This window comes from Carassius carassius, chromosome 31 (assembly GCF_963082965.1).
Source record: "Carassius carassius chromosome 31, fCarCar2.1, whole genome shotgun sequence".
Lineage (NCBI taxonomy): Eukaryota > Metazoa > Chordata > Actinopteri > Cypriniformes > Cyprinidae > Carassius > Carassius carassius.
In genome coordinates, this window is record NC_081785.1 from 20,227,068 (window position 1) to 20,371,246 (window position 144,179).

The following is a 144,179-nucleotide window of genomic DNA, read 5'->3' on the forward strand; positions in this document are numbered from 1 at the left end:
ATTATAATAGTAAATATTTTTGTCATTTCTTTTTCTCTGTGCTCGACAATTTAGTTTTAATAACATGTCTATCCTACTCCTGTCCTACTGTACTAACACAGGAATGAGACATGATTGAGACATATAGACATGTACATAAAAATTTGTATTTTTAAGATAATTTTATTGATGTGGCAATTTAAAACTGTTCCATAAAGAATTTGATTAAAACTTTTGCTGGTGATCCATATACATCATTTATATGGATATTTTATGAATACATATTTACTGAAGAAAAAAAAAAAAAAAACTTTCACTGGATTAATATTACTTTTGATTTACAAACACACTTTTTGTTAATTAAATTTTCAAGGACATTCATGTTCCTCTTTTTGATAAAATATGTTGCTATATTGTAAATGTATATGTAATCATTACACCATCCCAGAAAGATTTTCAGATTGTTTTGAAAGCAGCAGTTACAGTATCCTGTGCTGGAAAATTCTCTTAAAGTTTACAGATACAGAATTGATTATGATTTTTTTTACTATGAGCATAACAATGGTTAAAATCTAAAAGCTTGCTGTTAACTTGCTTTTTTTTCCAATTTCTTCTTTTTATTATTAGTATTATTGTTATTGTTATTAAAAGTTACTATTACAAGCAATAAGAAAGTGGAAAGATGATAATGGCAGGAAGTGACAGCGAGCCTCCTCAGGGTCTTGTTGGACAAGAAGTATTCTTGATAAACTCCCCATTCTAGAGAACAGACAGAACAGACAACAAAGTAAGCAGACTCCTGCATTCTCTGCATTCAATGTGACTGCAGTTCAGAGGTTATTTGATCAACAAATCTAAGCTTTAATAAATAATAATAAGCATAATATATATATATATATATATATATATATATATATATATATATATATATATATATATATATATATATATTTACTTATTTATTATATAATACATATAATACATACACAAACTCAATCCAAATATACACATACACACACTATATATATATATATAATATGAGTAAAAAAAATGATAGTAATAATGATAATAATTGTGCAGTTTAGTATTTTGGATTTTTAGAGGATATTATTTATATTTATTTATATTATTTATATGTATTATATTTATGGAACTTATTGCTTGTTAACCTCTTGTAGCCATGAAAATGAATTTTCCCGTTTAAACTGTCATAAATCTTGAATGCTTTGGAGCACAGACTTAAGTTAAGTCTTATTTTAAAGAAGACGCATGACAATGCGTGAAATCAAAAAATGCAAAAAATACTATTGTTAACTTATATATGAAATATATATTTTCCAAAACATATTTTACTCAAAAACTGAGAGAAAATCAAAGCCTTAAATCTAGACAAGCTGTGTTTCAAATTCCAAACATTTCCACTAAATGAAATTCTCATTGGTTTCCAGTGCAATCAATTTTGACCACAATCAGTACAACTTTTTTTCTTCTTTTCTCCAGGTTTCTGGCCTTAGACCAATTTAAATGCTGTTTCAAGGCAACCCAAAAGTATTGATAAACTAGAACCGATTTGTGGGGAGAGACGGTCCAAATTTGGTAATAAGCAGATCTCGAAAATATTTGGTGGAGGTTTGCACATATGTTTTTCCACCCTGCACTGTGAATGATCACTCAGTGTATTCAATCAAATGTTAAAAGTACAGTTTTTGTATTATTAATTGATTTAGATTGTAATGGTGAGTAAATTTAAGAACAAGCCACATTTTATGAATAATCAATGTAGAAATCCACATATTTTCAGAAGAGTCTCAAACTTATTCTTGCCACTGTAAAGTCTCAGGGAAAAAAAAGTAAAAATGTTGTCTCATGGGGCAGTACCTTTTCGAAAAGTACAAATACATTTCATTTAGATACACTGTAAACCTGAATAAGTTAGCAAATCTAAAAAAATAAAATTATAATAATAATAATAATCATGTAATCTCAACATTAGTAGTGGAAACTTATTTGATAAGCTAAGTTTAATTTGATACATAAACACATTAAAAGTCTGATATGTACTCATTTAGAAACATTTTCTAAATACATGTGTGTGGGTGTTTCTTTGATTGTAAATGTTCCATACCTGAATTTGGCCCTAAGCAGTCTCTAGGAAGTCCACAACCTCCTTAAGTCCCAAGGCTCTTGCCTGAAGGTGAGAGAGGCCAATTCATGAATTATTACAGGAAGCATGACATTTTCAAAATTTCTTAACATACGCATTTGATATTTGCTTTTCTGACATAGAAGACAAATTCATATTGACAATTAGTCATTTTGCAAACATTTCTTCCAAAAGCGATTTACAAATAATCCAATCAAACAGCCTTATGAATGACAGGACTGCAGCGCTAGTTGATGGGTTGTGGGAATTTATTCCACATGAATCTTCATTAACTCACCACTTCAACAGGTGTCTTCCCATTATAGCCGGACATGGCCATGTTAACCCCAGCTGACTTCCAAATCTTCAATCCCTCCAAGTCGCCACTTGCAGAAAGACTGAAACATGCACCAAAATTGTGAATGAAACAGATTATTGGAGAGTGTTCTACAAAAAAAGAAAAAAAAAAAAGAAAAAAAAAAAAATATATATATATATATATATATATATATATATATATATATATATGCTACAGAATAAGGGGGTGAGAAGAAGTGTGTGTGTGTGTGTGTGTGTGTGAGTAAGTGACAGAGAGAGAGAGAAAGAGAAAGAGACCGGCACAGCTCCGTTCCAGTATCCTGCAATTCATCTTGGGAGAGGTGAGCTCCACGGTTCCTCAGCAGCTCCACAACTTCCTTATGTCTTCAGACAGAGAAAGTGACATACAGAAAAACAGATGAATCGTAGGAAATTGTTAAAAACATTTTTTTAAACCCTTTTTGCATCATGACATCATGCAGGCATTTTGAAGAAATGATAAAGGCAATAAAGAAAGGGAAAAAACTTTTTTGTCAAGTTTTAAAAAGTAATCTTTGCATTCATTTTGTTTTCATATGGTTTTTAAAAGAATATTTGTAAATATATTTTTTCAACAAAAGTATTTATGAATGATATAACATTTTTGAATGTTATCAAATGTTAAAATTTGTTATATTATTATGAATGATACATTTTTACAGTAATTGCTTTGGAGGAAGAAGGTTATAAAAAATGTATACCATTTTAAAAATTATAATTATACATGTATAATATTTTAATAAAATGTATGTTTTCTTTTTAGGAATTTCATCTTAATGGGCCTTTTTTTCTTCATTATAATATTAGGACAGTTTTTGACTTCATGCCCCAGATCCAGAAAAACTGAAATAATAATAATAATAATAATAATAATAATAATAATAATAATAATAATTCTAAAAGTTCTGAAATTAAAAAGATTTCTACCATAGAAGAGGTGTATTTAAGTTATTGTATGTATGAATTATCTTTTGAATGTGTGATTGAATGAATTAATAGTAAAAAAAAATTCTTAAAATATATTGTTAAGGGTGGTGGATTTGGTCCTTTAATGGCTGTAACAGCGTTGTATTAAAGGGGCTGTTCTGAAGACAAACATCTTTACGTCAAAGTGACTTAGCCCCACAGAAAAATCATCAATTTACATGGGGCATAAAAATCTTTGTTTCTGGAGAACAGGGAAATTGACAGAATGATTTTTCCCACATGCTGTTTATACATGTTTTCTTGATGTGCCGGGACTTTGATTTCTCATTTTTCTACAACTGCACAAATGTCTCCACAAATTGGAAGAAAAGGAAAAGTACAAGACATAAACAAGGAGAAGAGAAGGACCATGGAAAATGAATCATTCCATGCTGTAACGGACCTATAAGAAATCTTTAAAACATGCTCTGCAAGAAAATAACATCATGGCTATCAAATGGATCTATAAAGGAGGTGGACAACTAAAATAGTAACTGCATTAAACTGAAAATTTGAGAATACTTTAAGCACCTTAGTGGTGTCAGTCTGTGTAAAGGGAAGAAATGTGTTACATGACAAATGACCTGTTATACAACATGCCTAAACACACATCTCCACACCTGTTTTTTGTAGCTGTTGCGAAAACAGCGACAGAACTTTCTGTTACAATAAAACATTAGGAATTTTCTAATGCATTAATGAGCTAAACCATCCATCCTTCCTGGCCTGTCTTACCTGAGGTGAATGGCATTGCGAAGAGGTGTATCGCCAAAACGGTCTTTGGCAAAGACGGTGGCCCCTTTACCCAGCAGATAATCCACTACATTCAGATGGTCCTCACATGCGGCGATGTGAAGGGGAGTGCGGTCATCATAATCTGCCTTATTCAAGTTTGTTCCCTATTAAAAAAATTAAATAAATGATGACATCTATCATTTCCTGTCTATTTTTTGCCCAATTCTATTTGGTACAATGTAATGCAAAGTCCTCAAGGTCGAAAAACAGCAGTTTTTGGTTACAATCTAATGTTTTCAGTATAAATGAAAATAAATGCAGTCGTAAGAAATGCAGAAATAAAGAATTTAAAAAATGAAAACATATCTATTAAATAAGAGATGCCAATATGGTTTTAAAAAGAGTCACACAGTACAGTGACTGTATACGTGCAATGCTGTTACTGCAAACACCAAATGCTTACCATTTCCCTTATGGCCTCTAAAGTCTCAATGTTTCCGTTCTTAGCAGCAGCACAGGCCAGAGATGGCATTAGTGCATCTCGTATGGCTTCAAGCTCCTAAAGACGTAAGTAATATTATAGTGAATTACAGGTGTTTATCAGATCCTCTTCATATTTTTGTACATCATGGAGATATACAAACTAGACCAGAATAACAATAATAGAGGCAGAAAGTTTGGATATATGGTCTGCTCACCTCTTTACAGCCAATGCTGAGGGTCTTGGCTATAATCTGTATAAAGCGACTGTCGCTGAGAGAAAGCTTTGCCCCCTCCAGGTCAGCCACCATCTCACCACGCAGATTTTGACTCATCATCTAATGAACAATTAACATATTTTGAAACCATAAAGTAACATTACTGTACTGTGCAAGCTGTCCAGGGAGACTCAAAATTGTCACTCACTAGGTGCGTTTACATGGACACTATTTGCTTCCATCGGTATGAATTCATTCTGATTGACGAATCCTAACGTAGTGTTTACATGAACGGTAAATAAAGTGATCGGGTTGATGTGTGCGTTTACATGTCACATGCTTCAGATCAGATTTACTCTTTTGACAAGCGCATACTGCATGAATATACAGAGCTTCTACTTCGGGTCCTAATAAGGCGACGACCAGCACATGAACTGTTGTGCTGCTTAACTTTACTTTAGCAAAAAAAAAAAAAAAAAAGTAGTTAAAGTGCCTCTTCCCGCACTCAAACACGTCTGTTGATAAGAGTCTTAAACGGGAACTGGTGGGACGTGGTCGTCTTCCACTTCACATACGCTGAGTGAAAGGGGAGATTTATAAAGACAGGACACTTATTTATGACACTTTATTCACCAGGAAGAACACCTCATTCCGCATGTCATACGTCATTACCTACGTCACTGCGCATGCGCAGTACTTTCCAGTTTCGGTTCTCAATCCGATCAAGTGTTTATATGTCCTCTCGTTCGGATTACAAAAGGGATACACCACCCCTTACAATCAAATCGAAATTTTAGTCAGATCGAGCCAATTCAATCCGATTGACGTGTTTACATGTGACGTTTTTATTCTGATTGTGCTTCTAGTCCTATTACGATCGGATTAGAAAGGTCCATGTAAACGCAGCTACTGTTTTAAATTTGTATTTTTCACAAACATTTTTGTTTGCATACCTTTTTCTTCTCTTCTGTACTACAGTTTTGTTTTGCCAGCACATAGGAGAGTTTTGAAAGAGCAGCTTCCGGGGTCATATCAAATCCAGCAACCACTCCAGCCTTACTCAGAGCCTGAGAGGGAACATTAAAAGCTTACACACTCCTAGAAACACCCACATGAGACCTTTCCCAAACAAACACACATACCTGGCCAGTGGCGTATGATATTGTGACCGTGCCCCTGAGGCACTGAGTGCAATTGATCATGATGAGTCCTCTCTCAGTCGCTTTACGGATCTCTTCCAGCAGGTCAGCGCGGTTGTCAGGGGCATTACCGCTGCCGTACGTCTCCAAAATGACACCCTCCATGGGAGCCTTCAAGAAGGCCTTGATCTGATGAAAGAATAGATCTCATTTAAACATCTGAAAATTTCTGTCGATATTTAGTGAATATTATATAAAACGCTTAAAATCAACATTAAATATTCGCAAGCTATTTTATTTAAAAAAATGTAACTTAAAAATAAAACAGAACACAGAACCTGTCTTGATTTCACGAGTTCACGCTTACATATAATTAGCAGAAATATGATAATGAATATTTGGCATGCTGTCCGGGGAAGGGATCTGAGCTCTTGAATGGCCCGAACCTAGAGTATCCCCATCTAGGTGGGGTGGAGGAGGGATGCTGATAAACCGTCAATAGATAGAGATAAGTCAGCGGTATTTATACAATGGTGTTGAATAACTTGTGTGCACTCCCCCAGGGTTAAATTAGGCTAAGTATCTGACACACTCTTCCCGAACCTTGTTATTAAAACATCATATCATGATGAAGGAAAAAAAAGCCACATTAAAAATGACTGAAAATAAAACTTCAAGTAATTTGACATAATAATTATAGTAATTATTTAAATCAACTCAACTTGTATATGGTTTTATAACTGAAAAAAAGCCATGTGATGCAACCAACATGCAGAAGGCTAAATAAATAAAAAATAACATCACAGAGAGGATCACTGCAGTTAAGTCTCTTAAAATAACAGATAATTTGACCTTTTTATAAAGGTAAATAATTCATACATTCATATATATATATATATATATACCTGTTCACACTTTTAACCATGAACATTTTATTTAGAGATGTTCCGATACCCTTTTTCTCTTCCCGATACCGATTTCGATACCTGGGCTCAGGGTATCGGCCGATACCAAGTACTGATCCGATACCTGGGTGTGTATCTGTATATACAGCTGTATATACTACTAGCCCTGTGTAAATTGCTAGAATTATTTTATGGTGTGCTTCAGACTTATCCCTTAATAAAACATGAACAAATACATGGTGAACTACTGTATTTATTACAGGATTTTTATTATTTGACATGAATTTTACAGTAATATTATTATTTTCTTAAGTGAAAAAGAACTTCAAATGCAGCCAAAAATCTAACACTGCAAACTAAAAAAGGTATTTTAGTTTTACAATATAACTGTATAAAAAACTCCAACAAATAAGTCTAGGAATATAAAAAATGATATATTAATCAGATAATCTCTTTACAACAAAACAAGTAAAAAACAAGCAACCGTCTAGGCATTATTATTATTATTAATAGACACGTATTATTATTACTACACAGAGACATAGCTAAATCTACTGTAGGCTACAACAGTAGCTTAATATATTGTCAATTTACTCGCCATGAAGATCTTTGAGTGTCTGTGTTTATGATATGACCGTTTTCTCAAATGAAACGGTAAATTCTCATGAAGTGACGGTTTATGCGTTCGTGTCCTCATATAGTGACACATGGCAGAGACTACAAAACAGCGAGCTTCTGCGCCCGTCACCCACAGAGATGTAGAATTTGCAGAAGTAATATTTAAATATTATTTTGCAGTTTAATATTCACAGACACTAGTATATATTCGGCTAAAGTCTGGAGTCCTGCGCTTAGACTAACACGGAAGCGACTGAACGCAGCTGCCGTAACTTACTACCGGTACTACAGAGACGCTGGTATCATCACATTTTTTAATTTTCAGCACCGACTTGGTAGTGAAGTGCCAGTACTTCGCATCCCTAGTCACCGTTTTAGTGTCTGGTTGGTCCAGTCTGAAATACTGCTAAAGAGCGGACATACTGCTAACCACTGATCTATAATATAGAAGCGGCTTCACTGTCTGTTAGCAGTTTAGAACGCGATGAGCGATCCAGTCATATATAGATCAGTGCTGCTAACGCGTTTTCATTTCTTCTTTGCTGCTCTAAACAGGGGTGGCTTGTGGCAACACAGCACAACTTCCTGTGTTTGCAATGCATTCTGAGCAGCGAAGAAGAACCGTGCAGCGGTTAGGCAAAGCTAGCGGTCATAACTAGGTCTTGAAAATGGTATCGGATCGGTATATGGGTTCATGTACTCGCCGATGCCGATGCCAGAATTTGTTGTGGTATCGGTGATATTTCCGATACTAGTATCGGAATCGGAACAACTCTAATTTTTTTTTTTTTTTAGTTTTTTTTTTTTTTTAGTTTTTTTTTTATATGATTAAGTTGTGTACACTTACTGTAGTAATAAGAAAAATATGTTTATTACGATTAGTACATTTCCAAGGACTTTGATATTTAAAATAATTTACCTTTATTGACCAACAGAATTTTGATTTCATGCTAAGTTTAAGGTCTTAGGTCTGGGGAAACACAACTCAGCTATAGGATCCATCTATTAACAGACACTGCAAGCTTTTTATTGTTTTAATTTGACACTTTCTTGTAAAGTGTCCTATTGAGATGACTAGCTCATCACATCACCACATTGTTATACCAGACCGTTCTCATCCCAAGGCGTCATGTACTGACCCTTTTGACATTTCGTCAACATCCTACGCACATGGCACCCTCTAGCGTCAATATTAGAAGCAGATAAAAATGGGCCAGAAGGCGCCTCCTAGCGGTCTAACCCTAACCCTAACCCTAACCTTAACCCATAATCTGTGTCTCATATTGACGCTAGAGGGTGCCATATGCGTAGGATGTTGACAAAATGTCAAGAGGGGTCAGTATATGACGCCTTGGGATGAGAATGCGTTAGTTATACTTGAGAGTGTGTGTGGACGAATAGTCCCATAGAGAAAATAATTAAAGACACTGAAGATTAAATTAAAGCCCTGGCGGACCACATGTTCACAACAGCACATCTGGAGCTGCAGTCAGACACCTGCACACTCAAGGACACTTCAGAGTCATCATAGGCACAGGCCTTGAGATTTAATATGAAATCAAGAATATTTCTGATGCCACTTGATGGCTAGACTTCATCACAAGTTACTAAGGCCATTAATACTTCACTAAACTCTAAAAATAGCATATTTAAACTCTCTTGAAAATATAGGTTCCAAGCAATGGAACAAAGGTTTTCACAGTGATGCCACAGAAGAACCGTTTTTGGTTTCCCTTTAAGTGAACAGTTCTTAAAAGAACCAATTTAACAAATGTTTTTTTCCAATTCAAAAATGCTTGAAAGGTTCCATGGATGTTAATGTGTTCTTCATGGAACCATCAATGCCAATAAAGAACCATTGTTTTTAAGAGTATATAATGCATTTAGTAGCTGTGAATGACTACTGAAAGATTGATCAGTCCCTACACATCTATTATGAGGTCAATTACAATATGTTTTCACAATTCCTGAAATCCACTATTTTAGACATTGTAACAACTAAAACAAATATATACAGTAACCCAACAAAATGTACACTGATTTTTCCATATTTCCAATGCAGTTCAATCTAAATCCAAATAAATGAGAATATTAAGGTTAGGACTATAAATTAACAAGAACAGGCATCATAAAAAAAATAAAAAAAAAAATAATAATAAAAAAAAATAAAAAACAGAAGCGTATGTGAAGGATCTACCATAAAAACCAAGATCATAAAAAATGCTAGTGCCTGCTCCTGGCTTTTTTGTAAGTAATTAGACATGCTCCATAACTCTGTCTCATTACATATACTGCATAACAGCATCTGATCAAATAAACCACTACAGCAAATCTGTGAATTGTTCAAAGCGCAATGTCTGCATGTGAATTAAACACTTATCACATGTAACAGATTTCAGTTTACTACAAACATGCTTTGTCACTCAAGATTAAAGATGTTAGGCAAAAATTGTGGCAGATTACCACACAACCTTACTGTATCAGTAGTGATCCCTGGGAAGAGTCGCAGGAGACCCACATTGAGGTTCATTTGAGTGTAGACCGTGAATTTGGCAGTTGTGCTGGGTCGCCACACAGTATCCCAGTTAACTAAACAATAAGAAATGCTCATTTTTACATCAGAAAAATACATTAGTATACTGACATCAGTAATAAGTTGACATCAAATTGCAAAAAGTGGCAAAAGTGTCCTATAGTGTGACATGCCAAAATTCATATTTAAATGTTTTCTTATTATAATTAATATTATACATTATTATTATATATTCAATATATTCAATTTATTTATACAAATATAGCATACAAAACCTGACAACACACCTCATGCTGAAGGCATATATATATATATATATATATATATATATATATATATATATATATATATATACATATAATTTGGTGTCAGGGGCAAAGATGACCTACTTAATGACATGAATAAGTGAGCTGGACCTTCTGTGAGCCTTCTGTGGCACAACTGTCCTGCAAGGAAACCCCTTTATACAGAGCCCACAACGCCACCATTCCCCTAGTGGAGTATGCTCTGAGGCCCTCTGGAGCCTGCACTCTCTTAAATTCATATGCCAACGAGATGGCTTGCACAAGCCAATAAGAGAGGCGTTGCTTAGAAATGAAGGGCTGATTACCCCTCCTGAAAGGGCCAGTCCTGTCCATGTAAACCCAGAGGGCGCAGACAGGACATAAAACATTTAGCCTCTAATCCTCTGCAGAAGAGAATGGAAGATGGTGAAAAGCAGGAAGCTCAAGTACCTCACAAAAGAGAGCTGGGAAGGATTGTGGGATAAAGGCCGGGTTAGGCCTGAGAAAGACCTTATCTCCACTGAGAGAGGATTTAGTGCACAAGGGATGAACAGAGAGTGCGTGCAAATCACTGATACATTTTGCTGATGCCAAGACCAGGAGCAGAGCTGTCTTGATATCTCCCAGGGGCTCAAAAAGCTGTTGAGACAAGGCCTCTGACACCATGGACAGATCCCATTCTGGAACTACTCTTCTAGTGACTGGAAGGGAACAGCAGGCACCCTTCATAAATCTACGAGCAAGGGGGTGTTGCCCCAACGTAGTGTTGTCAAACCTGACATGACATGCACAGGGTTGCCAACTCTCACACATCAGACGTGACACTCACTCTTTCAGCATCAATCTCATGCTGAAGTCCAAGTGTGAGTGTCACGCCAGATGCGTGAGAGTTAGCAACCCTGCATGCAGCGATAGCCAGTAGTATACCTTAATAGTGAAAAAAATAATAATAATCCCACCATTGATAAGGTCTTGCAAAACCCCAAAAATGTTCCCCGATCACTGATATGATATCAGCTGGTGCCCCTCGCACCACTACTCAAACACACACCACTTGCAATCATAAAGGGAGCATGTAGAAGAGACTCTAACATTCTGAATAGTAGCAATAGCATGTGTTTATGTTTGCCCTCTCACAGGCCAGGCCCAGAGGGCCACCCTGTCTGGGTGAAGATGGTATATTTCCCCATGCGATTGGGACAGGAGGTTTGTGCTTAATGGGAGGGGCCACGGCTGATCATACATAGGAGAAATTATCTCTGCCAGCCACGGAGATTTTGCCCATCTGGGTGCTGTCAAAATCAGATTGCTCTGTTCTTTCACCCTGACCAAAGTAGGAGTTATTAGGCAGAGCAGAGGACACGCAAAGAGCAGCACATTGGGCCATGGGTGGGCCATGGCGTCCATCCCGAGGGGGGCATCCTCGTCCCGTAGCAAGAAGAATAGCACAATGTCTTTGCGTGAGGTGAAGAGATCCATGGCTGCCTGACCAAACCTGCTTCCACAGCAGACCCACTAACTGGGGCAAGAGTAAAATTGCTCTTCCTCACATTCACTCTGAAGCCAGGCACTGTGATGTGAGCAAACACACGGGCAGTATTTGGCATCACTTTCTCTCTTGAATTGGCTATAATCAGCCAATTGTTTATATGTGTCAGTATCCTAAGACCCGCTATTCTCAGCAGGGCCAGGCCTGCTTCCGCACACAGATAAAATTTCCCTGGGCTTAAAGCAAGGCCAAAGGGAAAGACTGTGAATTCGTAGCACATGCCTTGCTAGGCGAAACAAAGGAATTTCCTGTGCAGCAGATAGATACTTATGTGGAAGAAAGCAACTCTCAGGCTGATCGATGAAAACCAATCATTCTGATTTACTGAGTGTAAGAGAGAACCATGTGTTACCATTCTGAAATTGTATTTGCTTAAATGTTTATTCAACACTAAGAGGTCCAGAATAGGACAAAGAGAATTGAAAGATAACTTTTTATTGTGTGAATCACCCATTTGGGAACTTCATGATTTGCAAGAGTCATCACACAAACCGGAAAACTGCTTAGAGCTGCTAATTCGGCCGGTTCGCTCATTTGTGGTACAATGGCACTGTCTCGTGGACAACGCACAGTGAAGTCTGTTGGCTTCAAAGCCTCTTGGACTAAAAGCCACCTGTGGTTGTGCATCAGGCTGGCCACCTGTGTTTCGAGTCAGAGGGAGCAGGGTTTGGGTATTTTTTGGCCATGGCTGCGCAAAGGACATTTCCTTTCAGGATTTAGCATGTGGAGGCTCACTCTGCTGCATGGTTTACTGCGGGTCTATGGGCCGTGTCTGCATTATGGGGATGGCGTCCCATAGCAGGAGGGTTAGGAGGCCAGACTTGGTGCAATTAGATTCTTTTGCAGAGGTCAGGCATGGATTCCCTTCCCCATAGGTGGATCTCGAAAGAATGATGAAAGAGAACAGACTTTCCTTGAAAGAGACTTTGCATATTGTGCCTTTAATAAACTGATTTCTGACTACAGCCAAAGAAGAACTGGAATTACTGTTGATGTCGATTTCAGCATTGGCTAATGGTGGCAGGTTTGGGGAGGCGAATGCTTGAAAGCTTCCAGAGTCCACTTTGGTAACACGATTACCTCGGTACAGCTTGTGATGAAAATAGAGGCAAACCTGTGAAGAAACACAGAGAAACACAAGAGATATGTGGGCTATTTTGGTCTCCCTTACTCAATTCAAAGAGTTTTAGTATGTTTACATGTCCTTTTCTTGTGCTTCATAGTGTTTTCCCACAATTTCTATTAATTTCAGTTGTGTGTCAGCCTTCACTGAAAACCTTTTCATAGGCCGACGGAACTTGTACCAACTTGGTGTATAGGTGTTTACATATTTATGCTGTCTGTGTATATGTCACTCTATTTGAACAATAATATTTGACGATTTAAACAGCTAAATATGTACTTCAAAATGTATGATTAATCTAATTTTTCCATCCATACTCCAAACCACTTATTCTCTGTATCCTCTGACATATTTATGTTTTCTGTCTTACACAGACTGCTTTTGTGATGACTATAAAATAATCTCTGAGAACAGAAACTACTCTCACCTCAGGGATTACAAACTGTCCTGCAATCAACAGCGCCCCCAGGAGGTTGTCCCTTCCATCAGTCCTCATCTCAAAGATGGGCACCTGCCATATACAAGATGGTTAGTTAAATAATAGTTAACTTAAAAAGAAAATTCTGTCATTATTTTACCCTCATGATTATCCAAACTAATTTTGGTTGAATGCTTTTAAAATGTGTTACCTGTGAGCCGGTGAGGATCACGGGCTTTCCCAGATTCTCACACATGAAGGATAAAGCAGAGGTGGTGTAAGCCATTGTGTCTGTGCCGTGCAGGACGACAAAACCATCATATTGCTCATAGTATTTCTGTTAAAGAGACAAAAATAATTTCTCAGCACTGACTAAGGATTTGTTGTGCCAGTCTTTTTCGTGGAACTGTTTATAATAATTGCAAAGGTTCTCTACAATTAAGTAATTGCCTAAATCAGTAATTAACTGAGTAGATGAGCTTATATATATATATATTTTTTTTTTTTTTTTGTAATTTTACAAGAATGGATTCACACATATTCCATATCATAAACGTCATAAAAACATCTGCTCTACATCACAGGGAATGTTTTTGTTCCGTATTTCAGCAAAACTCTCTTAAAAAAGGACATTGCTTAGATAAAAAGGCTTGCACTGAAAAAAACTTCTCGTCATGTACATGTACTATCGGTATTTCTGCGTTGGCAATACTAATGTGAAAAAAAATAAAAATAAAAATTTTGTGCATAGAGATGATTAAACGGCACCTCAATGTCTTTTCCAATAGTGGTCCAGTCATTCGGGGTCATATTGCTGGAGTCGAGCAGGGGACAATACTCTAAAAATGTATACACAACCCTCTTGCCCAGTTTAGATCGTCTGAGATGAGCAAAAGAAAGAAAATGAGACCCAATTCCACACATTTGATACAATGACAACAATCTTCAAAAATCAATAAACATCTTACATTAAACCAAATAAAACAGACAAAAAAATAATTATTTTCAAACTGACATAATAAAAATTACTCCGATAAATGCTTGTTCCCTGGCAAATAGGACCTTCGTGGTGAAAATATTTTTTCTCCTCTCATAAGTTGGATTGTATGTTTATTACTGAATCATGGACACAGAATTGAGATTTAAGTTTTTTAAACTGTGTTAAAACGGACTTTCCTTGCTCGCTGTGAGATGGTTTTTGCAAAGGTTTTTTCTAGCTTTGAAGTTCAGTCATTAAGATTTGAGTGGAATGGCCCCTTTTTGTTAGCAGTGTTGTATCAACCGCCACAAAGATTTTATTCATGAACTTATAAAAAAGGTTCTTAACACTTATGAGTTAATGGGGTGCATCACTTCAAATTATGATCGCTTTATACTAGTTGGTGATTATAATGTTCATGTTTGCTGCCAATCTATCTCCCTTTCGAAAGAGTTTTAAAGTCTTATTGTGTCTTTTAACTTAGTGCAGTGGATAAATGAATCTACTGATATACATGGTCATACCTTGGAACTAGTGCTTACTCATGTGTTTTCTATTTCTGAGCTTGTGATGTCTTAAACAATTATTTCTGACCATAAGCCAGTTTTATTCTCTTTCACTTGCAATTCTACCTTTTTCATCAGCCGATGCTGCTAGGCAGTGTCAGTCTCATTCCATTCAATGAACTGAGCTGAACATTGGACTCATTGTTTCTGACCTGAATGGTGACCAACACTTTGAACTGCTAAATAATGCATGGTTGGACATTTTCAATGAGACTGCTCCTTTGAAAGTTTTTAAACAGAAACTTGGAACAGATCGATGGCTAACCTCTGATATTCACTCACTAAATGAAAATGAAAATGAATATGAAAATAGGACAGACTTCAAACTTTATATCAGCTGTATAAGACATGTCTTTGCTTTACAAGACTGCTGGAAAGTCTGCCCATTTTTTCAATTTAATTTTAAACAACCAACAAAAGCCCAAGGTTCTGTTCTCAGTTATTAAAGCTGTCTTAATCACATCTGTCAATACCAAATCCTACGATGTGAAATCTTAGTCTGCTCTGCTAAGAGTGTTAAATGATATTTTAGTAGCTACCGATGCAGTTGATTCTGTGATTTTAAATATTTTATACTTGACTGCTGCCTTTGATACTGTATCTCTTGTTGGTCCTATCTAGCTTAGATTCATATGTGGGGTTAAAAGGTTCAGTCTTTAATTGGTTTAAATCCTACAGGTGCATCTCAATAAATTAGAATGTCATGGAAAAAAACAAATTTATTTATTATTAGTGATTAAACTCAAATTGTGAAACTTATGTATTCAGTGGAAACAGAATAAAGTAGTTTAAGTCTTTGGTTCTTTAAATTTGGCTCATTTGACAAAACCCCACTAATTCACTATCTAAACAAATTAAAATACTCCATAAGACAATTAAAAATAAAAAAAATGTAAAAGATAAAACATTTTTAGTGAATTGTTGGCCTTCTGGAAAGTATGTTCATTAACTGTACATGTACTCAATACTTGGTTGGGGCTCCTTTTGCTTTAATTACTGCCTAAATTCAGCGTGGCATGGAGGTGATCAGTTTGTGGCACTGCTGAGGTGGTCTGGAAGCCCAGGTTTCTTTGACAGTGGCCTTCAGCTCATCTGCATTTTCTGGTCTCTTGTTTCTCATTTTCCTCTTGACAATACCCCATAGATTCTCTCTGTGGTTCGGGTCTGGTGAGTTTGCTGGCCAGTCAAGCACACCAACACCATGGTCCCTTAACCAACTTTTGGTGCTTTTGGCAGTGTGGGCAGGTGCCAAATCCTGCTGTAAAACTAAATCAGCATCTTCAAAAAGCTGGTCAGTAGAAAGAAGCATGAAGTGCTCCAAAAAAATTTGGGTAAATGGGTGCAGTGACTTTGGTTTTCAAAAAACACAATGGATCAAATCCAGCAGATGACATTGCACCCCAACTCATCATAGACTGTGGAAACTTAACACTGGACTTCAAGCAACTTGGGCTATAAGCTTCTCTGATTGTCTTCTGGACAACTGTCAGATCAGCAGTCTTCCCCATGATTGCGTAGCCTAGTGAACCAAACTGAGAGATCATTTTGGAGGCTCAGGAAACATTTGCAGGTGTTTTGAATTGATTAGTTGATTTGACATGTCACCATATTCTAATTTGTTGAGTAAATTGGTGGGTTATAGTTCATCACAATCATCACAATTAAAAGAACCAAGGATGTTATATACGTTATATACGTTTTCACGACATTATAATTTATTTAGATGCACCTGTATTAAACTGAGAGATCATTTTCTGTCAGGATTTGCAATTTTACCTCCTCTACTGCTATCTTGAATCTGGACTCCCCAGGGCTCTATTTTGGCACCTTTGCTTTTCTCCCTTTACATGCAGATTCTAGGTTTGATTCTGAGAAGACAAGCTGTATATTTACAGTTTCATGCTGATGATACACAGATCTATATGCCTATAAAAATAAATGACCATTCTGCAATAATATCTTTATGTCTATGTCTTAAAAAGGTAGAGCTCTGGTTGGCAAGTCATTTTTTTACTTTAAATGATTCAAAGACTGACAGTTTTGAGTTTAATAACTTTACACTGTAAAGTCTGTCAGTTTTTAATTCAAAGTGTGTACAGAACCTTGGTGTTCTTCTTCACAGTAAGCTTACTTTACATGTTTCCTCTCTTGTTGCTTCTGGCTTTTTTTTTTTTTTTTCTATCTGCATACTTTCTAAAATTAAACATTTCCTGCCTGAAAAATCCCTTGAGAGAGCTATACATGCTTTTATAGCCTCTCGATTGGACTATTATAATTCTCTGTACTGTGGCATCCCCAAGTCACAGGTTGCTCATTTACAGTTGGTTCAAAATGTTGCAGCCAAATTTCTTAAGAAAGGTCATAGGTATGATCATGCCACTCCCATTATGTGAGCTCTTCATGGCTTTCAGTTCATTTTAGGAATGATTAGAAAAATTCTTCTATTTGTGTTATAAATGTTTACACAACCTTTCTCCGTGTTACCTTTCTGAACTGTTGCAACCCTACAGCCCTTCCAGAAACTTAAGGTCTGGTAATCAAAACATACTTATCGTTTCCTGCACAAGGCTAAAACGCAGAGGAAATAGAGCCTTTTCGGTGGAGGGACATATATTGTGGAACAGCAGAGTTGCTCCTTCCCTATCAGTTTTTAAATCTTTTCTTAAAACCTACCTGTTTTCTTTAGTTTTTAAATCATGTTGATGCTCTTTTTATTAGGGGTGCTCTGATTGATCAGCTACCGATCACAAGCAGCCGATAATCGCTTTGGAATGATTGATCGGCGGTCTGTAAAAAGGCTGATCTTATACAACCGATATCAAAAGCTGATGACACAACTACTGTGACATACAATTCATATTTCTTCATTACATAACTGATAAAGTTATGTATAATTTCACAAACAGCATGAATGAATCACTGTCTGCTCTCTCTCTCTCAAGATGCAAATGGATTAAAATCACATCGTGTCTGCACTATAAGCGAACTGCATGCTGCACACAGTCGACACAGAATTATCACTTGCACTATTGAGGCAGTGTCACATCGTCACTAAAGTTCATAAATTATTTTTTTTCTTTTTAATCCTTGCCAGTGTTTAAAACATTCAACAGTCACGCTCTTTCCTGAAGAATGTGCACACATACAGACTTGCAGCACACACACATAATAATGCCAGTTCCACATACTCCATTTGCAGTGTATGTGGTGCGTATTTTTTCTGTGCTTGTGTTAATGAATTAAAGCGTTCAGACTGCACACGCACTGAATTAAAGTAAAAGCGCATTGTTTGCATTAAGCATGAACATGCATTGACACAAAAATGTTGTAATTACACCATAAATGCATATAATTAATGTCTACTGTGTTTCACAGCCAACACATAGGTTATGTTTTTGGCTAGGTTTAAAGGAAAAGAGCACTTCTAGATAAACAAGCCAATCATTTTTAAGTTCTTAATAAAAGTTCTTTATGAACGCAGGATTGATTGTAATAGAGATTTAAATGCAAAAGACAAGGCAGTAGAGCTGACTGTTTCTGTCAAAGTGTTAATTTAGAATGTTTGTGATAACGTAAGAAAAGTTGTTTAAATGTTTTACTTTAGCAACTTAATATATAAATCTAAAAGTAAATGTAAAAGTAAAAAGCATTTTTATAATTGATGAAAGATTGTATAACTTAACTGTGTAAAAACAGAATCACGAAAAATCATTGAAAAAGCATTTTAAGTAACAATGTTTGGATTTTAAATCAAAATAAAGTATAAATGTTGTGTTTTTGGTAAACAGCCATGGATCAGGAGCAGACTCCAGTGTGAAAGCCCAGTATGTGCTGCTTCTGTACCACAGATGGACTACATATATATATATATATATATATATATATATATCACCTAAATGTTTGACCATGCACTCTATCGCAATGATTTTGAGAGCTGTATGTGAGGTTCACACATACGCCACCCTCTTAATGGCTTTAGAAATACCTCAAATAATTTATCACTAGCTACATTTACATGAACACCTTTTGTTTAAGTTGTAATGGAATCTTTCTGCTTGATGAATCCAAGCATAGTGTTTACAGGAATGCCAATTAAAGTAATCAGGTTCATGTGTGCGTCTATGGAGCTGTTTACACCTGGCCACTTCATGCGTTTTCTCAGATCGGATAGCTATCTGATTTATCAAAACGGTTCCATTTACACCTGGTCACATGAATGTGTTTTTGCGAAACGGATTTAAATCCGATCTTCAATTCCCGCGCTATATGCAGATTTAATGGAGTGCACGTCACCGAAAGCAACAGATATGAGCTGCATTTTATTGATCATCAGCTAAAATTTCAAAATCAAAGACCGCAATAAGAGAGAGCGGCAACAGCACTGGTAAGATCATTTCGTTTCTCTAATATTAATGATGATGATTGTGTGTTAAGCGTTCGCGACTTACTTTCACTTTGATTTGCTATAGTTTCCGCGTTGGTTTAATGAATATATGCTCAGCTTCTCATCTGGTGGTGAGTGTTCCAGTAGCGTCATCATATCTGGCTATAACATTACATATAGCCTATAACATGCCCTCACACGTTTATTTTTTTAGCATTTTAGGGAGGAGTACAATTTAAATATGTGGTTTTAACAACCAGATGCATTTACATTTGTCTGGAATGCGGCCCAGACCACCTCCTGAAGTGGTTTGAGCGATCGGATTCAAATCCGTCTCAAATGCGTTTCGGAGGGCATTTACACCTGGTCTTTTCAAGATCGGATAGCTATCCGATCTGAGAAAACACATGAAGTGGCCAGGTGTAAACGGCCCCTATATGTCACAAGCTTCAATATCAGATGTGATCTTTTGATATTCGCACAGTGAATGGATATACAGGGTTTCCTCAGTTTGCACCTGCTATTCTCCTATCATTTCTATTTTTCTTTGTTTTAAAGAGTAGACTTAATATTAATCTATTTCGGGTCCTAATTAGGAAATGGCGAGCACATGGTGCTTTATGCCGTGCTGCTATATTTATCAAGCAGTATTGCCGATTCCCAGCGCCACAACAAGTCATCTGAGGATGAGAGTTAAAAATGGGGACTGATGCGAAATTGTTCTGCTCAACATCACAGACAATGAGTGGAAGGAGAATTTTTAAATAACATGACAGTAATTTATGACACTTCATTGTACAAAAACAACAACTCGTTTCATGCATCATACATCATTATATATACACAATTGCACATGCACAGTTCTTTCCAGTTTTCAGTCTGATCAGTTTACATGTCCTCTCAATCAGATTAGAAAAGGTTTACACCACCCCTTCCAATTCAATCGTAATTTAATTGGATCAAGCTCAATCTTATTGATTAAGGTGTTTACATGAAGGCTTTTTAGACTGTTTGTCTTACGGATTAAATGTTGTTTGTTTAACAAGGTGAAGTGAGTAATGTCTGTTTCCACTAGCACCAACTAGAATTGCAAAAATAAAGACTGTTGCCAATTGTTTCCAATATAAATCTGAATCCTGAAGCAAAATCAGCTGTGATCCACCTCCTTAAATATCAAACCTGATTACATGTTTGTGTGGGAACTTACGGCAGCACTAGTGTTTTGTCCTCAGGCTTGAAACATTCATAGAGCTTCGTCTTTTCTGCGTACTGCTCATCATGCAGAATGGGGAGTTTGCGCAGAGTTTTGACAAGAGCATTAGGTTCTGGAGACAGAACTGCAAATATAAAGAGTAAGCATGTAAAAAAAGTTGCATCTGACAACAAATTCATATATACTGTATCTATATAATTATTAACACACAATAATTAGTTCTGGTCCTTGAAAAAGATTGACTGAAAGGACTTCTATGAGCACTGATATTTTACCAGTGGGTGAAAATACCTGTGACTGTTGACAGATACTATTTCATTTTATTTTATTTTATTTATAAAGCACAATAAAACAACAATGGTTGACCATTGTGCTGAACAATATAGTTTAAAAATAATAAAAATACATAAAACAGTAAAACAAGACAAATAACAAATAATAATTAGAAACAATGGGGTGGTGTTGGTGCAGTGGATAAGCCACGTGCCTTTGGTGTGAGAGACCCGGGTTCGAATCCACTGTTAGATACCAATGTGTCCCTGAGCAAGACACTTAACCCCTAGTTGCTCCAGAGGCGTGCGACCTCTGACATATACAGCATAGCAATTGTAAGTTGCTTTGGATAAAAGCGTCAGATAAATGTAATGTAATAAGCTCCTGTTGGCTTATACACTAAAAGTCTTCTTAAAGAGGTAGGCTTTAAGCATTGTTTTAAAAAGAGATTATGTTGCAATTGTTCTAATAGTGATTAGAAGGCTATTCCACAATTTAGGGCCGGCTATGGCAAAAGCTCAGTCGCCTTTTCTCTTCAGCATAGAACTTGGGACCAATAACTTTCTGATTCGATGACCTTAGACATCTAGCTGGACTGTGTAAACTCAAAAGATCAGGGACGGGTTTCCCGATAACGATTGTACTTAAGAGCATTTTAATTTTCATTTTACGATTGTTCATGATTGTTTTAAGTGCGTTTCCTAAAAATGCACTTAACACAATCGCACGTAGCCGTGCTTTAAGTCCTACTTAGGAGTCACTACCCATTTCTCAAGTGCTGAAATGTCACCTAATATAATGGTTCGTAATTGTAGTAGCCTACTACACGCATAATTTACATAATAATATACTTATATACTTATATAATTATAGTACTACAGTATATAATATAGAGACATTATTTCCGGGTCCAATACATTGCTGGTTTTCGTGCACGTCAGCAAGTCACCACCACCACCCCCCACCCATTCTTTGAAGCATATTTCCAACATTATTTCTTTTATTCGATTTTTTTATTTAATTTTTAATTTTTATGTTATTTAATTTATATGTGTATTTCTATTTTTCTATCCCTTTTAATTAGTTCATTTATATATTCATAAAAAATATCATTATATTATAATCACATTGCACTTGAATACATTTAAAGGTGTAATCTGCCGAGTGTCCTGCAGGTTACTGCATAAATCTGTCTTCTTACGATGCACTTAGGGCTTTAAGATTACTCCAGAGCACTCCTAGATCTACAATGATTTTCAAGTGAAACTTAAGTTACGATGCTTTTGGGAAACAGGCCGTAATATTAAGATCAGTCATACAATCGTTTTTACTAACTTCTTAGGCTTATGGAGCTTTTGGGAAACTGAGCTCAGAAAGGTATGAAGATGCCAGACCATTTAAAACCATAAAAATTAAAAATTAATAAATGTAACTATTTTAAAATGGCAGCCAGTGCAAAGAGTGTAGGACAGGAGTAATATGTTCGTATTTGCAAGTGCCAGTAAAAAGTCTGGCAGCTGCATTTTGTGCTGTTTGTAGGCGATTCATACATGATTGGTTAATACCAATATACACTGAATTGCTGTAGTCTAGTCGAGAAGAGATAAAAGCATGTATAAATATGCAGCCAGATCACCCAACACTTGCTTGATGTTGCCAGCAGTGTTGTGCCAGTTCAAACTTAAAAAGAACTAGCTCAAAATTCAGTTCACACAGATGATAATGAACTAGTTCATGTTCACAGTTCATTTAAAAAAAAATGAACTAAGTTCACATATCTAAAAACTAACTAGTTCACGTTCATTTGGCCTATTCATTAAATACAGGAAATTGGTAGATGAAAAGTTGATTAAAATTAAGATACAATTTATACAAAACGAAATTCACTTTAAAGAAAGGCTTTCTATAACAACTTCAACTTCAACGGTCAAAATCATGTCTGACCCGCTCCATGTCTCATATTGCGCATCCTATCTTACGGTCGTGCTGTTCACTTTTCATAAATCAACATAAATGGAAAAAAAAAATAACATTATAATAATTTAACAAATATGAAACGCGCTTTTTTTAATGGCTACAACAGTATAGTATGCCTACATAGCCTACTCTCTATTTGTACAAATTTCTGCACATTAATTTAGGGGGAAGTCGTGGCCTGGTGGTTAGAGAATCGGACTCCCAATCGAAAGGTTGTGAGTTCGAGTCCCGGGCAGGCAGGAATTGTAGGTGGGGGGAGTGCATGTACAGTTCTCTCTCCACCCTCAATACCATGACTTAGGTGCCCTTGAGCAAGGCACCGAACCCCCAACTGCTCCCCGGGCGCCGCAGCATAAATGGCTGCCCACTGCTCCGTGTGTGTGTTCACTGCTCTGTGTGTGTGCACTTCGGATGGGTTAAATGCAGAGCACAAATTCTGAGTATGGGTCACCATACTTGGCCGAATGTCACTTCACTTATTATTTAATTCTGAATTTTGCACACACAAGTTGAAAGGCATTTGTTCAAATCAAGTTCATGGATAATTGTGCGTGCATTTATTATTATCTCCTTCCCCCCACAATGCATTGCATCACGTCACGTTGGGGAGAGAATTTACCAAAGCCGCCTTGAGAGTGACTAGAGAGACGAGTAGTAGACGTGAGTATTCAGATAGCGCAGATTATAGATAAATAGATAAATACATAGATATATATAGATAGATAGACTACATATATAGATAGATAAACAGCACAAGCTTTCAGCGCAGTTTCCATGAGACAGTACCGCCCACACAAGCACCTGCCAAACACAGCGACACACACGCGGCTACATTTGGAACAACATTTTCACCGGAGGACGAGATAAACGATTAGAAACGTCCATATAGCAAACATGATGCCTTCTATTTCTAGATGACAAAGACAAAGTTTACCAGTACTACGACACTATGAAAAAGGTTACTGGTACTTATCTAAACTAACGTCATGATCACTACCACTAGATATAAAGAAAACGTAGATTTGTTTTTTACTCGGTGCTACTCAATGACAGTAAAAAATAAATAACATTTTTATTTATATATATAAAATATATTTAAAATATATATATATGTGTGTACATATATATTTGTGTGTGTGTCGTTATTGTGCACTGCTGCTCGTAGACTAGCTCCAGTGCTCATTGCTGCGATGCTAAACGATAGCAACTCACCAGGACACTTCACCAACTCTCCACTAATTCTCCTCGGACCATGCATAGGCTTTGATGGACATCAGTTCTTGGCAATTCCTCATTTGCCCTCTCACGACTGTCTCGATCGAAAATACACGGCTGCGGATCATACATGTTGGCTCTTGCCACCTCTTCGCTGCGTTCCAGGCAGGTTTTTGAGCTCGTAATCACTAACTACTAACGACTTTGTACCGTTCCAGGCAAGTTACGCCAAACTTTCTGAGCGCAAGGAATTGTAACTAGGTTATTTATTTTATTGCAACGTTGCATTGACCTAAAATCGTTTTTTCAACGTGTACCACTTGCATAAACACTGCATCCGTAGGCAGCATTATCCGTAGGGGCTGTCATCGTTGTTTCGCGTGCTGTGTGACCTCGGAACTCGGAGTACATCGATCTAGTACGAGACACGAGTTCATGGGTGGGAAGTCACGGATTTGATTGCCGTTCCAGTGCACTTTCACGGGATTAAGGTTGGAAAAACATGGGTTACGGGTTGCCGGGAATGCGGCATCATACTAGACTGAGGCTACCTTTCCTCGACTTCTCCCCAACGTGACGTCATCACCGTGTTGGGTAAAAAAAACGTTAATACCAAAAACTTAAAAAATAGGTCTTTAAGACCATTTTTGAGACATTTTAAAAATGATATACATATCTTGAGTGATTTATGTACCCATTAATCGAAAGTGGTGGTTAACCTGCAACATGGCCTTTAAACATTTTCCTCCCATAGAAAACCATTATAAGAACGCTTAATGTGGCTTAATGCAGATTAGAATGTCCCCTTATTATGTCGAAATAACGAGATATCGATACTAGGCTACTGTGTCCACCGCGATCTCCTTTTTGATCAGCGGAAACGATTTTTGCTTGTTTGGGATCTGACTGTCCAGCGTATTTGAAAAAGTTAAGCAAACCTTCCTGTCTTTTTTACATTTTTCCCCTGCGTGAAACGATCGAGGCTAACAGCAATCTCAACTAACGTTGGTACAACAAGCGCGCAAGTCATGTGTCATAAGCCTTGAACACTACACAAACAGTATTTTTTTTTTTTCATTTAGGCAATTAATTTTAGTGACACAGGAGGTGCCGGATCCAATGTCGGAGGTGACGGAACATGTTCCGGCTCAAATTAAGCCCTGGTAAAACCTGACTTTTCAAATGAGCGCGAGCGTGAACTGCGCGTGCTGTTAATTCCTGCCAGAGTGAGCGCCGCTCTCGTTCACGTTCATTGTATAAAAAGTGATTCGTTCAGTTCAGCGTTCGGCGAAAATATGAACGCGTTCAGTGAATGTCGTTCATTGAACGCGTTCATGCACAACACTGGTTGCCAGATACAGCTAAAGAACCGAACACAATTGTTTCAGTCTTACTCTCATTGAGAATCAAAAAATTAAGAGACATCCAGGCCTTAATATCAAACAAACAAGAAATTAAAGCACTCAAACTACTACAAGTTATGTAGTTATGGCTAAAAGTGATACAGCTATGGCTGGAAAATAACTATAAATTCAATTTGCTACCTGTAAGATTGTGTTTTATGAATGTCTACACCTTCCCCAACCCTAACCTTACAATAATGCATGTAGAGTGGTTAATTGTTGTTCAGCGTGACAAAAATGATGCAATAGTTATGTGCGCGTGCTCAGTTGGACAATCTGGCAATAAAGCTGTTTCCTATTTGTGTTTTTGTTGTGTCTCGCAGGTTTCACAATAATGGACATGGAATGTTGATGTACTGTATACGTAAAGCGATTGAAAGAACAGAAAAGAGGACTAAGAATCTCCAACGACATTGGCTCCAAGTGCCTGCACTTCAGTGTCCGTACATCTATTGATGTTCTCCATACTTGTGAAATTAAGTTGACACAATGTTTACAGTATGTTACACTGTGTTTTAAATTACTCTTACTCTTCCTGTTGCATAAGCATAGAATAACAACAACAACAAAAACCTGTTGTTCCAAGCCACAGAACCAAACCGTGGAAAACAAAACAAGGTATGTATTGAACCGTGGGCTAATAAGGGCCAAGCACTGCAGTGCGAGGACCCTATTGGAATTGCTCCGTTTCTTCTTCTTCTTCTTCTTCTTCTTCTTCTTCTTCTTCTTCTTCTTCTTCTTTTTCTTCTCGAAAATGAATTGCATGTTTGATGGCCTAAAAATGGTGCTTGAAACAGATCTTCCCCAAACTTCACACATGTGATAGGTGTTCTGTCATGAACAAACACCCATGACCAAATTCATTTATAGTAAGAGCGCCACCTGCTGGTAACAGGAAGTGACATGGTTAACACTGTTAAGGACTGCTAGGAACAAATTAAAAAGTGTAAACAAGTGTTAAATAGGCTGGCAACATACTAGATACATACTAATATATGCTAGCAACACTTAGCGAAGTGCTAAAGCATGCTACTAATGTAGTGAAAAAGGAAGTTGCTGTAACTCAGGCAAGCAATGTCCGATCTTCCCCAAACTTCACTTGTGGGATAGGTGTTCTGTTCCAAACAAACACCCATGACCAAATTCAGTTATAGTCATAGCACCATCTGCTGGTAACAGGAAGTGACAAGGTTAACACTCTTATGGACTCCTAGGAACATATTAAAAAGTGTCAACAAGTGTTAAATAAGCAGGCATCATGCTAGATACATACTAATACATGTTAGCAACACTTAGCTAAGTGCTAAAGCATGCTACTAATGTAGTGAAAAAGGAAGCTGCTCTAACCCAGGCAAGCAATGTCCGATCTTCCCCAAACTTCACACGTGTGATAGTTGTTCTGTTCCAAAAAAACACCCATGACCAAATTCAGTTATAGTCATATCGGCACCTGCTGGTAACAGGACGTTACAAGGTTAACACTGTTATGGACTCCTAGGGACAAATTAAAAAGTGTCAAAAAGTGTTAAATAGGCTGGCAAAATTCTATAAGCATAATAAAACATGTTAGCAAAACTAAGCTAAGTGTTAAAGCATGCAACTATTGCTTCAAATAAGGAAGTTGCTCTAACTCAGGCTAACAACATCTGATCTTGCCCAAACTTCACACGTTTGACAAAAGTACTGTACTGAACACATCAACTTGCCCGTATTCGGTTATAGTCATAGCGCCACCTGTTGGTAACAGGAAGTGTCATGTGTAACACTGTTATGGACTCCTAGTAACATATTAAAAAGTGCCAGCAAGTGATAAATACACTGGCAACATGATAGAAACATACTAAAACATGTTAGCAACACTTGGCTAAATGCTAAAGCATCATATTACTGCAGTGAATCAGGAAGTTACTGTAATTCAGGCATACAGTGTCCAATCTGCACCAAATTGAACTTTGATGAGAGTCCTGTCCTGAACACATAAACATGCCCGTATTCGATTCTAGTCATAGCGCCACCTAATGGCAACAGGAAGTCGCATGTCTAACACTGTTATGGACTCCTTGCAAAATAATAAAAAGCAACAATAAGTATTTAATAGGCTGGCAACATTCTAGAAGCATACTAAAACATGCTAGCATCACTTAGCTAAGGGCTAAAGCATGCTACTAATTCAATGAAAAAGGAAGCTGCTGTAACTCAGGCAAGCAATGTCCGATCTTCCCCAAACTTCACACGTGTGATAGGTGTTCTGTTCCAAAAAAACACCCATGACCAAATTCAGTTATAGTCATAGCGCCACCTCCTGGTAACAGGAAGTGACACTGTTAACACTGTTATGGACTCCTAGGGACAAATTAAACTGTGTCAAAAAGAGTTAAATAGGCTGGCAAAATTCTAGAAACATAATAAAACATGCTATCAACATTTAGCTAAGTGTCAAAACATGCAACTAATGCATTGAATAAGGAAGTTGCTGTAACCCAGGCTAGCAATGTCCGATCTGCCCCAAACTTCAGACATTTGACAAGAATCCTTTACTGAACACATCAACATGGCCGTACTCCGTTATAGTCATAGCGCCATCTACTGGCAACAGGAAGAGTCATGTGTAACACTGTTATGGACTCCTAGAATGTGTAACAATGTTATGGAGTCCTAGCAACATATTAAAAAGTGCCAGCAAGTGATAAATACACTGGCCGCATGCTAGAAACATACTAAAACATGTTAGCAAATCATAGCTAAATGCTAAAGCATCATATTACTGCAGTGAATTAGGAAGTTACTGTAATTCAGGCATATAGTGTATAATATGCCCCAAATTGAACAAGTTTGATAAGAGTCCTGTCCTGAACACATCATCATGCCCATATTTGATGATAGTGCCACCGGCTGGTAACAGGAAGTGGCATTTTTAAAACTGTTATGGACTCCTTGCAAAATAATAAAAGCATCAACAAGTGTTAAATAGGCAGGCAACATTCTAGAAGCATACTAAAACATGCTAGCAACACTTAGCTAAGCACTAAAGCATGCTACTAATACAGTTAAAAAGGAAGATGCTGTAACTCAGGCAAGCAATGTCTGATCTGACCCAAACTTCACACGTTTGACAAGGGTCCTGTCCTAAATAAATCAACATGCCCATATTCGGTTATAGTTATAGCGTCACCTGCTGGAAGTGTCATTTTTAACACTTTTATGCACTATTTGCAACACTTTAAAAAATGCCATTGATCATGCTAGAAATATTTTCAAACATTCTAGCTACACTTAGTATGTGCAAAATGATGCTATTAATACTATAAAACAGGAAGTTGTTGTAACTCCTGCATACAATTCCCAATCTGACCCAAACATCACATGTTTTATAAGAGTAGCCTACTGGCCTGAACACAACTAAAGGCCAATATTCATTTATAAGTATAGCGCCACTTGCTGGCAACAGGAAATTTCTTATTTTATACTAACTTAAACATGATTTGTCTGATCTGCCCGAAACTTTGCATGTTTGCTAAGAGTCCTGGCCTGAAGAGATTTACATGTCGATATTCAGTTATAATCATAGCGCCACCTGTTGGCAGCATGAAATGTGGCACAAATATTTACTATTTTATAAGCATATGGCCCAACGTTCACGGTTCCTCCTAGGGAGAAGGGTGGTGGTGAGCCCGAGTAACTTCACTCAAGCCCAAGCCATTATTGCTTGTTCTAAAGTGATGTTTTAAAATTATTAACAGTGGCTCTGGTGTACCTGTTTAACTAGCAGAACATTTGAATCCACGGTGGAAGAAAGTTGTTCCACACACAAGAGGGCTTTTAAGACACTCCATGGTTGCTTTGTATTTATATACAACCGTGTGAACTTAAAGATAGATGCAAACTTTATTTTATTGACTCTGTACTCTGCACAATGACAATAAAAGAATTTAATACATTAGGGGCCCTGTAGAATGTGTTACTCATTTTCTGTGCCTTTCCAAATTCTGATTTAGATTTCCTGTATATACCTAGTAAGAATTCCAGAGAGCTATCTAATTCAATTCTTACTAGTGAGAATTTGAATTAGAAAAGCCACTTGGACTTTACTGTCATTGTTGTATCTTACTTGGCAATTAGTATATTTGGAAAATACTATAATTTCATTTAAATATTATATTAAAGGTAGGGTAGGCAATTTCAGAAAGGCTAGCAATAGCAAGCTAACTTTGAAAAGCATAAGATCCCACACTCCCTGCAAATCACTCTCCAATCACATCACTCTCTAATCAGTGACACGATAAGAAATGGCATTGGTGGAGGGTTGAACACAACATTGTCATATTACCTAATGTCTCATTCACCAGTGAGAAAACATTACAGTACAAAGGGCATAATACAATAATAACTCCTTCGCTGCTGTTCCTTAAGTGCCACCTGCTGTCAGTGAGTGAATTTGCATTTTCATTCAGCCCATCTGCTCTTGGTATGATTTTTGTAACATTATCTCACAAAGCTAAATTCAGATCATTCTGTTACGGTTCAGTTCAGACAGTGTAAATATGCTTTCCATTGGGGGCGAAAGAAGTCTGGTTTCACGTTATGTAATGAACAGTCTTCTCCAGGATAGAGACACAATATCATGGAGCGGATCATATGCGTGAGTTGAGCAGACCACAAAATGTATCGAACCCATTTGAATTCTACACAGAATGCTATATTTTATACCAATTTGAATCAGATTAGGAGGAGAAACGGTTAGACAAACGGCACTAACAAGAAGAAGAGATTTTAGTAAAAGGGAACTTAAATTACACAATTTTCAAACTACACATCCTTTAGTAACAGTTTCAAATTGAATCTAAAGGGTTAATCTAATTAGACCATTCTGTTTTTGCTTGAGGTTTTGAAGATGGTCTAATTTACATCAAAATGTAGGCTAATAACGCAACTAAACATATTCATGCAGTCATATTTTCATTTTTTCAGTATTGTATTCTGCAATGAAAAGTTAAGATCAGGGCAAGTTAGTATTGAATTATACTAAAGTTCTCTAATTTAAATAATGTATTTTTTTTCTTTTTTGTGAAACTGTCTTTATTTTGTATGCATAATTTGTTTTATGTCATAAAGCTATGCAGTTTCTGTGTAAATGCTCGGTGGTGGAATTGGCTGCAATGCAAGGGGCACCAGCTAATAAATAGTTCTAAACAATTACTTTTACTAACTGATTGAAAGTGCACTCCTTCATTGTGTTTATCTGAGTTCTTTGGACCCTGATAAGATTTATCATAAAGATAAATATTCAAGTTTGTGAGTTGCCTAAAGCAGTGTTATTGTGTGTGGGCATAATTTAATAGCTGTATTAGGCTTATAATTGCAGTAGGCTTTTTTAAATTATGTTGTACTGTTTTCTGAGGTCTCTGAAGACGTTTACATCAAAAAGCATAATAATTTAGAAGTAATAAGCTGTTTTCTGTCCTATTTTAAAGCCCCCATGAAAAAAATATATATATATATATATTTGGCTTTTAGTATGAATATGTTAGCCGTATAGTTATCTATAAGCTAGTGTGCTCAAAGACTATGACAAAATTTTAATTTAGAAGATATAAAGGAAAACACGTAACGGCAAAGGTGGTGGTTGTATGCACATGTCCCACCCCTTGCGCTGGAAACCAATCATCTGCTTTTAGCAGTGAAGCCGGGAAACATTTAAGCCTATCGTCTGGTTCCACTCACGTATGCACACAGTTGAGGAACCCTTGCACATGCATAGTAAAAGTATAACCTGTGGGGAAAAAGGCGTTTTAAACCTTATTTTGGGGCAAAGTTATCAACATTTTTCAGCGATTTTTATCATAAATTACTGCTGTTTCTATACATGCAGTTTTTATGTCCCGGTGACCAGTGAAAGTGCAGTTCTGACTCTATGCCCATTCATTTAGATAGAAGTGTGAAATAGCTGCCCGGAGGCGTTGCCAAGATGGCGGCCGAGTGGCACGACTTGCCTAAAAGGACTTTGATTGAACTCTATTTTTCGAACTTATTTTACGAAAATCATTGTTATTATATATATATATTGTTAGCGTTTATATTTGTTATATTGGTTATATATCATTGTTAGCGTTTGTGGAAGGCTTTAAGACCAATCGGAATCCTCTGCAGCTGCTCCTGCCTCACAGCGTGGGACTCCGCTAACTTACCCAACATTTAGCTAGGCAGGAAAACATTCAGTCTGCCTGTATTTCCTTGTAAGTTAATGATGTTAAATAGAGAGAGAGAGAGAGAGAGAGAGAGAGAGAGAGAGAGAGAGAGAGAGAAACTATTCTACGACTATTCCTAAACTTGTAGCTCATTATATTGGAGTACAAATCCAAAGTGACCAGTGACGCTATCCAGGTGACGCTAAAACCAGAAGCAACCTTCACTCTATAAGTGTTCTTTAATTGAAAGTATGCATTTTATTTATTCACAGCCTATATGGTTGAAATAATTTTTTTTTAAATAATATTATTTTCACAACTTTAAGTTTTTTTTTTTTTTTTTTACATGCTTTATTGGCTAACATTTCTAAAATTTAATGCCATTTGTATTTTCACAGTATTTTCACCTCCTACATCACTAACCTTTAAAGTCACAATTCTATAATGGTCAAATTTACTCTTTTTTTTTTTTATTTACTTTTTTTATGACATTATTATTATTGTAGCCTACATAAGTAGGTGAAACAAAACACATATTTGGATTGGTGCCTTATTTTTTCCCTTATTTTCTTAAAGAATAAACACTTTTTTTCTACAAGAATAAACATGATAACATATTATTAATTCATAGTAATAATTTAAGCAATTAAAACCTTTTGATCTCAAGGAGTTTATAAGTTAAAAAGGGTAAAATATCACAGTGCAACTTGTGTTAACAATATATTTAGAACTAACAATATAATTCAATTTTTTTTTAATTAACAATTCCAAAATGGGCCAGCAAACTTTATATCAAACATTTTTAAATCGTCCACAGCTGAGCAATGCGGAGGCGGATCTGCGCCAGAGCACGCAAAGTGAATGTGATGAACAAAGTCATTTTCAGATGCAAAAAAAAAAAAACTGGATAGCCTAGATTAGGCCCAGACTCTGTTACTATGTAATAATTATAATTACTGTTAACGCACAGTAAAAAAATTTAAACGGATTAATCACCTATTTTTGTTTGCTGCATGTTTGTTTTTTTTAACACGCTAAAAAATATGTTTGTCAGAGGAAAAAAATATATAAGTCATGTATAAGTTGCATTTTAATGGATTAATCACCTATTTTCATTTGCTGAATGTTTTTTTTTTAACACGCAAAAAGATAGATTACGTTTTTGAGAGGAAAATATATATATATATATAAGTCATGTATAAGTTGCATTTTTTTTACATTTAGAAATAATAACCGCTGGCTTAAAAATGTTGTAATGTATCGACAATGGGATATTTTTAGTTCTCTTCACTTTACAACAAACCCTTTAAATTTAACAAGTTTATCAGAACAAAACAAGAATTTAAAATATATAATTCAAATGGATAAATATAATTGCAGTATATAATAATTAGGGATATGCCGGTATCAAATGTTCCTGTTGCGGTTAATTGATAATGCTTTCATCACGGTATACGGTATTATATTATATTTGTTTTAAAAAAGTGGTCATAATACAGTATAACAGGTTAAATAACTTTTTTTCTTATAACAAAAATAACTAAACATTTAAAACAATAAAGCAATACAGAAAAATATATAAAAGTTAAATGTTAAACAAGCAATTTAAGAACTTGAAAATGAAAATTATTTAAAAATTGACTTAAAATGAATTTAAGACAGTTTAAAAATAGAAAATGATTTTACATAAAATACAGTGCAATACATAAAATATAGTGTAATCAGTTCGGACATCACATAGTGCTCATTCAATAAATGCACAGCTAAACAATGAGCAATAGCTACATTTGCTATAGAAGTTATTAATCTGTGTTTAAAAATACAAGTCTTAATTCATGTTAGCTCATTAAATAACACAGATGCAACTTTCAATTTTAACAATGTGTTATTAAATATTAATTAATGTTCAGAATATTTTTTTCATTGGCAGTTTATGTTAACTAATGAAGCCATAATTAATAATACAAGTGTGAATGAACAATAAAAGATGAAAACACTTTCAAATAATATCTAGGGCATTTGTAGACCAGATAAAAAAAAATGAATGTTTGAAAATAAATAGCCTATTAAGTCTAAATATTTCAGTAGTTGGCTCTGTAATAAACACCATAGGGAAAACACAAATCTGAATGGTTTAGAAAGTAACAGCTGCTTTATTTACTGTGTTTACAGGGTAAGGGCTGCATTTAGCGCCATCTGCTGTCAGAGAGTGAATGTGCTTTCATTCAGCGTGTCTCTCACATGTTCCTCCATGTGCTTCTCATGCGCTTGTTTACATCAGAGCACATGTGCTCTTTCAAGCAGTATACAGCAATGTTGTGCATTTTAAGCAGCTGATGGGAATACTATTCTTAAAATACATTCCAAATTCTGAATAATTTGTAATGTATATCTATTCACGGTATTTAGAAGTGCCCACGATAACAATATCGTCCATATTAATCACCACAATATATCGCATTACTGAATACCAGCACATGTCTAATAATAATAGGCTTAGCTATAAACAAACAAAAAATAATAATAATAATTTAAAGCAAAACATAAGGTAAGGTTGGGCTTTCTCATTCTCTAACTCGGGAGAAATTCTAATGTTTCCATATGCGTGATAATGCTCGTTTGAAGCTTAATTGTTATTTATGAGGTAAAATAGGCTTTGTAGTTCGCGTGTTGATGCGGCCATTATATTGACAGACAAAACACATATCTCTGTCATTTGCTGGCAAAAAACCTTGTTAACTCCATTTGAGCTTGATTTTCATATAGCCTGATGTTAAGTGCAAATGTCTGATACAATACCAACACAACACCCCCCCCCCCCCCCCCCATATCTTTTTTCCCCTGTAGGCTATTTAAGTGCTTCAGTGTACAAGCACCCATACCCATCGAATCTGATTAAAGACATTTTAAGACTTTTTAACGTCTTTTATTAGGAAAACATTATTTAAGACTTTTTAAGGAATCGTGGCCACACTGTAGGTAATCTAATATGTAGGCCTATTATAAAATAGCTCTAAACAGTAACTCACACTAACTGATTGAAAGTACACTTCTTCATAGTGTATATCTGAGTTCTTTGGACCCTGATAAGATTCATTATAAAGATAAAGATCCAAGTTTGTGAGGTGCATAAAGCTGTGTTATTGTGTGTGGGCAGAACTGAATAGCTGTATGGGCTTATAATTGCAGGAGGCTGTGGTGTTCTTGTGTTCACCATGTTACACTGGAAAAACATGTGTGTCAAAAAACAACACACATGGTTGGGTTGACAGCATTCTGCACATTGTGTAGGATTTTAATACACAATGTGTAATAAAAAAAAGTGTCTGTAGGCCAGGCCTATGTTACGATGGATTTATTTGATTATTATCTGCATAAAAGCATTTAAAAGGTAAAATTCACAGCCATCATGTCATGTAATGTAGCTTGTTCAGTAGTGTTACCTGAGGAAAACAGGAAAATAGGACCATTTAACTTAATGTGCAGGAGACTGCTAATCAAAGTTTGTGTGTTTCAGTCACTTATAATTAATTATAATTATAATTATTATTTGGCTTATAATGGGATATACAACTCCACTTGCTGGAGAAGGGTGAATTGTATATACATTTTTTTATATATTCGACAGCACTGAATTTTACTCAGTTGTGTTTGCCCTGTCAGATAAGTGTTTTAATATTGTACATGCTCTACTTTCAGTTACACATCAAGTGCTGAAAAGGTTGTTTTTGTCACTACTTTCACATCTTTGCAGGGTTGGATTAAAGGAAAACGAGATGGATTTGCAAGTAATATGTAATTAATGTCAAAAACATTTTGGTTGTCACATTCGTTTAACTGCTGTCAGTTGGCCTTTACATTTCTCATGATATAATGTTTACAGTTTTCAGATTTTTTGATAGATTTTAGAAATTAATTAAAAGGTATATTGTTGAGATCAGTACATTGTTCTTCAATTCTTTTTATCTTTTATTAAATCAGAAGTGGAGATGAACATCAGGCATATGTTGTGGATACTGAAGGGGACTTTCACAATTTCCCATGCTTCTTGAATATGCCAAGTGTGGTAGCTCTCACTGCAGTTCAGTCTTTACTTTTTTTCCCATTACTTAAAGGGATAGTTCAACCAAAAATTAAAATTCGGTCATAATTTACTCCCCTTCATGTTGTTCCAAATCTGTATGAGTTTTCCTTCTGTTGAACACAAAACAAGATATTCTAACGAATGTGGCTAAACTGACTTCCATAGTATTTTTTATTTATTTATTTGCAACTACGGAAGTCAAAGGCTACCGTCAACTGCCTGATTACCAGCATTCTTTAAAATATATATTTTATGCATAGCATAAGAAAGAAACTCATACAGGTTTGGAACCACATGAGGGGGAGTAACAACAACAGTAACAATAACATAATTTTCATTTTTGGGTGAAAAATCCCTTTAAGATATTTTAAAAGACAAAATTCTGATTGTTATTAACACTGTTTATATATATATATATATATATATATATATATATATATATCATATATCATATATGGAAAGATAGAGAAAATGAAAGCTGAAGCTACTGTGGAAAGAAATGACTTTGCATCTCTTATAGAGGTGATGGAAGACCAAGCGTGAACTATTTACTTACATCTCTTGTGTATAATTTATTACAATAAATATTCATAAATATATGACTTGACCTGAAGAAGGAAAAATGGAGGTAATTGGAAATGTTGATATCTGACTGTTTAGGTATCTTTAGTGCAGATCTATGGAGCCGCAGTAAATAATCACAATTATTTAACATTTTATTTAACATTAAAAACTCAAGTATTTAGTGTCAAATGAAGGCCTAGCCTTAAAAAAAGTTTTCATTCATTTTCAGATGAAAATTGCTACACAATGCTGGTTGTTCTGGCATATCTTCTGCTAACGTTGCCTGGAAGTCACTGCAGTGTTAATTTTTTTTTTAAATGAACTGTCATTGACCAATTTAAAATGTATATTTGTTGTCTGATTTGGAAAGTTTTATCTTATCTGGAATTTTACGTTATTAGTTGATTTTATGTTATGAGAAATGTTATGTCTTTACTATGTATGATTTTCAATCATCCAAGGTATAGTTGATGTTGGTAAGACTTTATACTGTATACTGTATTGTAAAAAGCATTTGTGTCATCTAATCATCTAAATTAAATTCATGAAATTGAGATTTAGAACATTTTGTTGTGCCTCTGTGCATGCATTGTTCTCTACCCTGACAACAGGACAAAATAAATTGCTAACATTTTTACAACTGTTTTATTTCAATTTTGTAGAATTATATATTAATGGCAAAGATTATTATTTTTGTCATATTAACACGTTAAATAGCAGTTTTGATCATTTTCAGTTACACAATGTGTTTAAATGACACGTTGTGTTAAATTACATTACACAGTAGATGTGTGATCGTCTTAACACACAAATTGTGTTCAAATTTACACAACATGTTGTCCCTGAGCACACTCACCACATGTGTTGAAATTCTGCACAACATGTGTAATTTTTAACATATTTCTTTTCGTAGTGAAGAGGGTCGGGCCTGTAACCCAAAAGTCTCAGCTCCAGCAGGGTTTGTCGGTACCATGACTGAAGTGAGACCTTTGAGCAAGGCACCGAACCCACAACTGCTCCCTGGTTGCCCAGGTGTTTGTTTGTCTGTGTGTGTGTGCAGAGCCGGCCAAGCCACTAAGCGACCATTGCAATTGCAAAGGGCCCCGTAGCCAGCAGAGGGCCCCCTAGAGTCACTCTAAAAATAATTGTTTCTGCAAGTAATCTCGTAAACACAGTCGGCTATGTTTTAAGTGAACGTATACAGTGGCCTGCTGCTCAGAGAAATTCGCTGTACCGGATAAATCTGTCTCTCTCTCTCTCTGTAAAATAGACGACTTTAAAGGGGGTTTGTTTCAAGATACGCAATGGAGTATACCAAATTAAACAGGGAGGGGGGGCAAAACACTCATGCAAACAAAACATATCGGCCACGGCCGCGCGATCGACTCACTCATCCAGATGGCCAGTCCGCCCCTGAGCGCAACTGCCCGAGCGCTTTGGAAAGAAAGTGTGTGTGTGTGTGTGTGTGTGTGTGTGTGTGTGTGTGTGTGTGTGTGTGTGTGTGTGTGTGTGTGTGTGTGTGTGTGAACTCACTGGGCGCGTTGACACCATAGACAGTAAAAGAAATGGACACAGCGACCCCATTGGATTCAATGGAGACAAGTGAAGTCGTTATCTCTTTATTCCTGGGACAACTTTGCCATCGGAAAGGGTGTGTCTGCCACGGGCTGTCCACAGGCTGCGCTCCAGACTGACCACACATCGTGACATGTTACATTTCTTAAATAAAAATTGAAAAAGAAATTATCGCGGCCGAAAGAATTATCGAGCTCATTTTTTATAGTGCGATTAATTGATTTATCGACTATCACGACAGGCCTACTATTTACATCATTAAATTAAAGTTTACGGAAACTCGTTTTTCCTCGTCAATCATTCTCCATTCATAAACATTATTCAAAAAGGGCGCGTCTCGTGAATGGTACAACTCTCTCCAATATATCATATGATATATTTACATTATAATGCTTGATCTCTAGTCTTGGCTGAATGTCATGTCACTTTAATTATCTTTTTTACGCTGCTGGTCCTGAGTAAGTATTTTGTTCTTATGTGGCAACATGTACAGAATGACAATAAAAGACCTTGAGTTCTTGAGTTGAGTTCCATGTTTGATGTCTAAAAGGAAAATTATGATACCACTGAGCAGTTAAACTGCTCAGGACATACAAAAGACTAATGAACAACTATCACAAAACATAAAAACCATCTACCATCCAGGTAACAACAGACAGTATTAAAAATCAAGTGTATGTAAACGTCTGAACGTATTATGTCTTGTGAACTATATGTAAACATTTGTCATGTGAAATAGCTAATTCAGGAAGGTACTAAATAAAAATAAAAAATGCAATTATTATCATCCCTTATGTTTATAATTTAATAATTCACATTTTAAAATTCTGTAGGCCTAAACTTTTGATCGTTTTATATATATTATATATATGTTATATATATATCCTAAGTAGTTTGCCTTCTTTTTCTTACTCAATGTACATTAGATAAAGTACTGAAAAAATATTTTAAATGTATATTGATTTGTCATCTTGCTCTATGGCTACTGTTAGAGCTTTCCCAAGGCATAAGAAAACTAAGCGCTGCTTTGGGCCCCCAAGAGAACATAAAATTATAGCTTGATTTTATTTATTTATTTATTTGTGAAATATTATGTCAATGGACAATGGTAATAATACAAAAACGCAATATTAAATAATCTATACCAGGCACAATAGCGTTGTATGACAGATGTATCGATTTTATTTAGTCTTTCCTTTTTTATTTAAAATATCAACAAACTTGTTAATTATATCATAAACTAGCCTATATGATACATCCTATTCTGATTGTCAAATGTGTGTAAATTAATTCGTTTTGTCATTTAAACAACCTTAATGAACATGTTAGTTCATAATGCGCGCTGGATGCTGCAGTGTGGATCTGTCGGGTTAACACAACGTAATTCACCCATTTCTCCCGAAATACCTGAAAGTAAGTGGCAAGTGAACTGGGAGAAAAACAACTTAAACGTTATAGTTGCTTGCACGATTTTTATTCGATAGGAATAAAACATATCGACAGATTTTATTTGAAATGATTTTTATTGACGCATTCCATATAAAACAGTTTGTTTTTGCTAGTACTTAATTGAAATGTCTATTTAAATGTCTAAAACCCAAAATAAACTTACGTGGTTGAAAACACCGAACAGTTGTGATATTAAACTTTTAGCGGTCTTTCTCTGGCTCAGCGCCATCCAAGGCACGGTGCGTCAAAGGGTTAAAGTCGATTATAATATATTTGTACTTTTATATTGTAATATATTTGTGCTAGTTTTGAAATTAAAGTTTTTGTCTTCTGTGTAAAACTTTTCTAGCTATATATTTTTTGTAATAAAATAAGCTTATGTTTCATAATACAGCTTAATATTATTTTATCTTATATAGGGTCTTTATATTCCAATATCATTATGCCTCAATTAGCTAGTTATAAATTAAGAATTGTTGTTTAAATAATTTATGTTATTAAAATAACATTGTGTTCTGCAAATGCATTGTCTGCTGGTTTATTTAGCTACTTTTCAGTACACCACATTAAGTATGCCACTTAGTAATAGGTTAATATTAACGTGCAAATTAACGCCTGGCCACTCTTGTGCGTTTGCTACTGTTACAATTAAAAATTACAGAAAGGTAAAAACATCCCAGGCAGACACTGATATGAAGAAATCAACACAGCTACACAAATAAATAAATAATTAATGATAATGGGTGTGTTAGATTTATAGTGTGCGAATAAACATTGACAATAATCAGCCGTATTGGCGACACCGAGGGCCCCCGCATAAAATTCTGCTTAGGACCTCAAATAGACTTGGCCCGGCCCAGGCTACTTTGCTCGACTGATATGTAGCACTCAGTTATTCCAGTTTTAGTTCTGTGTCAGTCAAACTGAAAGTGAAGGCATGTTTAAACATGACACTTGAAAACAAAGCGGTCATTAAAATGCATGACCTGTATTGAGAAATACTCAAACAGTAAACCCGCAGAGATTGACAGTTTCAGTGTTGCTCGCTTTTTTATTTTTTTCATGATGGTAAGAGCCAATTTAATAGTGTAACATTAACTTTTACTGATACATGCTATAAATCTAAGACTATAAACACAGTGCTCAGCTTATTTTAGATCTAGAAGCAATAGCCTATATATATTCGTGCATGCAACGAAACCCCCAAATAAACTTTTACAGAATGTAATAATTACAAAATGCTATAATAATAATACGTATTATTATCCCAGGAATCCCAGGAAAAGAGATTAATATGACGGGTAAATTATTATATTAAATTATACTAATTTATATTAAATTAATACGCGGTATTAAAATATAAAGAGAAATAAAAGACAACTATGATTTTAGAAGTTTTAGCATAATATGTTTGGTAATGCATTATTGTCTGATAATGGTACAAAGTTTTTTTTTTTTTGTTTTTTGGTGATCTTGTCACTATATCTGATCTACTTCATAATTCTATAGTAATATCAATACTGTGCCAGTGCCGTTATGAACCCTCAAGCAATCAGAAATGAGATCTCAGCTGATTGTGTTTACCGCCATCATGCAAGACCATCCCGATGGTTCCGCCGGTGTTTATGACCAGGACCCTCGTTTCGACATCAGCGCTCATTTCAGGAGACCCCGAACTGGGGCAAGAGACTCTTCTACGACCCCTTCCAACGGTCCCCCGGCAGAGAGACTTCTGCGACTGAAACACATCGGAATCACTTAACCTCCAATCCAGCGACATCATGCTTAACGAAAGTGCAATTCCATCTAACTCTCAATGCCACAAACTAACCAGCAGTCTCTTAAAGAGACAGCGCGTTAATTTTAAAATATGAAATATATATTCAAATATAGACTATAAAAAATAAATTCGCATAAATTCATACTTTACGCAACTGCAAATATACGGAATGACATTATTATGACATTGTATTAATACAAAAGTATGTTATGTCAGAACAATTAATGTAAAAATTTGAGTTTTACGTTAAACAAAAAAGCCTATTGTATCCAAATCTTACCAGAAGTTGCAAAGCCATTTCTTTTTTGTAGAATTAGGCGAATTCACGTGTTGAAGATAGTCGTGCAGATTTAATTCTACTCTTTTATTTGTGGCAGACATGAAGTGAAACTGTGTTTGGGCCAATGAGGGCAATGAATAATTAAAAAAAAAAATAATCTATATATAGCATGCAGAGAAATTACCTCAGATTGTATTGAAATATAAATATACATATATATAAAATATAAATATAAAAAATAGTATATATATATATATATATATATATATATATATATATATATATATATATATATATATATATATATATATAACTTTCTGTTGTGAAATCATAACAACATGGCCATTAAAATTACATGATCATCAGAATTCGTTTCTTCATTTTTTTTATGTTACTTCCTATAAAATGGATTGCGTAATTAACCCACCAGGCTGAGAGAACACATCTGGAAGATAATACAGATCATTGTCATGTTAAAAATAATGGAAAACATGCTCAAACTTGATGACGTTTAAAATCAGTTTTTTTTTCACACTAAAATATCAGCAAAAAATACATTAAATATAATTAAGCTAAATATATGAGTTCCGCTGAATGTCATAATTCTTATGCCCTTATTTCCCAGCTTGCTTTCCACAAGTGGAGTTAGCTGTGTTCACTTCTAAAATTAACTCTGTATTTATAAATTGTAGGCCTATTAGTAGTGCTAGCCTATTACTACTACTGATCTGAGTGTGATATTGGATAGTGATTTTAAACTTAATAAACATATCAGTTCTGTGGCTAAGTTAAACCAGTATTTATCAGTTAAGGCTTTTATCTAAAGTCAAAACCTTTTTGTCATTTACTGACTTTGAAAGGATTATACGTGCATTAATTTCTACTCATTTGGACTATTATGATGCCCTCTTTATGTTGGAATCAGCCAGGCCTCTCTCTCATGGATGCAGCTGGTGCAAATTGCTGCAGCTAGACTATTAAAAGGAATGCTCAAGCATGATCACATCTCTCCCATACTGGCCTCCCTTCACTGTCTTCCAGTGCGTTTTAAGATTGATTTTAAGGTTTTAGTGTTGTTTGTAAATAATGAAATATAATGGAGATCGGGCCAAGCCTTTATGAGGCCCTAAGCAGAATTTTATTTGTGGGCCCCTTGGTGCCACCAATACAATTGATTATTGTGACTGCTTAATTAGTCGCTCACAAATCTAACACACCCATCATCAACTGTATTTGTTGTAGCTGTGTTGCTTTCATCATACCAATGCCTGCCAGGCACGTTTTTACTCTTCTACGATTTGTAATTGTAACAGTAAATACACAAGAGTGGTCAGATGTTAATTTGCACTTAAACATTCAAAGTCTTACAGTAGCTGCTTAGTGGCAAACTTAATGTGGTGTAGCCTACTGAAAAGTAGCTAAATAAACCTGGCGACAATCCATTTAAAGAACAGGGCCGGTTCCCCGATAACGTTCACTCTTAGCACGCTAAGAAGACATCGAAAGATATATCTTACCAAAGTTGTTGATGTTTCTAAGTGTGTTCCCCGAAGTGTCCCTTAGGAAGCTTCTTAGCACGCTGCCTCTTATGTCCGACGTTACAAGAGCGCTGTCCAAAGTCAGGGTGCTGAATTAGTTGGCATCGATTGCTCATGAATCGATTTTCCACTTCACATGAAGGTGCATTAAAGCGTTAAGAAAGACAACACATTCTATGCAAATGAAACATTCCTCAAATTATTACAGTAACATTTATTTTAACATAGTTTAAGTTATCAGTAGAATATAGACTATAAATTAAATGATCAAATGGTCAGTAATATGTTCACACGATAGGTTATGTTGTGACAGTTAGACGAACCGGGTATCTCTCGCTAATCACTCACCCTCCTTATCCCGTTGTGCCACTTTTTGACATGGGTTTAACGACTTATGAAAATTATATAATACACTTTTATATTAATGGTAAGCAGTGTTGGGGAAAGTTACTTTTAAAAGTAATGCCTTACAATATTGCGTTACTCCCTAAAAAAGTAACTAAATACGTTACTTAGTTACTTTTTATGGAAAGTAATGTGTTACATTACTTTTGCGTTACTTTCACATTACTTTTTAAATATGAGCAGGGCTTGATTGTTTTTAATATAAGAAGTTCTATTTATAGCAAATGTAAAAGCCCTTTCACACCAAAAAGTGTAATGAATAAACCTCAGGCTGAAGGAAAAGTAAATTCACGTCTGTACAGTAGAACACAGGAGAAGAAGGTTCAACACTCTTCAGCAATAAAAAAAAAACCATTAAAGCACAATTGTTAGTTTATCTAAAGTCATTTTTTAATTATTAGTATGGTTGAACTGGATCATTAAAGGTCAGCAGCAAAGACACTGTTAATAAAATGGGAATAGATACATTTGTGTTATTTAATATATTTAGTTATTGCAGGTTTGCGTCATATTCTGAGTTTGCATTTCACTGTTTTGATTAATTTTGATGAATACTAAATCTGTTTTGTTTTTTGTTTTTTTGTGAGTGGGATGAATTAATGCACATTCACATTTAGTCTAGAACTACAGTAACATCATGTTCACACAGCGCACACAACGCCTCCATACTTCCGATTTCTCCCAATATGGGAACAGGAGGCTTGTCAGTCAAAAAATGGGAATACAAAGTAACTGGCGTTACTTTTTTGAAAAAGTAACTCAGATATTTTCTTGTAAATTAAAAAGTAATGCGTTACTTTACTAGTTACTTGAAAAAAGTAATCTGATTACGTAACTCGCGATACTTGTAATGCATTACCCCCAACACTGATGGTAAGGTACTTTACAATCAGAATTGATTGGCAAGCAGCTGCAGTTACTTCTGTTTAATGTGGTATTGATTGCAATCGGTTTATGTTTTTAATAAAAAACAACCTATCTACAATGAACAGAGAGAGAGAATTAGATACAAAATATGCTGGGGAAGCAACGTAAACAAGGGCACCAAGCTTCTCGTCAGGGAACTTGAAGTTTTGCTGGACCTTGCCACCAAGTCGAAGATCACACTCCTATGGTCCACTATAACCTGCATGTTTATGGTCGCGTATCCCTTTCGCAATATTTCCTCCCGATCAATCACTGATGGATTGGCGATAGGGATGAGTGTGCCATCCACCAGGATGTAATCCCCGGCATGGCGCAGAAGGGCGTTGGTGACTGTGTGGACACACCTCCACACCGAGGTCTTGATTAGGCCGTAGCCCTCTCCCACGACCTCGATGAATCTCTCTGTAGCAAAATAAATAAATAAATAATAATAATTTAAAAAAAAAAAAACGTAGCGCTGGGCTTCAGGGCTTAAAGCAGAATTCTGCTGTGTTAGCCTGGCCAGTGCAGGTCTGGGAAGGTTCAGCTGCTCCACAATGAGTTGTCTTGGGAGGGGATTTTTTTTTATATAGCCACGTCAGGCAAAATGTCAAAAGGGCTTAAGTTTTGCCGAATAAAAAAACTGACATGGACTAAACGGCTCCGAGTCCGGCTCCGTCTTTGATTCAATACAAGGACATGTTGGATCGCTGCCATAGTTGGTCGCTTACTGGACACCACCATGCTTACCCATTTAAAGATCTTAGCCATTTAAGAGCCAAATTGTTTGCCAGATTTTAATTATCAAAAAACTTATTGCCAATTCACTTTAATTACATTATGAAAAAGCCTAGGCTAATTACCACCTTATTAGTTCTGTAACCACATAGAGTCAACTTCATAAATAGGCCTGTATCCATTGCGAACATAATTTATTATGAGTCTTAAAAAATAACAGAAAATCATTGTTGAGCCACAAAATTGTCAACATACCATAGTTTGACTTGTACTTCGCTGCGCTGGTTTCTAAAGACTGCTGTACAGTAGCGTCATGAGCTCAAATAATGCTAAGAGAGAGCTACGAATGGTCCAGACCCAGGGCCGGCTTTTTTGACGTGCCGTGCTTTGGCTGGCGCTGAGCCAGAGAATACACACTCAAAGCTTAATCATAACCAGTGACGGAGCTACGGGTGGGCCAGACTAACAGCTTGCCCACCCAGTCAGATCCACGAAAATATGTTATTTTTTTAATGATATATATGTATTATTATATATATTTTTTAACTATCCTAATATTATTACAAATGTGTTAATTCGTGTAGTCTGTTTTGACAGTACATGCTTTTCTTCGCGCCAATATCTGTGTCTATGGGCTGGGTTCCCCAATAACGATTGATCTTTCACGTTGTCACGCTGTCTGGTCTCTTTTTCCTTGGGTGTCCACTAGTGGTCTCACTTCCCCTTAGGCACCTCACCGAAGGCACTACAATTCCCACAAAGCCTTGTCCCTTCATCACAATAATTGCACTCCTGTTAAATGCACCAGGTGCCTTCACTTATTAGTCATTAGCCTCCCTATATTAACCAGTCTTTTCCTGTTGTCTGCATGGAGTCCTTTCCTTCCGTTACCCAGTCTTTTCGTCTAACGAGTTCCTTGTATTCCGAGTTCCTGTTCCTGTTCCCTTTCCTGTTCCTTCTTTGTTTGCTTGTTTGGATAGATTTCTGGTTTTGACCCTGGCTTGTTTACTTCTCTTTGGATTACCCTAATAAACCCTACTGCAATTGGATCTCTCGTTCCCTGTGTTTCACTGGGTCTCCGATCGTCACAGAAGGACTCCATCATGCTAAGATCCAGCGGTATGTTTTTTGATGTTTCTTCCCCAGCCACCGAGCGGGAGAGAAAGAGTTGTTTGGAGGGAAACCCGCCTGGTCGTTTTTCGTGGGACCCGTGGAGGTCGCAGAGGAGTGAGTGGTCGAGAGGAGGTCCGGCATCGCTCTCCACTATGGCCCCCCTTCGACCCTGGGCTCGTGAGGGACGGATCGGAGCCGCAGTCTCGCCATTGCGGACGGAGAGGGGAGAGGAGGCGCACGTCTGCCGAGCCAGCGTTTGGATAGATTTCTTGTTTTGACCCTGGCTTGTTTACCTCTCTTTGGATTACCCTAATAAACCCTACTGCAATTGGATCTCTCGTTCCCTGTGTTTCACTGGGTCTCCGATCGTCACACACGTGCGTTTCCCAAAAATGCACTTAACACAATTGCACGTAGCTGTGCATTAAGTGCTACTTAGGAGTCGCTATCCGTTTGTCAAGTGCTGAAATGTTGCCTTATAGAATGGCCCTTAATTATAGTAAATGATCATTTATTGATGTTAACCTAATGCTGCGTTACAGACAGACAACCTGGATATGTCCCGCCCCTCCCGCTGGAAAGCCAATCATCTGCTTTTAACAGTCAAGCCGGGAAACATTTAAGCCTATCATCTGATTCCACTGACGCATGCGCACAGTTGAGGTTTTGCAACAGCAGAGAAATTTAACAATTCAAAATATTGTACTGTACACTGATAAAACAAATGACATTGAGCATTTGTTTAAATGCTTGGCACAACACTGTCATTCTGTATAGAGACATAAATGAAGTTGGTGGTATTTTGGGGAAGTCATCAAACTTTTACAGCGATTTTTATCATATTTTACTGCTGTTTCTATACACTGGCATTCTGGATAGAGACATTAATTAAGTTGGTGTCGTGAACCCTTGCGCGTGCGTAAAAGTATAACCTATGGGGAAAAGGGCATTTTAAACCTTATTTTGGGGCTAAGTCATCAAACTTTTTCAGCTATTTTTATCATATTTTACTACTGTTTCTATACATGCAGTTTTTATATCCCAGTGACCAGTGAAAGTGCAGTTCTGACTCTCTATTCTCCATTCATTTACATAGGAGCCCGTTCTTGTTAGTTCGAAATAGTCAGGGGGGCAGGGTTTCATATTTTATTGAAGCTTCCACGGGCGCCGCCATTAGCTAACGGACCCCCACCTGCTGTTAGCATTCCATTGACTCCCATTCATTTTGGCGTCACTTTGACAGCGAATAACTTTACATCTGAGGCGTTTAAACACTCCATTTGTCCATTCAATATTTCTAAAGAAACATGAAAATGTATCAATTGTGGGGTTAACCCCTTAATCCACCTTAATCCGCCCCTGGTCATAACCTGCGACTCTCTGTCGCACAGTAGAGAAATTACCGTATGGACAGGAGGAGAAGCTCGCAGGCAATCGAGTTTACGGTCTATGAGGCTATCGGGGGGGACGTGGAGGTATAAAGTCAAGGGAGAAGCCCATAGAGATTTCATAAAAGGAACTATTCTGACGATGCTTTTCATACTTTCCTGGACCTTGACACTTATTTATTTGGCAGTCTATGGGACAGTCTCAAGCCTCCTGGTTTCCATCCAAAATATCTTAAATTGTGTTCCGAAGATGAACAAAGATTTTACGGGTTTAGAACGACATGGGGGTATGTGATTAATGGCAAAATTTTCATTTTTGGGTGGAGTAACCCTTTCAGAAAACACATGCAAATTGAAAAAGACACCAGCAAATGAAGAAAACATCTTCATCAGTTTGACAACGCAAGTGTTGCAAATCCTCACAACACATGCAAATTAAGAAATGCAATGCAAATTGCAATGACCACAATGGAAATATTAAGGTGCTCCCAAAAAAGTGTCTGACCTGGCTGGGATTTGCTTACTGCGCAGTAGGTATTGGTCAGTGGAGTTGTTGGTGAACTGAAAGTTGAGTTTTTGATTAATTTTAACACCCTGATTGCATGATTCCTTTGGCTTTTGGCTTTATTAGCCTAAATAATCTGACAAATTACACAAGTAGCTATGAAACATTACTATATAAAATGGCTTAATTTAATATCCTCAACTAAATACCATTTCAAGGTTACTGAAAATTAATTTTCAATACTTCGTTAACTGTCAAAATCAGGTCAAAATAAATTGACAGTAAGAATGATATATATATATATATATATATATATATATATATATATATATATTGCAGTTCATGTGGACGAGTTGTACGCTTTGTCGTAGAGAATGCCCCTAGAACAACGGGTGATGACCAGGTGTCATGTCAGACTGTGCCCAGAGGTAATATTTTCTTACTGAAATCCTTATATACTGTTCTGTCCATTAAATTATAAGAACTACGTTTAGTTAATATTTTTCTGTTTTTCTGATCTGCAGTTTATTTTTGTTTTTAAAAAACCGACACTGCTGAATACGGCCCGCAATGTCTTATAGTACGACCCGCTGGATCATTTTAGACTCGGATGATTAATTTTAAAATATTTGAAATGTAAGTCACGTAAAGATTGCTTTCAGTCAATAATTTCAATACTATCTCCAGCCAGTAGAGGTCGCTATTTTCCAGCTGCTCCCCGTATTAATTTCAGCATAATAAAACGTGCACTCTGACCATAAAACAGATTTTTTTTCCAGTCAAAATTGCAAACAGATTATTATTATTATTTTTTTTTTTTTTTACCAGTTCAAGGGGATACTTATATGTTTGAATTGTCTGTTATTTAAATCGTCATATCACATCACCAGGCACAAACAATCTTGCCTCAAATTTCAAAGGTAAAATGCATTGTCAACAAAAGTTTTTTTTTCTGTTTGCACTGAACTATGTTCTTAGGGGTTTCCGCGGGTGCTTAAAAACACTTAAGTTAAATCGTTTCAATTTAAGGCCATGTAAACTCTTAAATGATACAGAAAGTCTCAATTATAATTGTTCTTAAATTTGGGGACATAAAGACAAGAATTGCAATAAAAGATTAGTATGTAGATCAAACTTCAAAAGGCTATGATTTCACCGAATAAACTGGAGAGCTGCACGTTCCAAAGTCAGGCGGCTTTGTTCTGCGGTAACGGGGCAACTGTCTGCTAGTTCCGAAAGTGAAACCTGCTGCAAACGAAACGAATTTGCTTTTTCAGTAAGCCCGTCTGCTATTTTTGCAACATATTTTTAAATGTGAAAAAGTGGATTGACAAAAAGCTAATGCATTATAAACATCTAAACAATAAAGACACTAATATATAAAATTTAATAATAATTTGTACTTTTGACTCTTCCCTCTTTTCTTAAAAATTGTTTAAAGGCTGAAATGTGAAGTGCAGGTCTTAAAAGCTCTTAAATTTTATTTTTAAAAATCCTGCAGTTAATCGGTTATTTTATGGTACTATTTGGGATAACTATTTATTCATTTATTTATTTTTAATAATCCCTTATTAACTGTCCTCTTATGTTGTTTTGAGAATGTTTTGTTGGCCAATAATAAAATATTGGACCTCTGTTCATTTGTTTGTTGCAAATTTACAGACCATGCAATTGAGATGTTTCTTTTTTGGGGTGATATTGCTGTCAACTGACAACAAAGTTTTCCTTCTGAATTAGCTTAACTGAAATAAGTTTTATAGTTAATAAAATCTTTAAAAACAAATTACATTAAATATTGCCTACTTTATTTTCCTTCGATAAAAAAGAAATTGATTAAAACGATTTAAAAGGTGTGTGAACGTGGATTAGCAATCTGGCCCCTTGGTATAAAGGAGAAAAAATGCTGGCCCTCGTAATACATTTATTTCAATCCCCTTCTGAAAAAAAAGGAAACATCCCATAATTTGTAATGTTTTTACTGGTTATAATAAAATTGTATCTGTTTGAATGGAAACTGTAATGGTGCCTGTTGGTCTCTACTATTAATGTGTCGCCTACTGTTGGTGGCCTTTGTTAAAACGACTAAATCCTACTGTCTGTAATATGTACCAAAACACACTACAGGAAACAAATATTTAATGGTTTTAATAGTTAAAAGTTGATGGTTTGTAGTGGTATTTGTAGTGGAAATCATTATAATTTCCAAAATGGTTTCTATTGTTTTTGTTAGCAAGGTCACCATGGGTTTTTTGATGTTATTTGCCATAAATGTGACAGAAATTATGTAATATTGTGAAATAGTAGCGACTGTAGTTGTGGTGGCCCTATTTGGGAGAAAATCCAGGGCCGGTATTCACTCCCAGTCCATCCCTGGTAACATTCCACAGTTAATTGCGTAAATTGTCAAATTATTTAGGTTAATACTATCCAAAAGACAAAGGAATCATGCAATCAGGGTGTTAAAATAAACAAAAACTCCACTGACCAGTAGTCATGCAATAAGCAAATCCCAGCCGCATCCAATACTTTTTTTTGGGCCCCTTGAAACATTTCCATTGTGGTCAGTGCTATTTGTAGCCCATTTCTTAATTTGCATGTGTTGTGAAGATTTGCATTGCGTTTTTTAATTTGCATGTGTTGTGAGGATTTGCAACACTTGTGTTGTCAAACTGATGAAGATGTTTTCTTCATTTGCTGGTGTTTGCTGGTGCTCTCTTGGTCACCACGCGTCACTAGCATTCGTTAATTGATCTCTTTACTGAATCAATACTTATAATATATACGAGTAAATATTTTGATTGCAAAGAGATTTGACACATCTAACTGAAGAGAACATGTTAACCTAGTGTTTATTTATTTTAATTTTATTGTTTACTGACCAAAAGAGAGAAGCACATCATAGTTAATTAAGTGGTAAGAAATTAATGTAATGTTATCCTACTTAAAGTCAAATAAATGCTATTAATTTTTAATGTCTGGAAAAAAATAACCATATTTTTAAAGCCCCCCCCCCCCCCCTTTTTTTTATTTTTTGAAGTCCTGTCATTTGGTGCCTAAAAGCGTAAAATCTGGGTTATTATATGGCACATGGTAATTATAATAAAGAATGAATAATTCTTTACAGTGTCTTATCAGAACAAGTGTCTTATCATTTATTATACTAAATAGCTTTATACAGCAGCAGTTGTCCACAACAAACAATGTTGATCTGCCGTGGTACAAGTCCTTGTGGAGATGGAAATAATACCATCTTCTCCTGTTCTGTTGTTGTCTTCTTTTGTAGGTTTAAATAATGATTTTATATTTATTTGCAGCTGTCATGGCTATAATGCCTCTCTTCTCCGAGCCGCTTCTTTTTCGGCTTTTGTCATGGTACTGCGGGTTACACTAGCAACATGCTCGTGTACACCGCATACTGGCGGTTTGCATGTGTACTGCTCATCGACGCAGAAGTATACATGAAAACTGACACATAGCCTACAGCATAAAGGCTATGGCATAGGTCCGACTCAGAGGTATGTTCTGAGAATCTTCAAATAACTTTCTGGGAACGTTCTCGAAACGCGAATAGAATGTTCCCTTTAGGTTAAAATAGACAAAACACACTTTATTCATTAATGAATCAACATTTATTCAGTGGTACTTTCTACAGCTTAGCCAAAGCATTTTGAACATTACACCTTTTTTGAACCATGTGGTGTGTTACCAAGTAATGAGCACATAAAACTGAACACATCAATTCATAGATTACACAATATAATCAAATGAATAAGTTGTGAGTGAATAAGTGTCACACTGAGAATGGGTATATTTAAATAATAATGTTATCAGTGACTATAACCATTAAAAATTATCAGTACCCTTATTGATATAACTCCCCATAATTTGATGAAAAAAAATTAAGACAAAAAGAAATCACTTGCTACAAATGTCTGGTGGTTATGTGGTTTTTTGTTTTTAATTGCTAACAAGCATTTACCAATACTTAAAGTACTTTTTCTAAACTCTTAACCCAGCAACACACCTACTTCACACAATTAGCCAAATAGTTTTCTGACCAAAACCACATTTTGTTAAATATCACACCTTATATTGTCTCTTGCTATGCACCTTGGATAGAAACGCTTAGCATGCCTTATCCACCCCTGGCAGTCTTCAGCTGAGATGTCTCTGCAGCCAGCCTCCAATGCATCCAGGAGGGACATTTGATCATGTGGTTGATGATCATAGACTTTCCACCTCCAGGCAGAAAAAAAATCCTTAATGGGATTGAGGAAAAGTGAGTATGGAGGAAGAAAAGGGGAAATAATTATTTAATGGGCTGCAAGCCAATTTGTGATTGCATGTAAATGGTGGAATGCTACATTGTCCCATGCAATCACAAATGTCCTCATGTTTCCTCCCACTTGTTCCCTTTTTGCTTCTGGCAGCAGTTGTTGGTTGAGTTCATCTAAATCAAAAGAAGACTCTCTGTGTTGTAGGGCAGTGGTTCCCAAACTTTTCCATTCTACGACCCACCTAGACAAGTGTAATCTATTTCACGACCCACCAAAATATATATATATAAAAAAAAATAAGAAAACGATTGACATTACTTTAAGCCTAATCTTAAAAGTTTGATGACAGAAATTAAGTATTTAATAAAAATAAAAAATTTTCACTACTAATATTTCAGTTTTAATTTTTGTTTACAGACGTTAAAATATGTAGTGTCCATAAAAACGTGAAGCAGGCTCACTCTAGTGAACTGTAATCTGCGCTGCTGTGTTTTGTTGCAGAAAATACATTCATGATCTTCCGTTTGTGTCGGCGAGAACGGAGCACAATCCAACACTTATTTAGAAAAGCATGAGAAGCAAAGCAGAGCTATCTAACACAGTTTTGAGATTAAAATAATTGTGAAATTGGTAAAAAATTATAATAAACAGATGTGTCTCATTTTAAATAATAATAAAAAAAATATATTTATTTTTGTGATGGTTAAATAAATGTTCAGCAATATCTTCAAAAGACTTCTGAACTTTGGCAAATTTTTTTCTAAACAGAGATGATACATCAAGGAAATATTGCAAACTTTTGTACATTTTGTTACGTGGAAATGTTTAAATCTTGTAGTGTTACAATTAATCCTGCATTTGTGCCCTGCTTATGGAATTACATTTGTTTCAATAATAATGAACGAAACTTTATAAAACTGAACGTAACTTTTTCAGAAACTATCAAAAATATGCCATTACAAAAGAAGAAAAACACTATGAAAATGAAAAAAAATTAACTCAGTCGCACAAATTTAACAGGCTCTTCAAATATGCTTCATTCTTTGTTAATGTTTTTCAAAGATTCGTTTTCGCTAATCGTGGATTCTGAATTCATTGCTACAGATTTCGCTTACGTTTCGCAGTTTTTCGTTTGGTGTTTTGACACAAACATCTCATGGGGGTGGTGTTAACAGTGATCTACTCTGATTGGATAGTGAGCTTTTGATGGACAGGTGCTCTCTGACCGGGAAGTACAGACGCCACCCAGTGGCCTCTCTCGTCCTTCACTGTCGTCGCTCCTCTTTTGTATACTTCCTATCTCCTCCGGGGTTCTCGAGACCGGTGAGTGTTGCAGGTGTCGCTCATTTCCCAATCACTCCACGGCTCTCGGCCCCGCCCCACTCGTCACATTCGTGCAGCCCTAGACTGAACTGTGTGAGTGTGTGTGTGTGTTTTTATTGAAACGCAAATTTAGCTGCAGCCAAGTGACTTTGTGTGACCCACCTTGTTCCATTCTGTGACCCACAAGTGGGTCGCGACCCACAGTTTGAAAACCCCTGTTGTAGGGAACAATCTGGCTTTTCTTCATGACAAAACCAGCACTTGACATTGCAGCACACATTGTGATATTTGCTCCACTCTGATCTGGAACATGAGCTGTGACCCTTTTTCCAATTAGGTTTCTTCCTCGTCTACAAGTTTTTGCTGGGTTGAATCCTGCCTCATCCACATACTGTAAATGAATTCATGTGGTGTCTGATGAGCCTCCAACTCCAACTTGGGGAAGTCGTGGCTTAGTGGTTAGAGAGTTTGACTCCTAACCCTAAGGTTGTGGGTTTGAGACTCGGGCTGACAATACCACAACTGAGGTGCCTTTGAGCAAGCCACTGAACCCCCAACTCCCCAGGCGCTGCAGCATAAATGGCTGCCCACTGCTCTGGGTGTGTGTGTTCACTGCTGTGTATGTGTGTGTGTGTGTGTGTGTGTGTGTGTGTTCACTGCTGTGTGTGTGCACTTTGGATGGGTTAAATGCAGAGCACGAATTCTAAGTATGGGCCACCATACTTGGCTTTATGTCATGTCAATTTTTAACAATCTGAAAGAAATCAAACACATGATGTTTAAATGCTTTTCACTATGTGAGTATGTTTACAATAGACAATAGTGAAAGAAAGTGTAGAATAGTGTTAAAGTCACTCTAGAATCAGATATAGTGTATAGGCACTGTTTCTTTCAAAGGGAACTGTGTACAACTGTTCCATTCAAATTCGGTGTTATTCAATAATTGCAATGGTAGCCAGGCTGAGGCTTTCCACGTTCTGGAATACCAGGTTGTCCTGTACAATTCTAGCCTGAATTTCTCTGAGTTTTATTCCATTGTCAGCAGTGACCCATCTTACAATTGCAACTTAGTCTTCATTAAGCAGCTTTCTTCTTCCCCCAGAGAAGAGCAAAAATTGTACATGTTTGTACAACCAACCAACCCAGAGAGTGCCCACATGGAAAAAACCTTTATAAACATATATGTTTCAATATAGTTTTGATATAGGTTTTTAATATATGTGACATATATAAAATTGGCTGTTTTCCTATATTATATGTAAATATATGTACATATATGCACACATATATTTACACATGTGTACATATATGTACACATATATATGTGCATTCATATACCTATATAGGTACATATATGTACATACCTACACTGTAAAAAATGTACTGTAGAATTTACAGGATTTTACTGGCAAAAAAGTCGCCAATAAAATCCTGTAAAATTGATGTTAATTGCTGTAAAATGGATTACAGGAAATTACTGCAAAGCAAATTACAGTTAATTGCTGTATGTGAAATACAGTAGTTTGTAGTATTTTTTACAGTAACATTGAATTTAACTTGTAGTTTATTTTACAGCAATATTTTGTAATTTCACTTAAGTACAGTATTTACCTGGCAAAAAAGTTGCCAATAAAATCCTGTAAATATATTTTACAGCATTTATTTGTAATTTCATTATATAACAGTATTTAACTGGGAACAAAAGTTGCCAATAGAATCCTGTAAATACCCCTAAATACAATATGATGTTGTAATAACTTAACAATGAAACTGCTTTAAAGAATAATTTTAACAGTAAACTATAAAATACTGATATAAATGCATTATCATGAGCTCTATCTATTTACAAATGAATAAAAATGAATGAAGTCAATGATGTTGCAAATAAGTATTTATTAAAACTGACAGAAAGACATTGCAAGGCTTTTACTGTTAAAATAAAAATGTCAGTCTTTCAACAGTTAAATCTTATCATAAAAATAACATAGCATCACAAATAACTACAAATACATGTTAAAAAAATATGCCATACTCAGAGTAGAACATTAACTTTCTATAAAAATGAAGGTCAATCAACAGAATTTGTATAATTTTTGTAAAAAAAAAAAATGTTTTAAAGAAAATGATTAAAATAAAATGCTGGAATCAGCATTAAATCACAAATTCTGTTGTTTGAGCTTATGTTCTATTAAATTAAGAATATTCCTGCAAAAGACAATTTAATAAATACATACTGAAAGTCCATCAACTTTCTGAGATGAGCACACACATGAGGGTTGTCCCTCTTCTTTGAGACTTTTCCACTTGTTTTGCCTCTATGTGTCCGTCTTGTATCCAGTGAGTGTTGTGATTCCAAGAAAACATCTGCAAATAAAAACAAGCAAAAGCATCAGGATAAAGTTAAGTATTGAATGAAACTAGCTCAATAAAATAAATATCAAAATGCCACTTATACAATACAATCAGCATTTACCAGTACTTAAAAGGTTACTCCACCCCAAAATGAAAATCTTGTCATTAATCACTTACCTCCATGTCGTTCCAAACCTGTAAAAGCTTCGTTCGTCTTCGGAACACAATTTAAGATATTTTGGATGCAACTGGAAGGAATTGTGACTGTCCCACTGACTGCCAAGTAAATACAACTGTCAAGGCCCAGAAAAGTATGAAAGACATCATCAGAATAGTCCATCAGTGGTTCAACCGTAACGTTATGAAGCGACGACAATACTTTTGTATGCAAAGAAAACTAAAATAACGATTTATTCAACAATTCGCCTCCTCTACGCATCAGTGTAGCGCCATTTTGGCGAGTATCTGTTGAACTGTGTCAGCTGGGTCACATGGACAGGCTTTCTATGTTAATTTATGCTTTGATTTGAACGAAAACAAAAATACCAGCTTTGTTGAATAAAGTTGTTCTTTTTGTTTTCTTTGCATACAAAAAGTATTCTCGTAGCTTTGTAAAATTACAGTTGAACCACTGATGGCAGATGGACTATTCTGACGATGCTTTTCATACTTTTCTGGGCTTAGACATTGTTAATTGTTTGGCTGTGGGACAGACGCAAGCCTCCCGGTTCTCATTCAAAATATCTTAAATTGTGTTCTGAAGACAAACATAGCTTTTACGGGTTTTAAATGACATTAATCACTGTTAATCACGTTAACAGTGATTGACTAAATTGTCATTATGGGGTGGAGTAACCCCAAATGAAATTACTTAAGTAAAACTTGTTACCTTTAAAAAAAAATCAAGTGTGCAAATGATGCCTGCTCCCGGGATGCCAGACTGAAGTTGTAATAAGACTCCAAATCCAGCTACAAGTTGAGGTATGAATTCACAACCATCTGACCCTCAAATAGTCAAAAGCCACTGGGTGGACCTGAAATTAAGAAATATAAGCAATAATGTAACCTACAATGTAGTATTTCAATATAAAATGTAATCGAACTTACAAGTTTATCAAATTATTTAAAGAATTAATACATTACCTAATAAAATCAGCTTCAGATTCTTGAAGCATCAAACATTTCTCCACATCAGCTGCTATTATTTGCACCTACAAGAAATAAAGAAAATAATCTTGTGATTTCTTTAAAGCATTTACATAAATGAGACCAAAATTAACACTCAAAAAAGGCATATATTTTAGAATAAACAACCTATTATAAATTATAATATTACATTGTAGAACTGTACCACCAATCAAATTAAATAATTTACAGTGCAAAATTACAACTGTGTAATGACATTAATGTTTTAAATTAATTTTTGAAAATACAATTAATAAATGTTGGAAAAATGCAATGATACTTTTTAAACGTGAAACTAAACCGCCATTAGGTGGCAGCAAATAACTTAATGAGTGAATCAACTGAGTCATTCATTGAACCGATCCGTTCAAAAAGCTGAATCATTCAGCAAAAACACCGCTTAGTTTTTGTTTGAGGATGAGCAAAATAGTTTTGCTTTGGTCTTTGTTTGGAACTATTTTCTTTGGTGAAATAGAACAACAGTTAATATTGTGTCTAAAAGAAGTAAGTGACTTGTTAACTAATTGTTTATTAAACTATGTATTTGCAATCGTGATACTCACGAAAACAGCTCACTTGTGTGCTACTTATATATCATATGTTATAAATAAACTCAACAGTTGAACATTTACCTCATGTATTTTCCGGGAGTTTATGTGTGCCGTTAAGCTTGTTTTGATGTTGAATGAAACGTTAATATAATAAGAATCAGTCTCGCGTTTCGATGCTTCCTCAGTCTTTTTTTCTGTTGTTGTTTTTTTTTATCAGTCTAACTTGTTCAGTCGTATGGAGGATTTATTTGGTCAGATTATAAACTAAAAGTCTAAAACTAAAAGCCTTAAACCAAATCTAAAAATCTAAATTTGAAACTTAAAGTCCAAGTCGAAAATTAATTTGGTATTTAGGATAGGGCATTTTGTATTTAGGGTTGGGCATTTGGTCATTTAGCCATTTTGGATTTAGGATTGGGCATTTAGGATTGGGCATTTAATCATTTAGCCATTTAGGATTGGGGATTTGGGGATTTAGGATTGGGCATTTGAGGTTTGAGGAGTGTATGCAAATTAGGAGGCGTGGCCCAAATACTGGAGGCTGGGTTTGAAATGGCTGGGGTGCAGAGGCACCTTATGGACAGCAGAGGGAGCTCCCAGTGCTAAGGAGCACACTGTAATGAAAGTAATGTAATTGTAATGTAATTCTGTTTCTGTAATGAAACCGAGCGGCTTGAGCGAGGACTGTGTGGTAACTTCAACTTAATGACAGCTCTGTAACATTTGTGGCCTCAAACACAAAGTCACCAGTGAAAGGAGTGATATCGGTCTGACTACGAGAAAGCAGCAGACAGTGCAGCAGGTAAGATGCTAACATTAGCTACTAGTTATATAAGCTGAAATAGCTAACATGCTTTAGTAGGGTATTATTATATTGGGACATGCTGTTTTGTTTTTTTAAACTGCAGTTAACCCCTCTGACATTAGTAGATACACTCCTTTCACATTGCCACTAGTTGGTCTTGTTTCTGATTTTTTAATTTATTTTTTGCTATATAGCCCAGGGGTCTCCAACCTTTTTGTGAGTGAGGGCTCCCTGAAGGGATAAAATAGTCTTGAGGGCTACTTGTTTGATATAGGCACACACACACACACACACACACAGTTTCAAGTTTTGAAAAATACAACAACAAACAGTAATATTGTTAAATATTATGACTATTGAATATATAATTACAGTATATACCCGAATATAAGACAAGTTTTTTTGTCCTAAAAATAGGTGTTTTTGTCCTAGAAAATGGGGGGTCGTCTTATATTGGCGATATAGACAAAATCACGGGGGGAAAGGGAGAAAGAACGGCATAAATATGAAATAGTGACTGAATGATATACTCAGGACCGGCCCTGACCAATTTGCTGCCCTAGGCAAGATTTTACCTGGCGCCCCATGATTTCTAAAGGATCATGTGATAGACCGGATGTCACATGTGACACTGAAGAATGGAGTAATGACGCTGAAAATTCAGCTTTGCATCACAGAAATAAATGATAATTTAAAGTATAATAAATTGAAAACAAATTATTTTAAATTGTAATAATATATCACAATATTACATTTTTTTCTGTATTTTTGATCAAATAAATGCAGGCTTGATGAGCAGAAGAAACTTCTTTCAAAAACATTAAAAATAGTAATGTTTCCAAACTTTTGGCCTGTACTGTGTCCCCCCAAAACTGCACAACTGTAGAGTAAAACATTAATAAAAAAGTGATAATAAAAAATGTGTCTTAAAACTGACATGATTGTACAAAATCACAGTCTGGGGACTCAGAACTCAGAACAACTGCTAACATTAAGTTTAAGGTAAAAATAACTGCCATGAAATTATATTATCTTACTCCTATGCAATAAATTGTTCTTTCACTACATCTCTTTACCTCTGTCTTTATCCTCTTCTCTTCTTTCGCAGACTATGCTCATTTATAATGTGTCATGTAAATTCGGCCTTCCGTCACAATCAGGAAACTTTCACCGTGTTTAGAACTGGCGCGAGCTGCCAGGCCCGTTTCTACGAGCTGTGTGTTAACAAAAGCAGTGCTGTCTACATTGGATGCGGCGTCGGGCACGCTACACAACAAATTACCAACAACTGATCGTGCGCGCGCTCTGTTTCTGACGCACTTCAAGCACTCGATGGGCGGGGGAAGATTGAAGTGCCGGACTTTTTTTTTTTTTTTTTTGCTTTATTTGGTAGTATTTCGAATTATTTTTTTAAATAATAGGCTACTATTTAAAAACCATTATGTAAAAAAAAAAAAGAAAAGAAAAGAAAAAATTCACTCGTTCACTCATTCTGGCGCCCAGTATGGATGAGTGGCGCCCTTAGCATTTGCCTATACCTCCTATGCCGCGGGCCGGCCCTGGACATACTTTACATACTTGCATGTAAAATTAGAAAAGCAACATAATATCTGTGTTTAACTAAATTAAAACGCTGCTCCTCTGCCGCGCGATACGCAGAGAGAACAAGAGAGGTGCGCGCACGAGACGCAGAGCGAGCGAGAGACAGAGAGGTGCACGCGCGCGAGACGAAGAGCGAGCGAGCGAGAGAAAGAGAGAGAGAGGTGCGCGCACGAGATGCAGAGAGAGAGAGAGAGAGAGATAGAGAGACGTGCAGATTCTAAATATTTTAAATTATTGAATTATTTTATGTTTTAATGGTATATGAAATGTCACCAATAGTTATTTTCTCATTTTATAACATTATCATAAAAAAAATGAAAGATTACAATTCAGGCTATTTATGGAACGTGCTCGGCGGGCGACTCAGAGACTCCACGCGGGCTACCAGGTGCCCGCGGGCACCATGTTGGAGACCACTGATATAGCCTATATATATTTTATAAAGATTGTGAGAGAAAAGAAATTAGGCTTGTTTGACTTGAACCGGCGCTGCACACTGCAAGACTGATCGGTTTATGACATCAAAGTACTGCGAGAGCGATTCAAAAGCATAAGGAGCGTTTACTTTATTTGATGTCATATGTCGTGTGTGTATGTATATATGTATATGTATACACTCACCTAAAGGATTATTAGGAACACCTGTTTAATTTCTCATTAATCCAATTATCTAATCAACCAACTCCAGTCGGGCATATAAAGATGTCTTTCACTTATTATAGTAAGGCGTCACGTCAATATGGGACAGTTGAACACATATAAAAAAATGAACACATATAAACAAATGAAATTTCACATATTTTGCTGTTCGTCAGTTATTTCGACAGATAGTAGTTACTGTGACAATCGTTCGCATTGGGCTTTATGATAAAAGTTAGGTCAACACTACTTTAAATGCTCTCAATATGAAAATGTAACTTCCAAAAATAGAAAATTTGGCCTAACTATGCTATGATAGCAATTTCCAGTACGTTACTGCACAGAAGTTACCAAGACCACTTGTCTAAATGTCAGGATAGGAGGTTATTGTGACATGATATCGCTTATACATTATAAGCATATACCCAAATAAATATAAAAAGGATATGTTTCTCAAGTATATTTAAGTGAACTTACCAGGAATTATGAATAAAGCCTCTAATCTTCAATCGTTCTCACGCTGCTTCAGTCGGCTGGGTTTCAGATTTGAATGATGTGCGCGCAATCCCATAATGCCACACTACAGTAAGTTAGTAAAAAGCAGGAACTACAGTGACAACACCTGCTTCTTGTAAATGAATTACAGTTGACATGGAAATATACTGTTAACAACTGTAAAACCTTATTTGACCCATAATGCATTGCGAATTACAGCTGCATCTTGTAAAATGTTTATACAGAAAAATTCTGTAAAATTTTGCTGTAGAAACTACAGCAATTTTTTACAGTGTATATGTTCACCTATAATATGAAGAAGCAATACATGAGACCTATATTTCCTGTATATGCACATATATGCACCTCAGTTTTGCCTATATGTAGCATATATGGAATGTAATGGAAAGACTTGGTATTAATCATTAAGATTGGAATCAGCTATCTCTCAATTATCAATAATTAAAACAATTCTTATCAACTCTTTTAAGCTGCAGTTGTTGCAGAAGTAGAGGCTTTACACTATATTTAAAGTTTTGAACATTAGGTCTTCATTTCAGTCATGCTGTGTTTAAGCATTTGTATAAAAGATAAGGGTAAACTTGTGTGGAAAGAAAATGTAAGCATTTTAGAAATGCATTAATTTACAGAATATTTTGTGAAAACAACATGAATTGTGTTAATGGTATGGTCACAGCAAACAGATGTTTTGCTAATTGTGTTTAGAGTTTTGAAAATGTGACTACAGACTGGACGAAGGGATGCTAGCAATTGAACAAAAAAAAAAAAAGTAAATACTGCTTCACTACCAGAAGATGAATCTAAACAATATTACAATTACCAAAGGACCATAGTTCTTGAGCTTCTCAGAAGATAAAAGAAATCAAGAAAACAACAACAACAGAGTTAGGTGCTGGACAGCTGTGAGAGAAGAGGAAGAGTGTCTTTCTTACCCCAGCAGCAGACGCCATGCTCTTCTGAGGGAAAGACAGGAGGGTGACACTTTATTCTTGACCTTTTCATGGAGGCTTGATGCAGTGTTTTGCTGTAGAACAAGGCTCCTCCTCAGCACTTGCTCTTCTTCAGCAAAGAGTGCTGAGTCAGAGACTCCAGATTCCTTGCAAACTGGAAACTATTAAAGGTCTTGTTCTTTGTGATCCCATGTTTCAAACTTTAGTTAGTGTGTAATGTTGTTGTTAGAGTATAAATAATATCTGTAAAATTATAAAGCTCAAAGTTCAATGCCAAGCGAGATATTTTATTTAACGGAATTTGCCTAGATTGAACGGGCAGTTTGGACTACATCCCTCTATTTCCTTCATTAATGACATCACTAGAACAGATTTTTGACTAACTTCCACCCACAGGAATACACAAAAAGTGGGCGTAGTCTTTTTGCGCTCCGACGGAGAAGAGGAAGTTGCATTTGAAGAGTGTTTTTGTCGCCATGTCGCCAAAATGCTGTTATTTTCATCTCGGAAAAGTGTTTGTTTGGGCTTCCCAGGGATGCTGTACTTAGAGATCAATGGTTACAATTTATGTTTAACTTGGTTCCCGAAAATTAAAATCCACATGTAAAACTATGTGCAGCACATTTTTGCTGAGGACAGCTTCCTCAATCTGAATCAGTTTAATGCCGGATTCGCACAAAGAATATTTTTGAAAGATGGAGCAGTTCCCTCTTTGTCTGGAGAAGGCGTGGTTTATGGACCACAACCGGTAAGTGTATTCTATTATTTAAGTTGGTGCGTTTAACAGTTTCTGTAACTTATTACACAAAGGGCAATGCTGTTTAGTTTTGTTAACTAGATGATAGGGCTGTGCAAAAAATCAAATGCGATTTTCATGCGCATCTCATTAGTAAAGGCGTTCTGCGATTAGAATTACATCTCCAGCACGTGCGTTCAGATCAGGATTGCCAGGTTTTCAAAACAAATCCTGCCCACTTGCTTCTCAAAACTAGTCCAAAACTAGCCCAATCGCGTTTTTCAGGAGGGCAGCGTGCACTCAGCTGGTGTCGAATCACAACACAGGAACCGCTGGTAAGTCGTGTCTCTCAAGACACATCCAATGAGGAGATGGCGAGTCAGGTTCGTCAAATTCATTTTTGCAACATTGACTCAGAAAACATTGGTTTAACCAATTAATTAAAATATAGGCCTTGCAGTTAATGTGAAAATTCCACCTATAGGCCTACTTCTCCATTTAAAATAAATAAAAATAAGTCTGTGGCATCCATCATTCTTTTGACTTTAAAGAAAGAAAAAAAACTCTGATTGATCGATTTATGAGACATTCATTTGTATTAAATTATTCTGATTTTTTTTTGCATGCATTCAAATATTCATGTTATTTCATGCTGCAAATATTAAAGAAGAATATATTGATTCAGTGAATTAGCTCACACATTAAATAGTGTAAAAACACATTTATTGTTTGATGCTTTATAGTAACAAAACACAAAGCTGCAATAATTGAATGGCCTGCGTGATACAAATAATGAATGGACTTGAAAACTTTAAACATATAAGCACTGGCCTAAATAAAACAGCTTGTGAATATTCACAATTCATGTAATGTTATTTACTTCAGAAAAGTCAACAATAGGGCCAAATTAAAGTTAACTGAGTTGGAGCCCATAACATTTGGAGGGGCCCGTACAAATATGGTCTCGGGGCTGAATCATTATGCCACTGCCTTCAACTTATTAAAGTTGTCATTGAAGTTTAAAAACAGGATATGGTGTCACACCGGGGGACAAAGTTTTCAGTGACATAATATATGAAGTTCATGTGCTTTTAGAAATATGTATGAAAAAAAAAAGATTGACAATTACTAAAATAGACACTTTTAAAATTATGCCTGACATGTTTATTAACAATTTTATGCTTTTATTTTTAATTTATAAAAGTTGTAATTTATTAAACATCCTTGAGACAGTCAAACCAGGACAATTTTGAGATTGATAATTATTCTATTAACAGAGCAGTTTTTATAACAATGGGTCCATGTAAGACGAAGAAACTTTAAATGATGACAATATTATTTAATTTTTTTATCTTGTGTAACAATGAAAATACCATGTCATGTCAACAACCCATTTAAGCAAACTTTTAAAACGAAAGAGTTTAAAATAAAAAAATTAAAGAGTTTAACGATTGCTTAAGAGAAATGTATTAAAATTCATTGAGATCAATGCTTAACGCAAAAATCTGGTTAGGGTTAAAAGCCGGATTATGAAAATTACATTAGAGAACATAATAATAATAATAATAATAGAATAATAAATTTTCTTGGCTGGCATCACAGGCCAGATTAAAATGCAAAAATAATCAAAAATAAGCGTACACACGTTGAAACAAAATCTGAGAACAGACACAAGACATGGTTCACAAGAATGAGACTAGACCTGATTTTAACACTATTTTAAGAACTCTTCTATGAAAAAACATGCCTGGAAAAAACAGGCTCCAGGTGCATTCAAAATGTTTTAACTAATGCCATCTCAGCTCTGCTTTCTGAATATGACTTATATGCAATATGCAATAACAGACAATACTCAAGCATTGTAAAATATTTAGGCACAAACTCAAATGACATCTCTTCAGACCTATAGAATTGTACTTGCAGGCTATGAGTTTTTAGAATGTTTGACCTATCTGAACTTTTTTCCACAATTGAACATAAAAAAAACATGTATTTCTTAGTCTTATTAAGTGCAACCATAGTCAAAGTAGGCTACTCTCTCAATATTCAAAGCTAATCGCAAATAGAAACCAAAATTTTCTTCAAGCATGATACAGAGCTAAGAGATGGTTATAATAACTACACATCCCATTATAGTGTGCATACTATTACATTACACTCTAGATATTGTATGCAGCCTAATTGTCATGCATCAGGGAGCTGCAGCTGCTCTGAAACTGTTGGTATTAAAAGTGTATTTGAATGTGCGTACACATCCTTTTTAGTTTAGATTTTGATTTTGCAAGGACCAGGGGTGCTGAGCACACATTGCATTTTACACAATTTGTCGTTTTTAATGAATTCATATGGAAGTACAGTTTCAAAGAATGCTCCAGCTCAGTTCCGCTGTTGCCATCTCCACCATCATCTTGCCTTAAGTCGCGGTCACACTACAGTTTGAGCATGCAAAATTTGTTTGGTCACTGCAGCGATAGTGATATGACGTCATGCTCTGCAGAGTCTTTTTTAAAAACTTAAATTCAAAACATAAACAATAATAATACACCTAAAATGTAAAAACATATAATCTACTCCACTTTCCTGCAGCCCTGCAGTTTTTAAATCTACATTCTTTTACTTCAGATAGGAGGTCATGCTTTGACGTATTGATATGCCAGTGGTCACAAGGTTTTATGTAATGCGAATTTGCAGGCCAGAAGGCATTTCTCAATGTCAAGGAAGGATCTTCGGAAGCCAGAATTTCGAGGATGCTACGTCATCAACATCTGTCGAAGGACTGTTCCGATGTCGAGGATCCTCGGAATTTCAACCAAGAACTGAGTCCTTCATTCGAAAAATATGGTAAATGGACTGCATTTATATAGCGCTTTCAACAGACCACATGGCCATCCAAAGCGCTTTACAAGTTGCCTCACATTCACCCATTCACACACTCATTCACACACCGACTGCGGTGTCAGCCATTCAAGGCGCCATCCAGCTCGTCGGGAGCAGCTGGGGTTAGGTGTCTTGCTCAAGGACACCTCGACACTTGGTCAGGTGGAGCCGGGGATTAGAGCTTAGATCGGGCCCAACAAATCAAGGCCGACCCTACCCGAGCCCGAGCACGTTGTGTCCGACCCGGCCGGCGGGTCGGGTCGGGTCGAGCCCGGGCTCGAGCAGAGAAGCTAAGCTCTACCGGGGAATGAACCACCAACCTTCCGATTTGTAGACAACCTACATGAACCACTGAGCCACTGCCGCCCCAAATCCTGTAAATATCCCAAATACAGGAAAGGATGCATATGTGTAGCCTCGCGCGCTCAAATCACCCACAATCCTATGCACGCAGCTTTGCTATCTTGTTCAAAAAATTCTAACAAATTCAATTTGGACCTGTCATTTAACAATTGTTAGCTTGGTTTCCGTCACCGGACCAGTCCTGCCAAGGAAGTATCCTTGACATCGAGAAACGGCTAGAGTTTGAACTTTGGAATGCAGAGAAATGTGTAAACTTTACGGTCTGATGCATTTGCATGCATATGCATGGAACAAAATGTGTAGTGTGACTGTGGCTTTACTCCACGTGGTGGCCACAGGGGCCCTATGCACCTGCTTATATCGCTTATTAGGTAGGGCCAGTACTGAGTGTGTGTGTAATAAATCACCCTCCGGGGGACTTTCCAGCAGTAACGAGACTGTGTTCTCATGTACCCCACGACCCTGCACAAGGAAGAGTTGAAGCAATCGAAGCGGAATACCAAACAGGTTTGGGGATTTTATTTCCACTCCCTTTTAACTCGACTGTTGGCCAAATTATTCTTGCGCCAAATCTCTCTTTGAATCTCAAAAATAGAAGAGATCAAATGGTACTATTTTCATGCTTTTAAAGCTTTTGTTGATCTCGCATTCTTTCATAAAAATTATAGGCCCTAGCCCTAGACAAGTTTTGAAAAACTTTATTTGATTATTTTTATTATTTCATTGTTATGAAACTGTGAGCTTAAGAATTTTTGCACATTTGTATTGTTCTTCTACGAATGCCCCGGAAAAATTATTTTACGCTACAATGTGCACATTGTGTAAACCTAGTCACTAAAAAGGCATGCACTGCTTCAAATCTGCTGAGAGGTTCTCCTAGCATCAGCTGGAAAATTAAAAGGAATGTTTAATCAGATTTCTATGGCAGATCATGGTATCTTAAACACTCTAAAGCCTCTCTGTCAGACATGATCACTGTAAACGATTTCTGTTGTTTTCACAGTATTATTGCTGTATTACCAGAGAAAGCTTACTGTAGAAACAGTTTACAGTAAGTTGCTGTCAATTTTATAACTTGTGCAGTATTATTGCTGTATTTCCAGCTTTGTCTTACTGTAGAAACTATTTACAGAACAGTTGCTGTCAATTTATGCTATTCTTTGAAAAAAACAATAGAGTGGGAAAATATTTACAGTAATCCATATATTACTGTTAAATTGATGCCAGTAATAATCCAACAGACAAGGAATTGTATTTATTAATTATATATTTATTTATAAGGAATTGTATAATACATCGTTTCACAAGGTAACCCATATATTAAGGCATTTAGCATATGTGGGTGTTTTTTTATTGCGTATCTTTATGGTTGCCAGATTTCGACACAAAACGAATTAATCTCATAGGTTATAGCCAACAATTTTGTGGGTGGGAGGTAGTTGTAGAGATGTAGATGTCAATAATATAGGCTAGGTAAATAGATAAAATCAATTCCCATGTTATATTTTTATTATTATTATTTTGCTTTCTATTAAACACACTAATTACATAAAGAGCGGAATCGCACGGGATATACCTGGCAACCAATCATCTAAACCGTCAGCCCGCATTCATTTTCCAATTCATTTTCTGAGCCTTTGAGGATGAACAAGACCAACAAGAACCAGTCAGGTAAGATATACGATTTTATTCAATATCTTAAAGTTGTGTATTTCTGAAAGTTTCACCCCAAATGGGAAGATATTCGTTTTAATGTTACCACTAACGTTGATGTTAAATAATTCGTGGTGAGTTTGATAGTAGTTTGTAACACAAACATTCTAATGTTAACGTTAGACAGTTAACATTAGCCAAATACTAATTATCACAAGGTTTGCTATAAATGTTTGTTAAAGATTTCAAGTTTAGAACAAAGTAATCAAAATGTTCTTGTTTCTGAACATTTGTGTGTAACTTACACCGTGTGCGTGTGCCCTGTCGCGATCGAGGCCTTACGCGCCTAAGCCTAAAGCTATGTTCGAAATCTATGGCGTGCGGCCCGGTCCAAAAATAAGGCTACTGACTTGTCGCAGGAATTCACCGTATAATTGCCAGTAGCCACTGAGTTTACCACGGATAGGCAGGCGGTGCATCAGTATACACACTCACCTCACGCAGCGAACGACTCACTTTCCTCATGCAGTGAACGACTCACTTTCTTCAGCGAACGAATCACTTTCCTCACGCAGCGAACGACTCACTTTCCTCGGAGTCCGGGCCAAGATGGCGACTGTGTAACATCCATGTGCTGAAGCTCTGCACTTATTTTATAGTTGACACATGTAGAAGGGAACATAATAATACTTTATTTGCTGATCTAAGTACATGTTTTTTCGTTCTTTCGTCTTTCTAACCTTTTTCTAACCTTTAACGAATATGATGGAAGAAGATAAGCCTGTTCGAAGTGCCATGCATTCTTACGCGAGAAAATCTCTGGATGCCGCCTTCAAAGTGAATGACGCTGCGAATGCCTCTGGATCGAAAATCCCATTACCTGAAACTCCTAAACCGCCTTCAAAAAATTAAAAATGGTCGACAGAGTGGCGTCGGACAATCAGACGGTCTCCAATTTACACCTGATGGATGTTTTGGAGAGAGTAGAAAAAATGCAATTGGAATTTCTGTATCGCATGCAGTCCCTTGAGGTAACAGTGAAAGACAATACGAATTCATTAAACAGTGTGACTGAGGCGCTTGAGTTTATGAGCAATCAAGTACGTAGAAGAGGTTACAAGCAAGGTGAGCTCATTACAGAGCAGGGTGGAATCACTCGAAAAGGAGAACTGTGTGCTACGGGAGAAATGCGAACTGGATGCTTACAAAAGGAGGTGGAATCTACGAGTGGCCGGTATTCACGAGCAGCGAGGAGAAGATGTTCGAAAGATTCTAATCGACTTATTCGGTAAAGTTTCTCCTGGGATAGCAGACCAGCTCATCTACATGCTTGATGTGGCCCACAGACTGGGTGCTCAATCTGAGGGATTATTATTTTATTTTTTTTTCTATTCTCTTTAAACGGGATAGACAGACTGTGTAGTTTTCGGCTAATTGGAGTCTGGAGCTAGAAAATGTAAAGGTACCATTACCTTTAAAATCTTCACGTGCTGGATCTTCAGTTCATATTTTTATTTTGGGTTTTAATCGTTTAGAACATTTTTCATAAACACGGAATTTTTACTTTTGGAACCATCCTTAGCTGTCAATAAGAATGAGCGCTCGTTTTGAACACAATTTAAAGTCATTATGACTGAAAGAATGAAAGTGAGAAAGAACTGTAATTAAGGAAAAAAGAAAACAAAACAGACTTTTACTCATGCCCTTATACTTAGCCTATGTTGCAGAGTCAGGCGAATTATCGCTATTTTTGTCTTATTCTAGTGAAGTTTCTTCTGTTCTAATTGATATCTTGTTCTATATCTAGTTCTTTAGGTTTTATATTCTTGTTTATTTTTTATGTCTTTGTCTTTGTTTTCTTTAAATGCCAGAAGTTTAAAAAATAATGTTAAAAGGAAGGCCTTATTTTTGTTTTCTAAGAGGCACAAAGTAGATTTCTGTTTTTTCCAGGAAAGTCACTCTACAGCTAAAGACTCCAAATTCTGGAGGTCACAGTGGGGCAATGAAATATGGTTGTCACCTGGGTCAGAATATTCTGCTGGAGTAGGGATTATGAAGTATAATTTTAATGGTCGTATTCTGGAAACCAGTATTGATCCTTCAGGTCACTTCCTGCTAATAGTAGTAGTTATTAATCAGTTTATAGTAATTATTATCAACATCTATGGATACAACTCTGTTGGGGAAAACTGCACTTTCTTAAACACGCTAGATCATAAACTTTCATCTGCATTAGGAAAATATTCTACTGCCTTTCTGATTTTAGGTTGTGACTTTAACATAATGAAAAACATGCTAGATCGACACCCTCCAAGGAAAGCAGCTTCTCCAAACTCAAATCTTATAGCGTTTATGGATAAATTTGATTTAGTTGACATATGGAGAGAAATGTACCCGGATGTAATACAGTACACGTGGTGTAACAAAGACCGTTTGAGGCAGTCTAGAATCGATTATTGGTTGATCTCTAAAACACTAGTGAATAATAATAATATCTCTGTTAATATTAGTAACAGTCCACTGACTGACCATAATGCCATTTATATTTCAATTAATTTATCACAAAATACTACAATTAATACTTCTAAAGCGTCACTTTGGAAACTTAACAATTCTCTTCTTAAATATGAAAAGGTTAAAGAGCAGATTGTTGAGTTAATCCAAACTTACTGGGAAAGAGCTGAATTAGAAAAATCTTATGGACGTAATTGGGATTTTCTTAAATATGAATTAGGGAAATTCTTAAGAAAATTTGTAATATAAGCAAAACAAAACAGATTAATTGAAGATGAAGTTCTTTCACAGCTTTCTTCTTTATCAGTTGGGGAACCATTAACAGAGACTCAAAACACTGAATACTCTAATCTACAGAATAAATTAGATGACCTGTACAGATCCAAAGCTAAGGGAGCATATGTTAGATCCAGGAAAAATGTCTGGAAGAAGGAGAACAGAACTCAACCTATTTCTTTAGGTTGGAAAGATCCAATGCTATGAATATCATTTGTTTGGAGACGATCTATAAAGACAGAGTTCTTGATAAGCCTAAAGAAATAGCTACTTATTGTTCCAAATTCTATAATAACTTATATACATCAAGATATTGTGATAATTCAGCCAAATTGTTTTTTTGATTCTGTCAATCAAATTAAAGTTATTTCATTAGAAGAAAAAGAAGCTTGTGATGGTGATATAGCTCAATCAGAAATTGAACAGGCAATTAAGAATTTAAAAAATAATAAAAGTCCAGGCAGTGATGGTCTAACTGTTGAACTATATAAGATAAGTTTGTTAAAAATGTATCCCCTTTCTTATTAAAAGTGTTCGAAGAAAGTCTTGAATTGGAAGCACTTCCACCAACCATGACACAAGGAGTCATCACCCTGATACCCAAACCCAACAAAGATAAAGAGTGTCTAGAAAACTGGAGGCCAATCACCCTCTTAAATAATGATTACAAAATTTTTGCTTCAGTTTTAGCAAGAAGAATTAAAGACGTCCTTAACTCTATTATTGATGAATCACAATCAGGTTTTATGGAGAAACGTCATATTACAAATAACATAAGATTAATCTTAGATCTTCTAGATTACGAGAATCTCATTCCTAATAACAGTTTCATGCTTTTCTTAGACTTCTACGAAGCCTTTGGTTCGCTTGAGCACAAGTTCATTTTTCAAGCTCTTGACAAATTTGGGTTTGGAGATCATTTCTGCAAAGCCATCAGGACATTATACAGAAATAATAATAGTGTTAAGTTAAAATGTGGAACCTCACCAAGATTCAATTTGTCACGTGGAGTAAGACAAGGCTGTCCTATATCTCCATATTTATTCTTACTTGCCTCTCAGTTTTTAGCTCTGCATATCTCTACTAATAATTTACAAGGTATCACAATTGACGATAGACAAATTATTATTAGCCAGCTGGCTGATGACACTACTTTATTTCTGAATGACGCCTCTCAGATCCCTTTAGCTCTAAGATTGATTGAGTCCTTTTCCAGAGCTTCAGGTCTCTGCTTAAATATCAACAAGTGTGAGTTAATGTCAATCAAATGCTGTGATCTTCCATTTATTTGTAACATTCCTGTGAAAGATCAAGTTACATACTTAGGAATTTTAATTAATTAAGACCAAAAAACAAGATGTAAAATAAATTTCGACCCTTTAATAGTGAGAACCCAAAGAAAACTCAACTCATGGCTGCAGAGAGATTTGTCAATGAGAGGAAGAATTTTACTCTCTAAAGCTGAAGGTTTGTCTCGACTGACTTATGCTGCTCTTTCCTTGGAGGTTGATAAAGGAACATTGAAAAAAATTGATAGCATGTTAAACAATTTTGTTTGGAAAAATATAACTCACTATATTAAGGAATCTGTAATAATGAACCAAACTAAATAGGGGGGGGGGGGGGGGGCTGGATTTTGTAGATTTTACTACCCTAAATAATACTTTTAAAATTAATTGGCTGAAGAATTTTCTTAAAAATCCCTCCTCACTTTGGAATATTATCCCTTATTATATTTTCTCTAAAGTTGGTGGCCTGAATTTCCTTTTACTTTGTAATTATAATGTTTTAAAAATCCCTATCAAACTTTCTAATTTACATAAGCAGATGCTCTTGGCCTGGTCCTTAATATACAAACATAACTTTTCTCCGCACAGATATTATTTATGGAACAATAAGGATATTCTTTACAAGAATAAATCACTTTTCTTTGACAACTGGTTTGAAAACAATCTTCTTTTAGTTGGACAGCTTTTTAATTCACAAGGCAGACTTTACAACTACTCAGATTTCTCACAGAAATATAATATTCCTATATCTGCTGATGAATATGCTGTTGTTTTCAATGCCATTCCATCTGGTGTGTCTTTTCTGTTCCAAGGTACTACATTTCCATGGCCATGTACTTACACTCTGAATTTAACTGACACAATTATCAGAAATGTTTGCTTTTCTGCAGATCAACAAAAAAATAACTATAAAATTAGAGCTCTTTTTCAGAGAGAGATAATAACAATTCCTCACATAATACCTTATTGGAATGGCATTGTGGAGAATATACCTTGGGAGAAAGTATGGACCTCGCCTCATAGATATCTGCTTACCAATAAAGTAAAATAAATAACATTTAAGTTAATTCACAATTGTTACCCAACTAAAGCCTTTCTTAGGAAATATAATTCAGACATTGATGTGAGTTGCTGTTTTTGTCATTCTCCTGAAGAAGGCTTTATTCATTTATTTTGGCAATGCTCCCACACTGAAAAATTTTGGTCAGACTTTTTGGCATTTATTCAGTGTTATTTTGTAAGTGACTTCTCTTTTTGTTTTCATGATGCTTTCTTTGGATTGTTTGACTACTCAAAAGAAAATACTCATATTACATAATTACTTTATGTTTCCTGTTAGTCTCTGTATAGTCCTTCTTCAGACCAGACGTTCACAGGATTTTGCTCACTCGTTTTCATTAACTTCTTCAAGTGCACTAGTTTTTTAATATCTAGATACAGCCACTGCCAACGGACTGCGGATAATTTAGTCGTATATTTGATATTGTTTGATATTCACGATAATGGCTATTATAATCCCCGTTTTTTTGTCACTTTGGGTGCTTCTCATTTCTTATTTGTGACAAATCAGGTTCTCCCTCGAAATCGGGTCTCTGTTAGGACCCCGAGAGATCTCAAATTAATTGTAAGAGGTAAATAAATAAATAATAATAATTGAATAGATTAGCCATCTTTTTTTACAAGTAATAAATGAAATGCGCAGATTGAATAATTAATATTAGCATTCAATTATTTAATTTACTAAAATTATATGTTAACTTTTTTTTGCTATTTTTAAGTTGCATTTAAGTTGTTAGCTTGTCATTTCTGGTCTTTGAAATTTGTTTTCTTTTCGAATTATTTATTTGGATTTTATATATTGGAATTATTTTGTAGCCTTTTTATGTTTTAACTGATCCATATTTCACTTTGTCTTACAGGTAAAAATCCTTGGTGAAGTCACCAGATATGGATGGGTAAGTACTGCATCTAAAGTTAAAATTGCTTGGAAATAAGATTAGAAATGCCTTTCTCTTGCAAAGTGTGTCAGTACTATTCCAGAATTTGTCAGACATGCTAAGGAACACAGGAATCTTGCAAACTATAGATTATCTTGTGGATTTTTCCAGTGTCCATGTAACTTCAAAACCTTCGTTCACATATGTATCGTAACTAGGGCTGCATGATGTGTCGTTTAAGCATCGATATCGCGATGTACGAATCCATGAAAGTCACATCGCAGGATGTGCGATGTAGGCTGTCGTAGTTGATCCCTTATTCATTAACTGTACGGGCCAGCTGCTCCCCTATGGCAAGCCAAAGTGGTCACAAATGCCTTCTCAGGCGTCTGATTGCACATTGACACGTCAAAAGCGTGCGATTTTACAGCAAAACGTGCGTCCTTGACGCGTGATTTATAGAGATGTTCCGATACCCTTTTTCTCATTCCGATACCTGGGCTCAGGGCTGTATATACTACTATTCCTGTGTAAATTGCTAGAATTATTTTATGGTGTGCTTCAGACTGATCCCTTAATAAAACATGAACAAATACATGGTGAACTACTGTATTCATTAGGGATGTCCCGATCAGGTTTTTTTTGTCCTCGAGTCCGAGTCATTTGATTTTGAGTATCTGCCGATACCGAGTCCCGATCCGATACTTCTATAATACATAAAAAAAGAATAAAGAAGAGCGAAAAAACAGATCCAGGATGTTCAATAAATTACATTTTGAAATATATTAAAATATAAAACAGCTATTTTAAATAGGCTAGTAAAAATATTTCAAAATCTTACTGTTTTGCTGTACTTTGGATCAAATAAATGCAGGCTTGGTGAATAGAAGGGACTTCTTAAAAAAAAAAACAAAAAAAAAACAAGCTTACTGTTCAAAAACTTCTGACTGGTAGTATAGGCAACTTTATTTTTTTCTAATTTCTAGCTTTTAATTGGCTTAGAAATCTATAAATGCTGGACAATAACAAATAATATTGATTTGTTTATATACTACAAACACTGTTTATCACATAATAATGCAGAATAGTTTCTATACTGTAATAAATACTATGTCAATCAGCACTGTATTGTTCATACTTTATTTATCACCTGCTGGAGATGACTTGAAGAACAATTTATTGTTGTGACCGTATATTAACGTCTTCATGTTTGCATAAGTTTCTGTTTTCCTGTGCGCACCACAGCATAGCTGGACGATTTTGTCCATATTAGGAATTTCCTGATATCAGCGCGAGAGCGCGCTCCGGCTTCGAGTATGAATGAAACACACACTGCATGAGAGTTTAGCGCTCTGTGATGTTCATCTCGCTGTATCCTGAGTCCGAATGAAATATCAGGTCATGCGCAAACTATCATGTCTCTTTGAGTTTGAATCTATATTTATTCACACCAGCTCTTGAAAACAAAGTGATGTCATGCCGCACGCGTCGCTGTTTCTGTGTGGAGTCAAAAGGGTCTAACTCTGTGCCACCGCATAACAAAAGATGTGTTACAAATTAATGAGAATAGTCCTGATCGGAAAGTAACGGCCGATTCCGATCGAGTCTGAAACCACGCGATCGGGCCCGATTTCCGATCACGTGATCGGATCTGGACATCCCTAGTATTCATTACAGTATTTTTATTATCTGACATGAATTTGACAGTATTGTTTATTTTCTTAAGCGAAAAATTATTTCAAATGCAGCCAAAAATCTAACATCGCAAACTAAAAAAGGTATTTTAGTTTTACAATATAACTGTATAAAAAACTGCAACAAATAAGTCTAGGAATATAAAAAATGATATATTAATCAGATAATCTCTTTACAACAAAACAAGTAAAAAACAAGCAACCGTCTAGGCATAATTATTATTATTAATAGAGACGCATTTTTTATTACTAGAGACATAGCTAAATCTGCTGTAGGCTACAACAGTAGCTTAATATATTGTCAATTTACTCATGTTAAACCAAACATTTATTTTACTGGGCTGCCATGAAGATCTTTGAGTGTCTGTGTTTATGATATGACAGTGTTCTCAAATGAAATGGTAAATTCTCATGAAGTGACGGTTTATGCGTTCGTGTCCTCATATAGTGACACACGGCAGAGACTACAAAACAGCGAGCTCCCGCGCATCTGCACCTGTCACTCACAGAGGTGTAGAATTTGCAGGAGTAATATTTAAATAGTATTTTGCAGTTTAATATTCACAGACACTAGTATATATTCGGCTACTGTCTGTAGCCCTGCGCTTTGACTAACACGGAAGCGACTGAACGCAGCTGCGGGTACCAAATATACTCGCGAGTCGGTAACTACCGGTACTACAGAGTCATACTGCTAACCACTGATCTATAATATAGAAGCGGCTTCACTGTCTGTTGGCAGTTTAGAACGCGATGAGCAATCCAGTCATATATAGATCAGTGCTGCTAACGTGTTTTAATTTCTTCTTCGCTGCTCTAAACGGGTTGCTTGTGGCAACACAGCACAACTTCCTGTGTTTGCAATGCATTCTGAGCACTGAAGAAGAACCGTGCAGCGGTTAGGCAAGCTAGCGGTCATAACTAAGTTTTGTGTAAGAAAATGGAATCGGATCGGTATATGGGTTCATGTACTCGCCGATGCCAGAATTTGTTGTGGTATCGGAGATATTTCCGATACTAGTATCGGAATCGGAACAACTCTACTCACTTCATAGGGCAGAAGTCTGTAATGCTTCATCCGCTATATATGGGCTATTACGGTAAGGCATTGCTACATCATACATATTCTTTTTTTTTCCACTCAGTCATAATGAGGGATGTTATGTCATTTAAATGACACATTTTAATTTAATGTGGTTAAGCTTCATTAAAGAAATGGGTCTGGTACACTCTTTATTATAGATCAGTGGTGTGGTACAGTTTACACGAATGTTGTTCATTTTAGCTGCTATCTAAAGTTACTTCTGTAGCACCATGTAGCACCAGCACAGATGACCACCACGACATAATAACTCTTGGGAACGTGATATGTCGTGGCCACGAGTTTCATGCGTATACAAACCTGCCAGACCATACCAACACGGGATTGTCAGAGTTGGATTCATTAATGTTTTATTTTGAATTAAGAGATTATTATATTATTTATAATATAAATTATTTCATTATTAAATTATTATATTAACCATAGGCTTGGCTGTATGCGATCGTCAGCATTCAAATGAAGTTTATCATGAATAAATGTTACATAAAGTGTATAATATAAAATAGGCCTACAAGAAAAATGTTTGATCATTGTCTTGTGAGTCTGTTATTTGATCGTCTTTCCCCCGTAATATTTGTATATTATTATTGTCCTATAATTATTGGTTATATTTTTATATTATATCCGTTCATATTCATCTTTTCCTTTGATTTCGATCTCTTTACTTAACATTCTGAATGCTTTTGTAAATAATAGCCTACTGTAAATGGTCGACATGCAAATCATTCTTTGATTATGCTGACTGGAATTTTTGTTGGAATGCAGTCAAAGTCATTTTAAGTCATACGGGTATTCTATAGTCTTTTGTTTAAATTTAACATATATTTCATTTTATTTTGGCTAAATAATAGACCATAATTATAAGTACAATAGTGTTCCGTTGAGGAATTAATCATTCACGTAGTAATGTCACGTTTGTATATGAAAACACTAGATGCTTATTTATCATTTATCAGACAATTAAGCCAAGAAAGTTTTGAATTTATAATTGTATTTATGCCCATGCGTGATGATAAATGATCATGTTGTGCTTTCATTTACAAATGAAACTACGTGAATTATTAATTCCTCAACGAAACAATATAGTATTTACAATTATGGTCTATTAATTAGCCAAAATAAAATGAAATATGTTACATTTAAAATCCATTCCAGCAAAAATTCGTCAGCATAATCAAAGCTTGATTTGCATGTCGACCATTTACAGTAGGCTATTATTTACAAAAGTATTCAGAACGTTAAAGTGTAACTAAACCCCTGCTCAGAGCCTGACTCCACCCACTGACCATATTTGAAAAATGCTGAAAAGTGGGCAGATCACAGCGGAGATAGAGGGGACGAACCTAGGGCGGGGCTGAGCGAGTGCGGCGTGATTCTGAGACTCGCAGTGGCGGATTGATTGACAGCTGCTGTCAGAGTCGCTAAAATGGAGAGTGACTGTAGTGACGCAAGTAGCTTTGCAACAGAGCGTTTATTTGGAGTAGAGGACTTTTCTCCCCCACTTTCACCTTAAGTGGAGGATGTCGAGGTGTCTCAAACTGCGGTCTTAACTCCAGCACCGCGTCGCTTTTCAGCGCGAGCTGTGTGGAGAAGCCCATTTCCACCTCCATTGCGTTGGAGAAGCAATCCCGTGTAAAACGCAGTTTGCACACTCGAGCTCTAGGCGGGAACTTGCGGTCTTCCAGGCCAAGTGCATGCAACCACTGTCGCTTAATTTTAAATTCTGCTGGTAAACTATGCAGTCCAGCAGTGCTGTCGCAACTAGCAACACACCCCCGTACCATCCTGACCACTGTACTAAATACAGATAAATCTGCGCTAACTTGAAGTTCTAAATAACTATATAATTGCAATGCTAAAGAGATGCTATAATAGTCTATCCTGGTCGTTACCAATACTCGCAATTCCAGCTCCTGACTCACTACAGTGATTTTGATGGTTTTATACTGCCAAGGGCGTGGTAGCTCGTACCAGGGGGCGTGGTGAGCTGGAAACTGCTTACGTCACCTGCCACCGCTTACGTCACTTGCCACCGCAACATCCAATAGGAAAAATCAACTGCAGTTGCCGACGTTCAACCTGAAGAGGGCAGCACTCACATGTTTTTACACCATATATTGTAGAATTAAAACACTTTATAATCAAATGTCAAAAAAGTTGCTCGAATCAATGAACAGCACTAATAAAGCCCCATTCTTATAGATCATTAACTAAAAAAAGTTGGTTTAGGGTTTAGTTACTCTTTAAGTAAAGAGATTGAAAGGTAAAGATGAATATAAACTAATATAATAAAAAAATATAACCAATAATAATAAAATAATAATAATATACAAATATTACGGGGACAAGACGATCAGTTAATGGACAAAACAAAGATAAAATATTTTTCAGTCAAATGGAAACACCCATATACGCAGCAATGATCCTTAATTGAAGAAATGTGGCAAAACATCTCTTGAGAGAAGCTCATATAATTAAATTCTACATTTTCTGCAGTGTCGCGTGTCAAGTCATGCTCCCGTGGGCGTCTTACAGACTGCATCTTACAATCCCAACTTGATTGTGCTCTTACTCTTTTCGAGGCGAATTTCACAAAACTGGTCAGCTCCCGACAGAATCAGGTGTTTTATTCATGGGGAGTGTAATTATTTATTTATTTCAATGAATGTAATTGATTAATCAGGACAAGGTTTCCCAATAACGATTGATCTTATACTTAAGAATATGAGTAATTTTACGATCGTTTGTTATTGTTTCACGTGCGTTTCCCAAAAATACACTTAACACAGATGCACGTAGCTGTCCTTTAAGTGCTACTTAGGAGTCGCTATCCGTTTATCAAGTGCTGAAATGTCAGCATGACTCTTCATTGTAGTACATGATCATTTATTGACGTTAACCTAATGCTGCGTTCCAGACAGACAACATGAATATAATAACTATAATACAATACAATATTATAATATATTATAGTGTATGATATTATACTTTACATAATAATATATAATATAATTTATATATTTATATGTTATGTTAGGTAAAAATTTTTTAGCCTGAATGCACTGTAAGTCGCTTTGGATAAAAGCTTCTGCTAAATGCATACATTTATTTAAATTAATTTATTCATATACAGTATTAAGAGAGAGAGAGAGAGAGAGATGTTATTTCCGGGTCTAATACATAGCTGGTTTTCGTGCACCTCAGCAAGTAATTGCAATTACCAATTACCACCTCAGCAATTACCAATTGCACTCTGGTAATTGTTCCAGAGTTATTATGTCATGGTGGTCATCTGTGCTGGTGCTACATGGTGCTACAGAGGGAACTTTAGATAGCAGCTAAAATGAACAACATTCATGTAAACTGTACCACACCACTGATCTATAATAAAGAGTGTACCAGACCCATTTCTTTAATGAAGCTCAACCATATTAAATTAAAATGTGTCATTTAAACGACATAACATCCCTCATTATGACCGAGTGGGAAAATAAAATATGTATGCTGTAGCAATGCCTTACCCATATATAGCGGACGAAGCATTACAGACTTCTGCCCTATGAAGTGAGCACACGCTTTCAACGTGCCATTTTGAAAACACTAGGAGAGCGCACGTTTCTTTCGCCTGTTTGGATACTTCAAAAGATGTTTGCACCGCCAGTTTCTTTCGCCTGTTTGGATACTTCAAAAGACGTTTGAACCGCCAGTTAGGTTGACCTGTTTACACGTTCAAAATGTGCGTTTTGTCTGACTCAAAACGCACGTCTTAAACGCCTGTTTCTATTATGATAAACGCACGTCAAAAACGCGCGTTTTTGATGACTCCAAAGCGCACGCTAAGAATGTGCGTTTTTACTTCAAATCACACGTCCAGGACACACGTTTTGATGCACAAAAATGCGTGCTTCTGACGCGCGTTTTCCACAATCCCAAAGCGCACGCTAAGAACACGCCTTTTTATGGTAAATCACACGTCAAGGACGCGCGTTTTACTGTAAAATCGCACGCTTTTGATGTGTCAATGTGCAATCAGACGCCCGAGCAGGCGTTTGTGACCACTTTGGCTTGCCATACTCTCCAACCCTTGACGAATGTGATTTGCGAAGAGCGAGCGCGAGAGAGAGGAAGAGAGAGAGAGCGCGCGAGAGAGAGGGAGAGAGAGCGCGAGAGAGAGACAGAGGGAGACAGAGGGCGAGAGAGAGAGAGCGCTACAAACAACACAAGCGCTGTCTTGCTCTCTCTCCCTCGCGCATATTAATCAATTGACACGATGTGTTGATGTTTAAATCATTTAAAATGAGAATGTAAGTGTGCTCACCCCATTTTTGTTTGTAAGAAAAAATTAGATTAGATTTCATATCGCAATATATATCGCGATATAATTTTTTCCCAAAATCGTGCAGCCCTAATCGTAACCATGCAGTGATTACACGAAGTGCTGACAAATCACACAGTGGTGTTAATATGACATGCCAGGTTATGGGATGTTCTTTCACTTCCACATCTGTATCTTGTCTTTGTGAGCATTTAAAATGGCACATTAGAGATGGCAAGGCAGTTAAATATCCTTTTCAAAGCTGCAAGAAAATATTCAGGCTTAGGTCATCTTTTCTCTCTCACATAAGCAGAAAACATTCAGCATGTGATATCTGTGGTGAAGACGGTGCAGTAGGTCTTGACACCAATATGTCATTTGCTGCTGATGAGTCTGACAATGTAATGTTTGCAGAGATTGTTGGATCTACTTCAGCCCATGCAGAGCGAGATGTGCTAATGACTAACTTGGCCCTCTTTTACCTCAGAATGCAAGCAAAAATGCTCCTGCCAGCCACCACAATATCAACATTAATAGATTAATTCCAAGATTTACACAAGCACGGGATGGCACATGTACTGGCAAAAGTAAGCCAAGAACTGACAAAACATGAGATACCTAGAGATAGGATCCAAACCATAGTTGAAGGGCTCTCAAATGAAAATTTGTTGAAGATGTGCAATCAGGGTGTGTTTAGGTCAGACCAAACTAGGAAGACGTTTTTAAGAGGAATTTATTTTATGTTGAGCCTACTCTGATTTATCTAGGCATTAATGCCAAAGGAAAGGAGTGTTTCTGTCAGTATGTGCCTGTCAAAGATAAACTTAAAGCCTTTTTAAGTCACTATTCAGTTAGACAACAGTACAACACCACTAAAATGCAGCAAGCTGTAGAATCGGATATATTGGAAGATGTTCAGGATGGTAAGAATTGGAGAAAAAACACTTCCCTTCAGCAGTGTCCATCTTCTTTATCCATAATTCTGTACCAGGATGCATTTGAGGTTGCAAATCCCCTTGGATCTGGCAAAAAAAATCTATAAACTTCTGGCTGTATACCTTACCTTGGGTGAAATTCTGCCATATAATAGGTCCTCTATAGATCCCATGCAGCTAGTGATGCTGTGCAGGGAACAGGATTTACAGTTTTTTGGCCAAGACTTGGTATTCTCTTGCCTTGTTAATGATTTAAGGGATATTGAGGAATCTGGAATTATTTTGGATGATGGTGAGAAACAGCAAAGGAGCTCTCATAGCAATTGTTGGTGACAACTTGGGATCCAATTCTGTGGGAGGATTTACTGAACATTTCAGCAAAAGCAAGAACTTCTGTCAGTACTGTATGATACAATAAGGGAGCCTACAAAAATTGGTCCTCTGAGGACTCAAGAGGCCTATAAGAACAGTGTGAGAGGGTTGTAACTGGGTCACAGCCTTATAGATGGTGTGAAATTTGATTCTGTTTTCAATCATTTGAGACAATTTCATGTATGCCAGCCAGGCCTTCCACCATGTTTAGGACATGATCTTTTCGAGGGGATTGTGTCGACCGATCTTGCTTTGTACATCAAGCACTTTGTATCGGTAAAGCATTTCACATACACTCAGTTAAACAGGAGTATATCTCAGATAAAACTTGTTGGCAGTGATGCAAGATGGAAAGTTGGGGGGGGGGGGTGCAGCCCAGAATTGGTGTTTTTTGCGCCTTCTCCCTCTTTTTATTGGTGATCGAATCAAAAATGCCCTTGAAGACCAAGTGTGGCAGTTGTGTTTAAAGCTCATGGAAATTGTAGAGCTTGTTTGTGCACCCAAGATTCACACCAATCAGGTAGCCTATCTCAAGGTTCTCATCAGAGAGTATGTTTAGATGCGAGGGGATATTTTCCCAGATTCCCCTATCAAACCAAAATGCCACTTCCTTCTCCACTATCCAGACCTAATCCTTACATTTGGTCCTCTCATTCATCTTTGGACAATGCGGTTTGAGAGTAAGCACACATATTTTAAGCAGTGTGCACGGAAGCTTCACAACTTCAAAAACCTCTCCAGTACTCTGGCAGAAAGGCACCAGTTGCTTCAGGCATATCTTCATGCTGGTAATGTCTTTCCTTCAGTTCTTCAAGTAGGTCAGGCTAATGAATTTAATGCCCACATGTATAATTTCGCCATTCAAGAAGCTGTACGACTGGTAGCATCAAGAAGACAGCCAGGGTCACATACAAATGTACAACATATAAGAAGGGAATGGGGGTTGTACTTGATGTTAGTCGTGGTGGATATGTGCTGGGGAAGATTGTTCTGATAATAGTATGCCAGGAAAAGGTGTATTTTGTTTCAGAGAGACATCAGTCAGTGTTGGGTCTTGGTGTGCACTGTGTACAGCATGTCAGTGAGACTCGTTATGTGTGTGTTTGTGTCGACGGGCTTGCAGACTATCAATCAGTGTCTGTTTATATACATTTGCATCTCGAACTTGTTGTGTTTCACCATTCTATCTGTTTAGGTTGCAAGACAACATGGAGTCAATCATAAAGGGCACACTTGCCCGCTTGAGTGAGGAGACGCTGACATGTCTTCTTGAACATCTCTCTAACATTGGCATAAGGACCTCAGATGACTTCAGATTTCTAACAGAGGATGATTTAAAACAAATGATTTCATTGATTGATAGCAGAAAACGTCTACATGCATTTAACAACAGAGGTAAAACATTTTGCAAATGCATTTTGTAAATGTTGTAGATAACTTTTTTTGCCTTGATTTTCAGAGTTTAAATGCTGCTTGACATTTTGCATAGTTGTTTTGTAATCAAAAGATTCAAAGTTCATCTTCTTTTATTATGGTAACTTTATTTGTCTCTATTAAATTGTGTCTTTAGTAGACTCTGTCTGTGCTTTCCCCTTTTTTGTTCCTTTTTATGTTTTTATTTTTAGGTGGTGGTGGTGCACAGCACAGTCAGCCAAGTGACAATGCAGCAAGCGACACAATTACACTGACATTAACTCCAGTAACTGAATTGGAAGTCTCCTCAATAAGACTACAGTGCAGTGTTCCTTTGCAAAATAAAACCTGGACGTCGACATTTACAGTTCCATGGGAGAAGACTAGGCCCACTCTACAGATGTCTCGCTCAGAACACAATCCCAGAAGACACACACAGACGGCACATGGTTCATAACCTTAACAGAAACAATACCCTTGCCCGTCTCAGAAAGCCAAAAAGACCTGCTGATACTAATGATGTCCACCCAGCACAGCCAGAAAAAGTTGCAAAAACTGACAGCTATGGATGCATAAACTGGCAGCCATCTCAATTACCAGAAGGAGAGACAATAGACTCTCTACATCATAAAAAAGAAGAACTTAAATTTTCTCTCAGGAAGGAACAAGTGGATCAGACCGTGTAAGAGTGAATGATTTGATGGTTTTAACTTATGGAAGTCAGCGCAGTGCAATAAACTCCACACCTTCACTTAGTGTAGATGAATTGAAAAGAGAATGGCCTTTCCTGTTTATGAAGAATTTTTAATGCAGCACTTCACTTCACTTACTGGGATCGAACTTGACGGAAGGCTGAGAGAATGCATTGCTGGAAAAGGAAAGAGGGTGCTTCAGTTCTTCAAAATTCAGCTTCTTCGCTGGACAAAAGAAGTGAAAATTGTTCTTGCTGACATTGAACGTCTCGAAGGCGAAAACATGGACTCAACAATTGCTGTAATTTTGCTGATGATGACCTTCTTTAAAGAAAAAGATGATGCCATTTTCCTTCTTGCTGATGTAATTATTATACTGGATTCATATAATGGCCAATGAATATATATATTTTTAGATGTATAAAGATTTATTGCTGTCTCCCACATAAGCACCCCTTTTGTCTGACCTTTTGCATGCAGGTCACCAGTACCCATGCAGATGTTGAAGCTCAGTTAACTCTGCCGAGTACACCAAAATTAATCATGCTGGGTGAGGTTGTAATTCAGACTTATACCAGTTGATTTAGTTGCTTCTAAGAGATAATTCGGCCCTATAAGGTCAAGTTTTCAAATTTGTCTTTCAGGAGATTCCATCCTGACATCAAAAAAGTGGATGCTCTGCATAGAAGGAAAGGTGGTCTTCCAGTCAGTTAACCCCCAGGATGACTTCACATCTGCCCTGGCTGTCTTCTTTGCTTCCTTCTACATTTTCAACCTGGAGTACCAAGCTGAGGCTGCATCAACCCTGGAATTCATCCAAAGGTAACTATTGATGGATCCATAAAAATCCATACTGTTTGGCATAAGCAGATCATGGTGAGTACTAGAAAATGAACAGTTGTATCCAGTGTGGTCAACTTAGGACTGATTTTCCTTCAAAATTTTGCAACTAATGCTATCGTTGCTCGTCCACATCTACAGTGAAAGTACTATGGTCATTCAAACCCATGCGAACATTAGAAGTTTATTTTTACTTTCCCAAGCTGGCAAAATAAATGTAGAATGTAGCATACACTGTTGTGATAGACTTGGCTTTTTTAGCAAATTGATTATTCAGTATATTTATATTTTAAAAAAATCTTCTATTTACAGATTTTTGGTCAGGATAAATCCAGAGAACACAAAATGCAAAGCCAAATTTCAGCAGAGCCATAACAGTGGCAGGATGGTGCAACGTAGAAACAAGGCCCTGAATCCACATGTTGCCAGCTTCATCAAGGAATTCACCAATTATGACTGGCTGAATTATTAGAGTTAGGTAAGACTTTTAAGTACTGATTGAAAGTGAAAGTGACATGACATTCAGCCAAGTATGGTGACCCATACTCAGAATTTGTGCTCTGCATTTAACCCATCTGAAGTGCACACACACAGAGCAGTGAACACACACACACTGTGAACAAACACCCAGAGCAGTGGGCAGCCATTTATGCTGCGGCGCCCGGGGAGCAGTTGGGGGTTGAAGTTGGGGGTTCGGTGCCTTTCTCAAGGGCACCTAAGGCCGGCAACACACTGGATGCGTCTCAGCCGCGTGGCGTGTCGGTTTTTAATTCGGCTCCCATGTTAACTGGTTAGAGCTTGCAGACTGCCTGCGTGAGACACGCGTCTCAGGCGCCGTTTGAGCCGCGCGGAAAACGCGTGCATGCTAGAAATAGAACCGAAGCCTATTTTTACCGCGACACGCGTGCGTGTTGGAAGCGTTTCCAGTCAAAATATAATAGGAAAATATGTTTATATGTCATTTTGTACACAAATACATATTAATTCATGACATTTTGATATTTGAAACTCTGTAGGTTGATATAAATTCAGATATAAATGTAATTTTAAAAATAAATAAATAATTATCGATTTTTAAATATTGCACCTGTCTATTTTCCCGTCAATACTGTTGACCGTGTCCTTTATCAGTAGGCGTAGGTATGTAAAAAAAAGTTGATATTGTTGTCATGAAGACAAGAGCCTGGTCTGTCGGCGGTCTCCCTCTATGTCACCTACAGCAGCAGCAGCGCGCCAGCAACATGCTTCTGGTGTGTAAAGACACAGAAAACGCGAAGCATCCACCACACTTCTGGCACGCAGCAGAGACGCCACACAGCCAGTGTGTCACCGGCCTAAGTCTTGGTATTGAAGGTGGAGAGAGAACTGTACATGCACTCCCCCCACCTACAATTCCTGCCGGCCCGAGACTCGAACTCACAACCTTTCGATTGCCAGTAACCATTAGGCCACGACTTCCACGACTTCTTTTAGTAAAGAGGAAAGATTAGTCAGTGTAGTTAAAAGTATCAACAAACAAAAATCTAATTTCAATATTTTATTTGCTTTTTAATGGGAAATACAAACATTACATTTAAATGTAATCAGGAGCATTTTTACATTAATTGTATCAAGAAGGAAATTCATTTCTTTCAGCGTGTATGTAGTAGAGTTAATAAAGAGGTAAGCCATTTTCAGCTATTGAAGAACTCAGTAAAAATCATAAAATGAGAGCAGTTTTAGCTTTGTAACGGATCAAGGAGATCAGGATGTCTATGCAGTGTTGAATTTGTTTTTCATTTCTTTCAGCGTGTATGTTGTTCGACATTGCAGCGTGCTGATGAGAATCGCTCTTCGGTTAATAAAGAGGTAAGTCATTTTCAAGTCTGTTTATCACATTGATGTCTGTCAAGCTGTAGTGCAACTCAGTTTTTGTGTTTTGTTCTCTATAGGCAGCAAGAACCTGGGATCTGCATTGGCCCTGTCAAGTCTGGAGAGTGTTTTTACCGTTTAATGAATTAAATTGTAATAAAAGTTTGAGTGTTGTCATAATTTACTTGACATCTAATAATCAGCAATATAACTGTGTGAAAATGTTTTTGCATACAAGCCTTTATATTTCATTATTTTTTTAAGCATCTAACAGATTGTAGTTAGTTATATGTTGTGTATATATGCGTATATGTGAATATAAAAACTACCGTAATCAATTATACTGCATAGTAACTTTACAGTATTTTAAAATACAGTGCAAAAACATGAACTGTAATAAATTTTACAGTATAAATATACTGTAAGTTATTATACAGTATGTTGTGAACTACTGTAGTCAGATTTACAGTAATATTACCGTGGAATAGAATACTGAAGCTTGCTGGCTATTTGTTGCCAGTAAGTTACTGATGATTTTACGTTAAACTTTTTACAGTCTAAGACACCAATCAATAGAATCCATTCTCAAGCAGTATGATTCTGTACTCACTTCCTTAGAGAAAATGTCAAACAGCAAAGCTCCCAGTTCAGCCACTGCCAATGGCTTGCACCAACAGTCTCTCAAAGGCATTGCATATCGAAGTTCCATAACTGAGAAAACTGCCTAAAGATTTTTAGTCTAGAAGCAAGCACATGCAAGCCAAAAACAGCAACAGAGCATTACAGAATTGAGCTTTTATCAGGTCCTAGATGTTGTTGAGGCAGCGCTCAATGAGTGTTTTGAGCAGGAAGGTCTACTGATCCTGCAGAAACTAGAGAATACTCTGCTTCCTGGACAAATTGATTCAATGTGTGGTGAGTATCCTGAGACCAACAGCCAGTTACTTACAGTTCAATTACCCATGTTTAGACATAACTATTAATTTGGCTCCAGTGTGGAGGCAGCAAACATTCTTAAAGATTTGTCAGTGGAAGTTCATGGACTTTTAAGTGAAGTGGAAACCTCTGGTCAGGTTGCTCCTCGCAGTACGAGTCTCTAGGAGCTGTAGTGCTCTTAGAAGGTTGAAAACTTGTCTACACTCAAGTATGTCACAATAGAGACAGAATCATGTTGCAGTGTCATATGTTCAAGTTGGATCTTTTGGACAAGAAGTTGGTGTGCCTCACTAGTTGTGAGAGGCGCAAGAAGATATTTGGTGCTTTCGTTTGAACTGTATAATCATATTTACTGTTCTGTGCCAGTGCGTCTATAAATAAATGATGTATCCTAATTCCAAGTTTACATTTGTACAAGAGTTGACTACTATGTTTCCTTTTCAAAAGGATTAGTGCATTACAATGGCATGTAAAAATCTCAAAATAAACTAGATATTATAATAATAGTAATTTAAAAAATATCAGTAAACACATCCACGCTTCAATTGGAAGACATCCAAAATGTGCAGTGTTTGAGGTACTCGAGGACCAAGATTGTGAAATATAGTGAATCAGGAAAACAAGTGAATTAAATTATTTTTAGGCTTGATTCAGCTAAATGTATTAGGCAACATTTCTATGAATTTTAGGTTCCTAAAATAATTGTGCACTTGTTGTTGCAAGGCTATAACGTGACAAGTAAACTTACATGGTCATCATAATTTGTGAACCACAAAATAATGCTGCTATTGCCATAATATAATGCTTACTTTCAGTTTTAAGGTGCTTTATTCTCATACAATTAAAACTGCAAAATAAAAATAGTGCAAAGAACATAATATAAAAAATTAAGAACAAATGAAAACATTGTAAATGGATGCCGACTCTCTCCCTCGCTGTCTCTCGGTGTATGCTAGGAGCTAAAGTGAATGTGGTTTATTTTGGGTTGGAAGACATCCAAACACCTCCAGACTGGAAGTGAGCCACTGGTTAGGAAGGAACTCAATAAAAACCCCATGGTGCAAGTTAGAGATAAAACCATTATAAATCCAGTCATAAATACATCAAAAGTAAAATCTTACATCTTTTTTATCTTTTGATTTACACACATCAAAAGACTTACACTAAATCAAAAGATCAAACAGTGGCTCACTTCCAGTCTGGAGGTGTTTGGATGTCTTCCAACCCCAAACAAACCACATTCACTTTAGCTCCTAGCATACACCGATAGACAGCGAGGGAGAGAGTCGGCATCCATTTACAATGTTTTCATTTGTTCTTAATTTTTTATATTATGTTCTTTGCACTATTTTTATTTTGCAGTTTTAATTGTATGACAATAAAGCACCTTAAAACTGAAAGTAAGCATTATATTGTGACATAGCCATAAATCAGCTCATAAATCTAACCATGTACACATTTGACATATGACAACATGTCAATCAGCGTAGAAATTAGAAAACATTATTATAAGCTAACCATTGTGAAATGGGTTAAAGAAAAGAGATAGTTTTGATCCCTGGCTGGTTATGTACTTAAATCATTTTTAACCAAAAAGAAAAGTTACGGACTGCAGCTTTAAGTGATTTTCCTCTTTTAAACTTACATTTATCTGAATTAATAGATAATCAAATCATGAGATCTATATCAATAATCAGTGCTAGTTTTAGTATATCTAATTCAATCATCAAAAACCACAAATGGATACTTCTACACAAAAAACACAAATGGATACTTCTAAGCTTAAACCATTAGTTTGTTCACATTTTCTTCCCGGTGTATTGATCTTCTCACTAGCCTCATGGTTGTTCCTTCTCCACCAGACTCTTTGCAAGCCGTCGCAATTTTCTTGCCCTCATTGCCAAGGATGGGCCATTTCTAGCACACCCTTAATTCCCTCACTTTCTTCAGTGTGGGGCTACTGAAACTGGTTGGTGTCGTTTGAATTGAAAGGCTTGGGTTCAGGTGTTACATTGTCCAACCATTTTGAGGGAAAGTTTACTGTGTTCAGCTTCCCAGCGTTATACGAAAAGTGGAAGCAGTTTCTTTTTCCCGGGCAGCAACGGAGTGTATCGAGTGCGTTTGTGTGTTCTCCTCATTTCAGTGATGAATGTTTTATAAACTAGGTCCAGTTATGATGCTGGATTTGCACATTGTGTGCTATTAAAACATGGAGACGTCCCTGTGATAAAAGACGCCATTCATGTAACTGCATCAGATTTCTGACTTTTGTTGGAAATCAGCACATAAGTCAAGTCAAGTCACCTTTATTTATATAGCGCTTTAAACAAAATACATTGCGTCAAAGCAACTGAACAACATTCATTAGGAAAACAGTGTGTCAATAATGCAAAATGATAGTTAAAGGCAGTTCATCATTGAATTCAGTGATGTCATCTCTGTTCAGTTAAATAGTGTCTGTGCATTTATTTGCAATCAAGTCAACGATATCGCTGTAGATGAAGTGACCCCAACTAAGCATGCCAGTGGCGACAGCGGCAAGGAACCGAAACTCCATCGGTGACAGAATGGAGAAAAAAAACCTTGGGAGAAACCAGGCTCAGTTGGGGGGGCAGTTCCCCTCTGACCAGACGAAACCAGTAGTTCAATTCCAGGCTGCAGCAAAGTCAGATTGTGCAGAAGAATCATCTGTTTCCTGTGATCTTGTCCTTGTGATATAAAACAGTTTAATGTTGTTATAGGTAATGTGTCTTTAATCCATTAGGTGGCGACCTAGTGTTTTCTAAGAGTGGAGTTGCAGACACTAAAAAGGAACTTGAGCCTACCAGTTCCTTAGACTAGTCACATTGTGCTTGCATGTACAGTCAAAAGTTCGATGTTAATAAAGCTCAGACTTTGAGGAAACTAAGTTGCTTTATTGAAACATCACATGGTGTCAGAAGTGGAGCACTGTGAACACCATGGCAAAGTTTCACCCCCCGGACAGTTTTGATTTCGGTCACCCCGAACGATGGCCAGAATGGCGTCAGAGATTTCGCTACAGGATAGCCACTAAACTTGACAAAGAAGAGGCTGAAGTACAGGTCTGTACACTGCTTTATTCTCTGGGAAAAGAAGCTGAACAAGTGTATCAGACATTTACGTTCGGGGAAGAAGAACGAGAGGACTATGAAACTGTGATCAGAAAGCTCGATGACTACTTTGTACCAAAAGTTAATGTTATTCACGAGCGTGCACGTTTTCACACGAGGGCTCAAAAGCCAGGTGAAATGGCCGAAGAATATATTCGTAGCCTCCACGAGCTAGCAAACACATGTGACTTTGGTGCTGCTAAAGAGGAGAATATTCGCGACAGGCTCGTAATCGGGATTCAGGACAGAAAGCTGTCAGAGAAGCTCCAATTAATACCCGAATTGACACTCAGAAATGCCACAGAGCTTGTGAGGCAGTCTGAACAGGTCCGTGGACACATTAATGAACAGAATGCCAGTGTCAGTGCTCAAATCAGCGAGGTGGCCGGTGTCAGAAAAAAATTCCACCAAAGTGAAAGAGGTAGACAGCACCGTGGATCGAATTGGAACCAGACTGAGCATGTTTCTGACTGGAGATGTAAAAGATGTGGCAGAAATCATGGGAAAGGGGAAATTTGTCCAGCAAAAGGTGCTGAGTGTCGGAAAGGCAGGAAAAGGGGTCATTTCGCTGCAGTTTGTAGAACCCGAGAAGTCCATGATGTCAGCAAACCACAAGAGGGCAGCAGTGTAACACATTTCCTGGGTGAGTTAACTCACATTGATGACAAAAGTGGAGCTTGGATTGTCACACTCCCAATTCAGGGCACAGACATAGATTTTAAAATTGACACAGGCGCTGACATAAGCGTCATTTCTGAGAAAAGCTTCTCAGTTTTGAAGTACAAGCCAAAACTTAACAAAGTCAATGTGAAACTTGAGAGCCCAGGAGGTACATTGAAATGCAAAGGTCAGTTTAGAGTGAAGACTACCTTTAAAGATGAGCAGTATATTTTTGAAGCATTTGTGGTGACTGGCCCCTATGTAAACAACCTCCTTGGTCGTGATGCAGCAAGTGAAATGGGTTTAGTTAAGAGGCTAGAAGAGCTCCAACCCATTTATTTTTCTGAACTGGGACTAGTGAAGACAAAACCCATTAAAATCTGCCTGAGGGAGGATGCTGTACCATACAGTGTGCACACTGCAAGACGGGTGTCCGTGCCCTTGCTTCCAAAAGTCAAGGCGGAGCTAGAGAGAATGGTACAATGTGGTGTTATTGAGGAGATCACTGAGCCTACAGAGTGGTGCGCCCCTATGGTGGCCGTTCCAAAGAAGACAGGGCAAATAAGAATTTGTGTCGATCTGAAACAATTAAATAAAGCTGTAAAAAGAGAGAAATTTGTGCTACCAACAATTGATGACATCCTTCCTAGGCTAGCACACGCCAAAGTCTTCTCACTTCTCGATGCAGCTAGTGGCTTCTGGCAGCTTCCTCTGGATGTGGACTGTGCTAAACTGACAACATTCATTACACCTTTTGGAAGATATTTTTTCCGCAGGCTACCGTTTGGGATCACCAGCACGCCCGAAATCTTTCAACGGGAAATGTCAGTCATCCTAAAAGACTTGGAAGGAGTTGCAGTTTTTATGGACGATATTTTAGTATTTAGCAACACTCCAGAGGAACATGAGCAGCGACTGCAGAGGGCTCTGGAAGCCATTGACCAGGCTGGTCTCAAGCTGAACACGGAAAAATGCCTGTTACGTCAGAGCCAACTCCGGTACTTGGGACATGTCATAGACAAGGAGGGCATCTGCCCAGACACAGCCAAAATCGAAGCTATCACTCACCTTGAAAAGCCAAAGAACGTTTCAGAGCTACGGAGAATGCTAGGAATGATTCATTACCTGGGAAGGTATGTTCCTCATCTCTCAGAGCATATTCGACCTCTCAATGAGCTGTTGAAACGAGATGTAGTATGGTACTGGGGTGCTGTACAAGATGAGGCCTTTGAAAATGTGAAACGCCTAATCACAAAAGCTCCTGTGCTAGCATTCTACGATGTCACAAAGCCCACAGTCGTCAGCGCAGATGCGAGCAGCTATGGTCTGGGGGGCGTTTTGCTGCAGGACCATGATGGAAATCTGAAACCAGTGGCTTACTGTTCCAGGGTGCTGACCGATGCTGAAAAAAAGGTACGCCCAGATCGAAAAAGAGTGCCTGGCGGCCGTGTGGTCCTGTAAAAAATTCTCACGGTTTTTGTATGGATTGGAAAGTTTCATCCTGCAAACTGACCATAAGCCACTGATTCCTCTGATCAATGCAAAGGATCTTGATTCAGTTCCCCTGAGATGTCAAAGGCTGTTGCTGCGGATGATGCGTTATAATCCAGTCGCACAATATGTACCTGGCAAACAACTGGTGGTCGCTGATACGCTTTCACGACACCCTCAGCCAACCATTTCATCAGTGGTTTCTGAATTAGTGCAAGAAGTGGAAGCCTATGAGAATGCAGTCAGTGGTGCATGGCCAATTTCTCCCACAAAGCTGGAATCTGTGAAAAGAGAGACAGAGATGGATTTTGAGCTACAAAAGGTGAGGCAGTATGTGACTGATGGCTGGCCCAGATATGCAGCTAATGTCCCTCAAGTCTTGAAGTCATACTACAGTGCACGTCATCACTTGTCAATTTTCCAGGACCTTGTGCTTTATGATGACAGGATCATAATTCCCCAAAATATGAGGTCTGACATACTGCAAAGATTGCACAGTGGTCACCAAGGCATTGTGAAATGTAGAGAGAGAGCCAGATGTAGTGTGTGGTGGCCAGGCTTAAGTCAGGAAATCCAGAATCTAGTTAACAGCTGCAAGGACTGTCTGGAATCAAGACCTACCCAAAGGAAGGAGCCACTTTTAACCACTCCACTGCCAGACCGTCCATGGGAGAGAATTGGTGCTGATATCTGTGAAGTGAATAAGCAACATTACTTGGTAGTCGTGGACTATTTTTCAAGATTTATTGAGATTGCTCACCTTCAAAACTTGTCAGGTGAAACAGCACGTGCTTGCTTGAAGAACATGTTTGCACGATGGGGCTGTCCCAACGTTCTCTTTACTGACAATGGCCCACAGTTTTGTGGAAGTGCTTTCAAAGACTTTGCTAGAGATTATGATTTTCAGCACATTACTTCAAGCCCTTATTATGCCCAGTCAAATGGAGAAGCTGAAAGGGCAGTGCAAACAGCTAAAAGGATTCTGAAACAGTCTGATCCATTCATTGCGTTGATGAGCTACAGATCCACACCCCTTCAAGCTACAGGCGTAAGTCCAGCACAGCTGATGATGGGAAGACAAATAAGAACTACAGTTCCCACATTGGAGTCACACCTGCGACCTGAATGGCCCGATCTGCGTCGAGTGAGAAAGTCTGATCAAAAGGCAAAAAGGACCTACAGGAAGTATTACAACAAAAGAAACAGTGTTAGAACATTACCTGAGATTCCACCTGGAACTCCCGTTGCAGTCAAGCTGGATGCTGAAAGAGGTTGGATAAGATCCGGGACTATTCTCAGAAAGTGTGAATCACCACGGTCTTACCTCGTCCAATCTGAAACTGGAGTACTCCGACGAAATCGACGACACCTGATGCCTACAGTCAGTGACACTGAACCAGCATCTAATTCAGTTCAACCAACTCAAAATGAAGTTCAGGGTCAGGATCAACTTACAACTAAGCCTGATAACGTCCCAGACAGTTCAGTGCAGTATGAACAATCAGGAACTGATCTACCTGAGTCTGATTCTAGTCTCACTACAATCAGTTCACCTAAAAGGGTGCAAACAAGGTCTGGACGAATTGTCACAACTCCTAAGAGATACAAGGACTTTGCAAGATAAAAGAAAGACATTCATGAAAAAAAAAGAGTAAACCAAATGTTGTTTTCTGACTACAGTAATTTCACAGTTCAATGTTACATTTGTTAAGTAACTCATAAGGAAGGGAGATGTGATATTTAATGCTGTTATAGGTAATGTGTCTTTAATCCATTAGGTGGCGACCTAGTGTTTTCTAAGAGTGGAGTTGCAGACACTAAAAAGGAACTTGAGCCTACCAGCCTACCAATAAAGCTCAAACTTTGAGGAAACTAAGTTGCTTTATTGAAACATCACAGTCCTGGTGGTCCTCTGAGACAAGGTCTTTACAGGGGATCTGTATCTGGGGCTCTAGTTGTCCTGGTCTCCGCTGTCTTTCAGGGCAATAGAGGTCCTTTCTAGGTGCTGATCCACCATCTGGTCTGGATACGTACTGGATCCGGGTGACTGCAGTGACCCTCTGATCTGGATACAGACTGGATCTGGTGGCTACGGTGACCTCGGAATAAGAGAGAAACAGACAAATATTAGCGTAGATGCCATTCTTCTAATGATGTAGCAAGTACATTATGTTATGGGAATTGTTTCCGGTTCTGGTTTACCTAATTAATGCAGCCTAAAAATGCTTTAACGGATTTGGATATTAAAAGCATATTAGTATGTTATGTGTAAGCCTCCCGAACAATGTTAGGTAGGTTATTCCAGAGTTTAGGTGCCAAATAGGAAAAGGATCTGCCGCCGCAGTTGATTTTGATATTCTAGGTATTATCAAATTGCCTGAGTTTTGAGAACGTAGCGGACGTAGAGGATTATAATGTAAAAGGAGCTCATTCAAATACTGAGGTGCTAAACCATTCAGGGCTTTATAAGTAATAAGCAATATTTTAAAATCTATACGATGTTTGATAGGGAGCCAGTGCAGTGTTGACAGGACCGGGCTAATATGGTCATACTTCCTGGTTCTAGTAAGAACTCTTGCTGCTGCATTTTGGACTAGCTGTAGTTTGTTTACTAAGCGTGCAGAACAACCACCCAATAAAGCATTACAATAATCTAACCTTGAGGTCATAAATGCATGGATTAACATTTCTGCATTTGACATTGAGAGCATAGGCCGTAATTTAGATATATATTTGAGATGGAAAAATGCCGTTTTACAAATGCTAGAAACGTGGCTTTCTAAGGAAAGATTGCGATCAAATAGCACACCTAGGTTCCTAACTGATGACGAAGAATTGACAGAGCAACCATCAAGTCTTAGACAGTGTTCTAGGTTACTACAAGCAGAGTTTTTAGGTCCTATAATTAACACCTCTGTTTTTTCAGAATTTAGCAGTAAGAAATTATTCGTCATCCAGTTTTTTATATCGACAATGCATTCCATTAGTTTTTCAAATTGGTGTGTTTCACCAGGCCGCGAAGAAATATAGAGCTGAGTATCATCAGCATAACAGTGAAAGCTAACACCATGTTTCCTGATGATATCTCCCAAGGGTAACATATAAAGCATGAAGAGTAGCGGCCCTAGTACTGAGCCTTGAGGTACTCCATACTGCACTTGTGATCGATATGATACATCTTCATTCACTGCTACGAACTGATGGCGGTCATATAAGTATGATTTAAACCATGCTAATGCACTTCCACTGATGCCAACAAAGTGTTCAAGTCTATGCAAAAGAATGTTGTGGTCAATTGTGTCAAACGCAGCACTAAGATCCAATAAAACTAATAGAGAGATACACCCACGATCAGATGATAAGAGCAGATCATTTGTAACTCTAAGGAGAGCAGTCTCAGTACTATGATACGGTCTAAATCCTGACTGGAAATACTCACATATACCATTTTTCTCTAAGAAGGAATATAATTGTGAGGATACCACCTTTTCTAGTATCTCGGACAGAAAAGGGAGATTCGAGATTGGTCTATAATTAACTAGTTCTTTGGGGTCAAGTTGTGGTTTTTTGATGAGAGGCTTAATAACAGCCAGTTTGAAGGTTTTGGGGACATATCCTAATGACAATGAGGAATTAATAATAGTCAGAAGAGGATATATGATTTCTGGAAGCACCTCTTTTAGGAGCTTAGATGGTATAGGGTCTAACATACATGTTGTTGGTTTAGATGATTTAACAAGTTTATACAATTCTTCCTCTCCTATAGTAGAGAATGAGTGGAACTTTTCCTCAGGGGGTCTATAGTGCACTGTCTGATGTGATACTGTAGCTGACGGCTGAATGGTTGCAATTTTATCTCTAATAGTATCAATTTTAGAAGTAAAGTAGTTCATAAAGTCATTACTGCTGTGGTGTTGGGAAAAGTCAACACTTGTTGAGGCTTTATTTTTCGTTAATTTAGCCACTGTATTGAATAAATACCTGGGGTTATGTTTGTTTTCTGCTAAAAGAGAAGTAATCAGATCTAGCAGTTTTTAATGCTTTTCTGTAGGATAGGTTACTTTCCCGCCAAGCAATACGAAATACCTCTAGTTTGGTTTTCCTCCAGCTGCGCTCCATTTTTCAGGCTGCTCTCTTTAGGGTGCGAGTATGCTCATTATACCTTGGTGTCAAACTGTTTTCCTTAACCTTCCTTAAGCGTAAAGGAGCAACTTTATTTAAAGTGCTAAAAAAAGAGCGAGTCCATAGTTTCTGTTACATCATCAAGTTGTTCTGAGGTTTTGGATATGCTAAGGAATTTGGATACATCAGGAAGATAACTTAAAAAGCAGTCTTTTGTGGTAGAAGTGATGGTTCTTCCATACTTGTAACAAGAAGTAGAATTTACAATTTTGGCTATATGAAATTTGCCCAGAACTAAATAATGATCTGAGATATCATCACTTGGCTGAATAATTTCAACACTATCAACATCAATTCCATGTGACATAAGTGAATATATGTTAATGGAAACAACACGAAACATCAGTATTATAGCTCCGCCCATGGCATGCCTCCAGGAGCTCTGCTTTTCTGGAGAGAATCAGAAAGCTGTATTTTTCTTTTATAAAAATGATAAAACTAAAGACTTTTTGGAGCTATGAAGGTAGCAGTATTACTCTATAGGTATTCAAGATTAACATGAGACTAGGTGAAACGATGTATCTTATGTACCCTTTAACCCCAATTCTTTCATGTGAGCAAGAACGACATTTCGATGTCGAACCGCCATATGCTCTGATTGAGCTGAAATCAACCAATTGTTGATCTAATTGAGAATGCAGATGGCCTGGAGCCGCTAAGGGAGCCAGAGCTGCATCCACACTTTTTGTGAAAGTGCTGGGTGAGAGTGCAAGGCCGAAAAGAAGAATCCGATATTGATAAGCTTTGCCCCCAAAAGCAAACGTCAGGAACTTCCTGTGACTGGGAAGGATAAATAAATGGAAGTATGCATCTTTTAGATCAGTCTTGACGAACCAGTCCTCGGACTCAGGCGGTCTCTTTAGTGGTGTGGAGAGAAAAGGTCAGCGGGCCTCCTAAACTCTGTAATACTATACGAGTTTATCTCCTTGCCTTCATCAAGCTTGCCTGACCCGCTGCCATGTACCCCTTGTCCACCAGCACTGGATTTGTTCGCAGTGGCTTAGAGTGCCGCAGAAAACACTCATCTCAGAGGACCCCAGATGATGCTAACCCTGAATCAACAAACAGAACTAACAAATATTGCTACAAGTGTGACTGCATCATATAATAATTGCTGTTAATAATGTTCATCGTCTGGCTGACTACATCTTGTATTAATTTTTCTGAAAAATCCTGTCATACGTGCACAAACTGACAATCACCACTTACATATAAGCTACTTCTAAATATTGTAGAAACGTAATTTTCTGTAAAGTTGCTTTGTAATGATTTGATTTGTAAAAAGCGTTACACAAATAAACTTGAATTGAATTGAATAATCTAGTTTATTCTTCTGCGGTTTGGCTTGTTTCTCGGTCCAGCCAGTCGATGTTTAACTTGGCCACAGTACAAGTTACCTGCAAACCCCACTAGTACAGCTGCTTATCCACTCAGAGTGTGGGTCTTTAAATATTAAGACTACATACTGCTTTATTAAAAGAAAAGAATAATAATAAAAAACTGCAATTCTGTCAGGACCACTATCAACAAAATGATTGACACATAGCATACAGTTTGGAAAGGGGATGTGGTTATGTTCTGGGCAAAAAACTCCCTACCTTTCCATGTAGCCTGTCATGAATGAGCAGGGAGAGCAGCAATAAACCCATAGGGTAAACCGAACAAAACAAAGCAGATATCACTGATGTTCTTAATATTTAAGTCTAACAACATTGTTCAAGATAAAATGAAAGAAACAATGCTGTAAGAAACATCCATATTTAAAACGTTATAACCACTTTTCTGCAGCCTGTGCTACCGTAACTGTCACAGTCAGTGAAAGCCTTTCTGGGCAGATGAGCCTGTGAGAATATGCTAGTAGTGTGAAAACCAATGTTTGTCTACAGGAGCAAACGAAGCAAAGATTCCTTACTTTAGCAAAGGAAACCCAGTCTCCTCTTGGCTTATATCGAAATCTCCCGACCCTTTTCTTTACAAAACCAAAAATTATCAATGATCTGACAGCTTTTTCAGGCGAGGAATGAGCCAAGACTGCAGTAGAGAGGTGACAGAAGCTTCTAAGCACTTATAGGCTGCATTTATTGGTGTGTTTAAAGAATAATATAATATTATTATTATTATTATAATTTTACTTTTAGGATTTGAATAATTTTGAACATGGATGTTTAGAGCCAAATTGATTTTTATCATGGTTCATCAATGTTACATTCTGAGAATCACTGAAATGTGTATTAATAAACTTTATATAATAGGTCACTGATGAATTTGTTGAATTGTTTTTATAAAATTTCGTTCTCTGCAGCTAAATGTCTTACAGGTCAAGGGGGCTGAATAATTAAGGCCCGAGTACTGCAGTGCGAGGACCCTATTGGAATTGCTCCGTTTATTCTTCTTCTTCTTCTTCTTCTTCTTCTTCTTCTCCGTAATGAATCGCATTTTTGAGGGCCTAAACATGCTCCAAAACTCACGAAACCTTGCACATGCATCAGGACCGGCGAAAATATACATCTGATATAGGTTTCAGAAGTGGGTGTGGCAAAATGGCTCGATAGCGCCACCTGGCAAATTTCAACAGAGTGTCCCTCGAGCTACTTTTCACGTACATGCATGAAAATAGGTACGCACGTGTAACACACCAATACCTACAAAAAAAGTCTCTTGGTACAAAATCCAAAACCCAACAGGAAGTAAGTTTTTTTGAATTTCCTGTACGATTTTTGTGCAGTTTTTGCCGTTTCCATGCCTCGTACTTTGACGAACTCCTCCTACAGTTTTAATCGGATTATCTTCAAATTTGGTGAGGGTCATCATAAGACCTTTGTGACGTTAAATTACGAAGCTTTTGAGTTTTCGTCAATGGGTGTGTCCCTGGCGGCCTGACAAAGTTTGATGTTTCGCCGTGAAACAGGAAGTTGCTGTAACTCAGGCAAGCAATGTCCGATCTGCCCCAAACTTCACACGTGTGATGGGTGTTCTGTCCTGAACAAACACCCATGACCAAATTCAGTTATAGTCATAGCGCCACCTGCTGGCAACAGGAAGTGACATGGTTAACACAGTTATGGACTCCTTGAAAAATAATAAAAGGCATCAACAAGGGTTAAATAGGCTGGCAAAATTTTATAAGCATGCTAATACATGCTAGCAACATTTAGCTAAGTGCTAAAGCATGCTACTAATGCAGTGAAACAGGAAGTTGCTGTAACTCAGGCAAGCAATGTCCGATCTGCCCCAAACTTCACACGTGTTATGGGTGTTCTGTCCTGAACAAACACCCATGACCAAATGCAGTTATAGTCATAGCGCCACCTGCTGGTAACAGGAAGTGACATGGTTAACACAGTTATGGACTCCTAGGAACATATTAAAAAGTGCCAACAAGTGTTAAATAAGCTGGCAACATGCTAGTAACCTACTAATACATGCTAGCAACAATTAGCTAAGTGCTAAAGCATCATATTATTGCAGTGAAACAGGAAGTTGCTGTAAATCAGGCAAGCAATGTCCAATCTGTCCCCAAACTTCACACGTGTGATGGGTGTTCTGTCCTGAACAAACACCCATGACCAAATTCAGTAATAGTCATAGTGCCACCTGCTGGTAACAGGAAGTGACATGGTTAACACAGTTATGGACTCCTAGGAACATATTAAAAAGTGCCAACAAGTGTTAAATAAGCTGGCAACATGCTAGTAACCTACTAATACATGCTAGCAACAATTAGCTAAGTGCTAAAGCATCATATTATTGCAGTGAAACAGGAAGTTGCTGTAAATCAGGCAAGCAATGTCCAATCTGTCCCCAAACTTCACACGTGTGATGGGTGTTCTGTCCTGAACAAACACCCATGACCAAATTCAGTAATAGTCATAGTGCCACCTGCTGGTAACAGGAAGTGACATGGTTAACACAGTTATGGACTCCTAGGAACATATTAAAAAGTGCCAACAAGTGTTAAATAAGCTGGCAACATGCTAGTAACCTACTAATACATGCTAGCAACAATTAACTAAGTGCTAAAGCATCATATTATCGCAGTGAAACAGGAAGTTGCTGTAAATCAGGCAAGCAATGTCCAATCTGTCCCCAAACTTCACACGTGTGATGGGTGTTCTGTCCTGAACAAACACCCATGACCAAATCAGTTATAGTCATAGCGCCACCTGCTGGTAACAGGAAGTGACATGGTTAACACAGTTATGGACTCCTTGCAAAATAATAAAAGGCATCAACAAGGGTTAAATAGGCTGGCAAAATTTTATAAGCATGCTTATACATGCTAGCAACATTTAGCTAAGTGCTAAAGCATGCTACTAATGCAGTGAAACAGGAAGTTGCTGTAACTCAGGCAAGCAATGTCCGATCTGCCCCCAAACTTCACACGTGTTATGGGTGTTCTGTCCTGAACAAACAACCATGACAAAATTCAGTAACAGTCATAGTGCCACCTGCTGGTAACATGAAGTGACATGGTTAACACAGTTATGGACTCCTAGGAACATATTAAAAAGTGCCAACAAGTGTTAAATAAGCTGGCAACATGCTAGTAACCTACTAATACATGCTAGCAACAATTAGCTAAGTGCTAAAGCATCATATTATTGCAGTGAAACAGGAAGTTGCTGTAAATCAGGCAAGCAATGTCCAATCTGTCCCCAAACTTTACACGTGTGATGGGTGTTCTGTCCTGAACAAACACCCATGACCAAATTCAGTAATAGTCATAATGCCACCTGCTGGTAACAGGAAGTTACATGTTATGGACTCCTAGGAACATATTAAAAAGTGCCAACAAGTGTTAAAAAGGCTGGCAACATGCTAGAAACATACCAATACATGCTAGCAACACTTAGCTAAATGCTAAAGCATGCTAGTGATGCAGTGAAAAAGGAATTTGCTGTAACTAATGCAAGCAATGTCCGATCTGCCTCAAACTTCAAACGTTTGACAAGAGTCCTGTCTTGAACACATCAACATGCCCATATTTGATTATATTCATAGTGCCACCTGCTGGCAACAGGAAGTGGCATGTTTAACACTGTTATGGACTCCTTGCAAAATAATAAAAGGCATCAACAAGGGTTAAATAGGTTGGCAAAATTTTAAAAGCATGCTAATACATGCTAGCAACATTTAGCTAAGTGTTAAAGCATTCTACTAAGGCAGTGAAAAAGGAAATTGCTGTAACTAAGGCAAGCAATGTCCGATCTTCCCCAAACTTCACACGAGTGATAGGTGTTCTGTCCTGAACAAACACCCATGACCAAATTCAGTTATAGTCATAGCGCCACCTGCTGGTAACAGGAAGTGACAAGGTTAACGCTGTTATGGACTCCTAGGAACAAATTAAAATGTGTCAAAAAGGGTTAAATATGCTGGTAACCTTCTAGAAGCATACTAAAACATGCTAGCAACACTAAGCTAAGTGCTAAAGCAGGCTACTAATGCAGTGAAAAAGGAAGATGCTGTTACTCAGACAAGCAATGTCCGATCTGCCCCAAACTTCACACGTTTGACAAGGGTCCTGTCATAAATAAATCAACATGCCCATATTCGGTTATAGTCATAGCGCCACCTGCTGGCAACAGGAAGTGTCATTTTTAACACTTTTATGCACTATTTGCAACACAGTAAAATATGCCATTGTGTGCTAGTCATGCTAGAAATATTTTCAAACATTCTAGCAACACTTAGTATGTGCAAAACGATGCTATTAATACTATAAAACAGGAAGTTGTTGTAACTCATGCATACAATTCCCCATCTTACCCAAACATCACATGCTTTATAAGAGTACTGGCCTAAACACAACTAAAGGCCAATATTCAATTCTAAGTATAGCGCCGCCTGCTGGCAACAGGAAATGAATTATTTTATACTAACTTAAACATGACTTGTCTGATATATATATATTGGGACTGGTAATTTAATGTCTTAATTAGATTAATTATGGAGGCCCCAGACCTATGTGGATCATCTGCCATTTCATACATTCGATTGATGTCTAATATCCCTTATGAAAATTAACCATGGTTTTACTACAAATAAAACCAAAAAACCATGGTTACTATAGTTAAACCATGGTAACCACAAATTAACCATGGTTTTGCTAAATTAACCATAGTTTAACCATGGTATTTGTAGTAAATCTGTGGTTATACAAATGGTAGTCAACACGCCAAAAAACCATAGTTTTACTATAATAAAACCATGGTTATTTTTCGTAAGGCAGGGAAACAACTTAATGCATGATGGAGCCAAGAGAATATCCCTAAAATTCAAAATATAGGGGCAAAATGTCCCTGTTTGAAATTTGGTCTCATATTTACATCACATAGTCAAGAAATATCACACGAGTGCAAATGTGATACTTATCTTATACAACAGTTCATTAAGAAGTTAATATTGTTTTATTTTAGACTCAATGTTGTCTGTTTTGCTCAATTTTGCCATACAGAAGATAAAGACAAAGCAGAACTGTTCATCTCCGAGCAACCCACAGCGGCATTTCATTTCTAAACCCACGTTTTGAACAAATTTGGTGAACAAATTTGGTGAACCACTTGGTGCGTTGAACCATTGGCATATGCGTTGACTTTGAAGTGGTGCTGCACAGACCGATCGGTGTATGACATCAAAGTACCGTGAGAGAGATTCAAATGCACAGGTAGCCATATGCTCTCTGAAGCTCTTGTGGTTCTTTGATGTCACACACCGGTCTGTCTGATGGTGATGACCTGCTTCAAGTCAAACAAGCCTTATGATTCAATGAACCATTAATAAAGAACCATTTAATTCACTCCTGAATGAATCAGCTATTTGAACAAATCAAATGAATGTATAAATGACTTGACTTAATCATTAAGACATTTACCACCACCTACTGGCAGTTTTAGTTTATTATTTAGAGTATCATTTCATTAAATACATATTTTTATATTTTCATAGTAATAATAATAAAATTAAGAAAATAAATTGTTAAAGTTATAGTTCACCCAATCAAAAATGAGAATTCTGTCATCATTTATTTATACATGGTCCAAAACAGTATAAAACAAAATAACAGTCATATATATATATATATATATATATATATATATATATATATATATATATATATATATATATATATATATGACTGTTATTTTGTTTTATATATATATATATATACACACACATATATATAGGGCTGCTCCATCAATTGAGAAGATGCGCAAATCCACTTCATTTTCAGCGTTTATTTGCGCATCTTATCAGTTAACAACGGCTCTGTGTAGTAACAGCTGCTCTATGTGAAATCACGCACCTGAGGGAATTTACCGCTGATTAGAGAACCTGCTTTACTGACGAGATGCGCATAACGATTGGCCGATCATGATCGGAGCAGCACTAATATATATATATATATATATATATATATATATATATATATATATATATATATATATATATATATATATATATATATATATATGTGTGTGTGTGTGTGTATATATATCATTAGAATATGGTGACTTGCCAATCAGCTAATCAACTCAAAACACCTACAAAGCCTTCAAAACAGTCTCTCATTTTGGTTCATTAAGCCACATAATCTTGGGGAAGACTGATCTGACAGTTGTCCACAAGACATTTATTAACGCCCTTCACAAGGAGGCTGAGACACAATCATTCATTGCCAAATAAGCTCGCTGTTCAAAGAGTGCTGTATACAAGCATGTTAACAGAAAGTTGAGTGGAAGGAAAAAGTGTGGAAGAAAAAGATGCACAACCAACTGAGAAAACCGCAGCCTTATCAGGATTGTCAAGCAAAATCGCTTCCAGAATTTCAGTGAAATTCACAAGACTGAGTCAGGGGTCAAGGTATCAAGAGCCATTACACACACCGACGTGTCAAGGAATTAGCTGAACCACAGACAACGTCAGAGGTATCTTACCTGGGCTAAGGAGAAGAACTGGACTGTTGCCCAGTGGTCAAAAGTCTTTTCAGATGCCCAAGTTGCTTGAAGTCCAGTGTTACATTTCCACAGTCTGTGATGTTTTGGGGTTCAATGTCATCTACTGGTGTTGGTCCATTGTGTTTTTGAAAACCAAGTCACTATACCCGTTTACCAAGAAATTTTGGAGGACTTCATGCTTCCTTCTGTACAGCTTTTTGAAGAAGCTTCATTTTTCAGGCAGGATTTGGCACCTGCCCACACTGCCAAATCACCAAAAGTTGGTTAAATGACCATGGTGTTTGTGTGCTTGACTGGCCATAGGTCTGGGGCAGGGCAAGTATGTTAAATGCGGGAATTATTTTGTTAAGTCCGATAACTCTGTTTTTATCATTTTTTTTTCATGAATCTGTTTTTTTTTTTTTACATTCCAAGTAATAAAAATCTAACTGAAGATGGGTCGTTTTGATTGATAAGAACTAAAAAATACAGAAAAATTACAAGATAACATTTGATTGAAAGCATGTTTTATATTTATTTATTTATTAAAAGAGTTTTTAAGCAAAAGCAGATAACTCCACATTAAATTTTTCAGAGTTTAAACAAAAACACTTGGTTAATCAGTGTAATCTCCTCAGATGACCATGTACACACGATAAACTTTGTTGTGATTAAACACAATACAGGGAGCTTTTCCCTCACCACTGTAACATGCTGCTTTAGCAAGGTTCTGTGAAAAAGTTTTGGCTTTTATTTTCCTTTGATCCCCCAAGAGGATACCACGGGTTAATTTTGCAAAATTACGATCACAAACTTGCCAGTCTGAACATTTAGCCAGAGGTTATGACTAATACTATTTAATAGGTCGCCCATGCTTACCATTCTTTAAATAGTAGTTCTGTTTAGCCCCCTACAGTAACACATGTACAACTTTGTTAACCCTCTGGAGTCTAAGGGTATTTTTGGGGCCTGGAGAAGTTTTGTCATGCCTTGACATTTGTGCTTTTTTCAGTTTCTTATAAATATCTAAATGGGTAAAGACTAATCTCACTGTAATCAGCACAAACTGGGCTGTAATAATATGTGAAATGCATGTATGTACATGATTGTGTTTTTGAGAAAAAAAATATTATGCGTGGTTAGTGAAAAACTAAAAATGTTAAAACGCTTGAATAAGGCAAAAAAACACATAAAGAACAATGGTTCCCGGGATTTTTGAGAACTGGAGCTTGTAGCCTAGAATTTTTCTTTCTAAATGATGTGAAAATCATCTTGTTTACTCACTCACAAAAAACAATATATTGATTTAAATTTTCTAAGACACTTTTTGTTGGTAAAAGCCATATGCGAGTAGGCGTCAACTACCATGAATATCATTGTGATTTACACCTGAGAAGACAAAGGGCCGCATAATGAGCTGCATAATGAGCCATTCAGTCATCTGTGTCACTGTGAGTGAGGAGTTACAAGAGAGAATGTGAGAACAAAATAAATCTATATAATTTTATGTTTGTAGTTTATTAAGAATATATTTAATTATCCCACAACATAATTTAATATCCACTTGGGGGAGCAGTTAAACAGTTTATTAGAAACAATCAAAGCTGACTTTCAAACAAATTGTTTGGCATGCTTACTCCAGTCACACAATCCTTCAGAAATCCTTTTAACAATCTTATTTTCTACAAAAAAAAAAAAAACGTTTGTTATTATTATCATCATTATTATTAATGACTCAAAACGCGTATCCGCGTTAATCGACTTGATAGGGTTAAAGCTCGAGCAGTAATCAGCGGTTATGCTAGTACTATTTGTCTAGCCCCCGATAGTTATATAACTACGTACAAATAATTAAAACTGAGATAATAATCAGCGGTTATGCTAGTACGATGAAATATGATAATATTTCAATAGTATATTTCTCTAGCTCCTGATAGTTAAAATAACTACGTACAACTTGAATAAAGTTCAAACAATAATCAGTGGTTAAGCTAGTGCTATTTGTCTAGCCCCCGATAGCTAATATTACTACGTACAACTTAACTTAAGTCAAGCAGTTAGTCAGAAATCTAGGATCTCACCTGATTTGCTCCATGTTCCATCTAACCTGAGATCTAGTATGCACTTAATACTGGACATAGATTTACCAATTTATTATCAGTCAGGTTAATATGTATTATGAAGAGCTTGAAAAAAGTCAGCACACTCCTGAGTGTGCAGACTTTTTCAAAGCTCTTAACTTTTTGGGAAACTGTTTTAGTCTACGCACCTCAGTTAGATTATTTTGAGGGCGCGGTAAGTCTCTGTCCTAGACCTGGGTAGTTTACTCCTCAGTGAGAACAGAATGTAATTTAAATGAAAGGCCCTGGGAGAGGGCGCACCCATAAGCAAAATATCCCTAAAATCTTCAATTCTTTATAACCTTTTAGTTTACTTCTGTAGAAATGAGACCAGCGTACCAGTCGCACTGAGACATTTCAAATGATACCAGACATGACTGTTAGTTCGTTTACATTGGCATTTGCATGTAATAATTTTGAGAAGGCTGAGTACTAGGAAGGATGGGTAAAGGGATTTAAAAAGAACAGAAGGGAAGGAAGTTTCCTGAACCTCCACTCTGTAAGGTGTGTCAAAGATGCTTGTGTGTGTGTTTGTATTGTCTGTTTCTCAGGAGATCAAGGTATCTGAGGTTCTATCATCCTTACACAAATTAACTCTTCATATATATATATATATATATATATATATATATATATATATATATATATATATATATATATATATATATATATATATATATATATATAATTGAGGAATTGTAACTTTCATGTACTGTTTCTGTTCCTTTAGGACCAAGTGTTTCCTCTTAGTTTAGTTTCTGTCTCCTTATTTGTCCCTTGTAACGGATTATGTTATGTTTGATTATTGTTTGTTACCAAAGCAAGTCATTGCCAGAGCTAGTTTGTTTCTCCCTTTAATTTGTTCATCGTCCATTTTTGTCTGTGCTATGTTGGTTTGCTGCATTTTGTGTTTGTTGTTTGCTAAGACTTTATTCTCCAGTGCTCCTGTAGTTGTTGTTGTTGTTGTTGTTGTTTGTTTGTGTAATTTTGATTTTATTAAACTATTTGATTTTATTGATAAACTACACTGCTGTGATTAAATCCTGGGCCCTGCTGCATGAAAGCCTTTATGCTAAGAAATCCCTTAGATATAAGGTTAAGGGAAAAAACCTTGTGTCAACTTAACTACGTTAAGGGTGACATTAAGCATTCCCCTTAATTATTTAAATAAATATTGATTTAATATAAATATTAATATTTAATATAAATATTAAAGGTGCTGTATTGCAGGGTCTGAATTTCGTTTTGGAAAATGGAGAGGAATTCCTCATTTAGGTGGCTCATATGGGGGGATTTTTTTAATTTGAGGGGGGAGTTATGGTATTTTTTTAAAACTACAATCATCAGGGGCGGCCCCCAGGCAAACATAGGAATGGGGACCTATACATTTGCACACATTTACCTAGATCAACCTTGAAGTTACTTTTTCTTTTTTTGTGATACTTGCTGCTGCACAATGGTGCCACATTGTTGTGTCCAATATTTCTAAATTTTTTATGTACATGTTCAATGAGATTCTTTCATTTACCTGAATATTTATTCATTTGGCAGACAATTTTATTAATTCATGTTGTAGACCACAAAATAGCAATTGATTAAACATTGAGATACAAGTTTTAACAAAAAACTAAAATTATAAAAAGGTAAACCTTAAAATTTAACCTTTAAACCTTTTTTTTTTTTTTTTTAAGAAAAGCGATGTATAAATCGGAAGTCGGAAGTATAAATTATTATATAATTTAAAACTGATTTATGTGAGTGAATCTTGGCATTGGTCTGAACAAAAACTGACCAGATTATTGAAAATGCACATTCATTCTCTGCCAGTAGGAGGTTCTTATGGAACGTCAAAAATATAGTGGTTTCCTGGTAAATGGCTGTAAACAAAGCAGCTCAGCTAATAAATTACTTTATCAGGTAAAATGGAAATGTGATCGAAACTTTTCCCTTCAGAGGTTCATTCATATAAAAACTTGAATTAGTGAGAATGAGAGAAGTGTGAAAAAAATGTAGCCTAAATTGATGAGGAAAGTCCACTTTTGAGTTACCAGTGTAAGCCTACATTTTATTTTAGTAATTTTAACTAATGGCTTTCAATTAAAATATATATAATCACGATTATCGCACGATTGTCATGAGTTAACTTAATTTGAGTTAATCACAATTTTATTACACATTTCTATCTGTTCTAAATGTACCTTAAATTAATACTTTTCCCCATAGTTTCACAGACAAGGTTTAAGCTAGTCCCAGACTAAAATACATGTTTGAGCTGTCTCAACTGAAAATATCTTGCTATGACATATCTTAAAATATGTCAGTATCATTGTTCTGACTCGAGATGCACACCTGTAACATGTTCTTCTAAGTTTTTTTTGTTGTTGTTGCTTAAAGTTGCTTAAAGTTGCTTAAATATCTTAATTTAACTAAGGCTTAGTCCTGGCTTAAGATATGCATGAATGGCTAAGGGCTGGATGCGTAGCGCGTTCTGTTGACTGAGCAACGGCGGCGCTTCGGTGTGCTGTAACATGGGCGTTACGCCTGTGGCATTTGAGGTGGGGAGCGCGCTGATCACAGCGGGCAGATCGCTCCTCCTCGACCCCGTCCCGGCGCTTAACCGGTTGAGGGAGGGCTGAGGGGGTCCCGTGGGACTCGTGATGTCTGCGAGTAACTGTGGGCTGCAAGTGTGCACATTTACTGCTTTCGACTCGCTGTCTGCCTGGGCAGAGCGTACGTGCACGGGTTTCGTTTTTACAGAAACCACATGACGCATGTGACATAGTGATTGTGGGTACTGAGGAGTGGGCACGTTTACTATGCAGTGCGCGTGATCGACTTGAGTCGCTTTTATGGGCGCGAGCCCTGTGAAGGGCTGTGCTTATATGTGGAGATGGGCACTGAGCAGTGGGCATCGTCACTACATTTATAGCACCATCGGCCACCATCTGAGCTGTCTCAACTGAAAATATCTTGCTATGACATATCTTAAAATATGTCAGTATCATTGTTCTGACTCGAGATGCACACCTGTAACATGTTCTTCTAAGTTTTTTTTTTTTGTTGTTGCTTAAAGTTGCTTAAATATCTTAATTTAACTAAGGCTTAGTCCTGGCTTAAGATAAGCCCCATTTGTGAAACGGGGTTTTCAATCCAATCAACATAGGCATGTACAAATATGGATGCTATATGTAATATATGTTTATTATTAGTGAAACCATAGTTAACAGAGCATGAAGAGTAGACATGTTTCATAGGTCATAGATGTTTTTCTAAGAACTTGTTCATGTCTATTAAACGCATGGGAAACCCCCCCCCCCCCCCCCCCGGAAATACTAGGTTCCTATAACTTCTCTTTCTTTGCTCTGAACAATTTACTTACACAAACCTGTTTGCATTTTCGCAAGATGGGGCAGCTCACTTCTTCTGAACATGCACAATGTACATTTATTATTTATTATTACATTTGTTTGCCTCTCTGTGCCACATACTGTATTTTAATGCAGCTAAAAACTGTTTTTATTTATATATTTGACTGTTTCTGTTGTCAGAAAGCAGGATGAATATGAAATAGTGACTGAAACGCGACCCGCGGGATAGTTCACCCAAAAATCTTAATTATGTCATTAATAACTCACCCTCATGTTGTTCCAAACCGGTAAGACCTCAGTTTATCTTAGGAACACAGTTTAAGATATTTTAGATTTAGTCCGAGAGCTCTCAGTCTCTCCATTGAAACTGTGTGTACGGTCTACTGTCCATGTCCAGAAAGGTAAGAAAAACATCATCAAAGTAGTCCATGTGACTACTTAGGCAGTTAGAATATTTTGAAGTATTGAAAATACATTTTGTTCCAAAAATAGCAAAAACTATGACTTTATTCAGCATTGTCTTCACTTCCGTGTCTGTTGTGAGAGAGTTCAAAACAAAGCAGTTTGTCATATACGGTTCGCGAACGAATCATTCGATGTAACCGGATCTTTTTGAACCAGTTCACCAAATCGAACTGAATCGTTTTAAACGGTTCGCATCTCCAATATGCATTAATCGACAAATTACTTAAGCTGTTAACTTTTTAAATGTGGCTGACACTCCCTCTGAGTTCAAACAAACCAATATCCCGGAGTAATTCATGTACTCAAACAGTACACTGACTGAACTGCTGTGAAGAGAGAACTGAAGATGAACACCGAGCCTAACCAGATAATGAACTAAACATTGACCCTAACATTTTTTGTTATTTGGGTAGTAAAATCGTACTCGGTTACTAACGTAACCTCTGTTCTCTCTAGAAGAGGAAACGAGTACTGGGTCTTAACTAAGACGCTACGGGAAAAGTCTCTTTTCACGAAATACTGAAGCAAAAAATTATCCTTAATTTTGAATTTTTGTAAAGCGCATTTGCAGCAGTACACAGCCATAGGCGAGACGGCTCGCTTGCTCATTGGGCTGCTCTGCAGCAAGTGCACAGCCTATCGAGCACAGGCTGATGCAATATCAGACCAATTAGGACGCTTCGCGCCCATCACGCCACTTCCCGCCGAAACGGGTGTGGCCCAACCCTATAAAAGGAGCTCGAAAAGGCTGACTCACCTGATTTATTTCGTCGCCAAAGCGAACCAGAGTGAATCGTACGCACGGCAGAGAACGCAGTACTCGTTCCCTCTTCTAGAGAGAACTGAGGTTACGTTAGTAACCGAGCTCCGCTCGTGATTGAGCCAGAATCAGCCAGTCGTCCAAATAGTTCAGCACTCGCATGCCTCTGAGTCTGAGAGGAGCGAGCGCTGCGTCCATGCACCTCGTAAACGTACGAGGAGCTACGGACAAGCCGAACGGCAGGACTGCAAACTGGTATGCCTGGCCCTCGAAGGCGAATCTTAAATATCGCCTGTGACTTGACGCCATCTGTATTTGAAAATACGCGTCCTTCAGATCTATTGACATGAACCAGTCTCCTCTGCGAATATGCGCGAGGAGCTTCCTGGTCGTAAGCATTCTGAAACTGCGTTTCACCAATGCCTTGTTCAGCTGTCTTAGATCCAGTATGGGCCTGAGACCCCTGTCTCTCTTGGGCACTAGAAAGTATCTGCTGTACAGACCCCCCTCGCTTTGAGCTTGAGACACAGACTCTACAGCCCCTTTGCTCAACAGTTTTGATATTTCGGCCCGAAGTATGGGTGCTACTTCTGTTTTGACCGTGGTTTCGACGCGCGTTAAAAAGCGGGGGTGGCGTCGAAAAAAACTGTAGCGAGTAGCTTCTCCTTATAATGCCTAGCACCCAATCCGAAACCCCTGGAAGCGCTGAACATGCATCTGCATGAATGGCTAAGGGCTGGATGCGTAGCGCGTTCTGTTGACTGAGCAACGGCGGCGCTTCGGTGTGCTGTAACATGGGCGTTACGCCTGTGGCATTTGAGGTGGGGAGCGCGCTGATCACAGCGGGCAGATCGCTCCTCCTCGACCCCGTCCCGGCGCTTAACCGGTTGAGGGAGGGCTGAGGGGGTCCCGTGGGACTCGTGATGTCTGCGAGTAACTGTGGGCTGCAAGTGTGCACATTTACTGCTTTCGACTCGCTGTCTGCCTGGGCAGAGCGTACGTGCACGGGTTTCGTTTTTACAGAAACCACATGACGCATGTGACATAGTGATTGTGGGTACTGAGGAGTGGGCACGTTTACTATGCAGTGCGCGTGATCGACTTGAGTCGCTTTTATGGGCGCGAGCCCTGTGAAGGGCTGTGCTTATATGTGGAGATGGGCACTGAGCAGTGGGCATCGTCACTACATTTATAGCACCATCGGCCGCGGCCGGACGAACGTGCACGGGTTTCATTTTTACAGAAACCACATGACGCGTGTGACATAGTGATTGTGGGCACTGAGGAGTGGGCACGTTTACTATGCAGTGCGCGCGATCGACTTGAGTCGCTTTTATGGGCGCGAGCCCTGTGAAGGGCTGTGCTTATATGTAGAGATGGGCACTGAGCAGTGGGCATCGTCACTACATTTATAGCACCATCGGCCGTGGCCGGGACACCAGAAATTACACCTCTTTCGGGAAATAACTGGGTAGCCGTGATAACGGTTTTTGTGTGCAGGCAAGCGGGCAACCGTACAGGCTTGCGCATTGCAAAAGACGCTGAAACAGTCACAATCCCTGGAACTGAAACAGTGGCGCGCTTAGGTGAGAGTTCGGCCGCGGCGACTCGTACACCGGCGCTTTCCTAGGATGGCTTCGGGGCTCCCGGCCTCACCGTAATCGTCTGCCGCGGTCCCCGCGGCGCGGGGGCGACGGCCGGTAGAGCGAGAACGGGGGTCTCGAGCTGCGTTGCTGAAGCTGTTGTGATAACGGCTTTTGTGTGCAGGCAAGCGGGCAACTGTGCAGGCTTGCGCGTTGCAGAAAACGCTGAGACAGTCACAATTCCTGGAACTGAAACAGCGGCGCGCTTGGGTGAGAGCTCGGCCACAGCGGAACTCGTACACCGGCGCTTCGATGAAGCAGCCATCATGTGCAGTGCAGACGCAGCCTGCTCAGCAGCAGAAGATTCGCGCGAGCAGAGGTGACGTCATGCAGCAGGCTTTAGATGGCAACACCGCTTTCGTCCGCCGTCCAGCAGAGGGCGGACAAAGGTGCGTCGCTATCGCCTGTTCCACCGGCGGAAGTGACTGGTAGTTCCTGTTTTTAGCATCATCCAGTGTGGAGAATGCTAGTGAGACAGACGAACGAGTTCGCGCTGAATATGGAGCGTTCCAAGCCTTTGCCACCTCTTCGTGAAGCTCAGGAAGAAATGAGGCGGGCTTTGAGAAGTACGCTCATCCAAAAGGAAACTACCATCCAGCCGGGAACGAGAGGGGGGGCGCTGGTGCAGACCACTCGAGGCCGAGACTCGTCGTGGCCAGCGTGAGCACTCGCCTCGGCTCCTTCTCGATGTGAGCTCGTTTGCTGGGCTTCTGAGCAGAAGGTGCGAGTTCCTCGGAGCTCGCCCAGCCCTCACTGCCCGAAGCTAGCAGAGTGCGGTGCCTCAGCGCAGCGGAGAATGCAGGCTCAGAGAAAAGGCCAAGCGAGTCCTCAGAGTCACCATGGCAACAGCTCGCAGTGAGGGCATCCGCCGTCAGCGAGCGCGAGCGCTGCATGATCTTCACCAAGCAGGAGACACAGATGACGTACCGGTCTCCCTCGCTTAGTGGGGCTCTGACGAGCCGCAGGAAGGCATCTTAAAAAAGACGCAAGCTCTTTTACGAGTGTGTGTCGCAGGGCGAACACACAAACACGCATAAAGAACAGCTGGATATAACAGAATTGAAAGGAAATGTGCGCTGGACAGCACAGCAGGAACGGCAGTAGAAGGCCGCAAAGGCCAGCAGCTTCAGAATGACTCGTCCCGCTGAGATGCTTCTCAGACGGCGCTTGCTTCCTCCGTGATCGAAGAGATGAAAAATCAGGTGAGTCAGCCTTTTCGAGCTCCTTTTATAGGGTTGGGCCACACCCGTTTCGGCGGGAAGTGGCATGATGGGCGCGAAGCGTCCTAATTGGTCTGATATTGCATCAGCCTGCGCTCTATAGGCTGTGCACTTGCTGCAGAGCAGCCAATGAGCGAGCGAGCCGTCTCGCCTATGGCTGTGTACTGCTGCAAATGCGCTTTACAAAAATTCAAAAATTAAGGATAATTTTTTCCTTCAGTATTTCGTGAAAAGAGACTTTTCCCGTAGCGTCTTAGCTAAGACGCAGTACGAGAGAACTCTCGTAAGAGAACTATTTTTAAAGAAATGTATATGAAGTTAAAACAATAAAAAAAATCAAAAGGTCAGATAATAACATTTCTGTTACTGTTTCAAGATATATGAGCTTGTGGTTGGTATCAATGTGCATCAATGCTCCACGGCTGGCCACAGAATATGTCCTATGAACAGCACACCCTAACTGTGTCAGCCTAGAAATAATGCCCACACTATCAACTCTGTGCATGGATGCCCGGGTTCTTTCCCACTACACTCTATGCCCCATAGCCTGCAGCAAACCCTTCATCATTCAATATCCAGCATAAGGGTGTCTGGATTTTATTGTTGACACTAATGCATCCATCTCCACATCCAAAACACTACTGCACTGTCAACTCTATTTCCGACATTCTCGACATTCTTGGGCTCACTCCTAGAAATTTTGCAATGTAGGGGCACTGGTAGAGACATGGTAATTAGATCCCTCAGACGTTCTTCTGGTAACAGTACTCTTGGCCGCCCAACCTTGTCAGATTTAAAGTTCACAGTGCTGTGAGTACACTGTTGGCTGTGTTTAATCTCACCAATAATCTGAATAACCTCTCTTAGTCCCTCCATTACAGCATGTGGAAAATTTTCCTGACTTGAGAGGGCATTTAAAATAACAAACTCAAGGGTACAGATAAACTCTAAAAATGCACTCTGTTTGTGCAGTGCATTAAGTACCATTCCTGCAGCCGCGAGGACGACGCTGAGCCCAAATGATGCAAGTGACGTCTTCCTGTAGCGTTACAGAGCCAGTCAGATAATAGAAAATAGAGTCAACAAGAATCGCGTTTTATTGGTTACAAGAGATAAGTCCCGTCTTTTACAGACTTGCAAGGCTTTGGGCCGCATTTCAGTGCAAAAAAAATGTGCCAAAAGTGTAAGTGTGGAAAAAACTTTGTCAGAAGAATACAAATCATATTTATTTCAAATGAATATAAAGTTGCAGTTTTTCAACACATGATTTACACTTACGAAACAGTAAAATGATGCAAGTCCTGTTTTCTTAAGCATATAACCTGTTGCACCATTACAGTGTTGCAATAAACAATAGGATTGCTGATCAACTTACCAAGCACGTTGGTTGCACTCAGGTTGTCCTGGTCAAGCATAGCCAAGCACTTTCAGGAAAAAAAAAAGAAATAAAATTGGCATTATGTTTGCATTCTTTTGCACCATTTAATGTCATTGTTAGCATGGTTATTGGTTCTCAAAAGTTTTATTTCACACTGGTATGGGATGCTGACATGCTTTATTTCTAGGAAGTTCATGTAAAAGCACAATTAAAGTTGATGATGAGCCAAGAACACAAAAGGTGGCTGTGAAAAGTTTGAAGAATGTAATGTCAAACAAGACCTCCTGGAAACAACCATTCAGTGAAGCAATGGAAGAAGAGATGATTACTCTTTGAAGGCAGAAATGTTATAAGCTGTGAAGAATGAGTACCTCAAACATGTTGATAATGTGCTTTTTTCCAAATAGCTCACATGTGTTAGACACAAAGAAAAATTATTTAAAAAAGTGTTTATTCTGCCACCCTGATGCGAGAAGATTTTCAGACATTGGGATTGAAACACAATGTGGAGGCAACAGTAAGGATAAAACTTAATTTCTTTGATCAAAATTATATTTTCAATTTATTTTCTTCATTCCTTAATTTAGTTTTTAATTGAAGCTTCAGAAGAACAGATTCTGAATTGCTGTTTCAAGAAAATTTAAGACATCAGCTAATGGGCTAGTTGCATATCTCCGCCATTTGGATTTCCGGTCTTGCGAGTGTGTGCAAAGATACTTCCGATTGTGCTAAATGTCAGTGCAGAGAACTGGAGAAATCCAAATATGTTTACAGGATTTATAATATCACTTTAAATGCAAATAAGATATATACTGCTATTACTATACTATAAATGTTAACTGAGCCAATACATTTTAAACTTGTGTATGTTTGGATCTGGTGAATAAATTAAATAGCCTACATTAATGTTCCCTACTGTTCACAAAATGAAAGTTTAAATCATGGTGTGAATACACCGCTACATAATGTATTTTTATCTTAACGATTATGTAAATGTACAAATTACTTTGTATTACATTGATTTTTTTAAATGAAATATTTACCTCGTGAGATGTGAGCTACGATTCATCTTCAGAAGTATCCATTTCTCAATTGTGCACATCAGTTTGTTTCATTATTTTCACAACATATTGTATTATTTTACACAGTACACTAAAACATGAATAATTTTAATATCCGTTTTATCTAATAAATTAATGCAAAAGAATAACAATATACATGCGCTGCTCATAGACAGATAATGATTTATGCTGCAGATCTTTCACAAAACAAATAAACATGGATAAAAACACATGAATGCAAACAGCAATCTTTTTGTAGCGGCAGCCAGTAACCGCTAAGAGACTGAGTAGAGGGAGTAAATGATGATGCGTTTCCATTGCAAATCCTGGTGATTTATTGGAATATTGAATAACAGTAAAGTAAAGTAAACAAAACAATGAAATAAAATATAATGAAATTAAATGAAAATGGTCAACAGAAAGTGAGCGTCCCAGCTACTCACCCCCTCCCTAACTCCTAACCACACGCAAACTAACAGATAATATTCACCTGTGTCAAGTGACAACACTAATTGAAAGTGAATTTAAAAATAAAAGACATCAATCCAAACCTGGCACCTACATTCCAGCCGCTGATTATTACACCCTAAAACTGTAATAATCATAACAATGCAACACAATCATGCAATTTATAGATCACTGATTATTTTCCTGTTTACATAGAAATCACTAAATCTTATTTCACAAATAAACAAATGTATACATATGCATGTGTGTAAATGTCCAATTATTCAATGTGTGAATATTGTCCGCAATCAACTGAGATAAACATGTCAATCAAACAGTCTTAAGTCAAAGTCTTCAGTAAGCCATTTGAGAGCTCTCCTATTCAGTCAGTCAGTCATTAGTCAATCAATTAGTCAGTTGATTATGGAATAAATAAAGTCCTCCTGTTTCCAGAAGGCGGCAGACTTTAGTAATGGGTCTGGTCAAGCAGGAACTCTTGGTCTTGATTCTTATTTGATGTGTCAATTCCCTTTTATCCTGTGTGATCTGAATAATCTTGCCCATTATCCATGAGCTCCTTGGAGCAGTAATTCCATAATTATGGACCATAAATCTGATTATAATTCCAGTTTTTCATAGCCTACTGCAATTCACATTGGGCACCAACAAAGTTTGTACCATTGTCTGAACGGATGTCGACCACTTGTCCTCGACGTGCAGTAAATCTCCTTAATGCATGGATGAAAGAGTCCGTATCGAGTGTATTTGCTATTTCAAGGTGAACAGCTCTTATTGTCAAACATGTGAATATCACTCCATAACGTTTTATAACACTCCTTCCACATTTAACTTCAAAGGGACCGAAACAGTCCACTCCAACATGCGTGAATGGCGGTTTGTCAGGTGTGATTCTATCTTGTGGCAAATCTGCCATCTGCTGATGACCTGGGATCCCATGAAGACGTCTGCAGACCACACACTTGGACAAAATTCGTCTTATAGCCATGCTAGCACCAGAGATCCAATATCTTTGCCACAAATTAGCCAGCATATAATTCTGTCCAAAATGTCCAATGTCATGATGAATTTGCCGCAAAATCAAATCTGAAATGTGTAGATCCTTGGCCAGTATTATCGGATGCTTAACTTCTTCAGGCATCATAGCCTTATCCATACGCCCTCCAACTCTGATGACATCTGAGTGAAGCACAGGATTAAGTCTATAGAGTTCACTATTCCGTTTTAATCAGCTCTTTCCAGCTCATCTGGAGACAACAATTTTGCAGACACATTGGATCTGAATTTTTGAATCTCTTTCCTAACAACAGTTTCTCTTTGCAACTTGTCGATATCAGAGAAAACATTCATCAACCTTTTCCTTTCCTTGCTGAGATCAATTAGAATGTTCATCAATCTAAGGATCCAAGCTACGCCTTTTTTCAACTGCATCCATGAAGAGTAATACTTAAAGTATGGCATAAAATCATACTCTTGATGAATTTACACAGTATTCACCAGAACACTCCTTTTTACTTCTGGGTCACAAGAAGACATCACACCTACATCTGTAGGATCCACGGGCCACAACTCTTGTGGTTGAACAAGAAATCCACATCTGGTTCTTTAAGAATGAATCAACCTTTAGACCTCTAGATGATAGGTCAGCTGGATTGTTGGAAGAATTCACATACCGCCATTGTCTGATTTCAGAAACACTCCGAATTTGAGCAACTCTGTTAGCTACAAAGCATTTGAATCTAGAAGTCTCATTTTGGATGTACTTGAGGACAGAGGTGCTGTCAGTCCAAAATACCGAATCCTGAAGTTTCATCTTCAGCTCTCTCTTCCAGAACTTGTCCATGCGACCAGCAAGTGTGGCTGCTGTGAGCTCCAGACGAGGGATAGTGATAGCTCTTAAAGGTGTCACTCTTGCTTTACTCATTAAAAGAAAGGAATGGGCACATTGTTGATCATTATGAAATAGTAAATACGGCACCATGCCATAACCCTTCTCACTGGTATCCGAGAAGTGATGCAATTGGCAGATATAACTTCTCCAAAGTTTTTCTGACTTCAAACACCTGCGGACCTAAGATTTCTCCAATTCATGTAGTTTCTCCAACCAACTTGTCCATCGCTGAATGTACACTGTTGGAATAGTGCTGTCCCATCCAATTTTTTCTCGACACAGATCTTGAAGTATCATTTTGGCACGTAGAATCACAGGAGACAGAAAGCCAAGAGGGTCAAAGATGGAACTAATGATAGAGAGAATTCCTCTTCGAGTAAGAGGCCTATCTTTGAAGATCACCTTGAACTTAAAAGACATCAGACTCAGCACACCACTGCACACCCAATGCTCTTTCCAAAGGTAGCGTGTCATGTTCCAAATCCAAGTTCTTAACTTTCTTTTCTCTATCCTCCTCAGGGATGGCATTTAACACAGTCCGGCTGTTACTTATCCATTTGGTTAATCGGAATCCACCTTTAGCGCACATTTCTGTGAGCTTCTGGTACACTACAACAGCTTCTGAATCTGTAAACACAGATACAAGACAATCGTCTACATAGAAGTTATTAAAGACAATGTCCACAGTCTTAGCAGATCCGTATGATCCTCCCATAAGCGTCCATCAAGTCGGTCCAGTTCAGCTGTAGGAACATTTTCAGCATGCCATTTTGTGATGACACTCTCCATAAAGGTAGTATAGTCAGCATGAAAAGAACTGTTTCTTTTAAGCCTTCTTTGAACATTCAGAGCATGTTGTTCCACAATTGCTCTATTCCTTGGCATGACTACCTTTCCATTTTTAAGTGGAAGACAAATGCAATAATGCCCATTGGTCAGTCTGGCTGAATGTGAAACAAAATCCATGAATCGATGATCTTCCTTTGACAATCCTTGCTGTTCCTCTTGAACCGATTCAGGAAAGTCACCCTTGAACTGTTGCTCCCATAACTCATCCAACTTCATAACTGTGATCCTATTGACAGTCATGTGAGAATGTTCCTTAACAGCATACTCTTCCTGTCGCTTGATTGGTCCATTAACTGCCCATCCAAACATAGTCTTAATGGCATATGGGCCACTGTCTTGACAGCGAATAATCTGCCATGGCTCCAAAGCCTCTGGCACATTAGCACCAATCAACAACTCCACATCAGCATCAATTGAAGACAAACACAGATGACTTAAATGAGGCCAACGTGCAAGATAATTTTGTGTGGCGATGTTGATTATGCTTACAGGCATGGTCTTCTGCGTGTATACCTCTTGCAGAGCACAGTAATGCTCCTGATTCAATCCTGACACTTCTATATCCTTCAGAACATAACAACAAACGGATTTGTCCTGACTCATGGTTCTCATTAGTATGTTAACTTTCTTTGCTGAGAGATTGAGCTTGGACATCAAACTATCTGTGCAGAAAATGCAGAGCTCCCAGAGTCCAGAAAAGCATAGGTGGTCACAACTTTACTTCCTTTCTTTGATTTCACACATACAGGAACGATAGACAATGCACAATTTTCTTTACCAGCCCCAGTAAGAGCACTGGACTGGAGCGAGACCAAAGCACTACCCACTGTTGACTTTGACTCATCTTTATACTGAATGCCTTTTTTCTCTGAGGGAAAACTATGAAGAAGACTTGGGTGTTTTAGATGACATATTTTACATATGCTTCTCATTTTACAATCACGGCTGTAATGTCCTGTACATAAGCAACCGAAACAAATCCCCTTTTTCTTCAGAAAGTTAATCTTTTCTGTATGAGATCTTTCAACAAGCTTTTCACAGAAATCCAATGCATGCGCTTCTTTACAGAAGAGACTGGTTTTATTCACGTCTTTCCCACCACACTCCTTTGCACCAGTTGCAGTGACTGTGGTGGTAAAACTACTTCTAGGTTTCGAATGAAGGAATTTGGTATTCAGGTTTCTACCTTCACTAGGCAGAACATCTTGAATGTTTCCAAACACCGGATCGGTGACTATCTTCACCTGTCTTTCTATGAAGTCCACAATATCAGAAAAGCAAGCTGGATGGTTACATCTTTCTTGTAAATCATAAGCCACCATTCTCCATCTTTCTCTGAGCTCATAAAGGAAGTTTTGCAAGAACAATTTTCATATTAAAGGCAAGATTTAACTCTTTCATGTAAGAAATATTCTGCATAGCATTGCAGCAACTCCTGAGAAATAAGCTGTAGACCTGCAGAGCCCTAGCATCCTCAGCTCGTATCGATTGCCATGCGAGCACCCTTTTCATGTAAGCTGAGGCTATCCTTACCTCATTGCCAAAATGTTCTCTGAGCAAAGCCTTAGCCTTTATATACCCTTGCAAAGGAATCATCAGTTGAAAGCTTTGAACAAGCTCCTTAGGTTGCCCTCTAGTATACTGCTCAAAGAAATACAAGCAATCTGCATGGCCACTTGCTTTCTATTCTACCACCTCTTCAAATGTTCGCATAAAGTCATGATAACGTAATGGATCCCCATCAAAGAATGGGACCTCCCTTGGTGGGAGTGAAGATAAGTTGTGTTGCTGAACTAATAGGGCAGCAATTTAATTTTGCTTATCGATAAGCTTAATGATACTTCACCCTTCCAAACCCTCCTGTAAATTTGATCCATAAGCACCTTGCATTCCACGTCCATGTCCACCATCCTGACTGATGCTGGGTAATGTAGAATGTGTCAACCTTGTGTTAGTATTTAAAATCTGTTACTGTTGTCGAGCTGACTGAGTAGGAAAACACACTGAATTCTCTGGTGCTGCTTTAGCCTGTGTATAGGATACAGATTGCTGTAGTGGCATTGAATGTAAACTTGAATTTAAAAATGGATCCACATTTGGGTTAAGAGAACTGGTTCCAGTATTTCTTGCAATTAACACACTGGCATCAGAAGAATCTGTACAACTTCAGTCTGATCTCACATCACTATACACTTTCATCTTGGCCATTGTTCTGCAATTTTAGTGTCCAGTTCCATTTGTTCTTTTCGCCTCCTCAAATCCTCCTCTTCCTTCTCCAATCCATGTTTTCATGATAACATTTTCTGATGTGCCAACAAGGCTGCCATTTCGGACTTAACCTTAAGATGAGCAGATACAATAGAAGATCGACTGGTTCGAGATCCATGAGTTGTCGTTTTCATGCTCATGTTAGAGACACTTTCAGTTGGTTGTTTTTGATTCTGCACATCACCATCATCCATATCACAGTTTGGATTTTCACTTGGAGCATGCATATTATGAGATGAAACTGGTTCAGCAGAAGATGGAATAATAGAATCACAACTCTGTTGAGGTTCAGCAAAATTATCCATTGCTCTTGAATGAGAAATGACCAAAGATTTGCATAACGTTGAGTAGAATTTGATTCTGTTATTTGAGCATTTTGCCTCAGATTCTTAGCTCCAACCAACCATCGTTCAACATCTTCCACAAATCCATCATTGTGCTTAGAGACTACCTCAAACCACTCATTTTTTTTTTTTTTGTTCATCAGAAGGAAGAAAATTAACTACTTCTTTGTGCAACACAGATGCATCACCTTTCAAACATTTCAAAGATTCCACCATAGGAGACAATTGTGAAGCATTTTCATCACATTCCATGAGATCTTTCATTGATAAAATCAAGCTCTTCATTTGATTCACCTTAGCCTTACGATCCTTTTGCAATGCCTCAATTTTAAGCACCAAGGCCTTTGCCGTAAGCTTAGGCTCTCTTTTGCTGCCCAAAGCAGCTTGCACAGACTCATCTGCATCCATTTCTCACAGCACGCAATCCCAGTCATCCAAACAGCACCGTATTCAACGCGTAGATCAAACCAACAATTTCATGAATGGGTGCAGCTCCACAGCGCTATTACGAAAGCATAGTATACTTGCACTTCATTCCACAAACCGCAATCCATCCAATAGGTGGCACACAAACCCTGCCCGTCCTGCGACAATAGCGTCTTCTCATTCTATAAACAGCAATACTGCAGCCAAACATAGCCATCCACTCACATACCTCTTCTGCCGTCAGGATACAAAAGCACAATCTCACTTCAGTGTGTGCGTAAGCGTTTCACATGCGATGTGCAAAGAAATCCTTTCCAATCCACGATAATCAAAATCCAACAGTAGCCGTTTTCTGCTGACTAAATTGTAGCGGCAGCCAGTAACCGCTAAGAGACTGAGTAGAGGGAGTAAATGATGACACGTTTCCACTGCAAATCCTGGTGATTTATTGTAACATTGAATAACAGTAAAGTAAACAAAAAAAGTAAAGTAAACAAAACAATGAAATAAAATGAAAACGGTCAACAGAAAGTGAGCGTCCCAGCTACTCACCCCCTTCCTAACTCCTAACCACACACAAACTAACAGATAATATGCACCTGTGTCAAGTGACATCACAAATTGAAAGTGAATTTCAAAATAAAAGACATCAATCCAAACCTGGCACCTACACTTTTAATTAATGCAAACCTCCCATAATTACATTACGTTTAATTGTACAGTTACAGTTATACATTGTTATCAAATAAAGTTAATAAAACATGCTTTATCAAAAATCTGTGTGTGTCTCATTTGACAGTCAGAAACCTTGATCTTACATAACAGTCAGAAAAAAATCAGCTCTACGAAAATGTCAAGTATTGCATATTTGAGTGGTTTGTGTTTGAAAGAAGAAATCCCTGTGAACTGATTAACCTGACGCTGGTCCGCATCAACGGAAGAATAAAGTAATCTCCTCATTGTATCTTGATGAATTTCCACACACAGGTACGCAAAAATGTGGAGAGGATGTTTCCACATGTTTTTGATATACCACTATCCGCTGTTAAATTTGAAAATCATTAATTATATACATCTAGCCAAGTTTCGTATATAAGTTTCCCTTAGAGTAAATGTGAACATCGCAAGACCGGCAGTAAGTATGCGCACACTCGCGTCGCTGAAGCTCACCGGCGCCATCTTCTGCACCCAGCCCATTGCAGGTGAGTGTAAGGGATGTGAGGCAGTGTGTGTGGGTTGCTTGGTTGTGTGAATTGTGTGTTTAACAAGCAAAAGTTAAAAGTTGTTTTCATGCTAAAAGTTGTTTGTGTCTGTTTTAAGGGTATCCAAGTGTGGACCTCTAATAGCTACTGTGGCGGGATGGAAGGAATACGCAGGAGCAAACTCAAATGTAAAGCCATGGAGGGTGGATTTTATTGTCAAGTGAAGGGTTGCAGGGGTGATGACGGTGATTCAGCGTGCAAAGGGTGCTCTTACTCGGGTCCAGGTGCAGGTGAGTCGGTGGAGTGCTCGTGGCAAAGTCTTCCGGTCACAGGCTGCTTTCTGGTGGCAGAGAGAGAGATTCAGTGTGCTAGCTCGTGGAGAGGCTTCTCACCCTTTTCCTGTTTGCGTGCTGCTTATATGAGGCCCGGCTGATGAGAGGCAGGTGTGGGTGATCAGCCCGTGATGAGCCTCGAGTCGGTGCTCCTCATGAGTTACCAGGGCGAAGCTGATGTGGTGGAGAAATATGATGTTAACAGGGGTGAACAAGGAGGTGGGTGGGGAGTGACCCCTGACAGACCTGCATAAGCTGACCAGATCCGGGAAAGGCCATCGGCGTTGGCCGCTCCGGCCCGATGGAGCACTTCGAAGTGGAAGTCCTGGAGCGCGAGGAACCATCGTGTTACCCTTGCGTTGCTGTCCTTGGCGCGAGCCATCCACTGGAGGGGCACGTGGTCTGTGAGGAGAGTAAACTTCCGCCCGAGGAGGTAATACCGCAGCTCCAGGACTGCCCACTTGATGGCCAGTGCTTCCTTTTCGATGGCGGCGTAGTTCCTTTCGGCCAGGGTCAGCTTCCTGCTGATGAATAGGATGGGATGCTCCTCACCTTCTTGAACCTGTGACAGGACGGCCCCCAGTCCTGTGTCAGAGGCATCCGTTTGCAGCAGGAAGGGGCAGCTGAAGTCCGGGGCATGCAGGACTGGCTCCGAGGTGAGGGACAGCTTCACCTTCTTAAACGCATCCTCCGGTTCTGGTGTCCAGCATACTTTTTCCGGTTGCCCCTTCCTGGTCAGGTCTGTCAGGGGGGCGGCTAAGGAGGAGAAGTTAGGGATGAAACAGCGGTAGTATCCTGCCAACCCCAAAAACGCTCGTACCTAGGTCTTTGTGCTGGGTCTGGGGGCAGACCATATTGCCTCGACCTTCTTCTCCTGTGGTCGGATGAGTCCCTATCCGGCTTGAAAACCCAGGTACTTTGCCTCTGTCAAGCCCAGGTGGCACTTCCGGGGGTTGGCAGTGAGCCCAGCCCAAGTAGCTCCATCAGCACCCTCCGCAGACAGTCCAGGTGGTCTTCCCAGTGCTCGGAGTGGATGACCACGTCATCCTGGTATGCCGCGGCGTAGGCCTGGTGATGCAGCAGTTAGATGTCCATCATCCGTTGGAACGTGGCCGGGGCCCCGTGTAGGCCGAACGGGAGGGTCCGGTATTGCCAGTGCCCACCAGGGGTACTGAAGGCGGTCTTGGGCTTGGCGGCTTCAGATAGGGGAACCTGCCAGTATCCCTTGGTGAGGTCCAGGGTGGAGATATAGCGGGCCCTTCCCAGGCGATCGAGAAGCTCATCCACCCGAGGCATGGGGTAGCCGTCGAACGTCGAGACCTTGTTCAGGTGGCGGAAGTCATTGCAGAAGCGGAGGGTGCCGTCGGGCTTGGGGACCATGACGATAGGGCTGGACCAATGGCTCAATTACCCCTGACTTCAGCATTTGTTGAATTTCCTCTTCAATAGCCTGCCCACGAGCCTCTGGGACACGGTAGGGCCATTGCCGGACGATGACTCTGGCTGGGATGTGGATCTCATGTTGGATCACGTGGCTCCGCCCGGGGGCTGACAAGAACACATCTGGGAACTGACCGACCAGGTGTTGCAACTCTGTCTTCAGGGTCGCCGACAGTTCCGGGTTGACATCCACTATGACCGGGTCCCTGATGGCGAGGGCCGCTAGCTGGTCTCTGGTCCCAACCCACCTTTTGAGTAAGTTGATGTAGTAGATTTGGTCTGGTTTCCGCCGCCCCAGCTGGCGGACTCGGTAGGTGACGGGCCCGACTTTTTCAGCAATGGTGTACGGGCCCTGCCAGCTGGCCAAGAACTTGCAGGTGGAGTTGGGGATGAGGACCATTACCCGTGCTCCAGGCTGGAACTCGCGGGGCTGGGCGGCCTGGTCATAGTGCCGCTGCTGTGCTTGCTGTGCCCTGGCGAGGTGTTCCCGGACTAATGGCATGACCCAGTCTATTCTTTCCCTCATCGCCTTCACATGTTCAATGACGGAACGGTGGGGGGCCGACTGTTGCTTCCAATGCTTCCCTGGCAATATCTAGCAGCCCCCGAGGCTGGCGCCCGAACAGCAGACTCACCATCTCTCCCGCTGTCCGTGGCCAGTAGGGCCGGCTGCTGACGGGTCCCTCTTGCTGGCCTTCTCTTGGGGCGGCTCCCCTTCGTGGTGGCAGGCTGTACGGCGGCGGCCAGGAGGCGGTCAAACTCCAGCCAGTCTCGGCCAAGAAAGAGGGGGAAGGGCAGATCCTTCAGCACGCCCACTTCCAGGGGCCAGGCGCCCGGGAAGCCGGAGATCGTCATTCTCCGGGTCGGGACATGGCGGGTGTCTCCGTGCACGCAGGTGATGGGGCAGGTAGCCTTGGTTTCTCCGCATGGCGTGAGGATGCGAGATTGCCCCAAGCTGGCCGTGCTGCTGGAGTCAAGAATGGCTTGGACTGGACGGCCGTTTATTTTCACCTCCGCTTCCGGCGCCCCCTTGGGCAGGTCGCGGTGTACGGTACAGCCCGCCAACCACGTCCGCGCAGGAGATGCAGGGTCCACGGTGGGCATCGGTTCGTCCTTCGTCCACTCCTGGACCACTCTCCGGGGAAACGGCCTCGACTGCTCCCCGGTGTCCCGTTGTTGGGCAGCATCCGCCAGTTCCACTGCCTCAATGAGCTCGGTTATTGTGGTATGGTTCTGCATCCCAACTGCTTGCCGGTGAGTCCGGGAAAGGGCCCGGAGGAATCGGTCCACAACAAAGCGTTCTACAACTTGGGCAGCCGTGGGCTCCCCGGCGAGCAACCAATGCCGCGCGAGGCGGGACAGTTCAGCCGCCTGGGCTCGGGATGGGAGGCGGAGTTTATAGTCCCACTCATGGAAGTGCTGGGCAGCGCAGGCCGGGGAGAGTCCCAACCGGGACAGGATTTCCTTTTTGCGATCGTTTTAATCGTTGCCACTTCCGTCAAACGATTGGAGAGGGGCGACCAACCGCGCTCAGTCATCGCTCTCCCAGCCCTCCTGGGCAGCTGTATTTTCGAACATTTGGAGAAAGGCCTCTACATCGTCATCAGCGGTCATCTTGGGGAGTAGCTGGGACACTTTCGCTCGCGGATCGGCAGTGGAATGCGTCGAGCGGGCGCCGCCCCCACAGCTCGCAGAGTTCCCGCTTTGTCTGGTCCACTCGAGCGACTAGGTGTTCCGTTATCTGTTGCTGGCGGAGGCTGACCTCCATTAGACGCTGGAGTATTTCTTCCATTCTGGAGGTTCGGGGAGCAGCGGCCGCCTGGCAGAGAAAAACACAAAAAGGAGTGTGAGTTGCTGGGGAACCGCAGATTTGTATTCCTTCCACGGTATTGCCTGCGTTCTCTACCAGTGTGGTGGGGTGGAAGGAATACGCAGGAGCAAACTGAAATGTAAAGCCCCGGAGGGTGGATTTTATTGTAAAGTGAAGGGTTGCGGGGGTGATGACGGTGATTCGGCGTGCAAAGGGTGCTCTCACTTGTGGAAGATTTTTATTAATAAGATTTTAATCAATCAAGAATAATCAATGTGAATCTAGCCATTTTTGTTGCTAGTTGTTTTTCCATTATAAACCTATAGGTAAAGGATAGAAAGGAATATGCCTATGTGCTGGAATGTACAGAACTGATGAGAAACATATGGTCAGACATACAGAAAGGGCCTTTCTTTATACCAAAACAAGTAGGGGGCCCCTTCTCCCTAGGGAGGTATCGAAATTGCAAGCATAAGGAAAAGTCTGACGATTTGGAAACGCCCTGTATAGGGTATATAATGAGATGCTACCTAGCAATCGAGAGATCTTCTCGCAAAGAGGATCTCGGCTTTGCTTCTCACTGAAATAAAGTCTATATTCTGGAAACAAAACCCCGAGACTGTGTGATTCCTCAGATCCATGGCAGATAAAAATACACTACATTTGGCACCCCAGATGGGACTGGAAAGGAGCAGCAGAGTGGACGACCGCTTTTGAGCTGACTGATGAGCAACACACACACACAGTGGTGGCCACCATAGAATAAGGTAAGCATTTTTGCTTATATAATTAGTGTGTGTTGTTGACTGGTCAGTTCTGAGCGGTAAGGTCACTTAAAATCTGCTCTTCCAAATTTAGAACTAATTAAATAAATAAAAATGGGGGGGTTTGTTTCCAGAAGAAAAACTGCATATACATATTTGGTTTACTGAAAGGTCTTTTGGAAAAGGCCTGATTTTAATCTAGATAGTGTAGGCAGAAATACATTGCATGCAATTGTCTGTGTTCACTGTGGGCTGGGCCTATAAGGGACAGCAATACACGGGAGCCAGATGTAGTATAGTGGAAAAGTCCTTTGGCTACCGCTCTGTAAATGTAAGATACAGAGGTCTGAACGGAAAGGCGGAAAAGTCCTTTGGCTACCGCTCTGTATATGTAAGATACAGAGGTCTGAACGGAAAGGCGGAAAAGTCCTTTGGCTACCGCTCTGTATATGTAAGATACAGAGGGCTGAACGGCAAGGCAGGTCACTCAGGAGAGTGTAGAGTACTCTGTATTTATGTACGTTTTAATGTAAGTGTCTGTGTGACCGGCTTTGCTGGTGTGAGAAAATAGACTCTATATCTGGTGGAGCAAGAGGTGCTCTCCCCTCCTGGACCATCACTTTAGAGTGATTAGGTAACAGAGACGGGCGTGGCTGGTGTTGAGAAAGGATAAGTGCAGGAGCCCTAAAACAATAAAGTTAACTGTATGAATGTTGTTTAAGAGAAAAAATAAATAAAAATGTTCCAAGAAAGGGACTGTGCAGAATATAAAAATAATAATAAATTAATTAAAATAAGATATGCATTTATTATTTAATAACTTATATTAATAGATGAATTTAAAAGATGCATGTGCTTAAAACTTTATATCTAATATGTGAAGACATCTAAAATTTGTATCTTGTTATCCCTGGGACACAGTATGAAAGTTTATCCATTACAGAGTTTCAGAGATTGGGCTTGTGTAAATTAAAAAATAAATAAATAAATAAATTAAAATAAATAACTTGTGCAATGTGGAATGAGAGCAAGATTGGGTGACCAAGTTAATAGACATTTTGATTCAAAAGCCATAGGCATTTTACAATAGGAAGGGACTAGTTGCTTAAATAGTTGAATTGAATTATTAGTTACAGTAATAGGAATTATTTTATGTTGGTTAGGAAACATTAATTCACCAATACCAGATTATTCTGAATCATGGATGAACATTTAGAAGAAAAATGATGATTGAAGTCTTTATTTTACCATACGCATGCCAGGCTGTTATAAAAGGAAGGTTTATTTTGTTTTATTGCAGTATACTTAGATTATAAAGGTAGCTGATTTCTGCATTTTGCAAAGAAAAAAATGCTTGCTATTTTCCTGCAATGAAGAACTTGCTTTACTAACATAGAATAAGAGAACTGCTGTTCTCAACCAGATGATTTTGTTTTTATTAAGGGACCACTGAAAGAAGAGGTTGAAAAGAGAAAATTAGAAAAAGAGCTGATTGATCAGACACAATTTAGTCAGAAGTTACATAGGTACATTTGATTAATGCAGTCTCTGAGTGTTAAAATTTCAGATTACTTCTGGAACAGTGCCTTGACAAAAGGACGCAATGAACTGTCTGTCGAGAAATGGCAAAGCAGCAAACACAGCTGCACAGAGAGGGAGGGGCTGACGGATGTTCCCCTCCCCTCCTGAAAGAGGAGAGCACACTTCAGCAAGGAGAAAGACTGAATTAAAGCAGGAAAAGGTGAATCTTTCACTTGAGACTTTTCCTGAGGTTGAAAAGAACATTATGAAATGCAAAACTCTGGCAGAAAGCAACCAGAAGCCAGACTGAGAAGAAGCAGAAAAACAACGGAGACCGTACACCACAACATCAGGTCTTTGAATGCCATCACAGACTGACGACCCAGTACAACAGCCCAGGCTGATGATGTCACCAGAAGGACTTCCATCCCTTCAGTGCACAGGTGCTGCATATTCAATGAACACTATAGAGACTGCTTCAAATGTTAATTATTTTATTTCATTATCTTATTTACTATGTTTTAATTTTGATTATTCACTGGTCTCACAGCACTTCTTTAAATTCAGTGTTTTAACGAACTCTCTCAATCTGCTTTTCAATAGGTACCAGTCCAGTCTTATATCTTAAAGAAAAAATTATTTTGACAGACAGAAGTGAGTACTTGACTCACCAATCAGATAAACACGGAGCTTTGAGAAAATAGAAATATTGGTCACTCCATTTTTTTAAAAGGTAATTTTCTAAGGTAAAACTGAATGAAATAATAATGAATAAAAAATTATTTCCAAAGTCATGAAATCACATATACTGTCATCACTGGGGATAACAAGATGGAAATGTTGATGGCCATGGATCCTAGATTATGCAGAGATCTCCAATCTCCAACTTTTCTCAGAGTTGCTCATGAGCAATAACAAAAAAGTATTTGACTAAACTTTAAATTAGACAAACAAGAGACATTTGAGAAATTATAATTGCCTCTCTCAAATGCCGAATGCCTAGGCCTAATATTCTAAACAAATTAATCTATGAGATTTTGAAAAAAGAAAGGAAAGAAGGGAAAAGAAGTTTATACAGTGGTGTTAAACTAAACTTTATGGGGGCTGATATTGCCCAGTTGCATGACATCTAGAAACTATGTGGAATGGTACCAGGTCTACGCTAAGTAGAGTCTAACATCAAAGGTTCATGTTATCCTACACAAAATGTGCCATTCCACAGCTAAAATAATTTAGTTCACAATCAGCTGACATTCTGGAAAAAAAAAATAATAATAAGTTTTTGGCCAAAAGGGGGTGTGAAAGGATGTGAAAAAGTATGAATGATGGTGTTGTATGGCATGAAAGAGAGTGTCTGACGAGACACTGAGGCAATTCAACCAATTTGCCAAAAACAGCTGTATACAAATTTGAATGTGGGCCCACAGGGCAAACTTATGCCCAGTAAAATAATGACCATGGATGAATTTGGTTAAATTTCCTGGTCAGTACCTAGGTCTTTGTTGTGGCAGAAAGAAAAACAGTGCCACACATGCGTAGCGTATAACATGTTAAGGCAGAGCAAAGCAAGCTTGCTCTGTCCACCCCACATCTAACTTCCTTTTCAGCATATCATGATGGAGCTGATTGTGTCAAAAGGATGAAATATTATCTTTCTGACTGTTAAAATAAATAAAGTGGGTTGAGTGTTTTCCAGGTCAAAAGGCCTATGCTACTGAGAAAGATAGACCTAGGAAATTATACAGTTACATAGTGGAACTAGTTTACAAAACAAAGAGACAACTGAATAAGCAAATTGTTGAGAATAAAATTGAAATGAATTTAAAAATAATAAGGATGCCGATAATGGAGTAAAACCAAATTCTTTGTTATATTATAAAAAATGGGTATTCACCCTTTTCTTATTGTAAAGACAGCACTGGAATTGTGAAAGCTCAAAAAGGGGCCAAGACAGCCCTCAACCCACATTACATTTCCACAGGTCACACCAAGAGGGACGACTAGCAAGATGAGCAAATTAGCATGCTTGATATACTAACAAAAACTCTTAAGTTTCCCATTTACAGGTGACAGCAGTTCTAGTAAGGCCAAGGAATGCTTTGCTCCATCAAAGAGAACCAGTGAGGGTACAGTTATGAAGTCAAGAGAGAGCTTGCATTAATCAGCAACATGGTTACAGAGTGACACCTGAGTTCACATCTCTAATCTTAAAATACGCCAACCAGCTTCGGCAACTCCACACAGCATGAAGTGAGGGATAAAGGGCGTGCTAGTAACGACCCACCCTTGCCAACGAGGGAAAGACCATTGCAACGACTCGCAAAAAGTCTCCCTGGTGAAGATGGATTGAGAGAGTGATGGGACTGCTACTGAGATCAAAATAGGGAGCAGATGTGGGCCAAGAAATGGAAAAGAAAAAGTGGAAAGATAATGTCAAGTAATGGCAGATCAAGAATTTGAAGGTTAGAAGAAGGGAAATATGGATGTAGGAAGATTTGAAGGGAGAATAGAGCAATTTAATGCAACAAATAGAATGAAAGGAGCAAAATAGAAAAGCTCGAGATTATTTGTAAATTGAAGAAGGAAAAGTATGTGTTATGTTTGGGGGACAATGCTATATGTATATACCAAATAATACTGTTTCAGAAGGAGAATTTAATGAAGTAATGATCAAATTGAAAAGGCTTAGAATGGTAGATAAAGAAAATGTTGGAAAAGATAATAAAATAGGAGCATAGTTTATAACTAAATTGGGAAAGTTTTTAGGAATTGCATTATTGACAGGAGATTTACTATTTTACTGTACACCTCCTATATTGAGGTCACTAGTCAAAGCCACAGCTAAGCAAATTAAATTCAAAGATGTCAAGATAATGGGAAATTGATACATAAAGTATCTGAGCTGAAGATCAACTCTTATAATCTTGTGATATTCAATGTGTGATGTGATGTATGTATTTTTATGCCTTTTATACATAACTGTGATAACCAGGCAAATGCCAAGCCAATTGCATGTTAATGCTTATAACATTGTGTACTATTGAAGAAGGAATTAGGGAGACTGGATCTTTTACTCCCTCCTTGTCAAAGTAGGAGAGAGATGTTTGGTCCAGTAATCCCTCAGAGTGGAATTTCATAATCTAGTCACTGGTGATAATACAATGTGATTTATTTAGTCACTAGGTAGTATAACTAATATGACTAGATTATGGAGTAGCACTCTGGATAAGAATAATCAAATGTGAGACTTATTAAGTCTCAAAGGGGAGAATATGTGGAAGATTTTTATTAACAAGATTTTAATCAATCAAGAATAATCAATGTGAATCTAGCCATTTTTGTTGCTAGTTGTTTTTCCATTATAAACCTATAGGTAAAGGATAGAAAGGAATATGCCTACGTGCTGGAATGTACAGAACTGATGAGAAACATATGGTCAGACATACAGAAAGGGCCTTTCTTTATACCAAAACAAGTAGGGGGCCCCTTCTCCATAGGGAGGTATAAAAATTGCAAGCATAAGGAAAAGTCTGACGATTTGGAAACGCCCTGTATAGGGTATATAATGAGATGCTATCTAGCAATCGAGAGATCTTCTCGCAAAGAGGATCTCAGCTTTGCTTCTCACTGAAATAAAGTCTATCTTCTGGAAACAAAACCACGAAACTGTGTGATTCCTCAGATCCATGGCAGATAAAAATACACTACACACTCGGGTCCAGGTGCAGGTGAGTCGGTGGAGTGCTCGTGGCAAAGTCTTCCGGTCACAGGCTGCTTTCTGGTGGCAGAGTGAGTGAGTGAGTGAGTGAGTGAGTGAGTGAGTGAGTGAGTGAGTGAGTGAGTGAGTGAGTGAGTGAGTGAGTGAGTGAGTGAGCTAGCTCGTGGAGAGTCTTTTCACCCTTTTCCTGTGTGCGTGCTGCTTATATGAGGCCCGGCTAATGAGAGGCAGGTGCGGGTGATCAGCCCGTGATGAGCCTCGAGCAGGTGCTCCTCGTGAGTTACCAGGGCGACGCTGATGTGGAATCGGGACGCTTGTCACACTACGTTAATGTATATTTGATTCCCCCACGTTGTGCAGGTCCCATCTTGCATATCCGTGTAAGCATTCAAGTTTTTTGAATATTGTAACATTTTAGTTATGATTAGATAGTCTGATTTATAATGCATGCTTCAGAATTTAATGGTCTGAGTGATGGCAGGTACATTCAAGTGTACAGGTCTTTTACATAGTTCAGAAGTTCATGTTGAACAGTTCTTGTTCAAATGTTGCTGCTGTATGGTGGTTCTTTTCTAAACCATTTAGAATTTTCCTTTTTGATATGCAGTCGTTTCTTAAGTTTAATAAAGGTGTAGCAAGCAATTTCTGTGAAGCACTGTTGAAATTGGAAAAGCTATCAACATATGAAGTGTGATACTTTTGGGTTGGGACGTGTTTGTTTTGCTGATTTCAAATATAAACAGCGTTTCTCAGAATTCGCTTACTGCACCTTAAAATGTGAAATTAAACTATGTAAATTTTGATAAGCATATTCATTTAAAAAATGATATTGTATATGATTAATGTTGCTGACTTATGCATATTTGGGTACATTTAATAGGAGGGTTGTTCAGGCTACGTTTCCTGGGCATTGAACTGAGATAACCTGTAAGTATCTTCAAGTAAGTTTTTGAATCATCATTCTTCTACCATATAATTCAATTACTTTTTTACTTGCTTTCTTATTGTCCCTTTTCTTGCTTTCTTTATCGCTTGCTTGCAAACATTAACCAGGGGATTCCAGTGCAGGGTTCTTCCATTAATTGTGGAGTCTTTGTGCTTATGGTGAGTTTATATGACTATTCACATTGGCACCTACATCGTTATATACATTTAAATTGATGACATTTAGAACTTTGTAAATCTCTTGTTGATGTTGTTTTTTAAGGTCTCCTTCAGATAGATATAAAGGTATAGTTGAAGACTTGTTTTTAGGCAAGTATAGTAATAGAATTTAAAATATAAAACATATTTATTTGTATTTTTTTACATTATATATATATATATAAAATAAATAAATAATATATATATATATAGAGAGAGAGAGAGAGAGAGAGAGAGAGAGAGAGAGAGAGAGAGAGAGGAACAACTAATCCCAAAAAGTAATTGAATAGAAATGAAATCAAGCAATCAAATCAATATTTTTTTCTGAAGGTAAAAAAAAGGTCACTATGTTCAGATGTACAATTTTTTTTTTTTTTTTTTTGCCAATATTGCCTATATGAATATATTTAACTTTCATTCATTTATTTATTATTTAATTTATTGGCTGTTAATGCACATCTAAATAGGTTGGCCTGAATGTGTAATTTCATAGATATAAATAGTATACATAAATGTGTTTTCTTTTTCAGCCATGGACCAATTAAGTATTTTGTGAAACTACTTTTGTTGTTATTTCACATTTTAAATAGTTGTGTGTGTGTGTGTGTGTGTGTGTATACAGCTACCATTAGAGCTGCTCAGACATATTCTTCTAGATGTTGTCTATGAAGAAGGAGATGGAGCCTTTCTCACTCTGTCACTAGTGTGCAGAAATTTTCATGGCATTGTCAACCATCAGATTCAAAGAAAAGCTCACTTTGCCTGGCTGGACAGTAGGTATATTTAGTACATTTAATTAACTGGACAAGGTTTTTTAAAATATTTATGAAGTTATTTGCATTAATTCAGAATTTCTTTTTTTTTTTTTCTTGTGTAGGTTTCGTTGACTGGAAGTCTTTCAGTCTAGATCTGAGGAAGACGTACAAAGTGGAATTTGAGCTCACCAGGTGTGATGACTGTAGATGCATCTACAAAAACACCACTGGATACTGTGGCTATGGCAAGAAGGGGGTCTTCACAGATTTCTATTCAGACCAAGAGTTTGCTGGCTGGCTTTTGTTCTATGGACTGCTACTACAGCATGAATGTATGAATAAATGAATGAATGAATTAATTAATTTTTAACTTGAATTGGCAACTGATACTGAAAGCTAAATAAATGTTTTAGTGGGAAAAACGGTGTCTGTTTGCTAAATTGGTTAATGTCACTTTACGTTTTCTAAACTCTTCTGACTCAGTTTTCAATTGTATAATTTGTTGGTTTTGTCAAATATACATTTTTCTCTATCATGCAAAACATTGTTTTTAGGGTAACACTTTACATTAAGGTTTCATTTGTTAACATTTATGTATTAACTAACATTAACTATGAGTAATACATTTGCTACAGTATTTATTAAGCTTTGTTAGTATTAGTTAAAGGTCTTGTCTTCATTATCCCATGTTTTAAACTTTAGTTAGTGTATAATGTTGTTGTTAGAGTATAAATAATATCTGTAAAATTATAAAGCTCAAAGTTCAATGCCAAGTGAGATATTTTATTTAACAGAATTCGCCTACAACGAACGACCCATTTGGACTACATCCCTCTAATTCCTGCAGTAATGACGTAACTAAAACAGTTTTTTGACTAACCTCCGCCCACAGGAATACAGAAAAAAGGGGGCGTGGTCTTGTTGCACACCGACGGAGAAGAGGAAGAGTTGCATTTGTGCTTGTCACCATGTCGTCGAAACGCTGTTATTTTCATCTCGGAGTCCAATCACCTTTGTCTGGGCTTCCCAGGGACGCTGTACTTAGAAATCAATGGTTACAATTTATGTTTAACTCGGTTCCCGAAAATTATAATCCACATGTAAAACTATGAGCAGCACATTTTGCTGAGGACTGCTTCCTCATTCTCAATTAGTTTAATGCCGGATTCGCACAAAGATTATTCTTCAAAGATGGAGCAGTTCCCTCTTTGTCTGGAGAAGGTGTTGTTTATGGACCACAACCGGTAAGTGTATTTTATTATTTAAGTTGGTGCGTTTAACAGTTTCTGTAACTTATTACACAAAGGGCAATGCTGTTTAGCTTTGTTAACTAGATGGTAGGGCTGTGCAAAAAAATCGAATGCGATTTTCATGCGCATCTCGTCAGTAAAAACGCTCCTGTGATTATAAGTACATCTCCAGCACGTGCGTTCAGATCAGGATTGCCATGTTTTCAAAACAAATCCTGCCCACTTGCTTCTCAAAACTAGTCCAAAACTAGCCCAATCGCGTTTCCAGGAGGGTAACGTGCGCTAAGCTGGTGTCGAATCACAACACAGGAACCGCTGGCACAATCAGAACTTGTTACGTATTTCTGAAGGAGGGACTTCATAGAACAAGGAAGTTATCAGCACGTTTTCATGACAGTGAAAACAGCGGTATACAGACAGGTGAATTGTGTGAAAAACACTGTGTTTTTTTACATGCGAAACATGAACACATGTTGTATTGCACACTGTAAACACAATCAAAGCTTCAAAAAAGCACGAAAAACGGGACCTTTAAAAATACCGCTGTTCATTGTTTGTTAACTAATGTTAACAAATACAACTTTTGACTTTAGCTTAAGAACAGCTGGTGCAACTAACAGTGTTAAGAGATGTTGTATGCTCAAAAATAATTGGAATTTTTCTTGATTATTTATAATCTAAAACCTAAACGTGCCATTGTGATGACATCAGTAACCTGTGCCATGCAGAAGTTCTAAAAGTACTTTTATAAGTAATTTAAAATAATAATATTCTTAATATCATTAACGCTGTTTTTAAACAACATAGGATTATGTTGAATTTATTGCTTACTTTTAATCCGTGGGCCAATAGTGATTAAGAGTATGGCTCGCCTTTATGGAGAACAGACAGTTTTCGCTAAACCTTTTGGAACGCCCCCTACCTTTTGTTTCGCCAATGAGAAACCTTTTGGTTCTGGAGGGTCAACGGGGACCTGACTCGACTCTGGAGGGTCAACGGGGACCTGACTCGACTCTGGAGGGTCAACAGGGACCTGACTCGACTCTGGAGGGTCAACGAGGACCTGACTCGACTCAGGACGGTCACCTGTGGCTGCCATCTTGTGCAGTGGCACTGTGCCGTGGCCATTTTGTGCAGTGTCACTGGGCTGGCGGCCATCTTGTGCTGTGGCGCTGGGTTGGCGGCCATCTTGTGCAGTGGCACTGGGCTGGCGGCCACCTTGTGCAGTGGCACTGGGCTGGCGACCACCTTGTGCAGTGGCGTTGGGCTGGCGGTCCTCCTGTCTGGAGAGACAGGTTTAGAGTCGGCCATCACACATGGAGAGACAGGTGTGGCTGGGGTACCTCACTGAGACAGATGTTGTAGGTACATGGTGAACACCCAAAAATCCAGGATCTCAAGCTCTTTCATCTCCCACTCAGGCACTCAAGTCAGGGTTATCAAGGCAGGCGTTAAAAAGGTCTTTAAGTACCTCATCATTGTATCCCATTCCTACCGCCATGGTCCAGAATCTTTGTGCCAAACTGCCCACCTCACTCCCCTCTTGATGGAGGGTGATGAAATTTAGGAACCTCCCCCTCCGCTCCTCCATGCTGGCTGGGGAATGAATACGAAATCCCACACTGCTGGATCTGGGCATTGATGGAGTCATTCTGTAACGAATGCACACAGGAAACGAGAGATCCAATCGCAGTATTTTAATGGGGTATCCAAAATCTAAATCCAAAAAACAGACAAGAGGTCATAAGCACAAACTCAGTCCGAAACAAGAAACAAGAAAAACACAAGGGAACACAAGAAAGCTGGGTGACGGAAAATAAGGACTCCATGAAACAGATAGGGACAGGCTGGTTTATATAGACAGGTGCAAACGATGAAAGTGGAGACAGCTGAGTGCAATTAGCAAGTGTGCAATTAGCAGTGATGAATGGGACAAAGGCTTGTGGGAAATGTAGTGCCTGCAGTGGGGTGACTTTTGGGTAGTGAGACCTCTAGTGGACACCCAGGGAAACACAGACCAGACACTGTGACAGAGTGCACACTCAGCATGTTCCTCTGACCATCAACGGTGCGACTGTGGAGAGAGTGAGCAGCACCAAGTTCCTGGGTTTGCACATCACAGAGGACCTCTCCTGGACCGACAACACCGCAGCACTGGCCAAGAAATCATAGCAGCCTCTCTACTTCCTCCGCAAACTGAGAAGAGCCAGAGCATCACTGTGTGGTATGGCGCCTGCAACGCGTCCTGCCAGAAGACTCTGCAACGCATAGTGAGAGTAGCTGATAAGATCATTGGTGTGTCTCTCCACTCCTTGCAGGACATTTATGGAACCCGTCTCACCTGCAGATTTTGGTTTTACAGACGTCAAAATATGAAAAGTCCATAAAAACGTGGAACAGGCTCACTCAAGAATTTTTTTACATTTTGTTATGAAGAAATTTTTAAATCTTGTAGGGTTACAATTAACCCTGCATTTGTGCCCTGCTCACCCTGTACATGTGAAGTGCTTTTTACAAACCGTTTCCTGAACGAAAACAATGCAGAGTTCAAACAGATGAAAATGAATGAACATAGCCTACCTGAAACCGTTTTCGTAACATTAGAATTTTCTGGTGTATGAAATCTCATGCAGAATATAGTGTATTGAAGTGAGCAATTTTTTTCTCTTTAATAATGCGGACCGATTGAACCCTTAATGACGTTGCTCTGAGACCCTCACTGTTATTACAACTCGTGCATGCTCGCGCTTCAAATCTCGCAACGCATGTTTCAAATCGCGGACTTAATTGCAATTTGAAAATCTTGGTGTCACGTATCTGTGTGAAACTGCAAGACAGAAAAAAATATTGAATTACAGTCACTTCACAAAAAGTTATTAAAGGCGTTGTAAGCATTGTTGTTACTCTGCTTTACAAATAGTATACATTAAAAACAAAGTGTAGTGCTTTGACTACAAATACCACAGTAAAACTATGGTTACTGAGGTAAACCCATAGTAGGCTAAGGCCCAATCCCAATTCTACCCCTTAGCCCTTCCCCTTTCCCTACTCCTTCATGTGAATGCGTGAACCGGAGGGGTAGGGGTGTCTCAATTATCTTTTGGTTGGAGGGTAAGGGGTGAGGGGTAAGGGGAAGGGACAGATAGCCTTTCAAACGAAGATTTTTCGGGACCACACTTCAAACGAAGGGGTATCAATTATCTCGGCAACATGGCTGGTACAGCGAACAAAAAGACACATAATGTAAGCTTTTTTGGCATAAATAAAGATTTTAACGAAATCTAATCATTTGTTTTATGTTACATTCAATTGTGAGTCCATATTAACGGTCATGTTACTCAAATAAATGTTTGCAAAAAATCGTGATATCGAAAACGTCATATCATTACAGACTGCATGATAGTGCCACAGCATATGTCTGATCAGGGCGATAACTGACATAGACATTGATGGGGGCTAATCCCCCCAATAATTAGAAATCGCTAAACCATTTTCTGAAATATTGCCTATTCGAGAGAGAAAGAGAGGGAGAGAAAGAGAAATGGAAGTTTTGTGTATTCGCGTCTGTGCGTTTACGTTTATTTTCTCCTGCATGTGTGAGCAGTGCGATTTCCGATATGTGTGTGTGTCAGTAAGCAGCTCCTTAATACAGAACGATAATTAAAGGCTCTAATGCACACCAGCATATGTGTGTATTGTAAGAGCTAGATGATGAATGATGATGTGTGACGGTAGTGGTGTCCCAAACCTTAGGGGAATATGTTCTCTCCTAGCCCTTGACACTCTGTTTCAAGGGACAAGGGGAAGGGGTAGGTGGAGGGGTATAAAATAGAACTGGGATTGGGCCTAAGTATTGTGGTTATTATGCTTTAACTACAAGTACCATATTAAAAGTGCAGTGACTGTGATAAAACCATAAGTGTTGTGTTACTGTGCTTAAGCTACAAATATGCAGCAAAAACATGGTTACTGTGGTGAAAGCGTGGTGCTGTGTTACTGTGCTTTAAAACAGTAAATACAGTAACAATGGTAAAAGCATAAGTTTCCCAGCCTTGCTTTAATATCTTTAGATGCCCCACTGTCCTTACTGATGAGACTGCCCAGATAGGTGAAATTTTCCACAAACTCAAGTGGTTCCTCATAAACAAGAATGGGTGCTGTGGGAATGGAGTTGACACACATCACTTGTGTTTTGGAGGTGTTAATACTGAGCCCAACTTGTCTGGCAAAGTTGTTCAGCCTATCAGTTTTAGCCTGCATGTTGTACTGGTTGGTTGATAGGAGAGCAAGATCATCAGCGAAGTCAAGATCTTCCAGCTGGGAGAGTAGAGTCCACTGGATGCCTCTGGGTCTGTCTGCTATGGTGTTGGTTGTGATCCAGTCTATAGCGACCAGGAAGAGGATAGGGGAGATGATGCACCCTTGTCTCACTCCGGACTGCACAGGAAACAACTCAGAGAGGTGATTTCCCATAACGACACTACACTTAAAATGTTCATAGAATGTTTTTATGATTGAGATGATCTTTGATGGTATTCCATAGGATTGCAGTATCTTCCAGAGGGTGTGTCGATGGACACTGTCGAAGGCCTTCCTGAAGTCCACGAAGTTGATGTAGAGGGGTGTATTCCATTCCAAGCACTGCTCTATGATGTTACGCAAAGCAAGTATTTGGTCCATACATCCTCTTCCCTTCCTGAAGCCTGCTTGCTCCTGTCTAATTCTGGTGTCAATGGCTGTCTCCATGCGATTGAGAAGGACTCTGCAGAACACCTTGCTTGGGATAGACAGAAGTGTAATTCCACGCCAGTTGTCACAGTTCTTAATGTTGCCTTTCGTGGGGACTTTGACAATGAGGCCTTTGGACCAATCTTCATGGATGGTATTACTGTTCCAGATGTTTTGGAATAGGTCCGTCAGCACTCTTGTTGATGTTAGAATGTCAACCTTAAGCATCTCGGCATGAATAGCATCTATGCCACATGCCTTGCCACTTTTCAGGGTTTGAATGTCAGCTTTAACTTCAGCAGATTCAGGGGGGTTGGTGTTGATTTCCAGGATATCCTCTGTTTTTGTGATGTTGGCTGGTTGTTCAGGCTCAGGGAGGTTGAGTACTTCCTGGAAGTGTTGAACCCATTTGGCTGCTTGTTCACTCTCTGATGTACAGATGTTGCCATTCTTGTCCATAACGTGGGTAGTTTGGTTTGTGCATCAGCAGATTAGATCGTGCAGGGATCATGTTTGTGAATGATCTTATTAGAGACGTGCTAACATCTCCGAGACAGCGCAGAAATGCCATAGCGCCAGAAATTAAAGTAATCACTACATTACGATATTTGGAAACTGGGAAAATGAAACAATGTAATAGTGATGATTTGGGTCTGTCACAACCTTCTGTAAGCAGAGTGATCACACAATTACAGCACTTTCGGAACATCTTATTGTGTCGCAGTTCATTTCGTTTCCACTGGATATTCCCACCTTGCAGGCTCAAAAAACTGCATTTATGAATATAGCAGGCTTATAGGTGCCCACAAGCAGGGGGAATTAACCGTTAATAGTTTGTGCTATACGCTCCCATGTCTGCTTCTTGTCCCTTGCTGTGACACCCGGCCCGAATTTTCCTTTAAGAATGGCCTTGTGTTCATCCACTAACTGGGCTAACAGTAAACACTCGCCCTTCTTGGTTTTGATACCATGCTTGATACATTAAAACCAACATTCAAACTGCCACTTAAATAGGACAGCAATCACTGTAATTGGAAAGAGTGTAACAATTTTTATCATTCTAAGCCAATCAAATACCTTATAGGACATTAAAAGCATGGTAAATAAAAAAAGGATTTATATACACACATATAATGTGTGTGTGTGTGTGTGTGTGTGTGTGTGAGAGAGAGAGAGAGAGAGAGAACAGACAAATAGGAAAAATAACGCATGTAAATTCAAAGTGAGAATTAGAATAGACCCTATACTTAAAATCACTCTTTTTTTCCTTCTTGGACAACCAACCAATCACAGTCTTCAAAAGATTGTGTCATACATAGCAACGGGGTCAACCCCGCCTCCTCACTAAGATGAAAGTTTTTGTCTTTTCCTTACTCAGAGTTGCTCTCAGATCGGTTCCGTACGGTGGCCCAGTAGTGCACAACACAACGACATTAAAAAAAGCAAACATAAGCTCACAACACAACGACATTAAGCCACAACACAAAGACATTAACCCACAACACAACGAAATTCTCACAACACAACGAAATTAAGCCACAACACAACGAAATTAAGCCACAACAAAAATACATTAAGCCACAACACAAAGACATTAACCCACAACACAACGAAATTCTCACAACACAACGAAATTAAGCCACAACACAACGAAATTCTCACAACACAAATACATTAAGCCACAACACAACGGAAATGCTCCCGACCACTAGGGGGCAGTTGGTCTGCAGAAACGGGCAATAGACTATGTATTTCCTGTGAAATCTCAGGGCGAATAAAAGGTTCCTGTCTTTATTCTGTGTGAGTGCATTACCAGCTGCAAACTTTTATCCATAAACGATGAATATTAAATAATATTTATACATTTTGCTATAATACAACAAATTAAGTATACC

The 144,179-nt window shown here is 38.2% G+C and overlaps 1 protein-coding gene and 1 long non-coding RNA gene across 2 annotated transcripts; one reads left to right on the top strand and one right to left on the bottom strand.

Annotated features, from left to right (window-relative positions):
* Window positions 1-401: 401 nt before the first annotated feature.
* LOC132111731 (60 kDa lysophospholipase-like) lies at window positions 402-41,430 on the bottom strand. The gene is made up of 17 exons (XM_059519310.1): window positions 41,375-41,430; window positions 40,899-41,052; window positions 20,584-20,713; window positions 14,216-14,327; window positions 13,659-13,784; window positions 13,457-13,540; window positions 12,894-13,020; window positions 10,017-10,129; window positions 6,021-6,206; window positions 5,832-5,945; window positions 4,879-4,998; window positions 4,644-4,739; window positions 4,181-4,344; window positions 2,738-2,824; window positions 2,421-2,520; window positions 2,105-2,167; window positions 402-738 (listed from the first exon to the last, which is right to left on the bottom strand). Exons 1-16 carry the CDS (start codon window positions 41,390-41,392, stop codon window positions 2,117-2,119), a joined length of 1,782 nt encoding a protein of 593 aa, XP_059375293.1. The 5' UTR covers window positions 41,393-41,430; the 3' UTR covers window positions 402-738; window positions 2,105-2,116.
* A 26,120-nt stretch (window positions 41,431-67,550) lies between these two features.
* Window positions 67,551-87,149, top strand: LOC132111758 (uncharacterized). The gene is made up of 4 exons (XR_009424850.1): window positions 67,551-67,814; window positions 73,795-73,830; window positions 86,964-87,023; window positions 87,107-87,149. It is a non-coding gene; the product is annotated as an uncharacterized LOC132111758 (long non-coding RNA).
* The last annotated feature ends 57,030 nt before the right edge of the window (window positions 87,150-144,179 follow it).

Coding starts and splice junctions, on each gene's coding strand:
- LOC132111731 (XM_059519310.1), bottom strand. Junction 14,328..20,583: donor GACAAAACACTAGTGCTGCC/GTAAGTTCCCAC, acceptor TGCTCATCTCAG/ACGATCTAAACTGGGCAAGA. Junction 13,541..13,658: donor TGATCCTCACCGGCTCACAG/GTAACACATTTT, acceptor TGTATATGGCAG/GTGCCCATCTTTGAGATGAG.